The 106,463-nt window shown below is 36.6% G+C and overlaps 1 protein-coding gene across 3 annotated transcripts; it reads right to left on the bottom strand.

The window, feature by feature from the left end:
* Window positions 1–3,953: 3,953 nt before the first annotated feature.
* Window positions 3,954–51,331, bottom strand: LOC132303143 (lysine-specific demethylase JMJ29-like). 3 transcript variants are annotated; one of them, XM_059800265.1, is made up of 13 exons: window positions 49,605–51,329; window positions 49,417–49,532; window positions 48,627–48,726; window positions 48,390–48,531; window positions 47,762–47,825; window positions 46,858–47,680; window positions 44,935–45,264; window positions 41,138–42,211; window positions 40,104–40,176; window positions 39,938–40,023; window positions 26,235–26,354; window positions 25,028–25,089; window positions 3,954–4,425 (listed from the first exon to the last, which is right to left on the bottom strand). In XM_059800265.1, the coding sequence occupies exons 1-13, from the start codon at window positions 50,934–50,936 to the stop codon at window positions 4,398–4,400; spliced, it is 4,350 nt and encodes a 1,449-aa protein (XP_059656248.1). In that variant the 5' UTR covers window positions 50,937–51,329; the 3' UTR covers window positions 3,954–4,397. The 3 variants fall into 3 exon arrangements, with proteins under 3 accessions (XP_059656248.1, XP_059656250.1, XP_059656249.1); XM_059800267.1 differs by lacking the exons at window positions 3,954–4,425; window positions 25,028–25,089 and adding an exon at window positions 33,512–33,608 and having other exon boundaries at window positions 49,605–51,331; XM_059800266.1 differs by lacking the exons at window positions 3,954–4,425; window positions 25,028–25,089 and adding an exon at window positions 33,512–33,645 and having other exon boundaries at window positions 49,605–51,331.
* Window positions 51,332–106,463: the final 55,132 nt, after the last annotated feature.

Genomic DNA, 106,463 nt, shown 5'->3' on the forward strand with positions numbered 1-106,463 from the left:
GAGAAAAAATATATTCCTTTTTTCTTTTCTTCCAAAAGTCTGCCCTAAAATATACATGAACCCATGTATATATAGGCAATATAAAAATAAGAAAAGGAAACAATAAATCATTCTCCATCTCTAATTCGCATATCTCAAATCTAATAGGATTCTAATATCAAGTTGGGCTATGAGTGAGAATCCTATTGGGCTTATTATTTTCTTAGCTACAATGAATTAATAATTGGCCCGGTCTATGGAACCGATTAAATTAATTCATTAATTAATTTCTACTCTACTAAAAGAAATTAATTGAACTCCAATTAAATAATAAATAACCTATAAGTCAATGTTGTACTTTGACCCCTCTATGCATAATTAGTTATCGGACAAATAAAGCCATCAATCCGACTACTTAATTAATATATTTATTTTGGTACCTTTGATTATTTATGGTTCGATCACAATAAAACATTTGTTTGACAAAAATAATAATTTAAATAAATAAATATATAATAAATCATTTTGTCTAAAAACACACGAAAGCTTTCGAATTTAATTTGTGATCAACCATAATCAATACAAAATAAATACAAGTAGCATTGATGCAAATATTAAGAATATAACCATCTAACTTTTAATTACATAACTACCCAACGTGTCAGTCTAGGGATTCCGAAATATCCGCCGAACAAATCAAAGTAATTATTAATTAATAAAAGAGTCTATACTTCTCTCATACTTAAGAGTCAAATGTTATGGCAGTGATAGAGAGCAATTGCATACGACGGCTCTCGTAATATATCTCAACCTAATGCGGATCCAGTTCAAGTCTTAATTAATTACGAGTCCATCCATAATTACCGACTATAAACAATTTATGATTACTATTTATATTCATCTATTGATCACCATCACATATATATATAAATATCTCTTGTAATCAAGTGGACACTATTAATTCTATAATGAATCGAAACATAATACATTAAATTCACCAATTGTATAAAGTATAAATATTTCAGATACGTCAGGAACATATGTTACTTTAATCCAAATAGGAATTCGCTATGCCAGGGCATATAAATCCCAACAATATCACCCACTTAACATCAGGATTTCAATGCATATGCTTCACAACTTACTTATACACTTTTCAACCGTGAGATAAATAGAGCATCCCAATAATTCCTTAAACTTTACCAATAGGCCAGTGCTCAACAGTACCAAGCTCCTCCTTCCCAAAAGGAAATTATGGGTTCGATCCTCAATGGAGGCATGTGTGTGTGAGTATCAACTACGAAAAAAAAAATTCCCTAAACTTGCATTATTTTAAAATTAATCATAATAAAGCAATTATTCATTTCAAATGAATGCACGAATTATGTTGTACCATTATAAATAATTTCAAATCCTAAACAATCAATTTCATCTCAATGTAAATATAAGAATAGGAAAAATAACGATGAAATGCATATCATATACCAAAACCCTTCATAAAATAACATCTTACAACTATAAATTTGGTAAACAAGGAAGCAAAATTCATACAAATGCTATTGTGAATATGAATTTTAATATGAATGTATACTTACTTAAACATAAGATAGACTCCTTCTGCACGACGAGGAACCTTAGCATTGATATTCAGTGATGTGGTATTGCTTGGCTGGGGATCATAATCCTTTTAGCTGCCTCAACATCATAATCCTCATCAGTTGGATCAGAATCATAATCCTCATCACCTGACTCACTATCAAATTCCTCTAAAGTTGCCTTGGGATGATAATTCTCATCAGATAAGTAACTATCAAATTCTTCTACATTTGAAATTTTAGAACTCTGACCAACCTCAGAACTATTATAAGCTGGTGTATGAGTAGATGATTCAGGGGTAGGGGTAGGACAAGCAGAAGAAGAAGGATTAAGGATGTTTTTCTTCCTTTGGACAGGTTTTTTTTTTTTTTTTTCTTGGCATCATAGATTAGAGAGAAGGTGAAGGAGAAAGACCAACGATATTGTTCTTATTTCGGACAGGTAAAGCAATTTTTTAAACCTACCCATTTCTAAACCTAAGACATACCATACCATCACAACTATCATCTTCAGCCTACCCATTTCTAAACCTAAGACACACCACACCATCACAACAAAATTCAGTGATTTACACCGACAAATGGAGTCAAGGCAACCAAGCAAGCGTTGAGTATGTACCAAGAACCACCTCTGTACCAATAAACCAACAATATTTCATATGCATACCCAAAAGTAAGACCAAATTAACTAGAAATAAACTACAACAATTGAGAGCATGGCAGATAAGAAAAAAATTTAAACAAATTCTCCAACCAGACCTCTAATATGCTCCAACAACCTCTGGAGCAATTCTCAACAAAATTTGAACTATATGGCAGATAAGAAAAAAAAAATTAAAAATTTCTCCAACCAGACCTCTAATATGCACCAACAACCTCTAGAACAATTCTCAACAAAATTTGAACTACAAATACTAAAAACGAACACAAAATTAACTGCAAATAAACTGCAATAAGCGAAATCATACTAGCCAAGAACAAAAAGGACACCGATCCGAACATATGAACCCAAATGAAGACCAACTTCCTTCAAATCAACTACAACAAGCGAATTCCTCTGCCGCAATCAACCTAAAATTTCTACTATAAACACCCAAACAAACGAACAATGACTAACATGCAGTTCGATTCAATTCCCTTTCCTTCCACTTCCACGACCTAGAACAAAAAAATTGGGAGGAAAAATGGCAAGGGCATTTTAGACTTTTTAAAACATAAAATAAGAATATTTTGGTAATATATTCAAATAATTAGGAAGTATTTCAGAAAATGCATTAAATATAAATATACACTATATATACACGCAGTTAAACTTTTGTTACTCACTGTTTTTTTAAATTAACGTGGCCCATTTTGGGCCACACAATTGAACTGGCTGGAACAGGTTTCCTGTTCAACGGGAGACGATTTTTGTCCGGTCTTGTTAGCTTCGAGTTTCCACATCCACAGTATGCCACCATTTTAATTTGGTGGTTATTATAGTATTGTGAATACTTTCCGATTCAAAAACACAGAGTGGTCTTGCTAGCTTCGAGTTGACGGTTAATCCTCAATCTCAGCCATCACGATGGAAAATTCTCTCTTTCCGCCGTGTATTGTAAAATTTGAAAGAAAACAAAAACCCTAAATCCGTCCTTACCGAAACCGAATAAATCAATTCATTAGACTCAACCGCATGATCCAAATTTTCAATAATCCCAATGTCCAAACATGAAAAAGCTGAAAACATTTTGTAAAAAACTTTTAAAATACAGATTAACTAAAAACCCAAAATAGATAGAAATGGAATTTAGAGAGAGAAAGTACAGTCCATACAAATGAAGCTAAGGTGGTCATATCAACAATGTGTGAACGTACATATATTTGTTTATAACATTCAAATAAGGTTTGCATTTTATAGTAATATACTAACAGTGTTTTGGTAAATCAGAGTAATATTATATTTTAATGTCAATGTTTTTATCTAAAAATAAAAAATAGAGTTCGTGGGTTAACTTAACCCTTTATCATCCATCCATTCTTGACAAGTGATAATGAGTCATTGACCCAATTATGACCCCATCTAAACACATCCAACTGCCGCAGCTAAATCTAAAAATATTTACTTCATAGAAGGGCTTCGTTAACTCATTTGATGATGTCTGTTAAGATGTTTCACCTCTTGGATCAACATTATAAATAGAGGCAAGAAAAAAACAGTTTAAAAAATAAAATTAAAATTAAAATTGTTATATAAAATTAAAATTAAAATTGTTCCTGCATTGTATGTTTTTTTTATCCCTCTAAAACTATAAATAAAATATTCCTCCTACAATCATTTCTGCAAATTAACGTGAGAACATAAACACATTACATCTTCATAATCTCTTCAACAAGTCCTTGACAAAATGGAAACAGTAAGATGTTTTTGCATTCCATGGCTCAGAAAGTAGTTTCGGCATGGTGAGTACCCCATGATATTGTATACATTCTCCACATTATAGAAGAATAAAAATCAAAATTCCTGCATTCTACACAAATATATATATATATATATATATATATATATATTCATCCTAAAAAAATATATGCAAATTAATGTGTGAACAAAAACACACTACATCCTAATACCATCTTCAAAAGGTGCTCGACAAAATAGAAACAGTAAGAATACAGAGGATAGGCAACAGGCTTCTATGAGATCAATTAAAATACACCAAACTTCAAATCACATAGTGTAATGTAACACAGCGGCTTATACAATTTCAGTAAAAAGAACCTTCTTCTCTAGCAAAAGGCATCCTCTTTTGATGTCAGACACGGATGCATATTTTCGAACTTAGTTTACTGAACTTCCTCAACACTCTGAGACCTATATAGACCAATGAAGAACACAAAATAGTCAGTGAATTCAGTAAACTAGGTGGAAGATGGAATATATATGGGTCTGTGGAAAAAATTTCAAAGCCACATATTCTGCTTCATTATACCAAAAGTAAAATTTCAATAGAATAAATATCTCCAATTACTGGAACAGAAAAACACTAATACTGATACATCGTATTTCTCAAATGAGCAAGTCAATCATGAAGTAGCAGCAAGCTCAGTAGCCCTTGTTGTAACTTTTTCCTTCTCCATACAGAGGTGTTTACAGAATATTTATCTTATATGATTTTTTTGTGCATTAAAGCTGATTTAAAAGAACTAGATTTGATGACGAGAACTCCAAAAGGATAGCAGTCCTGACAAGATTGCACAAAAGGCTCAAGATGCTACATCTGTGAAGCCATCAGAGTAAAAACATCAGAGAAAGGGCCTATATTGTGTGAGAGAAAGACGGAGAGACTTGATACGTTGCAGTAAGGAGAAAATCTATCTTAAAGAGAACCTAGGATTTGATAAAAGAAAAATAATTATTATATTTACATTTTAGACGTTCTTTTTCATCAAGCAACATAACACAGTTGAGACAATTTCTTTAACTTCACAAATCTGTTACAGAAACTTTGAACATCAAAAAGAATGCGTAGAGTGATCTTTAAATTTGAACATACATGCAAATGAAATCCAAAGAAGGATATACCAACATGGATCATTTAGTGACCAAATTTATAAAGACCACAGTTTATTTGAGGAAGTGATGCAAAAGATAAGACAGAAAGGTTCAGAAAGCGTTACAAGAGGAAAGGAAAACCGGAGACATTTCACAATGCAAAAGTGCAGAATTATCTAGGATTTCTTCTGATTGTTCGCTTCTTTTCTTTCTTCTCCAACCTTTATGCTATTCACTATTTAGTGATGTTAAGTAAAAAGATCTTACCAATACTAATACAACCAGAGTAGGAACAGCTTTTTAAGGAAGAATGATTTTTCCTACTATGTTTAACAGCCTTGATTCAACTATGGAAACTTGTTCAGATGATAATAATGCAACTCATAGCAAGATATAGTGATATTAAGTTCAGAACAACAAGCTAAACCAGTAAAAAAGGCTAATACACAGGTCTGAGCAAGTTTAGCCTTTTTTCACTGGTTTAGCTTGTTGATCTGAACTTAATATCACTATATCTTGCTATGAGTTGCATTATTATCATCTGAGCAAGTTTCAATAGTTAAATCAAGGCTGTTGAAGTTGAGGTTTGCATAGAAATAAGGTCAATACAGGATTTGACCTTGTGAAACCCTAGTTCTTAAAGGTTCTGCAAAACTGAGCCTATATATGAGTTGTACTTGTGTATTCATCCTGCGTTCATCTTGATTATCATCTGAGCATGTCTGTAATGAAGATGCAAGGCTATGGATTTCATCTATTAAATTGTGAGACACAAAATTCATATTTTACCCCTCAAACCTTAATTTCAACAGAATGAAGACATGGTCTTTGTATTGATACTTTGAGCTGATTATTCATTCTTATCTTGTGTAATAACTTGAGTAATACATCTTTTTATATGTATTTGGTGAGCTATGAAAGCTTACAGGGTCCAACCAGGGTTACTTAGGATAGGGGGAGTGCAGAGTGCACTTAGTAGTGTTAGTGTGTGTGTAGAGGTTGTGAAAGCTATTGTTACATCTTATACAAGAGTGTGTGCAGAGAGTATGTAATTACTGGCATACAACTAGTGTAGATGTTATTGGCTGAAGCCAAGAACCAAGGTTTTTCCCTGTGGAGAGGATTTTCTTTGTAAATGTACTGAGTACTTATAAGTGTGTGTAAGCTTGTTGAATCTGTCATCACCTTTAACACATTGTATTGATCACACAAAGAAGAAAAGTTTATACAAGAACCAATTCAAACAATTGGTTCATCAATTGGTATCAGAGCTTTGGTCTGCCTTTTTGAGGTTTAAACCAACCTGTAGAAGATCTTGTGTAATGGAATAAGGTCAAGTTACAAACAAAGCACCTGGTTTAGATGAGTCCAATTATGATTCATGCAAAACAAGGATGGACGCCTTTCTCATGTCTCAATCCTGTGATGTATGGCATGCAACCATCTATGGTTTAGTTGTTCTCAATCCAAACAACCCCTCAGCAGATGATAAAGCTGCTCTAGCAAATGATGGGAGAACAATGCATAATCCCTTCTGTGCTCTCAAGCAACAAGAGTTCACAAGGATCAAGAATTACAAGATAGCTAAAGAAATATGTGATTCTCTATGGCTGCTCATGAAGGGAACAATGTTATCAAGGAGAACAAGATACAACTTCTCAAGGTTCAATATGAAGGCTGCAAAATGGAAGAAAGGGAAGTTGTTTCAGAGTACTTATTCAGGATCAATGAAATTGTGAACAACATGAAGGCTCTTGGTGAAGAGGTAAAAAACTCTCAAGTGTGCAAGAAGATCTTAAGGACCTTAACTTCAAGGTTCAATGCTAAGGTCACCATTCTTGAAGACAAAGACCTCTTTCAAATGAAAATTGATGATCTTCAAGCTTCACTCACAGCATATGAGATGAGAATTGGTGCACCTACACAACACAGAAGAAAAGCAGCTCTTAAGGCCAAAGAAGTGGTTAAGGATGCTGAATGTAAGTCTAAAGAAGATGATCTTGAAGAAGATGAAGTTGCTTACCTTGCCAAAAAGTTCAATATATTCAGGTTCAAAAGGAAGTCTTAGTCACAACAAACCAATTATGGTTGTGGCAAGTGAGGCCACTATGTGGCAAATTGTACTAGTTCCAAAGATCAACCCCAGAAGACGACTAAGAACTTCAATAACAAAGGTAGATTTGGAAGGAAAGCTCTTGTTTCAGTTGGGGATGCAAGCCCTGAAAGAAGAGAAACCAAATGAAAGCCAAGGAGATGAGTGCTCATTCATGGAACCACTTGAAAACCCTAGCTCACAGATTGAAGAAGATAAGGATAGTGACACTGAAATGGAACAAATCCTACACACGGTATTGTATTGGCTTTACCAAAAAAGATCTTATGAAGTCCTTTATTAGAAACATCATGCATTTTTCTCTAAATGCAAGGCAGGTATCACCTAACAACCTCTCAAATAGGCTTTTCCCTCCCTATCACTTTCTTCTCTTCTTACAATAAATTTTCACTGTTTAGTATTGTAAATAAGGATGATCTGATATCATTAAGTGATCTCAAGCCAAATATAGAGAAGTTCTTCTTGACCAATTTTGTCCCCTCTTGACATTTTTGGCTTGTTAGTAATGGCAATTAGCATTTGAAGAAGGAAATAAAATATGTAAGAAGGGAAACAAAGAACTAGATCAAGATAGAAAATAGTGTTGTCGTCTATGTTACACAGACTCGGGTGCGGGTGTCAGACACGGGTACGTGTCTAGAGGACGGATCCATCTATCAATTTATAGGACACGGGGATACGGAATATAAGCGTCCAAAATTCAGACACGGGTACTTGGACACGTCATAGATGTTGTACAAAGGAGCTGGGAAGACCCGAAAGTCAGTCCAAAATAATAGAGGCCGAACAATAATTCAAACACCCAAATAGCCTAGCCCAATGAATTTGTTTGTGTGAAATGGATGTGGGTTACAGTCGTAACCCACAGCTGTAATACATATAATAATATAATATTATAATGATGGTACATGCAAGCCTCCTCCAGTTGTAAAGCCACTGGCATGTTAGTCGACTTGTTAGGCTTAATTGTTGATGGGTGATAAAAGAGAATGGGCCCCCCAAACCACTTTCTTGGAAGTAGTAATATAATATTATACTATAATTATTGTTGTAATATAGTACTATACAATATTTTAATGACTGATACCCACAGTTGTAATATACTAATAATAATATAATATTACAATGATGATCCTAGCCTAAAAAACAGTGATCACTGGAGTATTAAAAAATGTATATACATATATTATATGAATAAAAAATTAAGGCACAAATTTTCCTGTCTTCAACAGATCCGTCTTCAACCTTTGTAAACTTCGAACCAGAGATAACCAGGACTTCAAACCAAAGAACCGAGGAGCTTCGCAGAGTGTCCAATTCAAAAATAGAGTGTCGACACGGACACTTCCGCCAATTATGGAGAGTCCAGGTAACACAGGTTGTCGTACAAACTGAATATATTGATAATACCTAAAAATTGTTGAATACAACTTGGAACAACCCTTTTATGATTGCCATAAGGGATGCCCTAGCAAAGATTCAATGCTAACCCTTCATGTAAATTTAATCTAGGAGCTTACTAATGTAGTCAAAATACCTAATTTTTTGCAATGGAATGTGAGTTTTTTTAAAAACTTTTCATATTTTAAAATTTTCCTTATTTTGTGTAATTTTTTTATTTTCATTAAATGTCTTTTTTTCTTTTCCTTTTTTGGTATTTAGCTAATATAAGTCTACGATTGGGGAGAAAGAAACTCCTAGATAAAGCCTTGTAATTGCCAGGGTTTAATAACTAGTGGAAGAGTTTTTTTTACAGCAAATAAAAGTTTGCCTTTCAATTCTCCTTTCACTTCCGTTGTTCTTTATTACATGTCAATATTGTTGTGAAGACGAACTGGCCATCTCCTCTTGAAAATCAAGAAACTGGAATTTGATTTTGTCGGCCATTTATGGTTACTCCACTAATTAAGTGATCTATGGTGATGCGAAAAATAGAAGGCTTTTTTCCTAATAGTCTCGGTGTTTGACACATCATCATCCATCGAAACATTGTCATCAACCAACAAGTTGACAACACGTTGACTCAATAGTTGAGTCAACAACTCAATTTATCTTTGCAAAAACTGTATCTCGTCTTCGTGTTGCTGGGGTTGGCTCACATTGCCACACAATCTAACGACAGCGAAACTGTCTCCTCTCCTAAGCTTCAGAACCCCTGCTATGTTTCCGACTTGAACTTTCCTTTAGAGCTTCATGGGCTCTAGGCTCCACAACCTTCGCTCTTCCATCTTCAGCTGGTCTATTCTGCACTCCCCCAACAGCATTAGCCAGTCTGAACATTGGGACAGTAATGAACAAAATGCCCTACTCCTCTATATTCATAACAGTTACCGAATCTCTTCCGCTGAGCCTTTTCTGATATCTCCTCTGCAACAAGCTCTGTCGACCTCGAGGCTCGCGCTCCAAACTGATGGCATCTCGACATTCGCCTTGAAGCCGTCCTGGATTTCCATTTCAGTAAAAAGGCTCACGTTTTTTGGCTTCCTATATATAAAGCAAACCCTTACTAGGTTGTGGCAACTTTCTACTCCTCCTGAGCTGTCTTGCCGTATCTAAAATGGCTTCGAGCACTCGGCTTCACCACTGTTACCTACTCTCTCCTTCTTCAGCACTTCCCAGTCCACAACAGACTTGATCTTCTCTTGATCCATCTGAATCACACCCTTGCTGATCCAATGGCCAAGAAAGAGCACTTTCGTCTGAGTACCGTTCCACATACAGATTATTTTCCCGTTACGCTTGGAACACTGTACTCAGTGTTCCGAACCTCCAGTGAGTGACTATAAATGATTATATCGAGGTTTTCCACTACAAACTGGTCAAGGAAAGGGTTTAAGTTCTCCATTGAAGTGCGGAACAAGACCTGAATTAGGATGATATTCATAGATCGGTTACTCTTTGTGTACGTTAGGGAGTCTCCACTCCATGTTGAAAGTCTCCAATTAGACTAGAGCGTTAGATTCTTTGTTATATGCCCTATACCCGCCCAATTTCTTCGGTAGATAGATCCTAACACGAATGAATTATGAACACAATGAGGATCACAATCATTTATACAGTTTGGATCCCAAGCTATCTTATCAATATATTTACAAAAAAGCCTTCGATGTAGTGATGAAATTGTGATACATAATCAATCCTATTTGTTTTGTTCATGACTCAAAAATGAATCTAATCCTATCCAATATTTCTCTTTTGAATGACTCGTATATATATCCTATGAATTTCATTTCACACCGGAAACTATTCTCGGAGAAGTTCGAATCCGTTCCGTGCAGATATTGATCGGTCTTGGTTTGACATGGTTTACGCGTTACTGATTCCCGGAAGAGTTAATATCTCCATTAGCTAAACCCTTTCTTACCCTGCCTTCGGACTCGTATTTTGTTTGTACACAATCAACGAAGGCCTCCCCGACATATGTTGCAACGTCTCCAGTAGCATGCTCTTACTTCGTCTTTCCCTTAATAAGTCATTAAATATGGTGCTTCTTGATCCCCGGTTGCTATGGGGAACAAAGGACGAAATACAATCGATTCCTCCATTTAAGTGGTTCTCGCTTCTCCTTGTTCCTGTTCCAACTCTTCCCCGAGTAGTTCCCAGTGTTTGGCACTTTCCATACTTCATAGATGCAACATCAACAAATTCGCTCATGATCAAGTTACGACCTAAGATCTATGACCACATTATGTTTAACTGTTCGTATTTCGTTCATTCCATCGGTATACCCCCAGGTACCTATAATTGTGATCCGTTTGCCAAAACCAAGGGGTCTTTCTATGGAAACCTCCACCAACAATCGTTGTTTTTCTTATGGTTTTTCCGCTTTTCGCAGCTGCTCTTTCCACGCCTCTGAATATCTGGTGCCAAATCGTCACCCGTTTCCCTAGTTCTTTGATAATAGAGTTGGCTATCCTTGTGGCATCGATAGAACAAGTTCGTGAAGAGGGCTAGACAAGTGGAATGAGAGAGAGCGACTCAATCGACAAAAAAAAAAAAAAAAAAAAAAAAAAAAGAAAGAATAGCCCCCTAGAACCTGGCAAAGTCATTATATCAATGAATTCCCGAGCAATTCTCAACCAACATATGTGATTCATTTGAGTAAAGATTATAAAAAACAGAAGACTCCTTCCCTTAGGAGTGAGATGAGTGATACATCCGGCGAGCGACAATGAAGAACGCAAGCAAAGCTGGAGCTCGAGAGAGTAATATTTCCTTAGATAGTAATAGTGAAGCTTCTACTAATCTGAGTTTAGGAGTGGATCCTTTAGGCATAGCTGGGATTTAGTAAATAGACTTTCTCAAGTATTTCTTCTTATGTAATTGATTCAACAGAACGATCAACCAATATTGTTTTAATTAAAAAGTTAGTTGTACCTTTCCCAAAGTGAAAAATATATTGTTTTCGATCGATGAGCGATGCAGCACCTCTACTCAATAAGGATTCCAACCTCAAGTTGTGAAAAAAGCAAAGTAAAACAGTAAGTTCTTCATTCAAAGAAAGTGGGAGCTCGGCCTCACACGGCTATTTTTTGGCAAGACAGGACTCATATTCTCTTGATTGGATTAGCTCCAATTGTCAATCTAAAGGGAACTAGATTCCCCCGTCTGATCTTTGAAGTAGTGAATGAACTAAGAGGGAAGTATTGGTAATAGACGGAGTCTACCTCTCACGTAGCTCGGTGAGCCTGAGGGAAGCGAATAGGCTCGGGTTCGAAGGACTTCGCACCTCGGCTTAAAACACAGGATGAAAAAGAAGCCTTCTACCAATAGGAAGCGAGCACACCATGCTTACTAATCAATGGTGTACGAACGCTACGCTTACCTATTCCCCATACCTGACACACAAGATAATGAATCCGCACCAATCAACAGAGTGAACTCAGTTACCATATGGATGAGACTCCACTTTTTCAATTGGATGAGCCGCCTCTTAGCGAGAATCGAAATCTAAGCTTTCCCATCCATCTAAGACAAAGCTTTCAACTTCAGAGTTTCGAAGAGGATTCTTACCAAAAAGAGAGTGAACCACTTTTCTATATGAGCTTTTGATCTTTTAGCTCAGGCTTCTTATCCCAAAATCAAAACAAGAGTTGTAGCGGGCTTTCACTCACGCTAGACCCCTGTGTCTAGGCCCAGATCCTATTCTGTCTCTATTGACTCAATCTTCCGGGAATGATGTTTTAACTTAGCCTAGTCCTACCTTGGCTGGCGGAAAATCTTTCGCAAAGCTTGCTTCTTGTAGACGTTCAAACACAAAGAGAAGTGAATGAAGATTCTTATAAGAAAGCTCACCTTTAAGCACCCCCTAGATTGTTGTTATACTTTGTTTGGTCGTAGCATTGCTTGCGGTTACCCTTTTCGAGGCTTGGTCACATTAGGATCGGTGACAAAGCTAAAGCCAGCATAGTCCGAGACTCCAAAGCGAAAACGGGGAATTGGTTTTGCATGAGACGGAGAGCGTGTTGCCTCATCCAAGAGCTTCAAGCCGATCAGATGGAGAAAAAGGGATCGAAGCTGATTCAAGTTCTTTTACTTGGGTGAAGGCTTATTCTATAGATTGTCTCTTGTGAAAGGGTGTAAGTGGAATGAAAGAAATCCATTTATTAGAGAGATGTCTGAAGCGCTTGCTACGCCCTATCGGAACAACAAAACTGAAGATTCTATTTGGAACGGAGATTGGAAACTCACACCTCCAATAAGGTAGGCTAGCTAAGTGTTTTTAGCTTTCATTTTGTTCAATGATTCTCATTCAATCTATCTAGAGAAATACTGGAAGGACGCTAAATTACAAGATGCAGAATTGAATGATCCAAAATCAGGATAGAATACAATTGCAAGTACTGTCCTATCCTTGTGAAGCACGGGTATCTCCCTTTAATTCATAATAGTTGGGTGGCATCCAACTTATCCTAAAATTGCTCATCCATTTTGGCCATGTTAGCCTCAAACTCTGGAAATTGTTGTGCCATGTTTAGTAAAGAGAAAGCTATGAATCCAACAGAGTTCCTTCTGAGCCAGGATCAAACTCTCTTTTTCAATACCGATGTAGAACTATTGTGGAACCACCTGGTGAACCGGACCGGGTAAACAAAAGAAGATATTAGGAATTGCATTATGTAAGAGAATTTGACTCATTTTGCAGCTATAGCTAACAAAACTTTTGCAATCGGACAAAGAGAAGCAATAGTCACCCTTAGAGCTAGGTCTGCAAAGAAGCCTCAGGAGTCTATTCCACTTGCCGAAGTGATGAGTCTGCTCTAAGGAAGGCTAAGGATGACTGTTAGAACGAAGCTCAACGCTGACTGACTCCGGGAACCAAGCTTAACTCTGAGCGGTCGAAGGAATAGCTAGCTGACTATTTGGTTAGAAGAATGATCCACAAGGGAATGAAAAGGCTGACAGGTGAATGAATGTGGACAGGGGTCAAAGGACAAACAAGATTCCACACTACCAGACTCACAAGCAAGGCAAGAAAGCAAGTGCGCTGTGTTGAGGTCGGTGTTGATTTGTTTTCAGGCAATCTCGGGGTTGAAAGTGAATGTGGGGAAGAGCGCTTTGATTCCAGTGGGTGAGGTTCCGAAGATGAGGAATTAGCTTCTGTTCTTGGGTGTCAAGTTAGTTCTTTTCCGATCTCTTACCTGGGTTTGCCTTTGGGGGTTTCTTCGAGGATTGTAGTTGCTTGGGATCCGATGGTGGAGAGGGTGGAGAGGAGACTTGCGGAGTGGAAGAAGCAATATTTATCAAAAGGGGGGAGGGTTACCTTGTTGAAAAGCATTTTGTTGAACATTCCCATGTACTATTTATCCCTCTTCCAGATTCTGTCCTCGGTTGCTGCTTGTATTGAAAGACTTCAAAGGAACTTTTTATGAGGGTCGGGGATGAATTTAAGTTTCATCTGGTTCGTTTGGAGCAGGTGTGTAAGCCTGTTAAGTTTGGAGGAATTGGGATTAGGCGATTGTTGCCTTTTAACAGGGCCTTGTTAGGTAAGTGGTTGTGGAAGTTTGGTATGGAGCGGGATAATTGTGGAGGATGATATTGCGTCGTTTTGGGGAAGAGAGTTGGGGGTGATGTTCGACTGTGGTGTCTATTCCTGGAGGGGTAGGTGTTTGGAAATACATTTGGAAGGGATGGAATGAGTTTTCTAAGCACATCAGATTCAGAGTTCATGATGGTAGGGAGATTCGGTTTTGGGAGGATGTGTGGTGTGGAGAACGCACATTAGCATGTTCGTTCCCTAGACTGTTTTAGAATTGCGGTGGATAGGCATGCCTTGGTGGCTAACTGCTATCATCTTGATAGCGGGAGACCAGTTTGGGATGTGCTGTTTCAGCGATCTTTTCAGGATTGGGAGATGGATGATGTGTTTGGTTTTTTAGAGTTGTTGTATAGCCAGGTGATCTGGGGAGGAGGTAGGGATTCTCTTGTTTAGATTTCATCTGTTAGGGGAATGTTTAGTGTGAGATCTTTTTTCGGATGCCTGTGGATTTGGATGGGGTGGTTTTCCCATGGAAGGTTGTGTGGCGCACTAAGGCGCCATTGAAAGTGGCCTTTTTCGCTTGGACGGTTGTGTGGGGTAAAATTTTGACATTGGATAATTTGAGAAGGATAAAGCTTATCACGGTGAATTGGTGTTGCATGTGTAAGTGCAATGGTGAGTCGGTTGATCATCTTCTCTTGCATTGTCCAGTAGTGGTTGATTCTTGGAACTTTTGGCTAGGTTTGTTTGGAGTTTGTTGGGTCATGCCTAGATCTACGAGAAGCCTGATGGACACCTGGAGAGGGGGTTGGGTGGGAGCACAGGCTCGAGGGATGGCGCCTTTATGTCTTTGGTGGTGTTTGAAATAGAAGATCCTTTGAAGGAGAGGAATCTTCCATCACTATTCTGAAATCTTATGCTATTAGCTCTTTTTGTTTTTGGGGTTCGAGTAAACTCTGTTCTTCTGCTGAGGAGACTATTGAGTTTTTGGCTTCCTTGGAGCCTTAGGTTCCCAGGTTTTTTGTGATTTGTTAGGGATGCGTTCCCCTTTCGAACGCTTTTTTTAATGAATTATTTATTTATCAAAAAAAAAAAAAAAAGGAACAAGTCAGTTAATAAGTGCTCAAATGTTACACATTTTAGCACCTAAACTAGGGTATTTTAGTCCATTCATCTATCTTACTTTTCCGTTTTAGTTCTAATTTGTGTTTGTCTATTTCAGGTTAATAAGGTTCAAACAGGCTAAAAAGAGCCTATTAGCTCCTTTTTAGAGTCAAAAAGAAAATCCGAAAAAAGTCAGAAAAACTGCATTGGACAGTCTTTGATCGATTGATGGAGTTCCCGATCGATCAACAAGATCTTCGATCGATCAAAGTAAAGGCGGTGCCAGCTCAGCAATCCAAATAAAGCCAAGAAGATATTTTCATGCCACATCAACTTCGATCGATCGAAGTAAGTTTCGATCCATCGAAGCCATCTTCGATCGATCGAAGATCCTGTTGGCAGTGAGCTATTTTATTCCTAAGCACGCCCGAACTCCACCAACTTCTGTAGTTGCGGGATTAGACCAATGAAATGCCTATTTTCTGACTTGTTGCTTACTCAAAGAGACTTGTATTTAAATGAAATTGGACCATTTTGTTAGGGTTCCAACTTTTGTTCCCAACTTTAGCTAAAAATATATAGTTCTTATATAATTTTCTCTCTCTAGATTAGGGTTTTTGGAGACCAAAGCAAAAAGAAGAAGATAGTGCCTACATTGAAGAAAGCCCTTAAGGGTTGGATGACAACAACCATGAGTGGCTAGATCCTTCTCTTGGGGCTAGAGATAGCCCCATTGATTGCCTCCTAAACTTTAGTACTTTGTAATTTTTGGAGACTTTAATTGTAATTGATGTTTTGACCTATAATTATATATAAATTTTGAATTTTTACATGATTTGTATGGATTAATTCTTCTAATTGATTTTTCATTCTATTCATATGTCTGTGTGATGGAATGAACGGTCATGTGCTTACACTAGATTTTATGTGTTTAATGCATGTCTATGTGTGCTGGAATTGTAGATCTAGTGATGGTCAAGGCATCGCGCTTAATTGGCTACTCTTATGGTTTATTTGATGGATTATGCTTACTATTTGATGGATTGTGCTACCTCATTAGCTTAATTAGTTTAATTTCCTTGTCATTAGTATAATTGTAGTGTAGTTGCTTTTTTTTTTTATAAGTAAAAATAATATAAGAAAAGGCGTTCAAAAGGTGAACGCGTCCCAATTACGAGAGTGGGACTAGGACTAAGGCCCCAACGAATCCAAGAAAGTAATTAAATCATCCGAAGAAGAACAAAAACTTCTCTTCACATAATTGAAAAGAGAGCGAAGAATGTAAAGTTTGACCATTGCCGTAGGCGACTCTTTCCCTTCGAACATTTTGCTATTTCTCTCCTTCCAGATGCACCACCATACACAATGAGGTACAATTCTCCAAAAATCGCGAACATCTCTTCTCACCCGACATCCTCTCAAACATGAATTAATTCCTTAATAGATTGTGGCATAACCCAACACATGCCAAACAACCCAACAATAAGATTCCAACAATCGGTCGCTAGAGGGCAATGCAAAAGGAGGTGATCAACGGACTCATCAGTATCCTTGCATAGACAACACCGATTAACAATATAATTACCCCTTTTTCTCAAGTTATAAACTGTCAAAATCTTTCCCCTCATAGCAGTCCAAACAAAGAAAGCCACTCTAGTTGGAGCCATAGACCGCCAAATGGTTTTCCATGGGAATTCTCGATTAACAAAATTAGACAAACATAAGAACAAGGATCTAAAATTGTAGTGTAGTTGCTTTAAATTCCTAGATAAGTAGACAATCCATGCTTGTTGTTTGATGATCAATGCTTATGAGTACAAGTAGTATATTTCTCTAGATTTTTGTGTGCATCAGTTGTGGATTTATTGAATGGTTAATGGCTTAATTTGATAGGTTGTACTACTCACTACCTTGAATAGACAATTTATGCTTATTTTATCATCCATGCTTAGTATTTAAATTGATGGCACACACACTTGTTTTACAACATGGAATCCCCCTAAATTGACAAATGCTAAATGTTTAGTGAGGTGAAGCTTAGCGGAGAACTCTATGCCCTAAGACTTCTCTCTCATTCTTTACACCTTAATCTCTAGATTGCTTTTACATTGCATGTTTTTAATTGAATCCTTGGCTTAATTCAACCAACCAAACCTTTCTTTGATCATTCGACCTACTAACCCGAATTCGATTCCGTAATACCTTGCAAATCCCTTGGGACGATCCCTTTTCACTCATACTACATAGTATAGTGTTAAGTGGTTTTTATAAATTCTAAATGTGGTGGCCACTTCACACACACATTTTTACATCATTTTGAGGTATCGGTCCTACCAACACCATCAGCAAAGGGGAAATTGAAGGGTAATCTCAGTAAGTTGGACTTTGAAACTTTTTTTTTGTTTTGCATTTTATGTGCAGAATTTTATTGGATTTCCTTTTCTTCTTTGTATTCAGCAAGTAACAAGTGATCTTGGTTGTTCATTTCCTACTCAAGCTAGTAGGACATAAAAAGGTAACTTTCACAATAAGTTATTCAACATGGTCAATTCCTACGCATTATTATTTGTTCCATTCCTAAAGCTGGTTGTTTATTAGTTTTTTTTTTTTTTTTTCATGTTGGCAGGCTCTTGAGTTCAACCTCGCTTGGATTTTGGTTGGATGGTTGGAAATGTTGAACATGCGATTTTTAATTTCAACCCAATTTGGATTTTTGTTGGATAGTTGGAAATGTTGAACATGTTATTTTTTATTTCAACCCCATTTGGATTTCTGTTGGATATGTTGAACTCGTTTTTTTGGCATTTGCAATTGAACATCTAATGAGCACTGCATGTATGTTTATGGTGGCAGGCAGTTTCTATTATTTTTATGGATTTAAATGATTGTAATGAGAAACAATGGATTATGTTGGAATCTTAAGTTACAGTTGTTAAAGGGGCTTTATGTTATGTGAGTTTATGAAATTATATTCAAATAGATATGTAATAACTATTACATTGTGATGTGAGTGGCTTCATTCGGTAATGTTGTCAGAATATGTTTTATTGAATTTACAAATACATGCAAAAAGCTTTCAAAAACAGTAATTTCATTACTTCGTGGTTCTCAACGGTGACCAAACAAATGATAGCTAGCACAAGTTAAAACAAAATAATTGCCTTTAAACAGTTAAACCCAGGGAAATGAGAGAGAGAGAGATAAAAACCTAGCGAGAGGGCAGGTGCCAAGATCTGTAATTTTTATGGAGGGAAATTCAAATATTTTAGTAATATCACATTTCTTGTATGAAGGTCCAATTAATTAAGGAAAAATTCAAATATTTAAGTAATAACAAGTGAGGGGCATAAATGTCTAATTAATTAAGGGTAAAATTGGTACTTGAAATAATAGAGAGTAATTTAGGCGTTTAATATTATCAATTTAGTTGACTTTCAACTTGATTGATGGTCAACTAAGAGGAGGGGGTGTTAGAGCAAGTTAAACCAAACCTGAGGGGGGTGTCATAGCAAAAATGGCTGAGGTTTAATATGAGAGTAATAAATAGAAACCTAGGGGGTGTTAGAGCATTTAGCCCTATCTTCTATTGTTGGCAACTACATCAAATCTCCTTTTGACTTTTCCTTATTTATTAATTTTTTTCTTCTATTCTCCTTACCTTTTCAGCCTCCCTGATTTGCGATGATCATGTATGCTCAGATAATCGTGAGCGAGTTGTTCTACATCACCTTGCCTCCTTTTGCTGATAACAAGATTGTCCATCAAACCTCTTATGTCGATACACCACAACAGAACGATGTAGCTGAAAGAAAACACTGTTATATTACGGAGGTGATCCGTTCTCTTCTAATTGGGATGGGAGTGCCTAAAAGTTATTGGGCTGATGCAACCTTAACAGCTACATACTTTATCAATCGCATGCCTTCTAAGGTTCTTGGCTATCAATCCCTCTTCTCTATCTTACACCATGACACTGCCTTGTTTACTGTCCCTCCGAAAGTGTTTGGTTGTGTTTGTTATGTTCACATTCATCATCCTAAGGACAAAATGGACCCTAAGGCAATCTGATGTGTCTATCTTGGATTCTCCGCCACTCAGAAAGGGTATCGGTGCTATAACCCTACCACTCATCGTCGCTTTGTCTCCATAGATGTAACATTGTTTGAGTTTGTTCCTTTTTTTTCCACTGGTCAGGATTCTTTACATGGGGAGACTACCATACAGGTAGAGAATCCGTTGTCCAATAAGAGGGAATGCCCCGTTCCTTTGCTTGTTCCCATTCAGGGGGAGCTTCTTAATGAGGTGCCTATTTCTAGTCCTCCTAACACTAATGATTTGCAGCAGGGAAAGTAGCCAATTGTCTACACTAGGATGGTAGAACAAGTTATTGAATCACCCTAGGACCAAGAAGTCTCCCTCGATCCAGGTAATTCCTTAGTTGACATTGATACTCCTAATTCTTTTCCCAATAGCATTCATATTGATCTTGATGTCCCTGTTGCCTATCGTAATGGTGTTCGTAGTTGTACAAAACATCCCATATCTCAGTTTGTATCTTATGATGCCTTATCTCCAACATATCGTGCTTTCACTTCGTGTATCTCCTCTATATCTGTTCCTTCTAATCTTTCAAATGCACTCAGTCAAACTACATGGAAAAAAGCTATGCTTGAAGAAATGAAGGCCCTTAAGAAGAATGGTACTTGGGATATTGTTCCATTACTTAGGGGTAAGAAACCAGTAGGCTGCAAATGGGTCTACACAATAAAGTATCATACAGACGGAACAATTGAGAGATATAAAGCTCAGTTAGTTGCAAAGGGCTTCAATAAGACCTATGGAATTGATTATCTGGAAACATTTGCTCCAGTTGCCAAGATGAACTCTATACGTGTTCTTCTATCTTTGGCATCTAATTTGAATTGGCCCTTACATCAGCTGGATGTAAAGAATGTTTTCCTTCATGGTGACTTGGAGGAAGAGGTGTACATGACTATGCCACCAGTTTAAGCTTGCCAATGGTCAAAATTTAGTGTGCAAGCTAAATAAAGTCTTGTATAGGTTAAAGCAATCGCCACGAGCTTGGTTTGAGAGGTTCAGCACTGCTATAAAAAGTGTAAGGTACACACAGAGTCAGGCAGACCATACTCTCTTCATCAAGAAGCACCAGGGCAACACCACTGCCCTTGTTGTATATGTTGATGATATTGTTATCACCGGAAATGATCCAGAAGAGATTCGTCGAATGAAGTCATTCTTAGGGTCAGAGTTCAAGGTTAAAGACCTCGGATCATTGAGATACTTTCTTGGTATCGAGGTATGCAGATCAAAGAAAGGGGTGTTCATTTCTCAACGAAAGTATGTGTTAGATTTGTTAGGTGAAGCAGGCAAGCTTGGAGCTAGACCTATTGATATTCCCATTTAGCAGAACCATAGGCTTAATGATATAGATGGAGACCCATTAGATGATGTGGGAAGATTTCAGCGATTGGTTGGGAGACTAATTTACTTATCTCTCATGCGCCCGAATATTGCCTACGCTATTATTGTGATTAGTCAATTTATGTATGCTCCACGTACACCTCACCTTGAGACAGCTCATCATTTTCTTTGCTACCTCAAGGATTCACCTGGTAAGGGGATATTGTTTGGCAGTCATGGCCACTTGCGTGTTGAAGCCTATACTGATACTGATTAGGTAGGGTTTATGACAAATCAACAATGCACTTCAGGATATTGCACATTTGTTGGTGGTAATCTTGTTTCATGACGAAGTAAAAAACAGTCTGTAATAGAAAGATAGATCTAGTGCAGAGGTTGAGTTCAAATCCATGGCATATGGAGTTTGTGAGTTCAACATGACAGCACAACGCACATTGAAGTCGATCAACACTTCATTAAGGAAAAGCTTCGTCTTAGGCTGATTTGTACTTGATACGTCAACACACATGATCAAGTTGTTGATGTTTTGACTAAGGGTGTAAGCAAGACTTGCTTGCAAAATATGTTAGTCAAGCTGGGCATGATAGATATCTTTGCACCAACTTGAGGGGGAGTGTTGTCAGTGGCTTATTTGTTATTACTTGTATAATGTTGGGGGCTTATGTGTAATTTTTGAAACTTATTATTATAAATAGAATGTGGTGGAAGGATGAAAGTATTCTTTCACTCTTTCCCCACCTCTCTCTTTTTCTCTCATCAGCTTGCTTCTCTTTTTCTTCTTCTTTATCACTTACTCTTGATTTGATTATAACTTAAAGTCAACACTGCCCCTATGTACTAATGGGCTTAAGAAGACAAATTGCAATGGACTCATTGATAAAGTCACTCAAAAAATTTCCAATTGGACCAATAACTTTATTTCTCTTGCAGGGAAAGTGGAGCTATTGAGGACTGTGATTTCTCCTATCCTTCTTTACTGGAGCAATGTCTTCAACATTCCAATTGTTGTAATCAACCATGTTCAAAAGTTGTGAAGGGATTTTTTGTGGGGCAGTAAGGACAACACAAAGAAGCCACACTTGATGAGTTGGGATCCCATACCCAGAACCAAAGAAGGTGGCTTGGGCATTAGGAAATTCACTGATGTTCAAACTGCAGCAAAATGTTCTCTGGTTTGGGACTTTCTTCTTAATAAGGACAGGCTCTAGACTTATTGGTTCAGAGATAAGTATGTTGCTGCTACTTCCTACTGGTATGCCATCCCTAGTTCTACTTGTTCAGTCATTTGGAAGAAAATATTGAAAGTTAGAGACCTTCTGTTGCAGAGTACATGTTTCTCTATTGGTGATGGGCAAACATTTAACTTATTTCTGAATCCCTGGTGTAATGGTCAGTCTGTAGCTCAGAGGTTTGGGCATAGGTTGGTTAGACAGTTTGACTCTTCCTAGAAACTCCAATCTTCTTTGCCTTCTCAACGATGGTTCATGGAATTTGGATCTACTGTTGGATGATTCTTTTGATCCATTCAGGGAATTTGTTTCTTCAATTCCCATTCATACAGGGGCACATACTATCTTGTGGGAGGATGGCAATTCTCTCTTAAGAAAGCTTGGCAATCCTGTAAGACTGTCTCTAATGTTGTAGACTGGCATGGTGTTTGTTGGGGTAAAAACATGCCTCGGTGGTCTGCGACTGCTGTGCTTGTGATGCTGGATAAACTCCCATCCATGGTTAATTTACAAAAAAGGAAAATCCAGCAGGCAGCTCGATGTACAAACTGTCACAAACAATTGGATACTAGAGATCACATTTTCTTTACATGCCCATTTGCTCAAGCTATGTAGAGATGGGGTGCAGTGGTATTCAGGCTGGAGATGCCTGTGCTGGGTGGAGATAATCAGTGGTGGGATTGGTACCAATGGTTCTGGCAGAGACACAAAGACTCCAAGTTGCTGAGAAGCTGGTTTGTTGCTTGTCTGTGGGGAATTTGGCAAGAAAGGAATTCTAGACTTCATGGATCTCTTTGTCAACCTCCTGCTGACGTTGCTTGGAAAATGCTATTTGAGGTTTTGGATGTCCACAATGTATCAGTATCTGAACTTCAGTAGTAGCTTTGATTCTTATCTTTTATGGCTGTATTGGAAATGGGCTTTCTCCTTATGAGAAACTCATTCCTTTTATTTTAATTTCTGAGGGTATGCCCTCTGTGCTCCTGTAAGTTTTTTCTTTTTATTTTCAATACACACCAATTAGGAAAAAAAAAAAAAAAAAAAAAAAAAAGCAGAACAACTTTTATAATATATCATTTTGTTATTTAAGACTCTTAACTCTACCTATGTGCAGTTTTCCCTATAATATAAGAGCTACCATTCCCTCCACAGAATAACAGACGCTAAAATTTGACAAAACAGCCCAAACTAGAAGGCACATAACTTACAAAGTAGAAGCAAAATGACAAAAATATCCAAACTAAAGCATAAGGTAAACAATAAACAGGAAATAAAGACAGATTTACAACTTAAATAAATGACTTAAAACCTATAAATAATCACACAATCAGATCAAATCATCAGCTGCCCCTCTTAATGCAAACTCAGTCTAGTCATCTTAGGATGCTCAGCTGTTTGAAGAAAGTCGTCCTCCAAGATAAGGACAGCAACCAAGCAATTCATATCTCAAAATATAACCAACAGGAGGTTGTGCTTCAGTCATGATACAAGTGAAATAATAATAATAATAATAATAATGTTTTAAGAAAGATATTCGGGCTTCTAACCAACGAAGGCCACATTACATACCAGCCTGTGAAAAAAAAAATATTTATTAATGGGTTGGAAAGAAAGATGGGCAAGGTGTTCTTCCCTAAGCTTAAAAAGGAGCAGTATGCCTCGAGGCTGTACTATTCTCCTCTCGTGTCAGGTTTGAGAGGGTAGGCACTTCTTATACGTACTGGGCAGTCATGGGGGGTAAGGCATTGAAAGATACAAGTGAAAAAAATAATAATAATAATGTCTTAAAAAAGATATTAGGGCTTCTAACCAACGAAGGCCCCATTACTTACCAACCAGTGAAAAAAAAAAATTATTAATGGGTTGGAAAGAAAGATGGGCTAGGTGTTCTTCCCTAAGCTTAAAAAGGAGCAGTTTGCCTCGAGGCTGTACTATTCTCCTCTCGTGTCAGGTTTGAGAGGGTAGGCACTACTTACAGGTACTGGGCAGTCGTGGGGGGAAGGCATTGAAAGATAGGAGTAGTAGTGGTAAGCGGAAAAGAAAAAGGACTGACGCAGGACAAGTAGTAACAATGTCTAGATACTAACCAATAGTAAACAGAAAGAAAGAAGGGGATGAGAATGAGAAGATGAGATGAGGCAAGACGAAGGAGGTTAGAAAATAGATTGAAGGAGGTAGGTTAAAAAGACTAAGAGATTAAGAACAACAAGAACAAGGAGGGAGAAGAGACACAAAGGGAGTTCGCAAACTCAACAATAATATTCAATATTCTCAATTGTATCGTACGTTTACAAAGAAGCCTTTATATAGGCAAAACCTTAAGGAAACCCTGATATATGAAAAATACTAAAATAACAATAAAAATAGAACATTGCAAAAATAATAAGAAATATAATAATTAGCCCTAAATTACAAAAAAAAAATCTAATTCTATTTCTCTTTTCCCCTCTTCCAAAAGTAATGTTGGAACAGGTGCAGCTCATGTGTGCAAATCACACCCAGTTCGCCATCAAGAACTCTATACCTATCACCAACCAGCCTAAAGTTTAGCTTTTCCTTAGCCTCAACAATGCACCCAGACCAAGAATTAAGGTTATACCTTCCATCTACAAAGGGAACCCCCACAAACAAGCAGAATACACCAAAACACAAGAGTTGGGTAAATTTAATATAATCCAACAATTTTTGGCAATGGACTAAAAAGTACATGAACTAGTCTGCTGATAAGTACATGAACTAGGCTTTCAGTCAAAATAATTTCCTAACTCAACTAGTCTGCTGATAAGTACTAATATATTGACTCTTTCCTATTCAAACAAATTTTATGAGATACAACGAATATTATTAATGGAAAAAAAGTACAAAACTTAAAGCCCTTAGAAATTCAACCCAATAAATATATACATATATTTTCTGACAAAGTTCTTTTTCGGAGACAAAAATTTACAGGGTATAAAAGGAATCTGACTGCTACAGATATGAGAATCAAAAAATTAAGTCAATTAGATGATGAGAAAAAATCCCATTTGTGAATTTAAAATCCATATGACTTACACAGTATAATTTTCCAACTCCTTCACAGCCTCTTTCATTGCATGAAGGGCCATTTTCTTCACCTGTTTCAAGTGGAGCAGAATTCAGACATTAAACATCACAAGATAAAAAATAATACATACTCCCTCTGTCCCAAAATTCTTGTCCATCTTTTTATTTTGGGATGTCCCAAAAAACATGTCTCATTCCAAAAATGGATGTTTTATTTTTTATATCATTCCCAAACTATCCTTTTGACATTGACTTGATTAAACAAGTGCACTAATTTCGGAGTACTCCTTTGTCTTTTAACAAGGACAATTTGGAAATTCACTCTTATCAATACAATAAAAAAAGTCTCAAAAACCCACTACCATAAAAAGTTGGGTTCCCCAAACACCCCCGGAATTTTGGGAGAAAGGGAGTAAAAAAACTAGCGCTTAGAGGAAAAAATCTTTTTCCAATACAGATTTTTCAAAGAGGTATTGTGCTATCCTAGACTTCAGTCTAGGGGTGCAACCGTTATGATCAAACCCACATAACAGCCATATAGATGCAAGTGTTACCAACCAACCAAAAATAAACAGTTTTCTTTAAAGGATATCCATGGTCCGAAAATTATGCAACACTACCACATAGCTGTTTATAAATTTGCAGTGATGCACCAGAAGTTTGCAAGTACTGACACAAAGTAGGCAGATATAAGAACCAACTCAGTAATGGCGGATCACAGAAGCTGTGCTGCAGGTGGTGAACAAGTGTTCAAGACGACGATGTGAAGTAACTGTCCAACAGTTGCCTCAAACCCTCACCAAAATGATATAGAAATAAGGTTTCTTATAAGCAGCATAACCAAATGAGACCAACCATCCATTTGACCAAAAAATATTCAACACTGTTAGATGAACAGTATAAATTTTTCAAATATAATTTCAGAATCAAATGCTACAGTTAACTCCAAAGGGAAAATGGGGAAAAAACAACAATCATATACCACCTTTGGATCAAGGAAAGCAAAATAATACAAGACGAAACAAGGATCATGTATCCTAATGGTACTTTCTCGCCTTCCAAAGTAGAAGATCAAGGGTTCAAGTCCCCATATGGGCAAAAGTTGGGGTGTGTGTGTGTGTGTTTCTTGCTGGTGAAAAATAATAATAATAATAATAATAATACAAGAAGCCATCTGAGAATTCAAGACATAAATGAAAGAAATGAGTTGGTATACCTCCAGCTTATCTTCTTTAGCCCTATGATTTTGGGGAAGTATGCGGAATTCCTCTGTCAAGCGAATGCACTCGTGAACATTATCAGGTGAGACAAAGTCAAGAGCTACCTTTATGCATGACTGCAAAAAGTTCAGGAATGAGAATCAGAAATTTATTTTTGACCTGAGCTAATTAGATAAAATAATATATATATATATATATATAACCAACAAGTAGTGCATTAGATATGAATATGTCTTGTCGTCCTTTCTCCCAGCAGGTAGAAAAAATCTAGATATAATGCACATGCTACACCACTTGAAGAATACATAAAAGAGCTATATGAATGAGAATGTCTGCAACAACAATACATGCCAATTCTTTGACACGTAAACGAGTGCGTCCAGCAAGAGAAATAGAAATACTTTCATAGTTTTCAACTGGTTATTTACATACTTTTCATATTTCCGAAGGAAATAGTCCGCCCCCAAAGAGGTTGGGGAGTGAACTTAGAAGATAAGCCATACTAAGTTAACTGGGCACTGCGATTTAGAATTTGATAAATCTCACACCTTAACATACATAGGTTTAACCTATCTAACATAAAGTGCTTGAAAACATGTGCTTTGGGCTCAAAATGTGTTGCAAAATCATTCCTCTTTCTAATAAATAGCAATAGTTCCCTCTCTCAAATAGCTAACAGTAGTGAGACCATCCAACAAGTTAATTATTTAAAAACATCAAGGTTCTTATCTAAAAACTAAGCCGAATAGTAGTAATAAATAGCAAACACGACTTCATTCACCTGTGTTCTTTACACAACCAGTCCCAAGCCCGGATAAAGGAGGGTTGTGTCAAGTAGCTTGACAGCCGGCGTAAAACTGTAATGACCAGTATGAACATGAATATTATGAATACACGAGTAAATGCAAGGGCGTTCCCTTAAGTGACATGTTGAAGCATCCAAATGCTTCGAAAAATGGGCAAGGGGCGCCACATTGATGTCTAGTTGCTGTGAAAATGGTCAAGGGTTCCCGTGTTTTCCTGGACGAGCACGGGTAAAAAACGTTAGCCCAAGATAGTAGGCTTAGAAATCAGTCAACCAATGATTCTGCACAATCAGAGTATCAATATGACGAGCGCCAAACCGGACAGAAGCAGAAAGCTAGTCAAGAACATACTTGCGTTAAGAGATGAAAATGCCAGCCTTGGACACCTCAATAACAAAGAAGTACTGAAGGGGACCAAGATCCTTAATCTCAAACTGACGCCAAAATTTAGATTAGTGTCATCTCTGGAAAAAACAATATCATTGACATACACAATGAGAGCAATTGTCTTGCCGCCTAAGTGAATTAAGAATAAGGTATGATCAGTTGCACTCAGAAACCAAATTGGAGCATGGGAGTACCAAAGCGATCAGAACAAGCTTGAGGGGACTGCTTAAAGCCATACATGGATTGGCAAAGATGACAAACCATCCTAGAATGTGCAGGAAAACGAAAGCCTAAAGGGCAAAACATACACACCTCCTACAAGTCACCATTGAGAAAGGCATTCTTGACATCTAATTGAAATAGAGGCTGAGAACAAACTGCAGCAACAGAAAATAATACACAAATAGTGTTCATCTTAGTAACCGGGGCAAAAGTCTCCTGATAATCTATGCCATGGGTTCAAGCATAACCCTTGGCAACCAATCGGGCCTTATATCAAGGAACTGGCCCATCTAGATTATGCTTAACTGCAAACACCGAACAATAGCCCACATAGCCTATCCTACAAAAGGAAGCAAAACCATGTCCTACGTTTGATTTTTTTTAAGTATCTGCAGTTCTTCAGTCATAGCGCCCTACCACTGAGATTGTGCTAGTGCATCTGCAATAGTAGAAGGAAGAGGAACCGTGGCAACATAAACAAGAAAACTCCGACATAAGGGTGAGAGCACAATCAAAATGTTTACCCTTCCAAAGAGCAATAGGACAAACATCAAGCAAACCAATAGCTTGAATAGGCAGAACTCGTGTTGAAGGGACAAGGTAGCATGTCGTGGAAGTAGAGGCTTAAGCCTGTTGTCTATAATTATAGATAAACCATTGACAATTGGGAGGATGGTAACACTTGTAACTTTTCTAAGATCGAGAAGAGCCCAAAAACACACATTTCAGTGCTTTGGGGTAAAGTTTTGTACGAGTCTACCCTAACAGTTGAACAAAGCACACACACCCAGAGGCCCGCGAGGGAATCAAAAAAGAGATTGATTGGGATGTCAGTTTTACAGTGAGGCTACAAAATTAAGAACTCAAAAAGGTGTCCAATTAATGATGTAGACAACTCATAAGTGTACTCTGTACCATGACCAAATCATAGTTGTTAAAGACTCAAGGAGCACTAAGGCGCCAAGGCCTCTTGGAGCCTGAGGCGCAAGTTGAGGAAACAACAAAAAAAAAAAAAAAGCACCCAATAAAGATGTGATATTGTGGCCTGAATTTGGTGCCCAACGACGACCCGTTGGAAAAATTTTTGACCCCTTTTTTGCTCATGGGTCATGGACCCTAATTAGCCTCTTGTAGCCCAATTTATAAAGGTGCTTAAGGTTTGGAGTGGTGCAAGAGAGAGACTTTGAAATTCGTACAGAAACTAGGGGTTGCAAAGTTCGACACGACCTGCCAACATGACACGAGTTAAATGGTAATGGGTTTACTATAAACGGGTTCGTGTCGTAAATGGGTTGACACGATTAACCCGTTAAGTTAAACGTGTCGTGTTCGGGTTTTAGAACTCAACCCGTTTTGACCCATTTAGTTAAATGTATCACCCGTGAACCCATAAAACCTGTTTTGACCTGATAGAGGACATTTAGGTCATTTCATAGTATACATAAGAAACTCTACATATCACATTATCACCTTTAGTCATTAGTCTCTCTCTCTCTCTCTCTCTCTCTCTCTCTCTCTCTCTCTCTAGCAAGTGATTCATTCTCAAAAAGAGAACACTCTTCACGACAACAAAAACAACACCGTAGTCTTTGGAGAATTTCGTAGTCTATTGTACGCCGCCTGCGCACTCAATCCACCTGCGTAGAGCTCTAGTCGCACAGTACCATCTACAACTCTAATTTTTTCGTATTTTTCTCTGTTAAACTAGCAAATATGTGATTTTCTTACTCGACCCCGTCACTTCCCACCGGCACTCATGTGATTAGTTACCTTACTTTCTCTCTCTAGAAAAATTTCCTTGCAGATCCGTACACCTCCACAAACCCAAAATCCAAATCTATCTTAGCCCGACACACAAATCTTAGAGGACCTTTTTTCTCTCTTCTCCTTTTCTACCAGGTTCGTTTCGTTTTATATTAATATTATCTACTCTCGATTTGATTCTCTGTTCAATTGTTGTTGTAATTATAGCAATCAATTTAAATTTTGTTTATTGTGGGACTCTGTCTAGTGTAGCTCAATGGGTGTTTCAATCTTCTGCTAATTACCGCATAGAACTGACTGATTTTGCAAGAATTTGATGTTTTTGTATCTGGGTTGAGTGGATCAATTATCAATAATTTTGGGATTATGAGTTGAAAATAAGGTCTGTGACACAGCTTGTTTAACGGGTCAATTGGGAAAAGTTTTTTTGTAATTTAAATTATTTAATGATTGAGGGACTTGAGCTGATTAGGATTTTAAAATCCGTGTTGATTTGATAGATGCAATTTAGGGCTTTAATTACCCTTGTTTTGTTTTCTGAGAAAATATATTGAAATTCTACTCAATTTAGTCTGATAATTGGACGATGCACTGTTGGGTTCACTAATTAATCTCTCTGGGTCCTAAGTAATGAAAAGTATAAGAAATCCAGATTTGGGGTTTAATTTTTGCTCATTGCATTGCAATTTGAGATCTTGATGCTTTGTTAATGTTAGGAAACCAATATTGAATCACGGTTATGATGTGTTATTCTTCAGGCAGTTATCTTCTCTGTTGGGAATTGACTGGCTTTTTGGTTTGAAAAGTAAATGACTCTTAATAAACTTCAAATTATATTCTTATTGCAGAAAATAGTGAACTAATAAATTTTTTGTGTATATTTTTTATAGATACAATGAAGCTTCAAATGGATGACTTGATTGATGATGTGATAAAACTAAATATTAACAATGATGATCCTGCTGAAGGGCCAATGTTCCACCAGTGCTAGCATGACCGAAAATTAAAATCCAGGGACTCGTTGCCTCAAGATTCAGTTTCAGACATTTCTATTAAACAATTTTATTTGGTTCTATAAAAATTAATAACTTACTTATCTTTTGTTTTTAATCTCTTTTGGACTAGAGTAATGTCTTTTGTTTTAACTTATGACTTATCTCAGTTTCAGACATTTCTATTAATCTTTTTTGTTTTCATTTGTTTGCTATTATTTTAATCTTTGGCCACATTAAACAGGTTAAGTTGTTAAACAGGTTAAACGGGTAAACGTGTTAAACAGGTCGTGTTTGGTGCGTCTAACACGACTCATTTATTAAACGGGTTACACGTGTCGTGTCGTGTCACCCGTTTAATAAACATGTCATGTTCGGGTTTAGGATATGTGACACAATTATTAATCATATCGTGTTCTGGTTGACATGTTTAGTGTTATACCCCTAGGTCAACACGACACGATGATAACACGTGAACCCGAATTGCCACCCTTAACAGAAACAAAGCAACGGGCTAAAAACTTGTAATCTCCGATTTGACACAGTGAAAACTTTCGCCGAATCCCAACCGTGGACGTAGGCTGTTACCGAACCACGTATAAATCTTTGTGTTCTTTGTGTGGCGTATTTACTTTTCTGTCGTGATTCTTGATTCAACTTGAGTTCGTTGCGTTTGTCATAACAAATGCAATAATAAATATATGGGTTAATTTCATTAACACCCCTCGAATTTGGCCAAATATCACACTGAAACATCTTTCGAAAATTACTATCACTTAGGTCAAATTTACTTTTTCATCCCTTACACCGTTAAAAATGTGCAAATAGACAATTTTACCCCTAATTTTATAATATATTTTTTTACAAAATATTAGCCATCTAAAATGACAATTTTACCCCTAAATTTTGTATTACCTTTTATTTTACTTTCTTTCTCTGTACTCTTTTTCTCTCTTCGCCATTGGAACACTTCTTAGATACTGATTCAAACAAGCTATATATCAAACACCCAGAAGAGATTACCACTTTTCTTCATCTGGGTTTGTCTCGGATATCATCAACAATCCAATTATGAATATATGAGTGGACATCTGACACCCACAAACCACCAACCTTTGATTGTGTATATAAGCTTGTATATATACACATATATACATGGGTTGTGGGTCTTCAATTCATACATCTTTTTGTTCATATTTTTTTCGATTGTTTTGCACTTTATTTACTTTTTTGAAGTTAAATAATTAATTTCAATTGATTCCCATACAAGCTTGTGCGAATTTTATAATTAATGGTTGTATGTATCGGCGTGTATATATACATTTTGGGTCAAACAATTTTTGTGCTGGTTCAGTGGATATCATGAACAATTCTTGACTGGATTAGGTCATATTTTGATTTTGATTGGAAATGAGGGTACAAGTGTCATTTTAAACATCAAATAGTTCTTTAATAAGTCAACATAAAGTCAAAAAGGTAACAATGTCATTTTACATACAAAAATAATCTGACACCACTAAAAAGTAACAATTAGGGTGTGAGAGAAAGACGAATCAAACGTTTATAATGTGAGTGATGGTAATTTTCGAAAGTTGTTTCAATATGAAATTTGGCCAAATCTGAGGGGTGTCAGTGAAATTAACCTTAAATATAAAGATGCAAAAGTCAAGTAAACCAAATACTTTCAATAGCAAAAAATAGCAAGCATTTTCACACACAATAAAAACAGCATGTAATATGCATTATACTAGTATCACTATAAGCACTGAAGTTCAAAAGTATTTGCAAATTAAGCTTGCAAATGGACCAACGAAGAAGAAGGAAAAAACAGAGAAGGTAAAAAAAACAGATCAGAAGGAAAGGGAAAACACAACAGAAGTAAAAAAAAAAAAAAATTAATAATAGACCAAAAGAAGAAGAAGAGGGGAGAGAAAAAAAAAAAAGGCCAAAAGAAGGAGAGAGAGAGAACAGAGAAGAAAAGAGGGAGAGAGATCAGCAAAAGAAAAAATAAACAGAGAAGAAGACAGAGAAAAAATATTAGAGCAGAATAAGAAAAAGAGTCCGTGTGTGTTGTCGGAGGCAGAATATACGAGTGAAGCGACTAACTAAAAGAGTATGTTGTTTGGAGTGCTAAATCTTCAAGTTACTTTACCTTTTGTTTCTATTCTATGTGAGGGTCCACCACTAAATAGATTAGCACCAAACCATTTAAAAGTCAACAAATAGGGTCCACCACTAAATACATTAGCACCAAACCATTTAAAAGACAACAAAGAGGGTCCACCACTAAATAGATTAGCTGCAAACCATATAAAAGTCAACAAAGAGGGTCCACCACTAAATAGATAAGCACCAATCATATTTGAACAACTATTTTAAAAGGCAACAAAGAGGAACATTTAATCAGGCGCGCCTAAAGTGCCTTGGGCTTCACGCTTCTAACCACGAGGCGCTCGCCTTTTTAAACCCGTTATGCATTACTACATGCGGCGCTGAAGCTGCGCCCAGTCGAGTGTCCGGCGTGACTTTGACAACTATGGATCAAATTTATTTTTTCTAATGGTACAACCATTTTGAGTCTAAACAAATTATCACAAAATTTTTAAAAATGGTATACACCTCATTTTTATCCTGATGAGATATACAAATGTAACACGATCATCAATAAACAACACAAAATATCAAAATTCAAGATTGGAAGTAACTAGAGAAGGCCCCCACACATCTTAATAAACAAGATCAAGAAGTGTTGAAGCAATTTTATTACTACTAGCATGATAATTGGAACATACATGTTTAGCTAGGTGACACGTCTCACAGGATAAATCTTAAACTCCCACATTACTAACTAAAAGAAATATGTCCTAAACACAAGTGCTAGCGCATAAGTTGGTGTCTTCCTAACTCTACTCTACTTGTTTTATTTCTGTGTGATTGCTTTAATTTAGTAAATATCTTATCAAGCAACAATTTGGGTTAAAGTAGCATGTGACATGAATTTATCCCTCTTTTAAGTGTTTTTCAATTTAAAATCCACAACCAACTTACAAACACTACTAACAGCAATAAGATTAGTAGTAAGCTTTGGAATATGAAGTGTACCTGGTAAAGTTAAAGGAGTAGCGGATATGTGGCCCTAAAAGCAATGGAAGATGGGAAGCCATCCACGAAGCGTACCTTGTGATGGCCAGAGCAAATCCTATACGAGTAAAAGGAGGACATACCAGTAATATTGCCTGAAGCACCAGAATCAATGATCCAAGGTGTCAAAGATGTAGATAGTAAATACGCTATATGCAAATGCAATATTACTTGAGTAGGCATAAGTGGAGGTTCCATAGTTGTTAAGGCTCAAGGCGCACAAAAGCGCAAATGCCTCTTGGAGCCTGAGGCGCAAGGCGAGGTGCGCGCCTGAATGAAGCAAGGCGCACGTTGAAAAAAAAAATGCACACTTATTACTTGCATATACTCTATGAGATTTAGAAAGACAACAAAAAAAGGATAATTCTATTTTTTGAACTAATCAACTAAATGATAAATCTAGCTTCACTTATCATCAGTTTCAGTAAAACTGATTTTTTCACAGCAGTTTAAAAATAGTGAGTTAAAAGAATCTTTTTGAACCCATCTAACTAGCTTGCAGCACTGCCTGCATACAAATACAGACAAACCTCATGACAGCATCCATAGTCCATACAACAGTTTGATGTGATTTCTTATCATAAATGTCTATTGTTGCTTACATTATTAACAATTGTAGAATATCACGTTAATCAGTCTACCAACACATATATTAAACAAACAGATAAACATCATGAGCATCCATACAACACCAGCTGGCAGGGCGCCCACCAAATAAATAAAAAATAAAAATAAAAGAAGAGCAGAGAGAGCCAGGAGAAGAAGAATAGAGAAAAAAAAAAAAAAAAAAAAAAAAGAAAAGAAAAGAAAAGAAGAGCCGAGACTCGGCTCAAAAAATAATAAATAAATAAAAGAAAAGCAAGAGACTAAAATAAAAGAAAAGCAAAGCAAGAGTGAAGAGTCAAGACTCGAGAGAGCCAAGAAAAGAAGAAGAACTGAAGAAAAGAAGAAGAAGAAGAAGAAGAACTGAAGAAAAGAAGAAGAAGAAGAAGAAAAAAAAAATACCGAGAAGAGAAGAAGAAGCAAGAAGGAGAGAAGAAGAAGTGAGGGAAGGAGAACTTACCAGGCTTCGGCGCAGACGCAGATCAGGTAGATCCGAGAGTCGGAGTCCAGGCTTCGGCGCTTTGCAGATCTCTTCTTTCCTGTCTCTTCTCGTACTTCTCTGTCTCTTGACTCTCTTCTTTCCTTTTGCTTTTTGATTCCATTTTTTTTTTTTTTTTGCTTTGTAACTTGCAAGGTATAGGTTTTGACACGTTTTGTTGTAATAAACAAATAAAAACTAGAAATAAACAAATACACAAGTAGCACATCCAAAATAATAACAAAATAATTATAAAAAAAAAACTATTTTTCATCAAGACGCGCCTGTATCTCGCCTGTAGCCCTGAGCCTTTTCCTAAAAGGCGCGCGCCTTGCTGAAGACCCTCGCCTTAAGACAATCCAGGCGCCAAGGTGGCGCCTTGCGCCTCCGGCGCCTTTAACAACTATGGGAGGTTCGCAAGGATGATGTCTCCACCTGATTAAACAATTGTTTGAATGTCTAAATCAGCTTGAGTAAAGGTAATTTGTGGCAAATGATAGAAAGACAGAGTTGTTAGAATTCGACAAGAAGTATGGTTAGGTAACAGGATGCACAAAGGATCAAGACTACTATTGTTTCTGTTGCGGTGGACGTCAATAAAGTGCATAACAATGAGATTTGATGCGACCGAACTTCCCGCAATAGTCAAGCCGTCCACACTATTGTCCAAGCGAGTGCTAACACTCTGAATTGATTGGGATGGTGCAGTTCTTGAAGTGTTCAAAACACAAACTGCCATAGTAGAGCGGTCAGCAAAAACACCACATAAAGGATGAGTACGGCTCTCTGGCAACATATAGGAACATGCATCCTTAAAAGCAGGGAATGAAGACAAGCTGAACAGATTAACACGAGCATACTCAAAATCATCATTCAACCTGGCAAGAAACTAAAACACTCAATTCCTCTCCACAATCCCCAAATAAAAATTTGGATCTTCTGGATCCTTCCAAGAGTGGAGGTAATTATAATATGATATCTCCACCCAAATGGAACAAAGCCTGGCGATGTAACTGGAAACTGTCGAGTCACCCTGAGTAATCCTAGTGATATCTCTTCCCAATTGGAAAATCCTTGTGTTGTTTTGCCACTCAGAATAAGTGTGATGTAATGAATTCCAAATCTTCTTAGCAGTCTTCATGAACATATAGCTAACGGCTATGTTTGGTTGCAATAAATTGACTAACCAACACATAACCATGGCGTATCAACAAATCACAGGAGATATATCTTATCTGACACAGCTAGCTCTTTCTTATAACCAATAATTTATCAACCTTGCCTTTGCCTCCAATGTACATCCTAGTTGATTGTGCCAATACCAAATAGTTGGAACCATCTAACCTCATTGTGGTCATCTGAAGTCTTGGATTCTTTGATTGCGATGCTGGGAAAAATGGCACCACCACCCACAAAACTCGAGCCATGAGAATAAACAATCGAGGACACTGAATGTACCATATTTTGTCACACGACAATAAACAACTCCAAAAACACACAAATCCTATCAACTAATTAAAGTTTCTCTTCAGACCATAAACAATCAACAATTTCCCTTCAGACCAATCCCGAAAAGCCCCAGTATAGAATTTTGTTAGGAGCATTGCCCGCTTACATATATCTGGACAGCCTCCTCAATATTCAAAAACACTCTATAAACTTACAAGAATTTACCCAAGCCCTTAGGTATTGGAGACCAACTATACTGACTTACCCAACCCTAGAGTAAAAAAAAGAACTTGTAAAACTTAGAAATACCTGATTTCAATCACAAAAAAGCAATTCACGTGATCATATGCAGGTAATGTCACAGGGTATTGCTAACTGCCTAAGGCTGTCACACAAGCCACAAGGTTTGCTAGAGTTATAGATAGGTGGTAGCTCTAATACCAAGAATAAATACAAGATAGAAGAAATACAACACAATTATCTAAATGTTTGAACGACAATAATCACTCATTCATAGCTTAGGAATTTATATACTAAAAGAGCACATGTTTATATTACAAGAAAACAAAATAAAATCATTACATACTCTATGCCCAGACAAACACGTAAATAAAGTCAAATTCAATGATTCTAGGTCAGCATATCTCGACTAATATGGTAAGTCACATCCCATGTTTCTAGGCATCAAATCTCGGCTAGCATTTGAGTTACTTGTAGTAAATATACTATGTGGCCTCGCCTTGCGCCTAGGCTCTAAAGGACCTCTAAAGCCTTGGTGCGCCTTGGACCTTTGATAACACAAGGTCTGCACCAATAACATTTGAACAAGGGGGGAAAAAAAGTTTCAATCAGGTGTGACGCATGCCTTTGCCACACTTTGTGTATGTTCAATAGGCGCACACCTAAGGCAATTCATCTTTGACAACACTTGCACCTTTAATATGGAATATGAATGCTTTAATAAATAATTGGTGAAGTGCAAAAAAAAAAACGTCCTTTTGCAAATAACGCCCCTAAACTAAAAATTGCCCCCTTGGACTATTTTTTTTTTTCATAATTGGAGTTGTATTATAAAATAAGATATGAAGTATAGGAGAACAGATAGCATACCCTCAGACAAGAATAAACCAATGGGCTGAGAAATAAAACAGCGAAAAAGCCCATTTCCAGTACAAAGCTAACACAAATTGCCCCCTTAAACTATTAATTTATTGCAATTAAGGACACACCCACCACAAAAGACTATTTTACCCTTAATGTTTAAATTTGTCATTTCTTATTAAACTATTTTTATTATCTTTTTTCTCTTATCTAAATATTAATTATACTATTTACCCTAATTTTATTATAAGTTTCAATTTATCATAAAAATGGAAAGGGAAAAAAAAAATTGTAACTACCATTTTCTAAAACGATTAAACTTATTATTAAAATTTTACTATTTATAATAAAATTTATTATACTCAGTTTAAACTTTTTTACCGTAGAAAAATACCTTCTTTTTCATACAATATATTGATGAAAAATTAATAAATTACTGAAATAAAAAATACATTCTTTTTCATGCAATATATTCATGAAAAATTAAGAAATTAATTAAATTGTTTCAAATTTTTCTACTTGAGAACTTTATTTAAACAATTAATTTAAAAAATTAAAGGTAAATTTATGCAAATTTAATGGAGAATACGTCATCAAATTAGTATGAATTTTTTCATAATTTATTTCAATAAGAAAAATATTTAATTGTAATTCAATAAGAAAGGGCATTATGTTCATTCAATGTAAAATATTTTAGTCATTGGAGTAGTTTGCAACAAAATGTGATAGTTCAGGGGGTATTATGTACAAAATATAATTCAAGGGGGTTATTTGCAAATTCAAACATTATTCGGGGGGTTTTTTGCACTTTACCCTAAATAATTTAAATTTTCAACTGTGCACCTTGGCTTGCACCTTGCACCTAGGCTCCCTAGCACCTTAGTGCAAATTGGGCCCTTGATAACACTAGTTTCAGCACCTGAAAATCAATTCTTAAATTTTTGAGTACTTAATTTTCAATTCTATCAAACAAAACCCAAAGAATTATCTAGTTTGCACAGTTTCTGATAGGGATAAAAGATAAGGCAGTTCAACAGGCGATATATAGGCAACCCAAGGTGGCAGTTAGGGGTGCACACGGTTCGGTTCCTTACGGTTCCGGTCGGAACCGGAACCAGAACCGTTCACAACGGTTCCTAAAAAACGAAACCGGAACAGAGGGCGATGGAAACTGAAAGATATGGGTTTTGATTTTTTGAACAATCTGAAATGATATGCCGATATAGGTTTTGAACTTTTGATTCTTGCAGACAGATATAAAATATATGGGTTTTGAACTTCTGATTCTTGTAGATTTTGTAGTTTACAATTGCAGAGAGAGAGAGGGCAAGTTTAGCAGTTGCAGAGAGAGAGAGGGGCAAGCTTGAGAGTTGAGAGACAACAGTTGAAGCTTGCAAACCCGAACTGGAATAGCGGGCAATGGAAACTGAAAGATATGGGTTTTGATTTTTTGAACAATCTGAAATGATATGCCGATATTGGTTTTGAACTTTTGATTCTTACAGACAGATCTGAAATATATGTGTTTTTTTTTTTTTAATTAGTAAAGATATATTAGAAAAACGTTCAAAAGGGGAACGTGTCCCTAATACAAAAAAAAAGGTCTAAGGACCAATAAATAAATATATGTGTTTTGAACTTCTGAGTTCTGATTCTTGTAGATTTTGTAGCTTATAGTTGCAGAGAGAGAGAGGGCAAGTTCAAAGTCGAGAGAATAGAGATGGAGGCGATTGGGGAGGCTGAGCCGCTGAAATGATTTGCCCTAAAAATAAATTTTTTTTTAGGCTTAGACTTCAGAGTTACTAATAATATAATCAAATATTATATATATATATATATATATATTATGGTTCGGTTCTGGAACCAGAACTGTGAGACCGGAACCGGAACCGAATCGAAACTCAACGGTTCCTCATTTTAGGAACCGGAACCGTGAGGTTCTTTCATGCACCCCTAGTGGCAGTCAACATGGTTAAATATAAGGTAGTTAATTTAGTTAAGGGAAAAGCAAAGGCTGCACCATTTGAAATTCAAAGGGCAGAGTCTGAGCCTGAGCAAGGATAGAGATGGGAATTCAAATTCGAGGACCAGCTATAAAAGCAGCTCAAGCCTACCAAACAGGTATGACTCAAGCAGTACAACTATATCTCATTTAATCTCCTGTAATTATATTGACTGACTTGATCATCAGAGAGTATATTTGGCAGGCACCACACCAGTGATCTCTGACAATATTCCTCCCCTCAGACCAGAAACGGGGCCATTTTAGATCGTTTCAGAATCATTCCCCAACTGTTTCCTTCTTTATTTTAATAAAATTTTACAAACCTTAAGGACAAAAAAAATGGAGAGGCACACTAAGTACAAAGTAGCACATATATAAAGAATTATCATAGGCTCCATAGCAGTGAATGTGACTTAAGTGTGAGGAACAAGAACCAAAAGATGTAGAAATGCCTCTACAAAGAACTACCATAGGAGCTGAAATAAATTGTTGCAATCTTGTTGTAACATCGAGTCATGAAACTTAAACAAACCAGTCAAAAACTAGAGTGTTTTACAGGTTCAAATGCCATGCATGTATTAAAGGTGACATGCAATCTAGGATTGTCCTTAAAACCTAAAAATCATCACCTCGGTGACAATGTAACGAACCGCCTACCAATTATTCTCATGTCAACACCCCCTGTTCAATTAACTTCAAATTTAAATCTAGTCTTCTATAGGGCAGCAGATACTTCTAAAGTCTATAGTACCTTCAAATTTCTAACTTGATGAGGACAACCGGCAGGTATAAAAACTGCATCTCCCAAATTTTGCACAAAAGTCCATGGTTCAATTCCTACATCACAATGCAAAAACAATATAGCCATGAGCAAGAATTAAATCCAACTATGCACATTGGATATATGATAAACTAACCATATTCCTCCTTAAGTCTTCTCTTGTGCTCCAGAGTCAAGTAAAAGGTTTGGTCATGAATGGGGTGAACAACCTGTAGCATCAAGAGAATGAAAACAAACAGGCACTATCAAGAACAGATTTTGTCATAAAGAATGATACACCAGAACATGAGACACAAAAGGATACTAAGCATGCCCACAAATTTATGAATTTATCTCCAGGTCACCTTGTTTGATACTTCTATTGTTTGTATCATGTGTCCAAATCCAACTATAATTATCTCCAATTCCAGAACTTTATAGGTACACTCAGGAACCAAAGGACACTAAAACTGACAAGTCATTTTTTTTTTTTTTAATAATTAAGCAAATTCATTCAAAAAGTCATTTTAAGAGCATCTGAAGTGATTTCAATGATTATGAGCAGTACAAACTTCTTTATTCAAATAAATGGTATTTGAACATATTTACTTGAGTAAGAAGCATGGTCCGTAATTTTGTTCATCTTATTTTATGCAATGGATCCATTTATAAAATATGATTTTGAGTCCAGATTTTGTGGAAAAAAAATGAGATGCTTCCATTTCCAAGACCTTTATCCAAACAATGAACCGCACAGTAACCAGAAACAAGGGCATGTCTGCATAATCGCCAGTAATTCAGACCATGAAACAATAAGTTTTTCATAGTAGACAAATTGGATCCACAATTATCAAAATTTACTGGTTTAGCAATTCAACTTTATTTAGAGAGAGAGTGAGAAGGGCTGAAGTTTAAGTTTCTCTCTCTTCCATTACTGTCTTTCTCCTTCTGTTAGAGAGACTATCCTGGGACTATCAAAAATTTAGAAGTAAACTTGTAAACTAAAATTGTAAATAATTATACAAAGTGATAGAACAGGAAAGAGGGAGAGAAATTAAAGAGGAAGGTTGACTCAAGGCAGAACTTTAGCATGCTAGAGTCCACCAATTATTTGCCTATATTTTAGTATACAGTATACTTTAAAAGGAAAATATCAAGCCAACTTAAAGAAATTACTGGATAAGTTATCACCTGCTGTAATGGAGAGCAAAAAATATGCCTGAATTCCCTGAAGTGTTTCCTAAGATATTCCTGCAATTTAGGAACATCTTTTCTCCGGAAAATGTCCCAGACAGCACCGCCCTCTATGTGTTCAAACCCTTCTAAACTATTTGCAGAAGTTTCAGAGACACTACTCTCACCTGTTTTATATCGATCCATTTTTGCCTCTTCACTTGACTCAGAAGATTCAGAAATATTTTGCTCGCAACTAATTACCATCCCATCATTATCCTTTCTGCCCCCTCCCATTGAGCCTGCATGCGAAGTCCCCCTCTTTCTCTTTCTTCTTTGAGGATCTGTACTTCTCTTGTTACTTTCTTCAATCTCGTCATTGCTAATTGTCTCTTCAGATGGCAAACCAGAAGCAGATTTTTCAACCAGTTTCTCTGAGACAACATCATTTAATTCACTACTTGTGGTTCTGCAACTACCATCACGTGCTTCATCCCCACCAGCAAGAGGGGCACTCCCATTTGCACTTTCTCCACATCCAGCAATTTCATTCACTTTTTCTCCATTATCAACACTATGTGAGCTTCTCTCCACTTCAACTCGAACATTTAGCATGTTCTCATCAGTCTGGGCATCAAATTCTCTCATCTCTTTGGCTTCTTCTTTCATGCCCATCTTTTCTTCCAACATCAATTTTTGTGTGAAATATCGCCTTTTCAAGCCAGAAACACCATTGTCCCCATGTTGTTGAGCAGTGATATCAATAGTTGCTTCAGCAAAAGTACCACCATTTTCCTCATCAACACCATCAATATGTTGTTTAACATTCATAGGCATGCTTCGAGCCCCACAAACATCCAAATGCTGGCTTGATGCTTCAGTAGTAGCATTTGTATCTGACTGAATTTTGAAGGAACCTGTAATACAATTCTCCTTGGATAGCGGATGCTTCTCAACCACTTGGCTCAATGTCTGACTGTTTCTGAAGAATTCTATTTCATCCTGAGCATTGTGTTGTTGTTTGAACTTTTTTATACTACGAAGTTGGCCTGGTGTGGGCGTCACTGCTTCAGTATGTGTCAACACATTCACCTTCAACAGAAATCAGAACTTCATGAATTCAAGAAAAGGAAAAAAAAAAAAATAAGAGAAGTATAAAGAATCTGAAACAGTATGATGAGATTGAGTATAAACTCAGCCAAACTTAAACTGTTAAAACACATTGAAAGGAGGGAGTGCAGCACATAACCCCAGCACAAAAAGATATTTAACCTTTTTATCACAAAAGCATGATTTCAATGTCTCAAAGAATGAATCAAGCATCACTAATGGAAAATAAAATGTACTTATTCAATAGATAAATAAAAATAATAAAACAGAAAATTAAATTAATTGAATAAAAAAACCAGAGAAAAATAAATACAGTTAAAATTTTTATAACATAATAAACTATAACAAAATTACAACTTACAACTTCTACATTATTAAATCACAAAATATATAAAAATAAATAAATAAATAATAAAACAGAAAATTAAAGTAATTGAATAAAAAAAATCCATCAAAGAAAAAAATACGGTTAAAATTTTTAAAACATAATAAACTATAACAAAATTACAACTTACAACTTCTACATTATTAAATCACAAAATATATATAATGTAAATATTTGTAAAAATGTAAATAACTTACCTCCTAAATTTGAAATGTAACCTTAGATAGATAGATCTTGTGTTTTAGAGGTGTTCAAAGCTGGATCTTGTATTATAGAAGTGGTATTATACAAATCAGAAAAGAAATCAAAAATTTAGGAAAGAATATGAAGAAAGGTGGCAAAATGAAGTTTTCAATTCAATGGCCAAAGGGGTCATTACGGGGCCATTACAACCGTAACAGTGCCAAAATGGTCCATTACGGTAGTGAATCTGAAGCACATGATATAATGGCTCGTGACAAAAAAAAATTATCAGGCCATTATTGTTACTTTACAGTCATTATGACCCATAACAATCATTATTATAAACACAGATCGAGAGGGAGTAAGGAATAATGTCATAACAATATCAAGCATCAGGTTTCCTGCCAAACTCAAGATTATGGCATTCTTTCTTTTTCATATTCCTTTTTTTTTTTCTTTTTTCTTTTTTCTTTTTTCTTTTTTTGTGAAAGAGGGTGTTCGCACCCCTATAGGGAAAGAACTAATCCCTTTGGATACTTCAGTCATCCCCAAACCACCTATATCAGGTAATCCCATAGTGAAGACTTAATGCTTCTACAAGTTAACGAGGCCAAACCTCTATGCCAACTCAACTACCAGTGGTGTTTATGATTTATATATCATTATTTTATTCAAACAAAAGAAATAATTGAGAAATATTCTTATAATTAAAGATCAGAAGATTTTTTTTTTCTGGCCATTGATTGAGTAATTGTCTGATCACCATAACAAAATGGACCAGAATAAAAACTAATCCATTCGGGATAACCTAAATCATTTGCAATATTAAAGGAATAACTCAAAGTTGATTAAATGCCTGTCGATGTTAGCTTTAAACTTGTGATCAAAATAAATATTGAACTAGGTTCACGTTTTCATATGTACCTTCAAAGAACTGACCAGGCTTGCATATTTTATTAATGACAATAAGATTACAACCCCAATTCCAAGACCTTCTTTACTATTTTTCATGTTAGCACTTCTACCATTGTGCAAGCTTTTTACCAATACCTTACAAATTTTCTATCTGATATTCAAATTTATGTTTTATTAATACAATACAATTAACCGATGACCTAATATGGACATTCAAAATATAATACAAAACATCAAATAGAATGGCATAAATTAAATTGGTACAAATATCTACACGAGTTTTACATATACAGGTGGCTGATACTTTATAGACATGTCCATAATTTGAAAATATTTTTTTATTAATTTGGACATATGGCCAACACATTTCGGACACTTGGCCGACGCATCCTACGCACTCCAATACAAAGTCTTAAATAGTACAAACATATAACAACCTTGAAAATGATATTAATACAGTTCAAACTGTCTAACCTCTTATTGGTTTCAGAGTAAATTAATACTATATGCATGTCATAACATGTGGCGACACTTTTTATGTAAAACAAAATTATAATTATAATGACAAGGTAGGAGAGTAACAACATATATAATATTAGGATATACACATAACTCTCTCCTCTAAATTATGAAACATGTTACAATTATTTTATTTAATAAAATTATATAAATGGTAATTTAAATTTACATTAGTCGTGTCCACGTTGTACCCATGTCCTATCTTTTTAGTATTTGACGTGTCGGCGTGTCCGTGTCATATCGTATCCGTGTTGTGTCCGTATCCGTGCTACTTAGCACACAATATTGCCCCTAGTGTGGCTCAAACACTCAACCTCCCCTTTGAGGAGGAGAGATCGTTTCTACGCAAGGTTTATATATCATTTCGTAAGTTGGACAAAATATATATTTATCCACGTATTTCTAACTGCATAAGTGTGTGTATGTCTTTATGTCTGCACAACCCCCATAAATGGTCTAGTCTTGATGGAAGTGCATTATATGCTTCTAAAGACCATGATTGGCTGAGCTTGAGCATGGAATTGTTAAAAGGCAGCGTTGTTACCATCTTAGCGTTTCTTACAACCATGAATAGACAACCCAACATTACATTTGCATAACTGATGGCAGGAACAAAGTTCCAAGCAGTAATGCAATCTTAAAAGAAATTACCCAGTGATGAATAATGCAAAAGTCTATTAGAAGACCACAAATCGAAGCATACCGCATCAGACATATCACAGTGAAGCTTGGTTACAGAATCTCCACGTCCCAGCTCCTGAGCAATTCCATATGCAATATATGTCTTTGGCCCCAAGTCCGGCTTCAAAGAATTTTTAGGTAATTTGACAGCAAGATTTAGGAAGCCCTCCCGAGGATGTGTATATTCTTTGAAGGGCAAGCAACTTATGAACTCAGCACCATGACGTGGCAGGCGTTCCTCAAAAAAACTAGAAGGGGGCCAGTCTTTCAACTTCAGAATCTGAGGCCATCCATCACTGTCAGATCGGCCCTCCAGATACCCTTTAAAGAATTGGTGGATATTAATTTCTACCTGCATTTTTATCTCAAGAATATAGTCAAAAACATCAATCATCAAACAACAAAGTTCTCTTAATGTCAATTGAAAAATAACAAGCATACGTGAAAAGGCACACGCAAATTCAACAAAAATGGGAAGAAATGGAGAAACATAAAAATTATGACCATTGATAAAGATAAAATCAATCACCGGAGTATAAAAGCAATCAATCCCGGATTCTGTTTACATTCAACTACAATCAAATGCATAGAGCCAGCAGGCAAACACAATTTCAAATCAAACCTGATAAGTACAGAAACATGTTCTGAAATACAAATCAGGAAGCCTACAAGAGCCTTTACATAACAATTGTGGGTTATAGTTTAAAAAGAATCATGAACATTAATAGAGTGGGGACACTACCAAGGAAGAACTCAAGACAGACCTAACGTTTGAAATTTAACAAAGTAGCTGTTCTAAGGCTCAACCTCACACCAATAGCACTGATTCTCAACCATTAAACAGACGAACCAGGCAACAGCCCTCATGAACCTTAATAGAGAGAGAGCTCCAAAAGAACTATGGAATGATTTTTTATTGTAGATTGGGTTAAGGGTAGAAGAACAGTGGTTATAAAATCATTCTGAGGAGAAGTTCATATATTGTGCTATTAATAATTTTGACAAAAAATTACTTGTAGAAAAGATGTTCAACAAGAATTAAGTTTTACCTTTTTAGAATGGAAAAAACAGACAGCTTCCAAAATAGTATAACTTCTATAACAGAAAATCAGAAGGCATCAGGTGAGGAATAGACTAAATGAAGAAACTATTCGAAATATAGAATCATACTCAAAGTATGTGGTAAACCTTTAAAAATAAATGAAGGTTCTCTTTTCCAAAACCCCAATTTTCTCCAAGTAAACCTTCTCACATATGATGAATCAAATTTGACTTGATATTCAGGGTCTCCAATGAAAATAATTACTTTACCCAATACCCATATTGTTCCCCTCCTATTGCTTCATCATTCCACCCCATCTCCCAATAAATGCGAAATGGCATGAATCATTCTCTAAATATGATGGGGGCCAGTATCATTCAATCAAAAACACTTGAATACTATTAAGACGGATGTACACTTAAGCCATTCAAATTGTTATTGATTACAGAAGCACATTACATTTAAATCAAACACAGTCCAACATAATCAAATAGAGAAAAGAGAAATACAGCACAATTTTCAAAAAGCCTGAGTACAACCACATGGTTTGAGAATGTATCATACAAACAAATCCATTCCAATAAAAATTAGGTAGTTACAAAATTTTCTTTAAATCAACCAAACAGTTAAGATAACGGGAAAAGTATGATATAATTGGAATCGCAAAATTAGCTATGCATCCTAGACTGGAATGCATGTAGTGGTATGGAACGAATAATGCACTGACATAACAACTACTTGAACTGATAATAGATCCAGCGTCCTCTATAAGTACTTTTCATTTATATTCTCGTGAAATCAAAAAAGAAAATATGATAGACCAGACCCGTCCATTGCTACATCAATTGCATGTCATCAATTTTCAGCATTATTGAACAGCAAAGGTTGAAAACTGAAACTGACCTCACACCAGTCCAAGCAATTAATGGCATTTACATCCAGATGTAGAGAATGCTTGGTATTCTTGATCTGACGGAATGCACGCCACATAACCATTGGTTCCCAGCTCAAACCAGAAGTTGTTTCAAGCACATTATTGACAATCACAGGTTCCCCTTTGAACCAATGCCGCTGAAAATGCTTCAAATCCCCATGTTCAATGTCTTTGGCTGTAGGACAGTACAAATAGTTGTCACTGGAATCTTCTCTAGAAGCTGCTTTCCGTAAATCACCGCTGTCCATGTCAATTTCGCCCATAGAGTTGAAACAGGAGCACCGTTGGTCATGAATCTCAGGCACATCCTTAAGTTTGTATGTAGTGGCTATTTCTTCTGCTTTAACTAACAATTCTGAAAGCCAATCTTCTGGGAAGATACACTTCAATTCTAGAATCCCGTGACCACAACCACCCATGCTTTCTGGAGGACAAGGAATTCTACCATTTTCCGCTTTCCAATCAGATGTTGACTTAACATGATCCACCGAGCTAGTTTCAACAGGTATACCTGAAGGAATTCTACCATATTCCTCGGCTCTCTGCTCAGATGTTGACTTAACATGATCCACAGAGCAATCTTCAACTGGTACAACTGAAGTTTCTCTCTCTTTTTTAGAATCTTTACCATGCAAGTACTCTGGCCCATTGTCAATATAATGCATAATAACTTCCGGCTCACCTCCCTGCAATTTGCCACCACGGAACTCCCGACAACAAGTAAGGCATAGGTCATAAGCACATTTTGGACAGCTTCTGTGGAAGTCAACAATGGAAGTTTTGCAATTGTTGCTGCATAAAACATGTGATAATATGAAGTCCTTCATTTTAAGAAAATGACATACAAAGAAGATATAATTCAAGAAAACCTACCAATAGATGCGTTCCTTAAGAGAACATTTTGCCTGTTGCAGCATTATCTCTGACAACGATAACCCTAGCCATCCATACATCCATTGGCAAAAAAAATATAACTATATCAGTGGCTGAATCTAACTTTGTACTATGCTTCTCATACATAGAAATTTAATTTGAAACATCCCATTCAGTTACTTGATAAGGTAATTCTTGGGCTTGTAGCGATTGGTCATGCAAGAATTTACCTCTCTTCCACCTATTGAAGAGTCCATTTTATTTTCCCAAAAAGAAGGGGAAGGAATATATACATGTGTGTGTGTGTGTGTGAAGAAAGAAAGAAAGAAACCACTTCTGCCATGGTTCCTGATGTAATGGCACAGCAAGTAAATCTAATATCATAGGGAAAATTTAGAGTGCATCTAATATCATAGGCAAAATTTATAGGCAATTATTATATTCATATAAAGAGCTTTAATACTTTAGAACCTTTTTTTATTCACCTCAATACAATTTCAATGCCATATGCTATATGAAACTTTTTACCTATCATGAACACACTAAAAGACTGGGAAGCAAATGATAAAAAAGCTGCATCCCAAGTTAAGTGTGAAGGCTACCCAACATTAACATTGAAAAGGACTACCTTGTATGCTAGCCTCCAGCTCTTTCTCCATTATCCGTTCCAGATTAAATTGCTTCAAAATTGGGAGAAGCAATTGTAAAATATATTTGGAGTGCTCAACTTTATCATTATCGTTGACATCCGTTTTTAAATTCTTTAGGTCCTACAGAAGATGGTGAAGAACATAAAATGTTATATGTAAAAGACTCTTTAAAAATGTGCCAACAAAGCATAAAAAGAGGAGTTAATGAAACTGACTTTAAGTGGTACATCTAAACGCAAACATGATTTGCAATTGCAATTTTCGCGACAAACAGGGCAGGCATCAGCAAAAGCCTCCTCTGGCATCTTAGGGTACCTACATATCGTGACACAAAAATAATGATAACAACATCAATTGCAACATACAGACAAAGAAAAAATCATGTTCAAATGCATAACAGACAACTAAACCAACAACTGCCTGTGAAGCTAAAATGTTGAATGACAAGACACATGCTTCACAACTCTCACGTCCGCATATGATTTTTTTTTTCCAAGCCTGCATATGAATAACCAGGGCAGAGATGAACTAACAAAGAGGACAGGTAGGATATAACCTTTTTCTTACTCAAACAGAACTTTTTCCTTTGTAAAATTTGAATTATAGGGCTAATTCACCAACTTGACATTGAGGTAGATGAAGGCAGCAATTTTTCAACATTGTACATTCATGATCCAACCTTTTTTTGGTAGATTCCATGATTCAACTTAACAAACAAAATTTGAAACAGTAAATGGAACATAAGCAAGTTAAGCAACTGTTCTCTTTCAAAATTAAGAATGCACATCACGGGATCAAAAACAAAAGGAACAATAACAACTGCGCAAAGCTTCATTAGAAAACAATTGCAACTCAAATTCAATACTGCAAAATAGTTTTATATCAAACTCAAATAACTAAAAAGGAAAGACCTGACATGCAGCCCAATTAGCACCCAGAACATAGAATGTGAAGAAAAAGGACAAGAAGCAACAAAAATTTTGAGCTAAAAAAACTCCTCCGTACCATCTAGTCATGCAAGGGACACAATATCGCTTCCTCTTACATTTTGTGCATCGAACAACTCGGCCTTTATCATTCCTCTGGCACTGGTGACACATATTGGACTCAACTCCATTTCCCTGTTAAAAACAAAAGTTAGAAAACAGAGAAGCCACAAGTAAAAACAACCAAACAAGTAATACTCGTATTACGTTCTCATCCTTCTTCTTTGCACCCTTCAGCTTCGATACAGGCTCTTGTTTGACATTTTTTGAAGCTCTAAGTGCATAACCCTTGGTTCTACTTATATCTGAACCATTGTAATTTCCCTCCCCCTTCACATTAATGAATCCTCCTACCAAATCTTCGTCTTCACCTTCTGGAGAAACCCTAACCTCTTTCAACTGTGGCTTCCTCCTCCTCTTCTTACTGCCTTCTGGGGCATTCGCTGCCATCACAGAATCACCCTTTTCCTTCTTCTGAACCTTCTTCTTCCTCTTCTGACCGCTTCTTCTCTTTGGCTTATCGTCTTTGTCCTCCTCAGAATCGAAGAAGTCCGCTATTCTGTCACCCATAATCCCCTTTTCCCCATCCTTTTCCTCCTTCACTGAAAGAATACCATTTCCTTTCCCCTCTTTGGCTGCGGAGGGATCTTGATTATCTACCTTCTTTTTCCTTCCTCGCTGCCGAGGAGCGAGTGCTACTCTCCCCCCATGGAAATCATCATTTTTCACTTGATCTTCCTGCAATTTTTCATGGACTATACTTTTCTCTCCCTTTTCCTCCTTCACGGAGAGAATACCATTTCCTTTCCCCTCTTTGGCTGCGGAGGGATCTTGATTATCTACCTTCTTTTTCCTTCCTCGCTTCCTAGGAGCTTGTACTACTCTTTCCCCATGGAAATCGTCATTTTTCTCTTGATCTTCCTGCAATTTTTCATCAAAGCCTATACTTTTCCCCTCTTCGGCAGTGGAGGAATTTCGATTCTCTCCCTTCTTTTTCCTTCCTCGCTTCCTCGGAAGCGATACTACACTTCCCCCACAAAAATCATCAGTTTTTTCTTGACTTTCCTGCAATATTTCGTTTTCCTGGCCCTTATCCTCCTTCAATGAGAGAATACCATTTCCTTTCCCCTCTTCGGCAGTGGAGGAATCCCGATTCTCTCCCTTCCTTTTCCGACCTCGCTTCCGAGGACCTGATGCTACTCTTCCCCCGTGGAAGTCACCATCAGTTTTTTCTTGATTTTCCTGCAACTTTTCGTTTTCCCCTCCCTTTCCCTCCTCCTTCTTCACTGTGGAAGGAGCCTTTCCTTTCCCCTTTTCGGCAGCAGTAGAGGAATCTGGATTCTCTACCTTATTCTTCTTCTTCCGACCTCGCCTCCGAGGACCTGCTACTGCTTCATCATCATCATCATCATCATCATCATCAGTTTTTTCTTCGTAACAGCCCTTACCCTTACGACATCGTTTCCCGTCCGTATAGGCAATCTGGATGATTTTACCATCTTGACCTTCTTCAACCCCGTGAACAGCGTTCTCGTCCATGATCGATTCACTACTGCTAAGCTCTCACACTCAGTAGTCACCGGAGAGAGACTAACCTAACTTTAGAGAGGAGGGTGGGGGGTTGTTTTGTGTGTGCGTGTGTGAGAGAGAAAATTTGTGGGCGGGCTTGGGTTGGAGGGTTTCTGAAACTATGGATGATATTGGTATGTTTTTGATTTTGAAATCATGAAAAGAAATTACCGCCTTTCTCGGCCTATTTATAAAGGGAATATGGAGGTCAGATTGCTATAATGCGCTCTGATGCGCATGAAATGGGAACTCCAAACGGACTTCCCAGTGAGTCAGTGACCATTGGATTCTCGTGTTAAGAAGAGAGACCCGAGATCTGAGCTCAAAGTTCCTTTTCAAACACAAGTACAATTGTATTCCAATTCTGATTTGTTACCAACTAGAAAAGGAGCACGCGGTCAAAATACGGATTGTATATAATAGTTCGGTTCGAGGCCCCTGCTTGGGGAGCTTCCTAGGGCCTCAAAAAAAAAATTTGTAACTATAATAAATATATGTATATATAGAGAAAGAATAATATATAACACTGTCTTAGAGAGAGAGAGAGAGTGATAGAAAAGAAAGGGATTTTCATTCAAATTGTTCACCACAATCGTAGCATTTTATAGGCTCAAATGTTAGCTTCCTCTGTACGCCTCCAAGACTTCCTCTGTACGCCTCCAAAATGTCTTCTCTGGTAAGCTTTCACAATGTGATCATATTTTACGGACCCTATACATTTATAAATATATACATAACACTTTCTTTTGGGATCCACAAAATTACATTAAGAATATGCCTCGTTAAAATCTTGTTAAAAAAAACCCGGTGGGACAAAACCCTAGCGAAGGGAAAAGAGTATAATATTCTTGTGTATCTGAAAATGGTATTGCATAAATTAAAACTGTCTCATTAAAACCTTGCCAAGAAAACCCAATGGGACAAAAACCTGGATGAAGGAAAAATAGTACAGTATGTCAATACCTCTTCGATCAATTGCTCCCCCTCATTAGATCAACCCTGAAGATCATTTAGTTGACGCATTCCAATGTTGTGCACCAGCTTCTTGAATGTTGTAATTAGAAGCGTTTTAGTGAATAAATCTGCTAAATTTTCACATGAACGTATCTTCTGAATATCAGTATCACCCATTTTCTGGAGTTCATGTGCATAAAATAATTTTGGTGAGATGTGCTTGGTCCTGTCACTTTTAATATATCCTTCTTTTCATCTGTGCAATGCATGCCACATTATCTTCATATAATACTATTGGCCTATCTTTTATTGATGAGAGAGCACATGTTATTCGAATATGTTGGATCATTGACCTCAACCAAAAGCATTCCCTGCTTGCCTCGTGAATTGCGAGTATCTCAAAATGATTTGAAGAAGTGGCAATCATTGTCTGTTTCATAGATCGCTATGATATAGCTGTGCCGCCACAGGTAAACACATATCCTATTTGTGAATAGACTTTATGTGGATCAGAGAGATAGCCGGCATCTGCATATCCAATTAATTGAGAATTTGATTGTGACGGCCCAAGTTTTTCAACCCGGTGCGTCAGTGATGAACCGAAAGATGACCCGATAACGGATCCGAAATGCGGAAGCAGAAGATAAACAACGGTCTCTAGAGATACAACATGACTCTAAAATGCCAATGTGACCCTCAACGAGGTCACAGAACCCAAAGGAATCAAATGCAGAAGCAACGTTTCAAAAGCGAACAAGAATGAACCTAGGAGCAAAAATGTCATTTCCAGCTTAAAAGTGGGTGCCACTGAGCACACCATTGGAAAAACAACAAAAAATTAATGAATTTAGACTCAAGAATCACTTGATTCGGAGTCCGGATGAAAAAGATACGGCTAACGGAAGAGAAGGGGCAAAACGGTCAAAAAGTGCAAACCCTAGATCATCTAACCGATTACCAAGCCTTCCTAACCAGTTAGGAAACCAAAAAACTCGACCAAAACACTGCCCAAGCACATGTAACCGGTTACCAAACTCCTCGTAACCGTTTACATGTGAAAGAGGCAGAATGGGCAGCAAGAAATCCTGGCAGCAGGGGTTTTTTTTGAAAAAAATGGAAATTTAAGGACCTAGATAACATTTTCTGGAAAAACACAAAGAAGAAACCCCGCTCAAAATTGAGTTTTTTATGTGGGTTGTGAGGAAATCGAAAAATACGCACTATGAAATACCCAAAATGCCCTCCCAAGAAAACTGGTCCAGATGGTCCAAAAAGTTGCTAATGGAAAAACAAAAGTTGAACTTTGCGATTGATTTCCGATATCAAGATGGCATTTTCTAGAAAAACACGAAGAAGAAAACCCCCCAAGAATCACATTTTCTAAGTGACTATGTGAAGAACGGAATTTATTTCCCAAAGAAAATTCCCAAAATACCCTTAGGTCAGAATATGCAACAAAACTGAAAAATGAGTCCGTAGGAGGCTCATTTCACCAAAGAAGAAGCTTTGTCGGGAAACGACCATGCACGTAAACGTAACTTACCTAATAAGATGTGCTACAATGGTCCATGGCTCAAAAATATGGTCGATTCAAAATATGACCCCCCAACGGCCAAAATGCCAAAAACGAAGTTTGGAACGAAAACTTGGAATTTAAAATCATGAGATGGTTTCAAAATGCCGTTTGGCCCTTGGCCACACTTCATACATGATTAATGAATGCTAATGGATGAGTTTCATACACAATGCACACCCCGGTGCAAAATAGCATATTAAAACGCATGATTTTCATATAATCTCATTAAAGGCAAAAATCAACACCCATGACATACATGTGATTCTAAAAGAAGTTTGACCCTGGCTTCATGTCATATACATAAAAATGAGAATCAAAAGTGTGCTTAGGCACACATTACAAGTTTAGAATCAAATATACACATTTGACAAATAAGACTAAAAAGGTATTTCAAGCCAATCTTCACAAAATGGAAATCTTCAAGTCCACAAGTCATCCAAGCATAATGGGAGTCTCAACTTTAACTCTTGTACCTGAAATATGCCCCAGTATTGTAGGAGTGAATAACATAAAGCTACTCATAGGAAATGAGCATGCATCGACCTACGTTTTACAAGTTTGCATGATTTAATTATTGTGGTTCATTCCACCTAACGTCTATGTCAAAGGTGAGACTCGGGGAGCATCTTAGCTACCTAAAATCATTTATAGCATCAATCACCTCATTCATGCAACTTTAACGACATAGGGTCATGCTTACACAAAGCAACAACACAGGCGCATGCTTACACAAAGTAACAACATATAGATTCTCAAGGTTATCAACTTGAAGTCTAAAATGCAACATCAACTTAAATATAACAATTTAGTATAATTAGAATATCTAATACCACACATCAAGACATAGATTCTCTAGGTTATCAACTAGAAATCTAAAAATGTGTAATCAACTAAATATAACAATTTAGTATGGATGTACTTAACAATATCAAAATCGCCAATAGCCAAAACCACAAGTCAACAAGGTAAACATGATTGTCAACTTGGAATTGAATGCCAAAACAAATAGTGGAAGACTTAGACATCACGCTCGGAATTCTGCCGAGACCTTAATGGTTATTTCGGGCACTAATCCGCAGGGAAGACCACCCTAAGTGCGCACTATCTCAATGACTTAGAGGACTCACGTCCCCGTACTAGAGCCAAACCCTAGCCATCTCAACTTAACAATGTTCAAAGATTCCAAAATAAGCCAAATAAGTTCATAACTTATACATATTACTACTACATAGTAACAAGTTAGCAATATAACTCTCAATTGTGCATAATAAGCATTTCATATGCATAATGCTACGAAATCACAAGCCAACAATATTTTCATATTAGAAACATACTCTCATGAATATAAATTTAACAACAATGCCCTTCAATGCATATAACACAATCAAGCGAATACATCACAAACCTAAATCCATGCTCTTAAAATAGAAGCAACTTCTAAAACATGATTGAATCAATGGATAAACAAGATAAAATTTAATTACATCAAAATAATTCAACTCTCTAGATTTCAAATCATTTCCAAATGGCCTCAATTTAATATATGATAAAAGACATATCATGGTTATTACATATATTCACACAAAAGCTTAATTTGGCCCATGAAACCATAAAAATAGATTTTAACTAATTCTTTTAATTAAAGTCTCTAAATTTTCAAACTCAACCAAATGCTCTCAAATTAAAGTATGTTAACAAACATGCTAAAACTCAATTTGGAAGCATAATACAACTCAATTTCATGCAAGGTACGGCCATAAACTTTAATCTTTCACAAAAGGTAAATATTAATTAGAAAGAACAATTCTTATTTAATTAATCCCAATTTAATATATGTTAACCAACATATTAAAACAAGAGTTTCTACCATGCCACAATTCAAGTCCAAATTTCTCATCATCATGAAAATTAAATCTTATACAAAGAATTAAATATTTCAAATTTCCTAGATTTGATACAAGGCATGCATATAGGTTGTATAAACATGGAAAGCACTCAATACAATGCATAATAAATCCTAAAACATTCCCTACTTCCATTTGAGATGAAATCTCAAACCCCAACAAAATAAATCGGCTCCGAATCCGACGAAACTCCTAGGTTTTGTCGAGGACAACACCACGAACATGAATCCCAAGGAAGCACCATCAAAAACACAACTTGACTTCAAACCCGAACTCAAGAAATGGCCAAAACGAGATTCCAATCAGTTAGAATCGAAGGCCTCGCCGAGGGGAACAATAAACATAGAGGCATCACCACTTTTTAGTAAGGGGAGGAAGCTCAAAAGAAGAGAGAGAAGATGGCAGCCATGGCTGCCATGAGATCCGGCCAAGAGAGGGGAGAGAAAGAGTGAAATCTGATTTTTTCACTAAAGACCCCCTATTTATAGAAAAACTAAAAAAATGTCCCGAACGGGCCCTTGCCGGGTCCGAAAAAGTGAAATTTGAGCAGACATGCTCAAACGGAAAAACTCCATGAACGAAAAAGATTCAAAATGAGGAAATATGAACAATAGAAGAAATGACGTCAAAAATCAAGTTCCGAGCAGAGAGTTATGCCCAAAATAAGTTTGGCGCAAACCGGGGCCAGAAACCCTGAAACTGGAAAACATCATCCAGGAGGAAATTCTAAGAGTCCATGACTCGATGAAATGTGAAAATCAATTCCATACGAGAATCCAGGCTCAAAACAAGGCATTGAGCAATAACTTTCATTAATTACACAATGACCCTTCCAAAAAGTGAAAACTGCGAACCTGCCCCAGAATGAAAATATCTTCCAAAAGATATTTTCTTAGATACCCCTGAAATAAAATATCTTCAAAAGATATTTACGAAAAACACCCCAATAAAAGGAAATGTTTCCAAAGAACTTTGCATTCATGCCCCTATGGGCACCGGGAGCAAGCAGAGTACTTTCTCATGAAAGTAAGGATACGTATCTCATGGAAACCACTGAGAATAAAGATACGTGAAGTCAGAAACCAACTCCAAACACAAAAAGTGTGGTTACGCAAACAAAGTGCCAAACGGGAAAAAGACAAAATAGGGAAAAGACAAAAAGTGAAAAGTGTCGAAAAATGAAAAATGCGGAATTGACTCGGTCCTCAAAGGAAGTTGTCAATCCATAGAAAAGAGTCTCGGAAATTACTCCGGAGCACTCGTGACGACACTAATCGACAAGAAACCAAACTCAGAAGGGAAAAGACAACGGAAAAAATTTATTCGAAAAATCCGGGTCATTACATTGATACTTTTGAATAAAACAATCCCATATCAGTTGTACCACAAAAATATTGCAATATGTGTTTGATTCCATTCCAATGTCTGCAAGTTGGTGCAGAACTGTAACGTGCTAATAAATTGACTGGAAAAATTATATCAGGTCTTGTGTAATTTGCAAGATACAAAAGAGCACCAATCGCACTAAGATAGGGCACTTCAGGACCAAGGAGTTCTTCACCATCCTCGTGAGGACGAAAAGGATCTTTCTTGATGTCAAGTGATCGGACAACTATTAGAGAGCTCAGTAGATAGGCTTTATCCATATGAAAGCGTTTCAGAATCTTTTCTGTATATGTTGATTAATAGATGAGAATACCGCTCGAAAAATGTTCAACCTGCAGCCCAAGGCAGAATTTTGTCTTTCCGAAATCCTTCATTTCGAATTCTTTCTTAAAATAAGTGGCCGTCTTTTCGATCTCGTCCAATGTTCCCACAAGATTCAGATTATCAACATATACTGCAACAATAACAAAACCAGATTATGATTTGTTAATAAAAATGCATGGATAAATATGACTGTTCACATACCCTTCTTTGAGCAAGTAGTCGCTAAGGCGATTATACCACATTCGTCTAGATTGCTTCAATTCATACAAGGATCGTTGTAATTTTATTGAGTACATATTACTTGGTTTTGTTTCAGGGATTTTGAAATCCTTCTGGGATTTTCATATAAATATCACTATCTAGTGATCCATATAAATATGTTGTAACCGCGTCCATTAGATGCATATGCAATCTTTCTGTGACTGCCAAATGTATTATGAATCTAAATGTGGATGCATCTATCACAGGGGAGTATGTTTCCTCAAAATCAATATCAGGTCTCTGTGAGAAACCTTGAGCTACTAGTCGAGCTTTGTATCTCACGATTTCATTTTTCTCATTACGCTTTCGTACAAACACCCATTTGTACCCAACAGGATTTACACCCTCAGGTGTTTGGACTACTGGTCTAAATACTTCACGTTTAGCTAATGAATTTAGCTCTGTTTGTATTGCTTCTTTCCATTTTGGCCAATCATTTATTCGTCGACATTCTTCGACGTTTTGAGGTTCCGGATCCTCATTATCAATATCAAGAGTAACGAGATATGAGAATATGTTGTCGACAATAATTTCATTTCTATTCCATCTCGTTTCATAATTTAATGAGATCTCATCATTTTCAGGTATCTGTACCTCATCAAGGGCCATATCATCATCTGTTGCCTTTACCTCATCAACATTTACTATTTCATCATTTTTAGGTACCTGAGACTCATCAAGAGCCTCTGCCTTATCAAAGGCTATTGTCTTAGATTGATCAATAATATCTGTTGCTCTTTTTGTGGCCTCTTCAGGAGTGCCAACTTTTCTTTGTGATTTCCTCTTACGAGGAATAGTATCTTTTGCACCAATTGGTCTGCCACGCTTTAGGCGTGTTTTAGATGCATTTGCTGCATTACTAACAGAAGGTCCCTCAGGGACAATAATTCGTGCTGGCACATTTGCAGCTGGTATATGCGATTTTATTACTTTCTTTGTATCAGTAAATGTATCAGGTAATTGATTTGCAACATTTTGTAAGTGAATGATCATCTGCTCTTCTCGTTCACATTGATTTGTACGAGGATCGAAATGAGACAATTCCAGGACATTCCAAGTAAGATCACGTTGTTGATGTGCCTTTTCTCCCCCTAATGGTGGGAAAACAGTCTCATCAAAATGACAGTCAGTAAATCGTGCTTTAAAGACATCACCTGTTAGGGGTTCAAGATATCTAATAATAGATGGAGAATCAAAACCAACATAAATTTCAAGTCTACGTTGAGGACCCTTTTTAGTGCGTTGGGGTGGTGCAATTAGAATATATACAGCACAATCAAAAACTCGTATAGGAGAAATATTTAGTTGTTGACCAAAAATAAGTTGCAATGGTGAGTACTTATGATAAGCAATTGGTCGTATACGAACTAATGATGCAGCATGCAATATGGCATGACCCCAGGCAGAAACATGTAATTTTGTTCGCATAAGCAAAGGACGACTAATTAACTGAAGTCTTTTAATAAAAGATTTGGCCATACCATTTTGAGTATGAGTGTGTGCAACAGGATGTTCAACATTAATTCCAACTGACATACAATAATCATCAAAAGCTTGAGAAGAAAATTCAGCAGCATTATCCAGACGGATTGTCTTAATTGGGTAATCAGGAAAGTGTGCTCGCAATTTGATGATTTGAGCAAGAAGTCTAGCAAATGCAATATTACGAGTAGAAAGCAGACAAACATGTGACCATCGTGTTGAGGCATCAATTAAGACCATAAAATAGCAAAATGGTCCGCAAGGTGGATGAATTGGCCCACATATATTCCCGTGAATTCGTTGCAAAAATGGGGGAGACTCAACAATGACTTTTGAAGGGGATGGTCTGATAATCAACTTACCTTGTGAGCATGCGGTGCATAGATGATTATTTGGTAAGATGAGCTTTTTGATCTTTTAGTGGGTGTCCATGTGAATTTTTAATAATTCGACGCATCATTGTACTTCCCGAATGACCAAGTCGATCATGCCAAACTATAAAAAGTTTTGAGTCACACAATTTTTTATGGATCATAGCATTTGACTCAATTGTCCTAATGGTTGTATAGTATAACCCAGAAGAGAAAATATGGATTTTTTCTAATATCTGCTTCTTGCATGAGGTAATGGAAGTAATGTAAAGATATTCCACATTTCTTTCATTTGCGGTCTCAATATGATACCCATTACGACGCAAGTCTTTAAAATTCAACAGATTTCTCTGAGATCTTGTAGAATATAAGGCATCACTGATTTGCAATCTTGTTCTATGTGGTAAAATGATGTTGGCTCGTCCAGAGCCTTCAATCAAGTCGGCGGGACCTGATATGGTACTGACACTGGCGTCTGTCAGAATTAAGTGAGAAAAATATTTTTGATCTCGAAGGATTGTGTGTGTCGTTCCACTATTGTAAGACATATATCTTCTCCATTTATTTTGGAACTAGTCAGATCCATTTCTATTCATGCAACTTTCTTTATCATAAAATAAACTTTTATAACAAAAGAAACTATAATACAAACTAGAAAATAAAAACTTTAATACAAGGAAAATAAAAACACAGTAGACAAAATATGAAAAACAAATAGGATTAATTGGTGTAGACATTTCTATCACTAATCAGGAAGTCTATCATTTCATCACGGTCCTCAAAAAAATCTGATACATCCAGATTTGTGATGTTAACTGGCTCATCATGATTAATGAAATTCATTTACAGATTTGTGGTGTCAACTGGCTCATCATGATTAAGGAAATTCATTTCCTTTTGTTTCCCCTTTTCTTTCATTGAGGCTTGGCAAAGTTCAACTAGATGTTTAGGTGTACGACAAATACTTTGCCAATGCTCTGTCATGCCACACCGATAACAAGTATTATCATGTGCTTTGGGAGGTTGAGCCACATCCTTCCCTTTTACTTGTCTTATTTCATTGTAATATCTCTTTTGGGGATATGGTGTAAATTTCTGATTGCGAGAATGTGAGGATTGATATCCTTCACGGTAATAAGAATGATTTCTACCACGACTATATTCATTATTGTGGTAGTTATTTTTACCACGACCATATTCATTTCTACCACCACGACCACGTCCACATTCGCGTCCACGACCACGGGATGAGGCAACATATGTTTCAGGGACCGGTGTCGATCCAGTTGGACGGAACTGGTGGTTTCTCAACAAAAGCTCATTATTTTGCTCTGCCACAAGCAAACATGATATCAGCTCTGAATATTTTTTAAATCTGCACACTCGATATTGTTGTTGCAAGAGTACATTCGAGGCGTGAAATGTGGTGAATGTTTTTTCTAGCAAAAGTTCATCAGTAACAGTATCACCACATAATTTCAATGTAGAGCTGATTTTGAATAGAGCAGAGTTATATTCAGCCACAGTTTTAAAATCTTGCAACCTCAGTTGTAGCCAATCAGCCTTGGCCTTTGGGAGGATGACTGTTTTTTGATGATCATATCTTTCTTTCAAATTGTTCCACAAACAAAGTGGATCTCTTTCAGTGAGGTATTCAGTTTTCAGTTCCTCACTAATATGGCGCCGGAGAAAAATCATGGCCTTTGCTTTATCTTGCAATGATGCATCATTTTTTTCTTTGATTGTGTCTCCAAGGCCCATAGCATCCAAATGGATCTGAGCATCCAGAATCCAAAATAAATAATTTTTGCCAGAAATATCCAGGGCCACGAATTCCAGCTTTGTCAAGTTTGACATTTTTAGAATAACTAGATATAACAATATAAAAATATACTTTAGAATAGTATATAAATAAATAAATAAATAAAATGGCATTAAATGAAATAATAACATAATATGAATTATTTAAATAACAAAGATGGTAAAACCAACCATAAATCATTAAATATAAAGGTGATAGGACCGACCGTAGTGTAAGCACGTATATCATTTAAGTGAACAAATTTATGTTATGAACAATAATCCATAATTAACATTTTCTTACCCTTTGGAGTTAGAAATATTATTTTCTTTGATAAAGCAAACCAACCCAACAATCTATCAAAACTAATATCACAAAATAGATATATAGTTGGAATAGAAAGAGGGAGAGAGTTTTTTCTTCAAATCTCAGATGGATGGAGCTCGTGCTGATAACGTATAATAAATATATGTATATATATAGAGAGAGAATAATATATAACACTGCCTTAGAGAGAGAGAGAAAGAGAGTGAGAGAATGATAGAAAAAAAAGGGATTTTCATTCAAATTGTTCACCACAATCAGTACATGGACGTAGCCTGTTATAGGCTCAAATGTTAGCTTCCTCTGTACGCCTCCAAGACTTCCTTTGTACGCCTCCAAAATGTCTTCTCTGGTAAGCTTTCACAATGTGATCATATTTTGAGGGCCCCACACATTTGTAGATATATACATAACAGTAATCGTTTATTAGTTACACATATGCAGAAGATTTCTCGAAAAGTACCAAGAAGCTCTTCGGAGAAATAAGAAAATATTTTTTTTGAAACTTCTTTTTAAGAAACTAATTTTTTTTAAAAAATAAATTTATTATTTTACTAATTTATCCATGTACTTTTTATAAATTGATGTCATATATTATTTCTTAGTCCTCTGTTCCACCACCTCCACCTTCTACCACTACCTCCACCATCTTGCACCACTACCACCGCCGCACCTTCCACCACCACCACCTTCCACCACCACAACCATTGCCACCGCCACCTTCTACCATTGCCACCATCACCTTCATTGCCACCGCCACCAATCTTGTAATACCCTTATATTTTAAAGAAATTATTTATTGAAATTAATTGCTTTTATTTTATTTTAAATAATTTATTTGATTTAATTGGGTTTTTTTTATTAATTGTCCTTTTTAATTAAATTATATTTCGTAATTTTTCTTGATATTTTGGCACGTGTTCTTGCTTAATTTATAATGCATTAATTTAGTGTATTGTTTTTCTATGCTTGCATTTGTGTTATATTTTATAATTATTTGATTATGGTATTTGTTTTATTTATTTATTTAAGTTTCAAATAATGGGTTAAGGAGGCTTAGGCCAAATGAGGTAGCCTTGGATTTTGGATGAAGGTCTAAATGGGCCAAGGATTATTATGGTAATGGGTATATGTGTGTGTGTGTGTGTGTATTACATCAGTTATATATACAGCACGTATATACATAAATAAGAATATCAATCGTTGTTAAGAAGGATTTATATATATGAATACATATTACGTAAAATATATATATTCATGTATTTCACTATATTTTTATATTTAAGTAATCTGATTTGGAAAAGGTTTAGAGGTTTATGGATTTAAGTACATATATATGTATGTATATATTTATATATATATGGATATTATATAAATATATATTACGCAAATTAAATAGATTTTATAAGTGTATGTATATATGTTTATACGTGTGGTCAGATTTATACAAGGATTATGGTTGCTTCTTATTTAGGTATATATATATATAAGTTAGAGGAGAGAGAGAGCCAGGAAAGAGAAAGTCGAGAGAGAGAGAGAAGAAAAGAAGAGAAGAGAAGAGAAGAGAAGGCCGAACCAGAAGAGGAAGACGAGAACGACGAGAGGAGCCGGTGTTGCACAACTTAATCAGAGAAGCTTGTGGCGCATCGGTTTCATTTTGAAACCTTTAGGCGAGTTCTTTCTTTATTTCTCCTCTTGGAACCCATAAGTTAATCACATAGACTTCGGTTAATAACATGAAATCAGAGTTGCATGTTGGTGTATATATATGTATGGGTGTTTATATATATGTGTGTGTGTGTGTATGAGATGATTGAAATTGTAATTAAATTGGCTGATATTTAATTTTGATGGCCTAAACACATGTATTTAGGTTAGCTATGATGTATGAGAATTAATTGGGACTTAGATGCGTGTTATAAGACCCGAAACGACGAATTTCAAACTAAAAAACAGACCTGTCGAGCTGGTTATGGGAACCAGCGCTAGAGCACTGTTCAAATAGGGCATGAGCCTTGGGGACTAGTTTTGCATCAAAAGTATTATGAAAGGCCCCGAGTTAATTCTTGAAGGTTCCATACATGTTCTAAAGCGCTGGGATCAATGTTTATGATTTAGATGCATAGGATTTGAATTAAACTCCTATATTTTAAAATTTAATGGAAAAGCTAACCGTAATTACGTTTGAAATTATAGTATGCGGATTAAGCAGAGGGGTGGCAAAGTTCGACACGATCTGTCAACACGGCACGTGTAATACCCCTGATTTCCAAAAGGATAAAATTGGAATTTACAGTTTATTTTGTGCATTTTAATTGATTATGTGTCTATTTGCTTATGTGATTAATCGTTTTATTATTATTTGATTTAATTGTGATTGGTGTGTTTGAATTTGCCTTATTGATTAATTATTCAGTTTAATTTAATTTTGGTGAGTGCTTAAGTGTTGCGTTTACATTAAATGTTGAATGCAATTATTTGTTGTTTGACTTTGATGTGTGTTTTATTTTATTTAGGTTGTTTTATTTTTCGTTTAAAAAGGGTGGATGGGAATAGGAGTAATGGACGGACCCAAAGGGGTTTCATGGACTATCTGGATGGAGTTGATTGTGGGTACAGATATTTACCCATATATGGATGGTAGTATATATCTAGTTGTGTATAGACGTATGTAAGGATAGAGTGGTATTATTATACATAATTATTATTTATGTTAATAATAGGGATTTAGCAGGTTGTATATATATATATATATATATATATATATATATATATAAAATTATAAATTATATATATATTAATCATTATATTTTATGTAATTAGGTTTTTCTGTCCGTCGGTTTTGGATTTCAATAAGGATTAGGGTTTCTGCCTTAGATTAATAGTTGAACTTAGGGTTGTATTGCTGCCTATATATATACGTGTATAAGTTCTACCTAGGGTTTGAGAACCCTATTCACGACACAGTGAAAATACAGAGAGAATCATAAATTGAGAGAAAACAGAGCGAGAATTAATGGAGGAAAGCAGAGAGGACCAAGGAGGTTGATTGTGGATTAGAATCAGAATAGTAGGAGGCTTGAAGGTGTTTAGTAGTAGTCGAAAAACTTAGGAAGACGGCGACAAAGTTTGATTCCAAAACCACATAGGTAAGTTCTATTCTGTCTCTCTCTCTTTGTCCTGTGTTCTGTGCATCCTTAGATGATCTATAGAATTGTAATTGGATATTAATTGAATCTTACATGTTTAGTATATGTTAATTGGATCATCTGTATATGTGTATATTGTCTGAAATAATTCTTGAAAATCTGTTCTTCGTTGTCTGTTTCAAAGTATACAAATTGGTGTTGTTTTAAATCATTGTGTTAATTCTTACTGTGGTAAAATAAGGACTGGGGGTTGATACTGGATGTATACTAGATGGGTAAGACCAATTTTAAAGAAGAATAGAAGGGTAGGAACAGACTGGAGACGGAGCGGATGATTAGAAACGGAGCTGGAAAGGGAACTGGGCTCTCAAGGAAGGAGAGAGCCGGCTCCCCCCTTCATAGAACCGGCTCCAAAGGCTAGGGAGCTGGCTCTAATGTGTCTAGAGCCTGCTCTTTTGTTTGTAGAGCAGGTTCATTCGGTTAGGTTAGGTTACGTTTGGTTGCAATTTGGAGCTGTCCGGCCACTGTTTAGGCTATGTTTGGAGTTCTAAATTGTTTCAGGGACTGGACTAACAATTTTAAAATTAATTTCAAGAGATCTTAAGCTCTCTAATTGCATATGTTAGCCTATTATAGGAAGGGAATGATCAGTGTGAAATTCAGACAATTCACATACTATTAACGGTTGGAAGGGAAATAGTTGCTCAATTTTTAAATGGACGATTTAAAGAATTATAACATGATTTTAATCTTGTTTTAAATGCACGTTAGGGTCATTTACTTAATAAATTTGATCTGTGCACACTCGAGAATATAATTGCTTAATTAATAAACCCTTTCTGCAATTACATAGATTAAGGATAGGAAATTACTTGCTTGTTCTAATACGGCAATTTAATGAATTATAACATGGTTTTAATTCTTGTTTTAGATGCACAGTAAAGTCCTTTATTTAACAGATTGGACCTGTGCATGCTCTGGATTTTTATATTGCTGAAACATTAATTTTTCCTGCAATTACATGAGTAAAAGATTTGCTTTAAATTGCTGAATTATTAGATACACTATTCTGCAATTAATTGGATGATGGTTTTCAACTAGATGATTGTTTTGGACTTAAATTGTTGAACTAAAACATAGGTTTTGTAATTTACATGGGAGTTAACCTAGACTTAATTGAAGAATTAATTGTATATTTTCTGTCAATTATATGAATGGATTCTGGATTTTAAGTTGACGAACGATTAATTTTTGACTCGTCAATCTCATGGATATTGTTATGGATATTTAGTTGATGAACTGTTCCAATTCTGTTTTATCAGCTACATGGATTTATGTGGATTGTATTTGGTGTACTGATTGAGTTAATACATCATTTAAGGATCATTTGCACGGTATGTACCGGTATGGGACGGTGACATAAGGAGGGACGAATTAGATCAAAATGCTAATTCCAACCCATTCATACACACGGAATGGAATAACTAAAACAGTTAAATCGTACATGGTTTCATGTCCTGTCAACTAAAACAGTTGAACGACATATTGGATGGTTGTTTATATTTTCTGTTAATAGGAATGATAGGGATTTAATTAAAACATTTAAATCCTAATTTTATGTCGTGTCTTGACAACGAACAGTTGAGCGGCACTACATTGGTTTGGATGGGAATTTATATATATAAATTATGGTACCGCGATTTGAGCTTGAGTCTCACAGTCGACGGTTAGGGAGCGTATATGCAGTGGGATGCGTAGCTAGCTATGTTGGTTGAGGTATACCCTGTTAGGCTTAGGTAGTTATGCCCATTCAGGTGCATTTTGCATGTTGCCTTCTATTCAGGTTGAGACCCTCAGCGTAGTCTAGTAAGAGTCATGTAGTGTGGATATATATTTATCTATTACAAACTATATAGATATGGTTGAGATATCTAGGATGTATCTGGGTATCGGGTCTCTGTTTGGATTGTAATTAGGATAGAACTTGTTCGTGGGCTTGACCCACTATTATTTTTCAGGTAACGGACTATTCCAGGTCTTAGAGCTTGTTCGTGCAGAGCAGAGACGACTTCTCATTCTTCCGACGACGTAGGAGTTTTTTCATAATCTAGCATCGGAGTTCTTCAGTTGTTGTCTTCAGTGTTGGAGTTTATTAGGGGTCCACCAGATGGATTCCCGAGTTGCATTAGATTGGAGAGGTTGGATGTATCAGATTAATTCTTAATTTATAAAATTTTATTTTGAGGTTTTCAATTTTGGATTATCATTCTAGTTTCTTTTCAATAAATTTTATTTATTCTTGTTATCTTAATTGCATTCTGTGTTCATTTATTGCTAATTGATTTGATATCCTTGGGCAATCGGGCGTGGGCCTGGCTAACCCACATCCGGAGATCTGGGGGTATCACAGCACAAGCTAAATGGGTAATGGGTTTACCATAAACAGGCTCGTGACGTAAACGGGTTGGCACGAATAACCTGTTTAGTTAAACGTGTCATGTTCGGGTTTTGTGGCTCTACCCGTTTAATTAAACGTGTCACCCGTGAACCCGTCTAACCCGTTACCTGTTTTGACCTGATTAGTAGGGGACATTTTGGTCATTTCATGATTACATAAGAAACCCTATTATTCAAATATATATCATACGATTTAGACTCATTATTTACGCAACGCCTCTTTCTCTTCAGTCTCTCCTCTTTCCTCTCTCTCTGTGAATTGGTGAATTGACAATAACCCAGACAACTCCCTCTTTCTCCCAAATCCACACCACACCTCGAGCGACCAAGATCACTACAGTCTACACTTCGAGCGACCAGCGAATAACACAAACCTTGAACAATTGAAGTAAGTTTTCTACTTTTCTTTAATTTTTTTGTCTTTTCTCTTTCAGATCTACTTTGATACAACAAGAGTTTGATTTTTTTTTTTTGTCTTTCCTCTTTCAAATATACTTGGAAACAAGTTTTCTTTAATTTTTTCCTTTCAGATCTACTTTGAAACAAGTTTTATCTAATTTTTTTCCCATTATTATTGTTGTTTTTTTAGAAAGTTTGATGTATATATGTATCGTGCTTCTGTCCTTTCTAATTTGGGGGTGTTCACTCAGTGAATTTGATAAAAACAAAATTGGCTTGCTTTAGTGCACTTCAATTGATAATGGTGGCGGATAAATCTCTCTTGCATGGATGAAATTATTAAGGAAAGTAGATGATTTTTTCAAGTTCTGTCATAAACTGATATTTTGGTGTGGGGTTAGTCATCATGCTGGTGACAATAGAAGTTGTTGGGTTATGTACATAAAGATTCAGACTGATTTTACAGTTTTGCTAAAAAAGATTTAAGATATGCATAGGCAGTGAGAGACTTGACTTGTTCGAACTCCACCATGGTCCATGGACACTACAGCAATTGTTCATTGGGTTGGCTTTTATTAAATATCTTGATGGAGTAAGCTATTCAGACTATTCAAATGTACATATTCATATTGTTTATGTGGGAAAGATTTACCTACCGTTTAAGACCTTTTTTTATTTGAAGCTTATGAACTTAAACTTATTAATAAACTCTGTAACAAACTTTCATGTATGATTATTATTATTTTTGGAAAAATTTTTTATAGGTCTTACATATATGAGTTGTGTTCTTTTAGTTTGAAGTAGTATTCACTGTCACATATCATAAACTGTTGCATTTGAATTGCATCCAATTTGTTTGTGCTTTTTTGGTTATGCATTTTTCATCTTAAGCGGCTTTTTCTTTTCAACACAGACCAAACTGCTTCAGTTTTAATTGTGAATATCACAAAGGTTTTTCACATGGATAAGCTATATAACTAAATTAAATCTTATTACATTTCTTGTCAGGGTTAGATATGGGCTACTTGATTCTACTTTGGAAAAACCAGTTCACTTGTTGTAATATCCCTAATTTTAAAAGGATAGTCTTGTTATTTAATTATTTATTTAATTACATTTTTAGTTGGTTTAATTGTTTAATAGCGTATTATCTGAACTAATTGTATTATTTGAATTAATTGATTTAATTGTTTTTTTTTTTTCATTATTTGACTTCTATTGAATTATTGTAAGTGTTTAATTATTTGAATAAGTTAAAAGTGTTAATGGTAAATTAGGGTTTTATTTTTATTTTATGATTCACGTTGTAGCCAACTTATGGTTGGAGTAGAATTAAAATTAGGTTTTGTTTTAAGTGAAGCCTATAAATACATTATGATACGTCTGCATAGGGTTACAAATAAACCCTATTCACGTAATGAGAGACAGAGAGAAATAGAAAGTGAACTCGAGAGATTAACAAAGAGGTTCAAGAAGGAAGGAACGAGGTTGCTTTTGAGTTAAACCAAGAGCACCGAAGGTGTAGAACGGCAGTCTAGGACGTTGACGAAAACTCAGAGACGGTGGTTTAGAGTTTTAAAACTGAAACTGAAGGCAAGTCTCTGTTCTGCTCTTTCCCTTAAACTTGTGATCTGTGCATGCCTAGGTAGGCTCCAGGGATTAAACTAATGTTAAAACACATCTTTTATGCATGTTTATACAGTATTTAATTTCACTGAATTAATCTGTTATGAGTTGCTTAAAATTTCTAATTAAATTTCTGCTACCGTTGTTTTCAAAAGTTGTGTTCAATTCATATCATGGTTATATATTAATGGTTTAGGATTAATCTAGGACTAAGATTGAACCCTAGAACAAGTAATAAAAACAGTGCAGAGGCTCTGAACTTTGCCGAAGGCGAAGAAGATGAACAGGTTAGGCGTTACGGCTCTCAGAGGAGGAGAGCCAGCTCACCACAAGGGTGGAGCCGACTCTACAAGGGGTAGAGCCGGCTCCCACAAGGGTGGAACCGGCTCCACCAAGGGGAGAGCCGGCTCCCTTGTTTCGGGTCCCTCCTCTATTTTTTGGTTTTTCGTGGTTTTGGGTTCGATTTGGCCTGTAGGGAGCTTTCGAAGTTGTTTCAGGGGCTGTGGATGATGTATATAACTGTTACAGAGATGTAAAAAAAAAAACTACTGGGAAGCATGTTGATATTAAGATATTGAAGACTGAAATAGCATAAGGTTAAACAATGAACCTGTATGTGGAAGGTTGGATAATTAACTTATATTGCTTACTGTTGTTAGCAATTTGGTTTCTCTACATGATTTAAAATTGTTTACTATGTCTCAACTGTGTTATAAGCATATAGTTGTTTATCTGGAAAAAATATTTATGCTTAGATGGGATTAACTGATGTGTAAATCTACTGTATATTGCATCAGTTGTGGTACTGTTTGGAGGAGTTAATTATGTAGTCTTACTTTATCAATTTGAAGAACTAGAATAAGATTTTTAAATCTTATAATGGATGCATAATTTGTCATACACATGTTGGACTATATTTATGCTTATTCTGGAGTATGGTTGACGAGTTTTTATTACTGTTTTGTCAACTATGTTGGCTGGAGGATTGTATGCACCGGTATGGGACGGTGGCTTACTAGGTATGGATTAGTTCAAACACTAAGTCTTACCTAAATTGGATTGAGGTTTGGATTAACTATAAAGGTTAAGTCCTACTCATATTTATGTCATGTCAATAAAGAATTGAATGACCTACTTTGGTTTCTAGATGGATTGTTATACATATATCAGGCCACTATACCAGATGGATGATATTTTGTATTATGAGTATACGGACTTTATATAGATATCATTATGGTGTTATGGTATGAGCTTGAGTCTCAGGACCATGGGTAGGGTGCGTATATCGCTTAGGATGGATAACTGGACATATGTATTGTTCCCTGGCAGGTCTAGGTACACATGACCACGTTATGTGCGATTTGCATGGTATCTCTAGTCAGGCTGAGACAGATCTGTTAGACTAGTGAGCGTCCTATAGTGTGTAATTGTATATGGACTACTATAGTTACTGTTGAGTTATCTAGGATGTATCTACGTATCGGGTTTCTGTATGGATCGTAGTATGATAAGACTTATATGTGGGCCTGACCCACTTTCTTATTTTTCAGGCGCTTGTCAGTTCCAGGGTTAGAGCTTGGTCGTGCAGAGCAGATACAGACATTCATTCCTCCGACTACATAGGACTACTTCTTTATTTAGCTTTGGATGTTGATTACAGTTATTTCCTTTCCAGTTTGGGATTTTATTACGGGTCCACTTGAGGGATTCCAAAGTTGTTAAATTAATGGAGTTACTTTAGAGGTTTTGGATTAATGGATTTTAATATTATTATTTTGAGGTTTTTTAATTATAACTCTTTTTTGCTTTATTATTTATTTCTTATTAATTCGATTTGTATTATGTGCTTATATATTAATTGTTTGATGTCCCTCGGATCTGTGGTCGGACTTGATCACCCGTGGCTCTAGAATCGAGGGGTATCACAGTTGGTATCAGAGCACTCCAAGTTCAGTGTCTCTAGGATTCTATCGTATAAGACTTCCGCGTAGCGTACTCTATTGGTTCCGACTAATTCTTGGGAGAAAGCGAGAAGTTCTTTCACAAAAGGGAGCCCACCTGAGTTCACAGGCTCCACCGATGCGAAAGCAGCTCATCAGTGGAAGAAGGATATTGAGTGACATCTTCGATTGGCTCAGTGCACAGAGGTTCAAAAGCAGATGCTTGCTACCTTCAAGCTAGTTCGACATGCACTACAGTGGTGGGAATCAGTTGCCACCGCAGAGGAGAGGATGGCATTGACTTACGATCAGTTCAGTGCTCGCTTTGACGAGAAGTACTTTCCTTATGCAATCAGGGCAGCTATGGAGACGGAGTTCCTTAATTTGTAACAGAGGAACATGACAGTGGCAGAGTATGAGTAGTAGTTCACGCGCTTATCTCTTTTTGCACCGGAGGAGGTGGATACAGAGGAGAAGAAGCACAATAGTTTCGTTAAGGGACTGATGTGGTCTATCAGGAGAGCTATTATAGGTAGTCTAGCCTATACTACCTACGCTCAGGTGGTAGACGCCGCTCTACAACAGTATCAGTTGACCGTGGATTTCAGACAGGCCAAGGGTGGGAAGCGGGGTGACAGAAACTCTGCTATTCAGTCAGTTAAGAAAGGGAATGGCAACGGACACCGATAGAATAACAAAGGCAAATTCCAAGGACAGTAGTCTTGGAAGAAGCACAAGGGTGGTTTGGATGTTCACAGGGATGGGGCCCCTATTCAGTGACAGCAGAATGGGAGACCATAGGCAGGACAGGGTCAGCCACAGGCTAACCGACAGAGGAGGCCATTTCGTACTTTCCAGGGTAGTTGCTACACTTTTGGAGAGTATAGTCACACTTACAGGTAGTGTCCTAAAGCAGGACAGGGACAGGGACATCATGTGCAGTAGGGGTAGAGGGCGCCAGTATTTTTACCCGCTCCACAAGTTCCACGAATTCAGGGACAGGCTTATCCAGCTTTACTGGCACTGCCACAGACTCAGGGACAGGTGCCACAACAGTTGCACTATGGTAGGGTGTACAACCCCATGTCGCAGGATATGCAGGCACCTCAGGATGTTGAGGGTAAGTTTCTTATTTGTGGTATACCAGGACGTATTTTATTTGATACGGGTGCTACACATTCATTTGTATCTCAGTCTTTTGTTGCTCTATCTGGGAAGACCACACGGGTATGCAGTAGACCTCAGGGTATTTCTACACCATTAGGCAATACAGCCATTTTACATGAGAGTGATGGGCATGTGACACTAGATATTGGTAGACTCAAATTTCTAGCCAATCTATTGGTTCTGGACATGCACACTTATGACGTGATACTTGGGATGGATTGGTTAATTCACTACCATGCCCAAGTTAATTGTTATGATAGATCTATTGTTTTTACCATACCTGGTCAGGATATGTAAGTTGTCATTACGCCACAACCTAACAGGGGCACTAGCACTTGTTTGTTCCATGTGGAAGAGGAAACGGAGGAGGGGACTATTGTATCATTGGATAGCATACCAATTGTCTAGGAATTTTCAGATGTATTTCAGGAAATTTCAGGGTTACCGCCTAATCGCGAGATAGATTTTGTGACTGACTTAGCTCTGGGCACTACACCTATTGCTAGGGCACCGTATAGGATGGCACCAATGGAGATGCGAGAGCTGAGGGATTAGATTTAGCAATTACTCAGCCAGGGATTTATTCGTAGGAGTACTTCACCCTGGGGAGCACCGGTACTGTTTGTGAAGAAGAATGATGGTTCACTTCGCCTATGTATAGATTACAGGGAGTTGAACAAGGTTACTATTCGTAACAAGTACCCTTTACCCAGGATTAATGATCTTTTTGATCAGTTGAAGGGAGCTATATACTTCTTTAAAATTGATCTTTGTTCTGGATATCATCAACTTCGGGTTAGGGAGTAGGATATTCAGAGGACAGCGTTTCTCAGCGGTTCTTATGAGTTTCGTGTCATGCTTTTCGGACTGACTAACGCACTTGCGATTTTCATGGACTTAATGAATAGAGTCTTTCGGGCTTATTTGGATCAGTTTGTCATTGTCTTCATTGATGATATTTTGATCTATTCTAAGTTAGAGGACGATCATGCTAGACACCTTCGCATAGTCTTGTAGACGCTTCGTGAGCACCAGTTATATGCCAAGTTCGAGAAGTGTGAATTTTGGTAGCGGGAGGTGAAGTTTCTGGGTCTCGTGGTGTCAGAAAGGGTAATAGCGGTGGATCCAGCCAATGTTTCAGCAGTAGTTGAGGGGGACAACCTACTTCACCTATTGAGATACGGGGTTTTCTCGGATTGGCAGGATATTATCATAGGTTCATCCAGGGGTTCTTGAAGATAGCGGGACTACTCACTCATTTGACTAAAAAGGGTGTACGGTTCGTGTGGGATGAACACTGTCAAAAGGCTTTTGATGAGTTAAAACGCAAGTTGCCATCTGTACCGGTTTTATCTACCCCACAGAGCGGGATAGAGTATCTTGTCCTCACAGATGTTTCTTTGCAGGGTCTTGGATGTGTTTTGTTGCAGGGGGAGTGACCAATTTCGTATGGATCTCGTAAGCTTAAGCCTTACGAGCTTAATTATCCAACACATGACTTAGAGTTGGCAGCTGTGGTCTTTGCCTTACGTATTTGGAAGCATTAACTGTTGGGTGAGTCCTTCATATTATTTAGCAATCACAAAAGTCTGCAGCATTTGTTCACTCAGCGGGAGCTGAATATGAGACAGAGTAGATGATTAGAGTTTGTGAAAGATCATCATTTCTCTATATACAGTACCATCTAGGGAAAGCGAGTGTGGTGGTAGATGCACTCAATCACCGACCTGTTGGTAGTCTTTCCGCTCTATTCACTACTGAATGGAATGCTTTGAAGATGGTGGATGAATTGTCGGATGCTTTCATGGCTTGCATGGTAGTTACACCTTCTATTGTTCATAAGATTTTGAAGGCACAACTCACGGATCAGCATTGCATTGACAGAGTTTCAGAGATAGCTTCCGGGGAGGTTCCATTTTACTATGTTGGGGCTGATGGAGGTTTGAGGTACAAGGGACGGTTAGTAGTACCTTCTGCTGATAATTTGAAGAAGGATGTGATGACTGAGACTCATCATTCTGAGTTTTCTGTTCATCCAGGAGGAGACAAGATGTATCCGGATATGAAGCGGCAGTTTTGGTAGGCAGGTATGAAGAGGGACATTGCTCTTTTCATTTTTCAATGTAGTACTTGTCATATGGTCAGGATTGATCATCAGAGGCCACTAGGAGCTCTACAGCCACTACCTATACCGGAGTGGAAATGGGAGAGCATTTCTATGGATTTTGTGAACGGATTGCCAAATTCTTTAAGGATCACAATTCCATTTGGGTCATCGTGGATCGATTGACTAAATCAGCTCATTTCTTGCCTATTCGCACTAATTTCACTTCGGAGCTATTAGCAAGACTTTCATAACAGAGATTGTGAAATTGCATGGCATTCCATTGTCTATTATATCGGATAGGGATTCGAGCTTTGTGTCAGGATTCTGGAAGAGTTTTCAGCAGGCTTTGGGTACAGAGTTGTATTTTAGCACTGCTTATCATCCTCAGACTGATGGACAGACTGAGAGAGTTAATCAGATCATGGAGGATATGTTTAGGTCGTGTGTTCTTGATTTCAAAGGCCACTGGGAGGATTATTTGCCGCTTGTGGGGTTTGCATATAACAATAGTTTCCAGAAGACTATTGGTATAGCGCCATTTGAGGCATTATATGGCCGACCGTGTCGATCACCTGTTTGTTGGTTGGAGGTTGGCGAGAGTAGATTCTTGGGTCCAGAGTTCATCAAGGATACTTCTGAGAAGATTTCTCTTATTCGGGATGGCATGTGCACTGCTCAGAGTCGTTTAAAGAGTTATGCCGACCATCGCACACGTGCTTTGGATTTTCAAGTTGGGGATCAGGTTCTGCTCAAAGTGTCTCCTATGAAAGTAGTAATGCGCTTTGGGAAGAAAAGGAAATTATCACCGTGGTTTATCGGTCCATTCATGATTACGGATTGAGTTGGCACTGTAGCTTATCGGCTGGCACTTCCAGATAATTTGGATCGCGTACACAATGTGTTCCATGTTTTCATGTTGCGGAAATTTCTGCGAGATGAGGATCGGTATCAACATATCGATGTTGGGGAGATTGAGTTGCAGCCGGATGCAACATATTTGGAGCCACCGTGTCGTATTGTCGACCGTCGGGATCAAATTCTTTGTAATAAGGTTATTTCTTTGGTGCGTGTTCAGTGGAATCATCACAATGAGGCTGAGTCCACTTGGGAAAGGGAGGATGACTTTCACTCATAGTTTCCTGAATTATTAGAAGACGGTAAGAACGAATTCCGAGGACGGAATTCCTTTTGTTAGGGGGCAAAAATGTAATACCCCTAATTTCAAAAGGACAGTCCTGGTATTTAGTTAATTGTTTAATTACATTTTTAGTTGGTTTAATTGTTTAATTGCGTATTATCTGAATTAATTATATTATTTGAATTAATTAATTTAAGTGTTTTTTTTTTCATTATTTGACTTTAATTGAATTGTTGTAATTGTTTAATTATTTGAATAAGTTAAAAGTGTTAATGGTAAATTAGGGTTTTATTTTTCTTTTATGATTCACCTTGTAGCCGACTTATGGTTAGAGTATAATTAGAATTAGGTTTTGTTTTAAGTGAAGCTTATAAATACATTATGATACGTCTGCATAGGGTTACAAATAAACCCTATTCACGTATTGAGAGACAGAGAGAAACAGAGAGTGAACTAGAGAGATTAACAAAGAGGTTAAAGGAGGAAGGAACGGGTTTACTTCTGGGTTGAACCAAGAGCACCGGAGGTGTAGAACGACAGTCTAGGATGTTGACAAAAACTCAGAGATGGTGGTTTAGAGTTTCAAAACTGAAACTGAAGGCAAGTCTTTGTTCTACTATTTCCCTTAAACTTGTGATCTGTGCATACCTAGGTAGGCTCCAGGGATTAAGCTAATGTTAAAACACATATTTTATGCATGTTTAAACAATATGTAATTTCATTGAATTAATCTGTTATGAGTTGCTTAAAATTCTAATTAAACTTCTGCTGTCGTTGTTTTCAAAAGTTGTGTTCAATTCATATCATGGTTGTATATTAATGGTTTAGGATTAATCTGGGACTTAGATTGAACCCTAGAACAAGTAATAGAAATAGTGCAGAGGTTCTAAACTTCGCCGGAGGTGAAAAAGATAAACAGGTTAGGCGTTACGGCTCTCAGAGGAAGAGAGCCGGCTTACCACAAGGGTGGAGCCGGCTCTACAAGGGGTAGAGCCGGCTCCCATAAGGGTGGAGCCGGCTCCACCAAGGGGAGAGCCGGGTCCTTTGTTTGGGGGACGCGGCTCCCTCTTCTATTTTTTGGTTTTTCGTGGTTTTGGGTTCGGTTTGGCCTGTAGGGAGCTTTCTAAGTTGTTTCAGGGGCTGTAGCTGATGTATATAACTGTTATAAAGATGTAAAAAAAAAAAACTACTGGGAAGCATGTTGATATTAAGATATTGAAGACTGAAATAACATAAGGTTAAACAATGAACCTGTATATAGAAGGTTGGATAATTAACTTATATTGCTTACTGTTGTTTGCAATTTGGTTTCTTTACTTGATTTAAAATTGTTTACCATGTCTCAGCTGTGTTATAAGCTTATAGTTGTTTATCTGGAAAAAATATGTATGCTTAAATGGGATTAACTGATGTTTAAATCTACTGTATATTGCATCAGTTGTGGTACTGTTTGGAGGAGTTAATTGTGTAGTCTTACTTTATCTATTTGAAGAATTGGAATAAGATTTCTAAATGTTATATTGGATGCATAATTTGTCATACACATGTTGGACTATATTTATGCTTATTCTGGAGTATGGTTGATGAGTATTTATTACTGTTTTGTCAACTATGTTGGCTGGAGGATTGTATGCACCCGTATGGGACGGTGGCTTACTCGGTATGGATTAGTTGAAACACTAAGTCCTACATAAACTAGATTGAGGTTTGGATTAACCATAAAGGTTAAGTCCTACTCATATTTATGTCATGTCAATAAAGAATTGAATGACCTACTTTGGTTTCTGGATGGATTGTTATACATATACCAGGCCACTATACCAGATGGATGATATTTTGTATTAGGAGTATACGGACTTTATATATATATCATTATGGTGCCATGGTATGAACTTGAGTCTCAGGACTTGGTTAGGGTGCGTATATCGCCTAGGATGGATAACTGGGCACAGGTATTGTTCTCTGGTTGGTCTAGGTACACATAACCACATTATGTGCGATTTGCATGGTATCTCTAGTCAGGCTGAAACAGATCTATTGGACTAGTGAGCGTCCTATAGTGTGTAATTGTACATATATAGACTACTATAGTTATTGTTGAGCTATTTAGGATGTATTTACTTATCGGGTTTCTGTATGGATCGTAGTAGGATAGGACTTGCATATGGGCCTGACCCACTTTCTTGTTTTTCAAGTGCTCGTCAGTTCTAGGGTTAGAGCTTGGTCGTACAGAGCAGATACAAACATTCATTCCTCCTACTATGTAGGACTACTTTTTTATTTAGCTTTGGATGTTGATTACAGTTATTTCCTTTCCAGTTTTGGATTTTATTAGGGGTCCACTTGAGGGATTCCCGAGCTGTTAAATTAATGAAGTTACTTTGGAGGTTTTGGATTAATGGATTTTAACATTATTATTTTGAGGTTTTTTAATTAGAATTCTCTTTTGCTTTATTATTTATTTCTTATTAATTCGATTTGTATTATGTGCTTAGTTATATATTAATTGTTTGATGTCCTTCTGATCTGTGGTAGGACTTGATCACCTGTGGCTCTAGAATCGTGGGGTGTCACAGTTGGTATCAGAGCACTCCAGGTTCAGTGTCTCTAGGATTTTATTGTATAAGACTTCCGCGTAGCGTACTCTATAGTTAAGAGCTTAAGTTTAGGATTCGTTGTAGTCCTTTACGGTTTAGTTTAATCGTACTAAAGTCTGTTTTTCTGTGTTAACAAAATGTTAACGCTAAAACCAGATGGAACAATCAGCGACGAAAGGAAGCAGTCCGTAGGCAATTTCAGGATATGGATGGTCAGTTCTATGTAGAGCAGGAGGACGTTTAGCAGACTCAGGATCAGGGCAGAGATCCAGAGTATCCTCCTCATATCAACGACCTCATTGCTCGGGCTATAGATGCAGGTGTGACAGCTGCACTTCGGAATCAACCACAGGTTAAGCAGGCACCTATAACGGCACCAGTGGTTTCGACTGATTCTTGGGAGTAGGTGAGGAGTTCTTTCACAAAGGGGAGCCCATCTGAGTTCACAGGCTCCACCGATACGAAAGTTGCTCATCAGTGGAAGAAGGATATCGAGTGACATCTTCGATTGGTTCAGTGCACGGAGGTTCAGAAGCAGATGCTTATTGCCTTCAAGCTAGTTGGAGATGCACTACAGTGGTGGGAGTCAGTTGCCACCACAGAGGAGATGGTGGTATTAACTTACGCTCATTTCAGTGCTCGCTTTGAAGAGAAGTACTTTCTTTATGCAGTCAGGGCAGCTACGAAGACGGAGTTCCTTAATCTGCAACAGGGGAACATGACAATGGTAGAGTATGAGTAGCAGTTCATGCACTTAACTCTTTTTGCACCAGAGGAGGTGGATACAGAGGAGAAGAAGCACAATAGTTTCGTTAAGGGACTAATGTGGTCTATCAAGAGAGCTATTACAGGTAGTCTAGCCTATACTACCTACGCTCAGGTGGTAGACGCCGCTCTACAGCAGTATCAGTTGACCGTGGATTTCAGACAGGCCAAGGGTGGGAAGCGGGGTGACAGAGACTCTGCTATTCAGTCAGCTGAGAAAGGGAATGGCAACGGACACTGACAGAATAACAAAGGCAAATTCCAAGGACAGTAGTCTTGGAAGAAGCACAAGGGTGGTTTGGATGTTTACAAGGATGGGGCCCCTATTCAGTGACAGCAGAATAGGAGACCATAGGTAGGACAGGGTCAGCCACAGGCTAACCGACAGAGGAGGCCATTTGGTACTTTCCAGGGTAGTTGCTACACTTTTGGAGAGTATGGTCACACTTACAGGTAGTGTCCTAAAGCAGGACAGGGAAAGGGACAGCATGTGCAGTAGGGGTAGAGGGCGCCAGTACTTTTACCCGCTCCACAAGTTCCACAGATGCAGGGACAGGCTTATCCGGCTTTACTGGCACTGCCACAGACTCAGGGACAGGCGCCATAGCAGTTGCACTATGGCAGGGTGTACAACCCCATGTCGCAGGATATGCAGGCACCTCAGGCTGTTGAGGGTAAGTTTCTTATTCATGGTATACCGGGACGTATTTTATTTGATACAGGTGCTACACACTCATTTATATCTCAGTCTTTTGTTACTTTATCTGGGATGACCACACGGGTATGCAGTAGATCTCAGGGTATTTCTAAACCGTTAGGCAATACAGTCATTTTACATGAGAGTGATGGGCATGTGACACTAGATATTGGTAGACTTAAATTTCTAGCCAATCTATTGGTTCTGGACATGCACACTTATAACGTGATACTTGGGATGAATTGGTTATCTCACTACCATGCCCAAGTTAATTGTTATGATAGGTTTATTGTTTTTACCATACCTAGTCAGGATATGTATGTCGCCGCTACGTGTAATACCCCTAATTTTAGAAGGATACTTCTGGAATTTAATTATTGTATTTAATTGCATTTTTTTTTATTACGTGTCATTTTATTGGATTATTTGCTTGTTTTTATTTATTTATTTAAATTGCTTGTGGATTTATTTATTTAATTAATTAAAAAATATTAGTTATTTTAATTGAATTATTTTAATTGGTTATTTAAATTGAATTTTGTTTTCCATTTAACTTAATTATATTATTTTAAGGATTTTCAATTAGCATTCTTTTAGCTTATTTTTTTTTATTTCTTATTTTATCTTGTATTTTGTTTTCGGTTACATATTAATTGTTTGGTATCCCTCGGGTTTGGGCCTGGGCCTGATCTGCCTTGAAGTGTGACTATACTCTCCACAAGTATAGTAACTACCCTGGAAAGTACCAAATGGCCTCCTCTGTCGGTTAGCCTGTAGCTGACCCTGTCATGCCTACGGTCCCCCATTCTGTTGACGCTGAATAGGTGCCACATCTTTGGGAGCATCTGAACCACCCTTGTGCTTCTTCCAAGGCTGCTGTCCCTGGAATCTGCCCTTGTCGTTATGTCGGTGTCCGTTCCCATTCCCTTTCTCAGCTGACTGATTAGCGGAGTCTCTGTCACCCCGCTTCTTACCCTTGGCCTGTCTAATATCCACAATCAACTGATACTGCTGTAGCGCTGCGTCTGCCACCTGAGCATAGGTAGTATAGGCTGGACTACCTGTAATAGCTCTCTTGATAGACCACATCAGTCCCTTTACGAAACTGTTGCGCTTCTTCTCCTATGTATCCACCTCCTCCGGTGCAAAGAGAGACAAACGTGTAAACTGCTGCTCATACTCTGCTACTGTCATGTTTCCCTGTTGCAGATTGAGAAACTCAGTCTTCATGGCTGCCCTGACTGCATAAGGAAAATACTTTTCTTTAAAGCGTGCACTGAAATCATCATAAGTCAAAGCCATGCTCTCTTTTATGGTGGTAACTGACTCCTACCACTGCAGTGCATTGACAAGGTTGCAGAGATAGCTTCCAGAGAGGTTCCATTCTACTATGTTGGGGCTGATGGGGGTTTGAGGTACAAGGGACGGTTAGTGGTACCTTCTGTTGATGATTTGAGGAAGGATGTGATGACTGAGACTCACCACTCTGAGTTCTCTGTTCATTCAGGAGACGGTAAGATGTATCAGGATATGAAGTGACAGTTTTGGTGGGCAGCTATGAAAAAGGACATTGCTCTTTTTGTCTCATGATGTAGTACTTGTCAGATGGTCAAGATTGGTCATCAGAGGCCGCCAGGAGCTCTACAGCCACTACCAATACCGGAGTGGAAATGGGAGAGTATTTCTATGGATTTTGTGGAGGGATTGCCAAACTCTTTCAGGGTTCATAACTCTATTTGGGTTATCGTGGACAGACTGACGAAATCAGCTCACTTTTTGCCTATTCGTACTGACTACACTTCAGAGCAGTTGGCGAGACTTTACATGCGCACTGCCCAGAGTAGGCAGAAGAGTTATGCTGATCGTCGCACTTGTGCTTTGGAGGTAAGGGTTGGAGATCAGGTTCTCCTCAAAGTGTCACCTATGAAAGGTGTTATGCACTTTGGGAAGAAAGGGAAGTTGTCACCACGGTTTGTCGGTCCATTCATGATCACGGATCGCGTTGGAGCTGTTGCTTATCGGTTAGCACTTCCGGATACTTTGGATCGTGTTCACAATGTGGTCCATGTTTCCATGTTGCGAAAATTTCTACGAGATAAGGATCGGTATCAGTATATCGATGTTGGGGAGATTGAGTTACAGCCGGATGCAACTTATTTGGAGCCACCATGTCGTATTGTCGACCGTCGGGATCAAATCCTTCGTAATAAGGTTATTCCATTAGTTCGTGTTCAGTGGAGTCATCACAATGAGGCTGAGTCCACTTGGGACGAAAGGATGTTATTCGCTCGCAGTTTTCTAAAATATTAGAAGATGGTAAGAGCAATTCCGAGGACGGAATTCCTTTTGTTAGGGGGAAGAATGTAATACCCCTAATTTTAAAGGGACAGTTCTGGAATTTAATTATTGTATTTAATTCCATTTTTTTTTATTATGTGTCATTTTATTGGATTATTTGCTTGTTTTTTTTTTTATTTAAATTACTTGTGGATTCATTTATTTAATTAATTGAATAATATTAGTTATTTTACTTGAATTATTTTAATTGGTTATTTAAATTGTATTTTGTTTTCCATTTAACTTAATTATATTATTTTAAGGATTTTCAATTAGCATTCTTTTAGCTTATTATTTTTATTTCCTATTTTATCTTGTATTCTGTGTTCGGTTACATATTAATTGTTTGATATCCCTCAGGTTTGGGCCTGGGCTTGATCAACCCGTGTCTCAGATCTAAGGGGTATCACACCATGCCACGTCCTAACAGGGGCACTAGCACTTGTTTGTTCCATATAGAAGAGGAAACGGAGGAGGGGACTATTGTATCATTGGATATCATACCAATTGTACAGGACTTTCAGGATGTATTTCAGGAGATTCCAGGGTTGCCGCCTAGTCGCGAGATAGATTTTGTAATTGACTTAGCTTCGGGCATTACACCTATTGCTAGGGCACCGTATAGGATGGCACCAGTGGAGATGCAAGAACTAAGGGATCAGATTCAACAATTACTCAGCCAGGGATTTATTCGTGGGAGTACTTCACCCTAGGGAGTATCGGTACTGTTTGTGAAGAAGAAGAATGGTTCACTTCGCCTGTGTATAGATTACAGGGAGTTGAACAAGGTTACTATTCGTAACAAGTACACTTTGCCCAGAATTGATGATCTTTTTGATCAGTTGAAGGGAGCTACATACTTCTTTAAAATTGATCTTCGTTTTGGATATCATCAACTTCAGGTTAGGGAGTAGGATGTTCCGAGGACAGCGTTTCTCAGTGGTCCTTATGAGTTTCGTGTCATGCCTTTCGGACTGACTAACGCACCTGCGATTTTCATGGACTTAATGAATAGAGTCTTTCGGGCTTATTTGGATCAGTTTGTCATTGTCTTCATTGATGATATTTTGATCTATTCTAAGTTAGAGGACGATCATGCTAAACACCTTCGCATAGTCTTGTAGACGCTTCGTGAGCACCAGTTATATGCCAAGTTCGAGAAGTGTGAATTTTGGTAGCGGGAGGTGAAGTTTCTGGGTCTCGTGGTGTCAGAAAGGGTAATAGCGGTGGATCCAGCCAATGTTTCAGCAGTAGTTGAGGGGGACAACCTACTTCACCTACTGAGATACGGAGTTTTCTCGGATTGGCAGGATATTATCGTAGGTTCATCCAGGGGTTCTCGAAGATAGCGGGACTACTCACTCATTTTAACTAAAAAGGGTGTATAGTTCATGTAGGATGAACACTGTCAAAAGGCTTTTGATGAGCTAAAACGCAAGTTGACATCTGTACTGGCTTTGTCTACCCCACAGAGTGGGATATAGTATCTTATCTACACAGATGTTTCTTTGCAAGGTCTTGGATGTGTTTTGATGCAGGGGGAGCGACCGATTTCGTATAGATCTCGTAAGCTTAAGCCTCACGAGCTTAATTATCCAACACATGATTTAGAGTTGGCAGCTGTGGTCTTTGCCTTACGTATTTGGAGGCATTAACTGTTGGGTGAGTCCTTCAGATTATTTAGCGATCACAAAAGTCTGCAGTATTTGTTCACTCAGTGGGAGCTGAATATGAGACAGCGTAGATGATTAGAGTTTGTGAAAGATTATAAAGCGAATGTAGTGGTAGATGCATTCATTCATCGACCTGTTGGTAGTCTTTCCACTCTATTCACTACTAAGTAGAATGTTTTGAAGATGGTGGATGAATTGTCGGATGCTTTTATGGCTTGCATGGTTGTTACACCTTCTATCGTTCACAAGGTTTTGAAGGCACAACTCACGGATCAGCGGTGCATTGACAGAGTTACAGAGATAGCTTTCGGGGAGGTTCCATTTTACTATGTTGGGGCTGATGGAGGTTTGAGGTACAAGGGACGGTTAGTAGTACCTTTTGCTGATAATTTGAGGAAGGATATGATGACTGAGACTCATCATTCTGAGTTTTCTGTTCATCCAAGAGGAGACAAGATGTATCCGGATATGAAACGGCAGTTTTGGTGGGCAGGTATGAAGAGGGACATTGCTCTTTTCGTTTTTCAATGTAGTACTTGTCAGATGGTCAAGATTGATCATCAGAGGCCGCCAGGAGCTCTACAGCCACTACCTATACCGGAGTGGAAATGGGAGAGCATTTCTATGGATTTTGTGGACGGATTGCCAAATTCTTTTAAGGATCATAATTCCATTTGGGTTATCATGGATCGATTGACTAAATCAGCTCATTTCTTGCCTATTCGTACTGATTTCACTTCGGAGCAATTGGCGAGATTTTACATTATAGAGATTGTGAAGTTGTATGGCATTCCGTTGTCTATTATATCGGATAGGGATTCGAGCTTTATGTCAGGATTTTGGAAGAGTTTTCAGCAGGCTTTGGGTACAGAGTTGCATCTTAGCACTGCTTATCATCCTCAGACTGATGGATAGACTGAGAGAGTTAATCAAATCATGGAGGATATGCTTAGGTCGTGTGTTCTTGATTTCAAAGGCCACTGGGAGGATTATTTGCCGCTTGTGGAGTTTGCATATAACAATAGTTTCCAGAAGACTATTGGTATGGCACCATTTGAGGAATTATATGGCCGACCGTGTCGATCACCTGTTTGTTGGTTGGAGGTTGGCGAGTGTAAATTCTTGGGTCCAGAGTTCATCAAGGATACTTCTGAGAAGATTTCTCTTATTCGGGATGGTATGTGCACTGCTCAGAGTCGGTAAAAGAGTTATGCCGACCGTCGCACACGTGCTTTGGAGTTTCAGGTTGGGGATCAGGTTCTGCTCAAAGTGTCTCCTATGAAAGGAGTAATGCACTTTGGGAAGAAAGGGAAGTTATCTCCGCGGTTTGTCGGTCCATTCATGATTACGGATCGAGTTGGCGCTATAGCTTATCGGCTGGCACTTCTGGATAATTTGGATCGCGTACACAATGTGTTCTATGTTTCCATGTTGCGCAAATTTCTGCGAGATCAGGATCGGTATCAACATATCGATGTTGGGGAGATTGAATTGTAGCCGGATGCAACATATGTGGAGCCACTGTGTCGTATTGTCGACCGTCGGGATCAAATTCTTTGTAATAAGGTTATTCCTTTGGTGCGTGTTCAGTAGAGTCATCACAATGAGGCTGAGTCCACTTGGGAAAGGGAGGATGTCTTTCACTCGTAGTGTCATGAATTATTGGAAGAAGGTAAGAGCGAATTCCGAGGACAGAATTCCTTTTGTTAGGGGGGAAAAATGTAATACCCCTAATTTCAAGAGGATAGTCCTGGTATTTAAGTAATTGTTTAATTACATTTTTAGTTGGTTTAATTATTTAATTGCGTATTATCTGAATTAATTGTATTATTTGAATTAATTAATTTAAGTGTTTTTTTTCATTATTTGACTTTAATTGAATTATTGTAATTCTTTAATTATTTGAATAAGTTAAAAGTAAATTAGGTTTTATTTTTCTTTTATGATTCATGTTGTAATCGACTTATGGTTAGAGTAGAATTAGAATTAGGTTTTGTTTTAAGTGAAGCTTATAAATACATTATGATACGTCTGCACCTGTTCACGTATTGAGAGACAGAGAGAAACAGAGAGTGAACTAGAGAGATTAACAAAGAGGTTCAAGGAGGAAGGAATGCGTTTACATCTGGGTTAAACCAAGAGCACCAGAGGTGTAGAACGACAGTCTAGGACGTTGACGGAAACTCAGAGATGGTGGTTTAGAGTTTCAAAACTAAAACTGAAGGTAAGTTTTTGTTCTACTCTTTCCCTTAAACTTGTGATCTGTGCATGCCTAGGTAGGCTCCAGGGATTAAACTAATGTTAAAATACATATTTTATGCATGTTTAAATAGTATTTAATTTCACTGAATTAATCTGTTATGAGTTGCTTAAAGTTTCTAATTAAATTTCTGCTGCCTTTGTTTTCAAAAGTTGTGTTCAATTCATATTATGGTTGTATATTAATGGTTTAGGGTTAATTTGGAACTGAGGTTGAACCCTAGAATAAGTAATAGAAACAGTACAGAGGCTTTAAATTTCGCCGGAGGTGAAGAAGATGAACAGGTTAGGCGTTACGGCTATCAGAGGAGGAGAGCCGGCTCACCACAAGGGTGGAGTCGGTTCTACAAGGGGTAGAGCCAGCTCCCACAAGGGTGGAGCCGGCTCCACCAAGGGGAGAGCCGGGTCCTTTGTTTGGGGGACGCGGCTCCGTCTTCTATTTTTGGTTTTTCGTGGTTTTGGGTTCGGTTTGGCTTGTAGGGAGCTTTCTAAGTTGTTTCAGGGGCTGTGGATGATGTATATAACTGTTACAGAGATGTAAAAAAAAAAAAAAAAAAACTACTGGGAAGCATGTTGATATTAAGATATTGAAGACTGAAATAATATAAGGTTAAACAATGAACCTGTATGTGGAAGGTTGGATAATTAACTTATATTGCTTACTGTTGTTAGCGATTTGGTTTCTCTACATGATTTAAAATTGTTTACCATGTCTCAGTTGTGTTATAAGCATATAGTTGTTTATCTAGAAAAAATATGTATGCTTGGATGGGATTAACTGATGTTTAAATCTACTGTATATTGCATCAGTTGTGGTACTGTTTGGAGGAGTTAATTGTGTAGTCTTACTTTATCAATTTGAAGAACTGGAATAGGATTTTTAAATGTTATATTGGATGCATAATTTGTCATACACATGTTAGACTATATTTATGCTTATTCTGGAGTATGGTTGATGAGTATTTATTACTGTTTTGTCAACTATGTTGGCTGGATGATTATATGCACCGGTATGGGACGGTGGCTTACTAGGTATGGATTATTTGAAACCCTAAGTCCTACCTAAACTAGATTGAGGTTTGGATTAACCATAAAGGTTAAGTCCTACTCATATTTATGTCATGTCAATAAAAAATTGAATGACCTACTTTGGTTTCTGGATGGATTGTTATACATATATCTGGCCACTATATCAGATGGATGATATTTTGTATTAGGAGTATACGAACTTTATATATATATCATTATGGTGCCATGGTATGAGTTTGAGTCTCAGGATTATGGTTAGGGTGCGTATATCGCCTAGGATGGATAACTGGGCATGGGTGTTGTTCTCTGGTAGGTCTAGGTACACATGACCACATTATGTGCGATTTACATGGTATCTTAAGTCAGGCTGAAACAGACCTATTGGACTAGTGAGCGTCCTATAGTGTGTAATTGTACATATATGAACTACTCTAGTTATTGTTGAGCTATCTAAGATGTATCTACGTATCGGGTTTCTGTATGGATCGTAGTAGGATAGGACTTGCATGTGGGCCTGATCCATTTTCTTATTTTTCAGGTGCTCGTCAGTTCTAGGGTTAGAGCTTGGTCATGCAGAGCAGATACAGACATTCATTCCTCCGACTACGTAGGACTACTTCTTTATTTAGCTTTGGATGTTGATTACAGTTATTTCCTTTCCAGTTTGGGATTTTATTAGGGGTCCACTTGAGGGATTCCCGAGTTGTTAAATTAATGGAGTTACTTTGGTGGTTTTGGATTAATGGATTTTAACATTATTATTTTGAGGTTTTTTAATTAGAATTCTTTTTTGCTTTATTATTTATTTCTTATTAATTCGATTTGTATTATGTGCTTAGTTATATATTATTTGTTTGATATCCCTCGGATCTGTGCTCGAACTTGATCACCCGTGGCTCTAGAATCGAGGGGTATCACACTTTATAATTTTGTTGCATCATTATTTTACTGTATATATGTATAGTGCTTCTGTTTTTTCTAGTTTGATGGACCTGGTGGATACTGTAACTAATTTTGCTGCGTTGCATTTGAGCTTATCAATTTATGTTCTGTTGAAAATTGGGTTTGTTTATTAAAGTTAAACCAAATATTTATTGTTGGTTGATTAATATATTTATTTTTTCCATTATTTTTGTTCTTCACTGCATCAGTTTTTAGTTATTATTTATATTAGCAAAAAATTTGGTTTCTTTACAAATTATGGTAAGTTTACTGTAATTTTATGTCCTCTTTATTAATCATTATATATGTTTGATTTATTATTGTTATTTTTTTTGGGTAAAATTTAGATGGATTATGCCACTACACTTGACGAAAGTGGATCAAAAGATGATCTTGATTTGATTGACCTCGAAGTGGATCAAAATGAAAATGCAGATGTGCAAGTGCAACAGAAAAAGAAACAAGACACGGAGCGCAAAAGAAAACTCACATCAAAAGTTTGGTTGCACTACGAGATACTTCCACCCGGTAAGGACAAGAAGAGAAGATGCAGATGTAGAAAGTGCGGGACTAAGTATATTGTGGAGGGCAGGTATGTCACTGGTAATTTAAAGCAGTATATAGATTCGTGTGTTAAGAGGGATACACGGGCTCAGTCATCTGGATCCATATCTATGTGTGCTTCTAAGTTTGATTTTAATAGATTTCGTGAGTTAGTGATTGCTGCTTTCATTATGCATTATCTGCCATTTCAATTTGTTAAATACGAGGGCATTAGAAACATATGTCGTTATTTAAATGAGAAGGCTCAGCCCGTAAGTAGGAACACAGCCAAGGCTGACATATTAATGATAAGCGCCGAATATTGCATATTCAAGCACCCTTATTTGCATTAGTTAAGTCCATTAGTTGTCTATACTGAATATATTAGCCTTAATTGCATTCTTTTGTCTATTTTTAGGTTGGTTCCCCTAAGAGAGGTCAAAGTGACGATTTGATAAGTTTTTGAAGATCAAAGTATGCCGTTGCCGGGGACCGTAGTTTTGGCCAAGTCTAGTGATCCATGGAACTCATAATGCTCGTTGCTCAAAGCTCTAGGAAGAAGGCTTGCGTTGTTAGCCCGCGAAAAGGAGGTCAAAAGCAGCTATTTCAAGGTAGAGAGTTGAAGTTCCGTGGGCGCCTGCCCAAAATGGCAGAGAGTTGGAGTGCCGCGGGCGCCCTCCCAAGTCCTGCGGGCGCCCGCCTTGTGCCTACGGGCGCCCGCCATTTCGCAGACAAGTGGGTATAGGTCTGCATTGTTTCCTTCAAGGCTGTCCCCTTGACCCATTGCGTGGTCCTGTATTCTCCTAGGGATGTTAGGGCTCGAAAATGGAGGGAAAATAAAGATATTTTTGGCTAAATAAGGGCTTGGAGGATGGTATTAGATCTATCTCACTTTTCTAGCAAAGTTTTTAGAGAGAGAAATATTGCAAGCTTGGGTTTGGAGTCTTGGAGCCTTTAAGCACGAAAATAGAGTTGAAGACCTCTCTTTCTCCTTCCTCCTTTGTGTCTATGGGTAACTAACTCCCTATCTAGGGAGGTGATGAAGCTCTACTTTGTAAGTATGCTCTAGCTTTTGGTTTAAATTAGGGGAAATATGTATATATGTGGTTGTTCCACATTCTAGAGTACTCATTTTGATGTAATGAAGCTTAATCTCTATAAATGATTATGTTGAAGCTATTATCTTTTCTTAAATTATAATTTCTCATAATTGTATAGCTTGCATTTTTATCGTGACAATGAAAATGAGAATGTGGAATGGTTTTAATGTTATGATCTATGAGGAATTTGTTAGTCCATAACTTAGGGTCTCCCTTTGATGGATTAATCTTGATTTTGGATTTCATGTGCTTTTATCATTTGATTAAGGGCTTGATAATCTCTAGCTTAGTGAGCATGTCTAAGGCTATACCTTAGTCTAGGTAGTTTAAGCATGTAAATCTTTCATAGATTATTCTTGCTTATTGATTTTATGAATTTCTTGAAGGTAATGTAGCAATTTTTGTGATTGTTGCATTCCATGGTCATTTGTATATGTTGCTCTCCCAAGTAAATCAAGTTCTAGCATGTTTATAGGTACGTTGTGGATTCACTTCCCTAATCCTCTCCTTATTAATTTTCTCCCTTCAATTCCTTGCAATTATTGTTTTTATGCAATTTTAATTCCTAATTCTAGTGACAAACCAAACCAAAACTCTATACCCCTTTCATTAAACTAAAAGTGAATTTAAAGACCTTGGTTGCCATAAACTAGCAGTCCCAGTGGTTGGACTTACCCGTCCAATAGCCCTATTTTACAATGATTTGTGCTATTGCAAAGGGTTGATTTATTATAGATCGATTCTTTACCAATCAATTAAGGATGCATAAAAATGAAAAGGATAGGCTTCGATATATGTTGGAACCAACAAATGGTAGGATTTCTCTAACATCTGATTTGTGGTCTTCTTTGACTACTGATGGGTACTTATCTCTTACTGCACATTTTATTGATGTGGATTGGCGCTTATAAAAAAGAATTTTGAACTTCTCTTACATGCCATCTCCACATAATGGTGTTGCTTTGACAGAAAAGATTTATACATTGCTAGCTGAATGGGGAATTGAAAAGAAGCTATTTTCAATTACTCTAGACAATGCTTCTTCAAACTGTTCATTTGTTGAATTGTTGAAGTCTCAACTCAATTTAAATGATGTTTTATTAAGTGGTGGGGAGTTTTTTCACATTCGTTGTTGTGCACATATCTTAAATTTGATAGTGCTAGAGGGGTTAAAAGAGGTTGATGAATCTATCATAAAGATTCGTGAGAGTGTTAAGTATGTCAAAGGTTTTGAAATAAGTAAACAAAAATTCTTTGAATGTGTCTCTCATGTTTCCTTAGAATGTAAAAGAGGGTTATGGCAATATATTTCTACAAGATGGAATGCAACATATCTTATGCTTGAGTCTGCCATTTATTATTGTCAGGTTTTTTGTCATTTATAGTTGAATGATTCAAATTATAAGTTCTGCCCATCTCAAGAGGAGTGGAGTAGGATAGAAAAGATTTACAAGTTCTTAACTGTTTTTTATGATGTTACAAACATCTTTTCTGGATCCAAGAATCCCACAACAAACTTGTATTTTCTATCTATGTTTTCGGTTTAATTGACATTGCGAGAGGAAATAGATAGTGAGGATAAGTTTATGAGCAAGATGGCAACTCAAATGTATTCAAAGTTTGCAAAGTATTGGTCTGATTATAGCATGATCCTTACTATTGCTGTGATTTTAGATCCTAGATACAAGCTTGGGTTTGTTATTTTTAGCTATAACAAGCTTAATGGTGATAACAACATTGAGAGCACATTAGTTCGTGATGCACTGTTTAACCTTTTTGATTAATATTTGTTGAATTCTCTTATGGCTTGTACCACCAAATCCATATCTTCACCAAATGATGGAAGTGAGCACCGATAAGTTGATGAATGACAGTTAACTAAAAAGTTCATTGATGTTATAAAGGTGAATAATACTTTTGTGAGATATTAAATTTCTTTAATGCCTATTTTATTCATTACATCTATTTGTTTTTCTACTTTTGCCATTGATTGATCTATTTGTTTTTCTTAATTACTATAATGTAGGCATTTGACTCATTTTAGAATGATAAATTGCTTGGAAATGACCAAAAATCAGAGTTGGAACTCTATTTAGATGAACCAAAAATCAATAGGAATGCGAACCTTGACGTGCTTACCTATTGGAAAGCCAATCAGTTTAGGTATCACGTGCTTGCTCAAATGACTCGTGAAATATTGAGCATTCCAATCACTACAGGAACTTCTGAGTCTGCGTTTAATGTTGGTGGTCAGGTTCTTTATTAATATCGTAGTGCACTTAAACCAGAAAAATGTGGAGGTTTTGGTATGCACGAGGGACTGGCTTTTTGGTTGGAAAGGTAAATTGTAATGACCCGGTCATTTTCATTCCTTTCATTTTCTCAGATTTTCACGGATATTTTTTTTTCGTTGGTCTTTTTCCTTTCTGAGTTCGGTTTCTCGTTACATTATGTCATCTTGAGTGCTCGGGAATGGTTTTCGAGACTCTTTTTCTTGTTTATCCTTTTTCCTTGCACAACCTCACTTTTCGTGTTCGAATTTGAATCTGGTTTTGCCTGCATCCATGATATTTAAATTCCATGCTAGTGTATTTTCACTTTTGTAGAAAAGCATGCTAAGTGTTTACTTTTCTTGTAAAGGATATAGACGTATAACCTTTTTGTAATTTTCTTAACTTTTGGGGTTTTGTGTAATTACTGTAAAGTAATTATTTTTTGTCTTAGGGACCATTTTGCAATTTAATTTGGAAGATATTTTCAAAAAGGACCTTTTTGCAATTTTCGGAAAGTGTGACAAGTGTAACACTCTCATTGGTCCACTTGTTAACATTTGTGTGGAAACACTTTGATGCCTTGGATAATGACATGTGGAGGGTGGAGATTCACTCACTTGTTGGCCTAGGATTGACGCACTTGTTAGCTTGGATGGTTGACAAGTGTAGACTTGAGATTAAGCTTAGGATGGAGCCTTGGATTTGTGACAAGTGTATACTCCAAATTAAGTCTTGCAATTGTTTTTGGGCCACTTTAGGATTATGGTTTTAAAGAAGAGTTTTTGTGCAATTGACCATAGATGTGTGTGTTGACCATGGTGTAAGAGCACATAGTGAGTGGAGGATTTCTATTTCCTCCACTCATACATTTTCACATTATTTCATTCCTTCCTCACCAAAAAACCCTAGCCTCCATGGATGGAGCTTGAAGCCTTAGGTCTTGACCTTGATTTTTGAGAGCCTTCCATTGATTTCTAAGCTTGAACTTGGGAATACTTTTTGTTCCCCTCATCCTCCTCTTCATAACCCTTGAAGGGTTTACCATTTTGTGTTGATTTGCCTTGGATTCTAGAGAGATACTTCTCTAGTGAGGTAGGGGATGTTATAGGGTTATATTTTTGTTTCTTGCATGTTATTGATGCTTTTATAAGTTGTATGCATGTATTTTGTTAATTTGAGAAATTAGTGATTTATCATATCTTGTAAATAACTCATTTTAGACTTGGTAAATGGCATGGCCATGAGTTGATCTTTGATATATATTAATTTGGGATGATTTAGATGAGTTTTCAAATCTAGAGATTAAATGAATTTAATTTGATTTAAATTCTACTAAATTGTATTTTACTTGTATTCCATTTTAGACTTGAGATATGGTATGACCATGATTTGGTGCTTGATATATATTAATTTGGTATCATATGAATAACTTTTGAAATCTAGAGATTTGATTAATTTAAAGTAATTAAATTCTATATGATGCTATCTTACTCATTTTACACTTTTGATTTGATATATGTAATGAACATGCTATATTGTTTAACATATATTAATTTGAGGTTATTCGAATTTGATTTGAAATCTAAAGGATTTGATTATCTTGTTTAATTAAATTCTATCTAATGGCTCCATGGATCTATTGGTATTTTAGAAGTTGTTTCTATATTCAAATCATGGACTTGAACTTGTTATGTATTCACTTTGTTATGTTTTGAGCATTAGACAACTTTGTTGTTATATTTATATTCATGAGAACATGTTTTCTTTATGAAATATATTGATGCCATGTGTAATAAATTACACACTTTGTAATTGATATTATATATGCCATTTTAGAATTGAAACTCTAAGGCATGGATTGTGTGGTTTCAACTTACTTGTGCATGGAAGGTGGTTTTCGTGCATTATATAAATTACATATAAGTTGTGAACTTATTTAGGTTATTTTGGAGTTGTATGGGACATTGTTAAGTTGTGATGGCTAGGGTTTAGCTCTAGTACGGGGACAAGAGTCCTCTAAGTCAAAAGTTCGCGCGTTAGGTAGGCTGCCTGGGGGTTAGTAGCTCCAAATTAGCCTTATAAAGTTCGCGCGTTGGGAAGGCTGCCTGGGGGTTAGTAGCCCCAAATTTGCCTTGTCTCGGCGGAAATCCGAGCTTTGATGTCCAAGTCTTCCACTATTTGATTTCGCATTCAATTCCAAGTTGACAATCATGTTTAATTGTGACTTGTGGTTTTGGCTATTGGCGATTGACGTTGTTAAGTACATCCATACTAAATTGTTATATTTAGTTGTTTTCACACTTTTAGATTTCAAGTTGATAACTTAGAGAATTTATGTCTTGATGTGTGGTATTAAAAATTCTAATTGTACTAAATTGTTATATTTAGTTGTTATTGCATTTTAGATTTCAAGATGGTAACCTTGAGAATCTATATCTTGATACTTGTGTAGCATGCTTCTATGTTGGTTAATTGCATAGATATTGTGATTTGTGCTTTGTTGTTCAAATGTGACTTGGAATGATCCTATAGATTCATTTGGAACATAGACTTTAGGTGGCATGATCCACTATAGCTGTTTTAACATTTTAGATTTCAAGTTAGTGACCTTGAGAATCTACATCTTATTGCTTTGTATAGCATGCTCTCATGTTACTTGAATTGCACGAATGCTGTGATTTGTGCTATAAATGATCCTAGGTAGCTTAGGATGCTCCCTAGGTCACACTTTGATATAGACGTTAGGTGGCATGAGCCCCTTTAACATGTTTCACCTTAAGGTGATAAAATTGTAAAAAGTTAGGTCGATGCATGTTCATCTCCTAGAGTAACTTTATGTTACTCACCCACGTTGTGGGAACATTTTTTTTAGGTACGAAGACTTGGTTCGTGATGCTCATCATTCCTTGGATGGCTTGTAGTTCTTAAGTTTCCATTTCATGCAAATGTTAGCATGAGATGCCTTTTGTAGCTTTATTTGACAAAATGTGTATATTTGATTCCATATATGTAATGTGTACATGAGTGCACTCCTTACAAAGTATTTGACATGTATAAGATGAGGCCGGAGGCCAATGACATGTATTTGTATCTTATGTAGTTTTGACTTTTTGAAATATTGTAAAAAAATTGAAAAATGTTAAGTTATTGTCTCACTATGTTTGCATCGGGTGTGGAAATTCCATTTTGATTCTTCCGTACTATCTCATTAATCATGCATGAAGTGCGTCCAAGGGCCACATGGTAATTTCCAATCAATTGTTAATTTTGGTTTTCAAAATATCCATTTCAAATTCATTTCCGCCTTTTTGGTCGTTGGGGGGTCGGATTTTGACTCGACCATTTCTAGGAGCCGTGGACCATTCCCACGCACTCAAAATCACTTATTACGTTTGCGTGCATATTCGTTTCAGCCTAGAAGTGCATTTGGGGTCAAATGTATGTTCGGTGCAAATTCATATTTTTACCGTTTTGAGCCTAAACTGAGCATAAGGGCATTTTGGGTTTTCACATGAAAAATAAATGTTGGTCTTGACATGGTTAATCAGAAAACATGATTTTGAGGGGGGTTTCTTCTTTGTGTTTTTTTCAAAAAGGTCCAGAAAGTCCTCAAAATTGCATTTCAAGGTTGCATTTTAAGCTGTACCTACAGCAGAACAAGCGCTCTAAGGGGGCTACGAGCGCTCGAAGATGGGGCAGAGAGTTTTGGTCCTTGGGTGTGTGCCATTCGAGCACTTGAAGCCCTTGCATGAGCGCTCGGGGTATTGTTCATGTGTGTGTGTGTTTGTGTCTTGGTTCAGCACTGCACCTCCAATTTCAAACTATCATACCTTCTTCATTTTAACTCCGAATTGGTCCGTTCTTGAGTCTAAATTGACTGCGTCGAAATAAGATTTCCAATGGTACCAATTAGAGCTTTAGATTCTTCTTTTAGCTCAAGATATTCAAGTTTTAGTAAGGTAATGTCTATTTTTGGTTCGAACCGGGATAGGGTTTCCCTTCCTTCGACTTCAGAACTTGATATCTTTGTCGTCCGGACTCCGAATCATGCGATTCTTGAGTCTATTCTTGTTGATTTTTCGTTGTCTTTCCAATGGTGTGCACTGTGGCACCCATTTTAGTGTGAAATGACCATTTTGCCCTTGGTTCATTTCTTTTTGGGTTTGGCATTTTTGTTTCATTGCTTGGCTCATTTGAGTTCCATAGTTTCAAATAGAGTCATTTTGGTGCCTTAGGGATGACGTACATCTCTAGAGGACACATTCCTTCTTTTGCTTTCGCATTTTGGATCCGTTTCGGGTCATCACAGGACACACTGGGTTGAAAAATCCAGGGTCGTCACATAAATGACTTATAATAAACTTCAAATTATATTTTTATTATTGCATATAATAGTGAAGTACTAAATTTTTTGTGTATGTTTTACTATAGATACAATGAAGCTTCAAGTGGATGACTTGATTGATGATGTGATGAAACTTAATGTCAACATTGATGACCCTGTTGAAGGCCAATGTTCCATCAGTGTTAGCATAACCGAACGTTAAAATCCAGCTAGGTAAAAAAGCCCTCTGCGTCTGTTTTATTTTTCACATAATTTGTTACATGCATTCTTTTATATTTCAATCTTTTTTTTTATTATTATCTAAACTTATTTTACACTTACCTGTTTTGTAGGAATTTGTACTTTTGGGTGTTTCAGAAAAGAGTGCATGCAGATTGCAGAAAGAAGTTTTTGAGTTGTGGATCTTTGGCTTTTAAGAAGATTGCATATTACCCTGACATTTCTATTAAATATTTTTGTTTTAGTCTGTAATAATTTATGACTTATCTTTATTTCAGTCTGTAACTTATGACTTGAGACTTAATCTTTATCTTTGGCTTTTAATCTCTCTTTTGGACTACATCACTACAGTACAAAATTTATAATAATGTTTGCTAGTATTTTAATCTTTGGCCACCTTAAACAAGTGAAGCGGGTAAACACCTTAAACAGGTTAAGCAGGTAAACATGTTAAACAGGTCGTGTTTGGTGTGTCTAACACTACTCGTTTATTAAACGGGTTACACGTGTCGTGTCGTGTTACCTGTTTAATAAACATGTCGTGTTCGGGTTTAGGATATGTGACACGATTATTAATCGTGTCGTGTTCGGGTAGACATGTTCAGTGTTATACCCCTAGTTCGACATGACACGATTATGGCAAGCGAACCCGAATTGCCCCCCCTAAATTTAAGCATGGTGTAATGCCCTAAATCCCATGATCCGGTGCATCAACCAAGAAAATTAAAAACTGACTCGATATTGAGTCCTAAATGTGGAAGCGAAATAAGGGAAAAGGTTACTAAAGGTAAAGACCACCTCTAGGACAATAAGAGATCCTTATAAAAGGTCACAATACTCAAAATCAAAGGCAAACGCGGAAGCTAAGGTCAAAACGGACAAAATGTTGAACAAGGGGTAAAATGGTCATTTCATGAATGAGGAGATAAATTTGACTCTAAACAAGTCAAATGAGGTCTATGCAATCACTTCTAACCATTACATAGCATTTCAAGAAGTTCTAAGAACTTATATAGTGATAAGTTGGGTTGAACCACACATTCAAGATTTAAACTCGTGAACTCAAAATAACTTGGAAAGATGAAGGAAAATATAACATTATGTGATACCCCCTAATTTTGGAACACGGGTTAATCAAATCCGCGTACAAAACCGGTGGTTATCAAAACAATTAAAGTATTTAAATAAGCACATATTACAAAAATGAAATAAATAATAAATAATACGTTGAAGAAAAACTAATAAATAATAAATTCATTAATAATTCTCCAATGGTTACAACTCGGGAATCCCGTAACTCAATGACCCCTTAACCAAAAGTCACTATCCAGAATCCATAATTAAAAACTAACATTAAATGAAGTAATAATATCCTACTTTGAAATAAACCAAAAGAAATAGATAAGTCCTCCAGCTGCGGATCATTAACCTTGAGACTTGGACCTCTAGTAACTTGAAAGATAAAAATAAAGTGGGTCAAACCCACGAGCAAGCTCTCTCTACCAAGACTCTGAAAACCAATAATCAAATCATCTTTGACCAAAACCAAACCTAATAAAGTTTTTATCTTTAATATACAATTATACACATATATATAAATAATTATAAATACTACACTAATCACATACATTAATAACTTCATTAAAATTTCAAACCCATTAAACAATAATTAAAATAATAATCATACACTGACCAATCTACCATTTCTTTTAAAAAGAAACTCCTTCAACCTTAATCTCATCCTAGTAAGTTATTTAATCATTTAAACAATAAAATATAATTAAAAGAAATATTATATTTAATCCAAAACCCAATAATGATTTTTTTATTATTTAAATTACAAAGCTAATATTTAGGCTTTGACAAATCATCCATTTCTCCACCAATATTATTTTATTAATATATATAATAATAATAATAATAATAATACACTAACCTGTAAGTACTAAATTATTCTAATTTAAGAATATCTAATCCTAATCCAACCTATACATACAATAATTATAAATGAAATTTTAATCATCTATACTTACCTTATTAAAGGGCGAGCTGAGTGAAACTCGTAAAATATACTTCCTTATTAAAGGGTAAGCTCAGTAAAGCTCGTAAAATATACTTCCCCTTATTAAAGGATGAGCTCAGTAAAACTCGTAAAATATACTTCCCTTATTAAAAGGCGAGTTGGGTTCAACAAATTCTAGTTCCTTATTGAAAGAACGAGTTGTATGAAGCTTGTAAAAATTACTCATTTATTAGAGGAGTGAGCTAAGTAAAGCTGATAATGACTACTCCCTTGAAAGGCAACAAAGCCAATGGGAGAATAGTTTCAAGTTGCACAACATTGATTTGATAGGATTCTCTACTCTTAAAAGTTCTCGGCAAAAAGACCTCGATCAAAAAGAAAGAAAGAAAAAAAAGTGTTCCAGCTATAGCTCAGGATGAGCTCAGAGTAAATTCTCAAGCTCGGGAATTGATTTCAAAGTTTAATATGATTAACAATTGAAATGTCTATCTAATGAGCATGACTTGTCAGAGCAATCGTGTTTACTTCATTATGACCATTAGTTCATAATGATCACTGTTTATATATATATATATATTAACATGCATGATGGAAAGGGCAAATGCATTCATGCCTATCCTGACTCATAATCCTAAATATTCTTTAACTATATCTAGTTGTTGAGTTTTTGTTTACATTTAGGCTTACTATTCAACAACAAAGTTACATCTATATTTATAGATTGTGAGAACAAGTCTATTTATTTGAAAGAAAAATTATAATGAAAGTAGCAGTGAAAATATTATATGACAACTTTTTCAAGCATGGAGCTCGAAAGTGTCACTCCTAAGTAGCGACTGTGCAAAATAAATAAAAAAAATAAAATAAAAAATAAAAAATTTATATATATATACATTTTTAATTATTGTTTGAAATTGAAAAGTTTACCAAAAATATATCAAAGAAGCCAGAACCAACTTGGCATTCCCGACTTTTGACATGCAAAATTAGGAACTGGGGGCAACTGATGAGGAAATTAAGGAGATAGGGTAAGCCAACCGTATTGCTAAGGTAATTAAGATAAGGTGATCATCTCATAAGGCAATTAAATGATAAGATTTGATTAGTTCAGAGGTTGCACTAAAGATACGATTAACTAATTCCTTCTCTCCTGGAAGGAAATGTGGAAATGACAACTTCAACTTTATATAAAAGATAGGCCAGTTAACATAAAAAGGTACGCCATAAATCCCATATTTAATCCTTTATCGGATATTCAATCTTCAAGTACTAACTTGACCGTCGGAGTGCACCCGGCCGGCACCACGTTGGTCATCACTTCTTTTGTCTTGTAGGAATGGCCCTCGGCTCTAAACTGTGTGGATTTTTGGATCAACAGCCGGCAACCTGTTCGCCATTTGTGGTACCTCTCCGGCTGCTTCTGCGCTTCTCCGGTAAAGATATATATATATATATATATATATATATATATATATATATATATATATGCTGATTTTTCTGTTCATTGATCATGTGTAAATAAAAAATACAGATTTCCTGAATTGTGAATTGTTTTCTTTTCTTTTATTTAACTTGTCTTTTCATTTTTATTTAACTTTTGTAACAACATTAGATTTCATGGAAAATGAAATGAGTGAAAACGTTAATGAAATTCGAATTGGAATGAAAGTATTGGGTGAAGATGAAGCATATAGGTTGTATTGTCAGCATGCTTTAAGAAAGGGTTTCAATGTTCAGAAAGGAAATCTTCGAAAAGGTAATGATGGGGCGCTCAGGCAAAGGAAATACTTATGTGCAAATGTCGGACATTATGATGGTGAATATTCTGAATTGAAAAAGATTAGAAGATTGGTGAAAAAAACAGGATGTAGTGCAATACTTAGATTTAAGAGGTAACTCATTTCAATGATGACCATAATCATGAATTTGTAGATCCTGAAGAGAGGCATTTTCTGAAAATAAATAAAAAAATAGATGTTGGTACTGCAAGTGTTATCAACTCCATGGTTGATGCAGGTATAAGGGGAACAAAAACATTTTCATATCTCTTAAAAGAAGTGGGTGGTCCTGAAAAAGTAGGGTTCACTCAAAGAGATTCTCACAATTTCATTAATAAGCAAAAATTAATTGATAGAGGAGATGCTCAAAGTGTGATTGATCACTTTCAGAATTGTCGGGCCAACGACCATATATTTTTTCACAGTGAAGAATTAGATGACGAAGGTCACTTGACAAATTTTTTTTTAGAGAGATGGGCGATCAAAAGTAGATTATGATTATTTTGGGGATGTGGTGATTTTTTACACAACATATCGAACAAATAAGTACAACATGATTTTTGCACCATTTGTGGGAGTCAATCATCATCGAAAAAATATTTTATTTAGTTGTTCCTTTCTTTTAAATGAAACCACTGAGTCATTTGTTTGGTGTTTGAAAATTTTTTGGAAGCAATGGGGAATCGAGCACCAAAGACAATATTTATAGACCAGTGTCAAGCAACGGCAAATGCCATAAAGAAGGTTTTTCCCGATACTTGTCATCGCCTTTGTTTGCGGCACATTTCAAAAAATGCTACTCAAAGAATAAGAAGCTTGTATGCAAATAATGAGTTTAAGGGTTTCTTCAATAAATGTTTACATTGTGAAAGCATGGATGACATGATATCAAAGTTTGATCTTGAAAACAATGCGTGGCTCAAGTCCCTTTATGAACTTAGGGAAAAGTGGTGCCCAGCCTTTAGCATGAATACTTTCACTCTTCATGCAAAATCTACTCAAAGAAGTGAATATTGTGTTGCAAATGATATCAATTAAAACTATGACCTTAAGGAAATTTGTGCAACACCACAAGAACAGTGTGAGAAAATGCGGTTTGCTGAAAGTGATGAAGATTTCCGTTCTAAGCATAGCCAAGTGCAGCCAAAATTAGTTGGTAGTGCAATTTTGACACAAGCTACTAGTGTGTACACAATTACTATATACTATATATTTGAAGAATAATTCTTTTCTAGTTTAAAAGTGCACTTGGAGCAACTTTGTAATGTTGATACATTTTATACTTGTCGAGTATTTTAGGACTTCCATGGTAAACATTACATCATAAAGTTTGACTTATATAATTGCAATGTTGTTTTTTCTTGTATGACGTTTGAGTCAACATGGTGGTTATGTCGGCATGCACTTAAAGTTCTTCATGCTTGGAATATCACCCAAATACCGTCTTGTTATATTTTAGATAGATGGAGTAAATGTGCAAAAGATAAAAAAAACATAGTCTTTGAGCTTGGTGAGTCATCTACAAATAAGAAATCATCACTGACAGCAGAAAGAAATATCTTGGTTCAACAGTCATGTCGTGCTATAGATCACTTGGTTATGACAGATGAGAGAAAGAATGTGGCGAAAAAATATGTGCAGATGATGTGGGATGAAGCTCAAAGATTTATGGAGAATAGTAATCCAAGTAAAGAAAATGTTGATTGCAATCTAACCAAGGAGAGCCGTGAACAGCCGGAGGAAATGCGTATATATGATCCTTCACGTGTGAGGGAAAAGGGTTTAATAAATGCTCGAATAAAAAGCATTTGGAAAAGAGGAAACGTAAGCAGCAAAAAGGTAAGAATTTGAAACTTGATCACTGTTATTGAAACGTAAATGCTGAAGTGATTTGGAAATGCTCACTGTTATTGAACAAATATATATACTATAATTGATTTTAATTATTTCTTGTAGGAAAAAGAGGAGCAAAACATTTCAAATGTTCACAGAACACTGTTGGTATGTCAAATGCTCCACTGGTTCACTTTCAACCTCCAGTGAGTGTAAATCATTACGGCGAGAGTGTTCATCACGAGGTAATTTTATTTTTGCTCCATTGATTCATAATGCAATACTTTAATTTTATGATTGTTTTAATTTTTTTATGTTTCATAGGATTTAAGTTCAAATTGGAGTTTAAGCCAACCTGGATATAGTTTCATACCACATGCTACTCAGGTAATGTGTTTTATAGCTTATGAATTTTATTTAGGTAATATGGTATTAATTTGTTCTTAGGTGATTAACCATATATTTTTTAATATGTTTCTAGGAGTCGTTTACAAATAGTCAAGAGGATTTTGGTGCTGGACAATGAACAATGATGCTGCCAATTGAAGAACGACGAAACAAATTGGTGTTATAGTGATGTTAATGTATTAGGATATGATCTTTGTTGAAATTAATTATATGAGGGTGCTTCAAACCCTTATTTTTTGGTTGAATGATTGAAATTCTAAAAGCAGGTTGCTATACTTGTAATTTTAGTTAAATTCTTATTTGTTTGTTGCACTTACAATTTTACATAGGATGGAAAATTCTATTGTTATCTCTGGAATCTTTATTTGTTTGCTACAGTTGCAATTTTATAACTTCGTTCTAGTGTCGTTATTAGATTTGAAATAATTCGACCAAAATGTATTTCTTTCCATTGTTATGCTAAGCGGTTCTTTAAACTTATCCCACCAGTGTGTTATAATTTGAAGAAAAAAGTTCAATCCAAAATTAAACCACATTGCCTCTGACTGATACCGTTAAGAATTATTCAAAATCTTTCTATCAGAGTAGTTTCAACAACACAATATTTACAATCTCCACCAATATGTTGATATGCTTGTCCAGAATTCATATGACAAAAGATTATAGAATTTTATAAATAATCATTTTATCATACCTGGTGAGTGACCTTTGTATCATTGATCTAAACATTACAGAAAACTTTGCTACTTCCTTCTCAAAGATCGTGGAAGAAAGAAAGAAAGAAAGAAAACAATAATCAAATAGAAGGAGAAAATATGAAAAACATTAAATATTTTACTTATTTAATCAAGTAAAGGTCAAATTATTAACATATATATGTCCATATGCATTAGTACTTGAATTACAGAGAATATGCATCTGAGGAACTGTTTCTCTCTACCAAGTAAGATGAGAAAGGAGTTTAAAAAGCTTGCATCGAGCCAATAAAGGTCCAAACTTCTCCGTTCAATGGAGAAGGATACCAAACTATGTAGAAAAGATTTAAAAATCATCACAAACCACCTTTAAAAGAGAGAAAAATAAAACACACACATTCATATTCAAAAAAATAATAACTATTTTAGTTGATTTTCTTAATTCTTAAAAAAAAAAAAAAAAACCATTAAACGCTTCATCAATATACAAAACCAGTTCTTTTTTAATTTTCCAAAAAAAAAAATATATATACAATATGGCAATGGGGGCAATATGGAATGGAGTAGGTGGAGAAGCAGCATGAGAGGTGCCACAAATGGCGAACAGGTTGACGGTGAAGTTCAAAAATTGCAGGCAAGGACGATTGAACGATAGCGGATCTAAACTGTTGTCCTATTCTTATCGGCTAGAGCACGGGACTGTCTGCTCGGCAAGGAAAAATGACTGTGTACGAAAGATGATGGAAATGTCACCGGCGAAGTTCAAAAACTGGGGGTAAGGATTTCTTCAACGAGAATGACGGCTTTGAGAGAAAAAAAAGAGATCTGAAATTAGGAAATCAAATTAATTTGAAGAAAGACAAGTATTAGAGGCAAAGTTTAGAAACCACGAGAATGTTAGCTTAACGAGAAAAAACAAGATATAAAATTAGGGACTCAAATTTAAAGAAAGAGAAGTACTAGATTTAGGCGGAAAGATGAAATTTTCGGCTATAAAAGAGATGCCATTTTTGTTTGGGTTTACGAGGAATCTAACATGGTGATCCTAAGATAGGTATGCAAAAAAACTCAAATCTCTTGGCTTGTGATGCCATGTCAGCAAAGTGATGTGGAACCACCGTTGTTGCCAATAATTTCTCCATGCCCAGGGCCGGCCCGGTGTGAATTCAAGATCTAATAGCGGGAAGCTTAGAAAGCCGATGACGTTCAATCTCGTGAAAAATCTCGTTCAAGGGGAATTGTTGGGTGATTGAACAATCTCGCGAAAAGTCTCGTACAAGATTTTGTTTTACATGTGAGAATTAAGCATTATTTGATTCATTTCAAAAAGCAATTATAAAAAACTTTTTAAATGGAGAGAAAACAAGTGTTCTTTTTTTAATTTTTTAAATTATGTTTTCTGAAAATTAATAAAAAAAACTAATAATACTACAATTACTTACCCAAAAAGAAAGAAAGAAATAAAAAAAAAAAGGGGTTAATTTCACTGACACCCCCTCAGGTTTAGCCAAATATCACTCTCAAACATCTTTCGAAAATAACTATCCCTCATATTATAAACTTTTGCTCCATTTTTCACTAACACCCGAACCTTTAGTTGAAAAGTTTTGGCACGATGTAAAATGACTTAATCACCCTTTGAATTTGTCAAACCAACCCATTAGCTTAAAGAATTAGATTAAAAGACTAAAATACCCTTAGAAAGTTGTAAATTTTCAAATTATATATATATATATATATATATAGACATATATATATATACACACACATTACACACACAGAAATAAAAAAATAGAGGATCATTTACTTCCAACAACCGGAGACATCAAAGATAATAATCACATGGAAATGAGGGAAAGTGCTTCCAAAATGCATATATACTCATAAGAATTGCAAAGAGGATGAAACTAGTACATACCACCAAGCACAATTCTTAATTAAAAGAATTCAACAATTATACATATGAAAAGAAAAGGGTTCAGTTCACCTCACTTCACCCAATTCAGAACTTCTTAGCAAATCCACTCCTTCACATGCGATTGATACATCCCACACGCCATCAACTTGTATTCCATCGCTTCTAATCATTGATAGGCTCTAAAAGCAATTACTTCTAATCCTTGAAAAGTAATTACTTTTTTGGTAGTCTTCCAAGTGGGTTTGATTCAGTTGAAGTAGTAGATCTGTCTTTGAATCTGATCAATGGGTCATTGCCTCCAAATTTTACCGGAGGCAACAATCTTTACTACTTCAACGTCTCCTACAACAGGATCTTCGGCGAAATTCCACCGGAATTCGCAAACAAAATTTCGGTGAACGCCACTCTTGATTTGTCATTCAACAATTTCACCGGAGAGATTCCGGAATCACCTGTTTTTTTCAACCAGGAAACGAAATCATTTTCTGGAAATCCGGAATTGTGCGGTAGACCACTCAGGAAATTATGCCCAATTCCTTCCACCACTTCTTCTCTGCCCAATGTCTCTACACCAACCACTTCTCCGCCAGCAATTGCAGCCATCCCGAAGACCATAGATTCAACTTTGGCGAGCACTTCACCCACGTCAATAAAAGGTAAAGTACTATCATTTTTCATTATTTATAGAAATACAGACTACCTTGCCAATTAAGGGGTAAAGAACTAATCCGCTGCGGCCACCCATAAAGACGTCCGCCATCGCCGTTGCCGCCACCGCCCACACAGTCCCAACCCAACACCCACCAGAGGATTGGTTCCTCAACTTGTCACCGGAAACTGAAACTCTCCACCGCCAAAGCCATTTGTTTTGTTCGTCAGAAGTTGCAAAGGTGTAGTAACCCAGTTCTTGCTTCATCGTCAAACCAACAGTAAGCTCTGTCACTGGCGATAAGCACGAGCTCAGGTCTGATCGAAATGTGAGGATGAATGGAGGCCACCAACATCTTACATCTTCAATTGCTCATCTTTGATACGACAAAAACACACATCTTCAATTGCTCATCTCCATTGCAATGTCTGGGTTGGTAGGTGGGTGTAGGGTATAATAGTCATTTAGGTAATATGATATTTTGGAATAAAAGAGATTAAAAAATTAAAGGTAAAGTTGTCTTTTTCCATGCATTTAACAGTACGGAAAGTTAGAAATTGACTTAAATGATAGTTATTTTCGAAAGATATTTGAGGGTGATATTTAACAAAACCTGAGGGGATATAAGTAAAATTAACCCAAAAAAGAAAAGAAAAGAACAAAAAAGGTTCTTAAGGCTTCGTTTGGTTAGATAGAATCAATGAGAAAATAAAGGAAATAGAAAATTTTAGAATTTTTCTGCACTTTGGTTAGATAGAAAAAGAAAAGTTTTGGAAAATTAAGATTCTCATAACCCTATGTTTTCCCCAAAACGTTTCCTGCACAAAATACGGGGAAAATTTATTTTCACGTGAAAGAAGAAACGTATTTTTATTTTGTGTTTCAATTTTATCCAACAACTTCATAGATATTATTTTTATCACCCAATAACTTTATCGATATTTGAAGCCCAACAACATTGGAATAATTGCAGTCCAACAACAAATTTATCATTGATAGGGTGTTAATTAACTTAACTTCCATTTTTAATTATTTTTCATCAAATTAA

Source organism: Cornus florida, unplaced genomic scaffold, assembly GCF_030987335.1.
Source record: "Cornus florida cultivar Cherokee Brave unplaced genomic scaffold, ASM3098733v1 CherokeeBrave_3.0.0_Hap2_Chr04, whole genome shotgun sequence".
NCBI lineage: Eukaryota > Viridiplantae > Streptophyta > Magnoliopsida > Cornales > Cornaceae > Cornus > Cornus florida.

Excerpts from the sequence above, each read along its gene's own strand:
- LOC132303143 (XM_059800265.1), bottom strand. The coding sequence starts at position 50,936 with ATGGACGAGAACGCTGTTCACGGGGTTGAAGAAGGTCAAGATGGTAAA. Across the intron at positions 40,177-41,137 it reads TTTGCTCTCCATTACAGCAG|GTTGTTCACCCCATTCATGA; the intron begins GTGATAACTTAT and ends TTGATGCTACAG. Across the intron at positions 26,355-39,937 it reads ATCAAGTTAGAAATTTGAAG|TCATGCATAAAGGTAGCTCT; the intron begins GTACTATAGACT and ends AACTTTTTGCAG.